The sequence below is a fragment of the Panthera tigris genome, chromosome D3 (genome assembly GCF_018350195.1).
Source record: "Panthera tigris isolate Pti1 chromosome D3, P.tigris_Pti1_mat1.1, whole genome shotgun sequence".
In the NCBI taxonomy this organism is placed as follows: Eukaryota; Metazoa; Chordata; class Mammalia; order Carnivora; family Felidae; genus Panthera; species Panthera tigris.
Window position 1 is genome coordinate 57035904 of NC_056671.1, and position 144179 is coordinate 57180082.

The 144179-nt window shown below is 42.5% G+C and overlaps 3 protein-coding genes across 5 annotated transcripts; 2 read left to right on the forward strand and 1 right to left on the reverse strand.

Annotated features, from left to right (window-relative positions):
* Positions 1-562: 562 nt before the first annotated feature.
* Positions 563-24008, reverse strand: SLC39A6 (solute carrier family 39 member 6). Of its 2 annotated transcripts, XM_007090732.2 has the most exons (10): positions 23548-24008; positions 20709-21443; positions 19069-19252; positions 17341-17510; positions 15308-15526; positions 9520-9625; positions 5694-6071; positions 4416-4496; positions 2898-3088; positions 563-1774 (listed from the first exon to the last, which is right to left on the reverse strand). In XM_007090732.2, the coding sequence occupies exons 2-10, from the start codon at positions 21432-21434 to the stop codon at positions 1622-1624; spliced, it is 2208 nt and encodes a 735-aa protein (XP_007090794.2). In that variant the 5' UTR covers positions 21435-21443; positions 23548-24008; the 3' UTR covers positions 563-1621. The 2 variants fall into 2 exon arrangements, with proteins under 2 accessions (XP_007090794.2, XP_042817696.1); XM_042961762.1 differs by lacking the exons at positions 20709-21443; positions 23548-24008 and adding an exon at positions 19416-19644.
* A 268-nt stretch (positions 24009-24276) lies between these two features.
* ELP2 (elongator acetyltransferase complex subunit 2) lies at positions 24277-68562 on the forward strand. Of its 2 annotated transcripts, XM_007090731.2 has the most exons (22): positions 24277-24578; positions 27160-27238; positions 29434-29504; positions 33368-33524; positions 33789-33866; positions 36290-36354; positions 37138-37204; positions 37685-37825; positions 38913-39008; positions 40435-40535; positions 40733-40864; positions 44639-44788; positions 46786-46974; positions 49290-49359; positions 49895-49990; positions 50135-50192; positions 50927-50999; positions 58699-58891; positions 60304-60425; positions 62641-62774; positions 63772-63885; positions 68003-68562. In XM_007090731.2, exons 1-22 carry the CDS (start codon positions 24441-24443, stop codon positions 68157-68159), a joined length of 2481 nt encoding a protein of 826 aa, XP_007090793.2. In that variant the 5' UTR covers positions 24277-24440; the 3' UTR covers positions 68160-68562. The 2 variants fall into 2 exon arrangements, with proteins under 2 accessions (XP_007090793.2, XP_042817695.1); XM_042961761.1 differs by lacking the exon at positions 29434-29504 and having other exon boundaries at positions 24495-24578.
* Positions 68563-78590: 10028 nt separating this feature from the next.
* MOCOS (molybdenum cofactor sulfurase) lies at positions 78591-134863 on the forward strand. The gene is made up of 15 exons (XM_042962846.1): positions 78591-78762; positions 84679-84768; positions 87867-87933; positions 88837-89478; positions 91660-91736; positions 93839-94038; positions 100374-100490; positions 102076-102534; positions 109641-109803; positions 116406-116484; positions 117745-117866; positions 123526-123631; positions 127499-127637; positions 132708-132812; positions 134680-134863. The coding sequence occupies exons 1-15, from the start codon at positions 78621-78623 to the stop codon at positions 134830-134832; spliced, it is 2661 nt and encodes an 886-aa protein (XP_042818780.1). The 5' UTR covers positions 78591-78620; the 3' UTR covers positions 134833-134863.
* The last annotated feature ends 9316 nt before the right edge of the window (positions 134864-144179 follow it).

Below are 144179 nucleotides of genomic sequence, written 5' to 3' on the forward strand. Positions count from 1 at the left end.
ACTAGAGGAGACACCTCATGTCATGCTTTGAGGCACCCTAAATCCAAGTCATTCTCTGGTTACCCATATCCATCCCTGTCACTTGGTTTGGGGAATAGAAATGATAGCCCAATTGACTCTCAGTAGGCCATCGGGTTTTGTCCAATTTTCTTCTGATTCTCTAGAACGTAGGGTATCAATGCTTCTCGGGCTTAAGGCCCTGGTTGTTATAAAAGAAAAACTAGGGGCAGCTTGGAACAGATTGTGGATCATTGTCTTTGTGGAAAAGATTTTCAAACGGAGTTAAGGCCACCTAATAATATAAATGAGTTGATAAGTATACTATAATCTGGATTGTACTTAAAATTAGACATCTCAAATTCATAGAGATGAAAGTAAAATGGTGGTTACCAGGGGCTGCGAAAGGAGGAAATGAGGAGTTGTTATTTAATGGGCGTAGAGATCCAGTTCTGCAAGATGAAAAAGCTCTGGAGACCCACTGCACAGCAGGGTGAATATACTTTAATGAACTGTATACTTACAAATGGTTACGACGGTAAAAGAGAGAAAAGAAAATCAGGTATCTGATACCAAGCCGACATGGGGGATTTATTTTGTAGAAAAGCAACATCTAGAGAATGCCACAGACAGCCCTAGTATGTCTAAAGTACTACATATAAACATGATAATTGCTCAAAGTGACAACACTGAAGCACTGAAAGATACCAAAGTACTTTCTGAATCCAAGAAGTCAAATTACACTCAGAATGGTTTTCAGGTCTTTACCTATCTCAAAGTTCTAATATACTGACATCTGGCAAACCAGATAACCAGAACACTCAACAGCCAAGTTTTCTGACCATACATAAACTTACTCGTACTCATCCGGTATATCTCCATACAAATATTTTAAGATTCCAATTTCTTGGTTAAGCTATATATGCTTGGGCTCATTAAATATACTTAGACTTCTCTATTATACAAAGTTAAATGTACAACTAAATTAGTAAAAAGTGCTCACTGTGGTTTATTTTACTCTGACAAAAATGTTTATGCATGTGTACTCTATACTAATACTGCTTTTTTTTAATTCAAAATTTTCCTGCTCTTTTATAACTAGTTTTGTGACTTTTTTGGGTAAGACATCTGTGTCTTCTTTATTCTTACAGATTCTTCTTTTTATTTCTTAGCTTAAATTCAGTACAAGCTTTATTGGTATCTTAGGCTTTGTGTGCGTCCTTGTTCCTCAACACCAGCAGTTCTTCAGAGGCCTGACATCCAGCACGGGGCTTGCTGTGTTAGATTAGTTCTAGAAAAAGGATTCAAGACATTTTTCCTGAAATATACAGAATATGTCATGCCAAATCTCTTGTTTATACAATAAACTGGTAAAACTGGTAAATTGCACATACAGCTCATATTCCCAAAATAGAATAACTTAAATATTAAAACGTACCTTTATGTTACCACCAAAACTGACCTTATAAAGCACAACAAATGGAAATATTCAATTAAAAAAAACACACAAAATCCACTAACCGTAAAGTCTGAGTATCACAGCGTAAGAACTCTCATTTCCCTATGACCTATTCAAACTACAGACAGCTATATTTTTTAAGCTACTCTAGAATTTACACCCTAATTAGAAATTTATACGAAACACAATTTTATGTTCAAATATGGAAATAAGCAACATAATTCCAAAACCCAAAAGTATTCCAGCATTCTGTAAAAAGAAATATCCCCAGCGGCTACATCCATGGTCACTAGCATCATTGTGCAGCATCTCAGGTACCTTAAAGAAAAAAAAAAAAGGGCAACATTTAAGTTTTCAGAACCACAAATTTGTTTTTATTACAGAACAGTATATAGTATATAGTATACGGTAATATTAGTTGTATACGTAGCTGGATATACTGAGTCAACTCCTTAAAACAGGATCTTAAAACAGGACACGTTGACTCTAGCTAATACTGCCACACAGCATTTCCCAGCAGTTTATCTTTTTTTATGCTTGTTTATTTGAGAGAGAGTGCGTGCATTCGGAGCGCGTGCACCGTCAGCGCAGAACCCAATGTAGGGCTTGATCTCACGAACCACGAGATCATGATCTGAGCCGAAATCAAGAGTCAGACACTTAATCAACTGAGCCACCCACGCACCCCTCCCAGCAGTTTAATTAATGATTATTCACAGTATGCTCAACAAGCCACAATCTTTATTGGTCCAGTTTGCTCCGCTATAAGATTAAGAGCTATACTGATTATGCTGCTTCAGTTATTGTGTATAGCTGAACTGAACATGACATATAGCTCACCTAAGTTCAGAGATCTGGAACTCTTACATTATATAGAAGTTCGGCAATCAGATTAGCTGGGACTATTGTGTGGATTTTGGTGACAAAAAAAAAAGTAACTCCTTTGTCCATTAGTAAGAAACTTATGAACAGTTTCAAGTATACACAGCATGCCAACAAAATGTGACATGTGCTGGGTTTCCTACAAATCTATACACAATTCAATACCTGATTACTGAGATTCTACCTTCAAGAAGACACATCAGAAAGGGGTAGATATTTCTGTGTATCCTGATACACATTAGGATAAATGTGCTTGTGATCAATAATCCAAAAGGATAAACTCTAAAGAGCCTGTATTTTCTGTTACCTTACTAAAGTATAGACTCCCTTATCACTACTGCACTTAATATAAAGCCTTTTTATTATTTATTTATTTAAAAAGTTAGCTCTATCCCCAATGTGGGGCTTGAACTCACAACCCTGAGATCAAGAGTCACATGCTCTACTCAGCCAGCCAGATGCCCCTTAATCTAAAGCCTTTATAAAAGTAAGGTTTCACTGAGCATTTTCTCTCTTTTATCATTAATCAACACTATAATTAAACTTCTTTAAAACTTACCATATCAACCAGAGCAACATACATGAATAAGCCAGCAGTAAGTGCAAATATCCACATAGAAACATTTTCAGCATAATGACCAATGAAGATTCCCGTTGCCATTCCAAGATATGCCAGCATGGCTGACAGAGCATTATAAAGAACAGCCTGCTTAACAGTCATGCCAGCCTTTAGTAAAACAGCAAAGTCACCTTTCATAGAAAACAAAAAGGGACAAAGTAATGAAAAATCACTTTTAAGACACAAACCCAACAGATTTCCCAATTTACAAAATTCTCTAATTTTTTTGAGGGGAAAAGAAAAAGCAGCAAACTTGAGAATTACCCAGGGGTAACAGTGTTAGTGTAAATCACCTAACAGCTCTATAAATTAAGATTTTGGTTTTTAAGTTTGTGATTGTTTGTTTGCTTGTTTATTTATTTATTTATTTATTTTGAGAGAGAGAGAAAGGGCAGAGAGAGAAAGAGAGAGAATCCCAAGCAGGCTCCACACTATCAGCACAGAGCCTGATGTGGGCTCAAATTCACAAACTGAGATCATGACCTGAGCTGAAATCAAGTGTCAGATGCTCAACCAACAAGGCCACCCAGGACCCCTAAATTATTTTTTTCCGGTTTTTGTTATGGCTTTCACTTTGTCGATGAATGATAAATACCACAAACCTACTATTTGTGGTCTTGCACTGTCTTCAACAAGCTTGTAACTGGCCATCAAGAAGAGGAGAGTGGAGAACAGAGGAAATGATTAGCATATGATAAAGGCAATTTATAATTAAGAGCTAAAGAGTCTAATGTTCTAGTTATAAAAGGAGAAAAAGAGACAAATTAGGATAGGAATAGCTGAGAGAGGCTTAATGAAGCATGAAGGATCTAGAATGTGGAACATAAACGAGATGTTGAGGATCATAAACATTGAGTAGGCAGATGGGAGGCCTTGTGAATGGCAGAACACATGCCAAGGAGCAAAAGTGAAAATGGCATCACAGGTGTGTGCACATATGTGTCTGTAAAAAGAAAAACAAGGACATGAACTGGGATCCAGAACAACTCTGGGAAGGTTTTAAGTCCTGGTGACAGAAGAGAAAAATATTCAAAACATAATTCATCAACTTCCCTTTTCTTCAGCTGTAACAAGTCTCTTTGCCAACTTATCTCTGTTAACAGAAGATGACTCTTATTCCTGTGGTCTTATTCATATTGTACGTATGAAGATAATGATCACTGATGTCACCAGCATGCTGGTGTAAGAAGATATGTGGTAGGGAAAGAGGACAAGGGAGGAGACCCAGGTTTCTCTCTGGCAACCCCACATGGACAATTGTGTAATTATACTTATAGGGTCAGAGTTCTGGCTGGAAACAAACTTGTACTCAGTAAGAAAAGAAAGCTAGACAGGTTAGCAGACTTCTAAGAAGGCATGAAAGTTACAAAGAAGTTTGCTGGAACTCTCAATAGCAAAACCCAGCAATACTAGGATACTTCATAACCCTGGAAAATGCCATTTATGTGGTTCTCTTACCTAATTCATGTGGCAACTCGTGACAAAACACAGCAACAGAAGTACTTAAACCACTTGATAAACCTTCAGTAAAAGCAGCCCCTGGGTAAAAATCAGAGAAAGTTTGGCTACATTATATTGTGGGTGTTTTTAAAAACAACTTACCAGCTTACAAAACAAGGTAAAAGATGTGAACCATATTCTGGTCGTAAATAAACAGAACTTTCCCAGCTGCACTCCGTATCTCCTTTATAAGTAATGTTAGATTACATTCCATTAGGTTTACATTTCCCAGTGGAGCAAAAGCAGGTACGAGAGAGAAGGGAAAGTTCCACTATGCCTCAGAGTGATTAGAGGATCTTCCCACAGACCCGGGAAGTAACTGCAACCACATAAAACATTTATGTAAAAAATAAACTGATTTAAAAGGTTTAAAAGAAAACACAGCAGTCAGGAGTACAAATATGTTTCGCTGGCCTCAGAAGAATTCACTATGTAATTAGACTTGTTTACATTCATTCTTTCATGGTCTACCAAGGACAGTCTAGAACAAATGGCTCCTCCCATTTTAAAAGCTAACACCATATATAACTGACTGCTTATACAGGGTGACTGAGCACCTGCACGTCCTCCTTTGCTGCTCATGCTGTGCACAGTACATACCGGAGGGAGAGCACCAGGCTTCCAGGGGGCCAAGGCCTGGGCGCATCTGCCCGGCTGCACAACAGCACTACCTCCTGGGGCAGGTGGTTCGCTTTGCCAGGCCTCAGCTGCCTAACCGGTAATTATTTCCATTGCTCCTTCCAGCATCAAGTTACTAAAACTCATAAGTATTCTATTATCTCTTGATTGTGATACAACAATTTAACAGCAAAAACTAGTTTTTTGGATAGAGATTCGTAACTGAACTTATCAGATATGCCAAGATGATTTTGGTATAAAAGATGATGAAAATTCTCTTCCCTTAATACTATTTTATAGATAAGGGAACTTAAATGTAAACAAAAACAAAAACAAAACACATGCTCTGTACACATTAGATCTTGATCTTAAGACTGCAAATTAAAACAACTGTTGATAGTTACAAGTTAGGTAATGGGCTAGGCAGTTGTAGCACTTAACCTTACCTAATATTTATTGAGAACTTCGTTGTCGAAGTAGCTACAGAAGAAATAACATTTTGATAATCTTAGAAGTTAATAGCCTTATCAAAATCAACCTATTCTTTGTTAAAATTGGACTGGTAGTTTAATGTGACATTTTCAGAGTCAAACAACAAGCAACTATGTAGATGTATACCAATTGCCAGGCCATCGCTGAAATTGTGCAGGCCGTCGCCCATTATCACCATCCAGGCCAATGTGGCGATGCCGGCGTCTTTCAGCTCCTCCCGAGAGTAGCGCTGACTGTGGCTGTGGGGGTGGTGGTTTTGGTGGTGGTGGTGGTGGAGGATATGATGATAGTCATGATGGTGGTGAATGAGATCGTCTGATTGGCCGAGGGTATCATGGAAATGCGAATGGCATTTATTCTTGCACCCTCGGGGTACATATTCATTATAGACTTCTTGCGGATGAGCATGAGCTATCATGACCTCTTCTTCTTCCAAGATTGCTGGCTGTTGAGAATCAAAGTGGGAAGGCTCCTGTGAGTCTGCTCGTAAATAGCCTTCAGGTCCTAGGTATAAACACAAAGGACATTGGGAAAGAGTCAGAAAACTTTGTTAATGTGCCTGGATACATTTCAAACAGTCCCACTGACAAAGTCCAAAAAGATCTTAGAGCATGGCAAGTACTAAACAGAGTGATGCTTATGAAAAACATCATCAGGCTTCACAGCGACATGCAGAAAAATGAGCCTGGACCACTTTCTTATCCCATACACAAAAATAAACTCAAAATGGATGAAGGACCTAAACGTAAGACAGGAAGCCATCAAAATCCTCGAGGAGGAAGCAGGCAGAAACCTCTTTGACCTTGGCTGCAGCAACTTCTTACTCAACACATCTCCAGAGGCAAGGGAAACAAAAGCAAAAAGTAACTATTGGGACCTTATCAAGATAAAAGCTTCTGCACAGCCAGTGAAGGAAACAAACAACAAAACTAAAAGGCAACCTAAGGAATGGGAGAAAATATTTGCAAATAACATATCAGATGAAAGGTTAGTATCCACAATCTATAGAGAACTTATCAAACTCAACAGCCAAAAAACAAATAATCCAGTGAAGAAATGGGCAAAAGACATAAATAGACACTTCTCCAAAGAAGACATCCAGATGGCCAACCGACATATGAATAAATGCTCAACATCACTCATCATCAGGGAAATACAAATCAAAACCACACTGAGATACCACCTCACACCTGTCAGAATGGCTAACATTAATAACTCAGGCAACAACAGATGTTGGCGAGGAAGCAGAGAAAGAGGATCTCTTTTGCACTGTAGGTGGGAATGCAAACTGGTGCAGTCACTCTGGAAAACAGTATGGAGGTTCCTCAAAAAACTAAAAATAGAACTACCCTACAACCCAGCAATTGCACTACTAGGTATTTATCCAAACAATACAGGTGTGCTGTTTTCAAGGGGCACATGCACCCCAATGTTTGTAGCAGCACTATCAACAATAGCCGAAGTATGGAAAGAGCCCAAACGTCCATCGACAGATGAATGCATAAAGAAAGTGTGGTGTGTGTGTATATATATATACATATATATATATATACACACACACATACACACATACACACAATAGAATATCACTTGGCAAAAAAGAATGAAATCTTTCCATTTGCAACTACGTGGATGGAATTAGAGGATATTATGCTAAGTGAAATGAGCCAGTCAGAAAAAGACAAATATCATAGGACTTCACTCATATGTGGAATTTAAGATACAAAACAGATGAACATAAGGGAAGGGAAGCAAAAATAACAAAAACAGGGAGGGGACAAACAGAAGAGACTTAAATACAGAGAACTGAGGTTTGCTGGAGGGGTCGTGGGAGGGGAGATGGGCTAATGGGTAAGGGGCATTAAGGGAGACACTTGTTGGAATGAGCACTGGGTGTTCTTTGTAGGGGATAAATCACGGGATTCTACTCCTGAAATCATAATTGCAATATATGCTAACTAACTTGGATGTAAATTAAGAAAGAAAGAAAGAAAGAAAGAAAGACAGAAAGAAAAAGGAGGAAAGAAGAAAATACAAACATCAACAGGTTTTATTGAATTTTAAGAAATTAAATGGTCTCACAGATTAAGAATGGATTTTAAACTTTAGCCTTCAATAACAACCGCTCAGATTCTTCCTTGATTTCTTCTGCCTTCTTACGTTTGTTTTTTCTTTTTCAAGTTTTTATTTAAATTCCAGTTAGTGAACATACAGTGTAATATCTGCCTCCTTATATTTTTGAAAGATGACTGTTTTCCTGATTATAAAAGCACCACATACTTTAGAAAAACATTTAAGAAAAATACTGAAATTTGGAAATAAAAAACATGCTTAATCCTATCATCCAACTTCTTCTGTTTTGAGGGCAAAGTTCAAGGAAAAACAAGTACTGTATTTGAAATACAATTATCACCAAGGACCATTTATTGTGCAAAGAGAAGTAAATTAAACTGCAACAATAAAGTTTTGTTTTTTTCCCTTTGTCTTGTCCACTGATGACACTTTTCTTGGGAACATTCTGACCCTGTGGTCCAATCCTAGGGCAGCTATTTCTGCTCAATGTTACATATTTCATTGGACTCCATTAAAAAGGCTGAAGAGGGAAGAGACACAAGAAAAAGAGCAAGAACATTTCACTTACTCTTTAGAGAAAAAAACATGTGAAAAAACAAAGGGTGGACAGGAAACCTTACAAGTAGGCAGTAGCAAAAAAGTAGTTTTTTCTCCTTTGTCAGCTGGCAACTATGTAGTGAGCACCTACACTGGCCAGTACCCTGCTGGGCACTGGGGATGGAATGGAGCATGACAAGGTCTCTACCTTCAAGGAAGTTACGTTCTTGTGGGGTGACAGCCATATTTGATAAGGAAACACATGTATAAATAAGGTCATTTAAGGCACCAGAAAGCATGGAAAAAAATAGAAAAGGTTAATGTGAAGGACAGTGACCGGGAAACCTTTGTCTTTTGGTGATCAAGGAAGGCCTCTGACCCCCAAATGATGGGAGAAGGAATTTGTGTGAAGATCTGATAAGAGGCTTTCAAGAAGAAACAACAGCGAATGCAAGGCTCCGAGATAAACCTGGTGTGCTCACAGAATGAAAAGGCGGCCAGTGAAACTGGACACAATGAACAATGAGAGAGTTCATGGCAAGGAGTCTGGTTTAAAAATTTATTAACTCAATCTGTCTAACAAGAAATGCCAAGTTAATAGTCAAGTTACAGGAAAAATAGGAACTTTACAGTGGAGCATCATGTTAGGTGGCACATCATGTCACTGAAAAGGATACAATATCACATTGTGGTATTCCTGCCCAAAATGATCAATTAATCATAAAAAAAAAGAGAGAGAAACCCCAAGTGGGGGACAACTAGACGCAACATTTGATTCTGGATTATACTCTGGACCAATTTTTTCTTTGGGTGGAGGGAGAATATAAAGGAGTCATTAAGACAACTGGAAAACCTTGAGTGATATCTACAGAGACTAGATAATGGCATAGTATCAGCATTAATTTCCTGATTTCAGTAACTATAGAACACAGTGCCCTTTTTCTTAAAAAAAAAAAAAAAAAAAACACATACTGAGCATTTGGGGATACACAGACATCTCATCTGTAACTTACTTTCAAGTGGTTTAGCAAAAAATTGTATATGTGTACTCACAGAGAAATAGAATGATAAATGTAGGTAAAATAACTGGGGAATATATGAAAGAGATACAGAAATTCTTTGTATTATTCTTGAAACTTCTCTGTATGTCTGAATTTACCTCTGGAAAAATAAATATAATATAAACAACTTACAATTAAGAAGAAAAGGTATAAGATATTTCAAAAGTAAAAAAGAAAACATTTAAAAAGGGACATAGTCCCCTTTCTTCCAGATAGTCTAAACTGCCTGTAAATCACGGAGCAATCGACTACCTCCAGCCCTCAGATGTGTTAAGACTTACGATCGTCTGCATCTACTTTCTCCTCATTTGTTGAAAGTTGAGATTCATACTTGGACAGCTGCTTCTTAATCTCCAGATCATCATCATTTTCAGGTTTTTTCTGATTCTAAAATGGCAAGGGAAAGCCATACTTTAAAACAGTTGACTTGCTTAGGTGTACAACTGTAAACAAACAGTTAACCAAAAGATTCAGAAAAAGACAACACAGTAAACGAACTTTACTGGAATAAAAGTCATCCAAAGGCAGGCAGGGCCTATAGTTAACTTATACAGCACCTAGTAGTGTGTTCTAGACATAATAACTGCTCAGAAAGGTGAAGTGTCAAAGTTCCAATAATAGGAAATGTTGCAAAATCACATAGTCATCTTTCTCAATGTCCCCCATGTCATCTACTTTTAAGTGTGCTCTGGGAGCCTGTTAGAAATGAACAATCTTGGGCCACACCCCAGACCTAATGAATCAGCATAGGGATTTTAACTAGATGCCCAGATGATTCATACACACATTAAAATTGAACTCTGCCCCAGGTTATCAATTTGGAATCAACTAGAGACATTTTCTCCAGCATTTAGTGAGCTGCTAACCAATTACTTGGTTCTCTCTCCATTCCTCTTTTGGACACTGAAACCACATATTTCCTATACTTTTTATAACCTGAAACTATACTGTAACACTGATTAAGTATTTCCTATTAAAACTAAAATACTTTTCTTGTAATAAAACACCATTAACCAGCTTTCTTTTTTTATTAAAAAAAATTTTTTTTAATCTTTATTTATTTTTGAGAGAGAGAGACAACATGTGAGCAGGGGAGGAGCAGAGAGAGAGGGAAACACAGAACAAGTAGCAGGCTCCAGGCTCTGAGCTGTCAGCACAGAGCCCGACGCGGGGTTCGAACTAACAAACTGTGAGATCATGACCTGAGCCGAAGTCTGACACTCAACCAACTGAGCCACCCAGGCGCCCCCAGCTTTTTTTTCAACAAATCTCTACTGGTTAGCCTTAAACTTATCATTAGGTTTTTTAACCACCTCAATACCATGCTTGAGATATTATCCTTACCTCTGAGCCCAAGCATAATGGTCACCATTTGAACATTGGTGCCTATGTATGATTTACTCATGTAGAAGGTAATATTCAAAATGACATTCAACATCTGTCAATATTCAGTATTCAAAACTGTCACACAAATAATAGATTTCTTATTTGCAGTACTTTTGAATATGACTTAATTACTACTGGATCTGACATTTCATTCTGGTGACAGCATATAAAATATCTGTACATTTTTAAAGGCAAGCACATAGACACATCTTTAAAAAATTTTTTTTTTTAAATCTTTATTTATTTTTGAGAGAGAGAGACAGAGTGTGAGCAGGGGAGGAGCAGAGAGAGAGGGAGACACAGAATCTGAAGCAGGCTCCAGGCCCTGAGCTGTCAGCACAGAGCCCGACACGGGGCCCGAACCCACGAACCGTGAGATCATGACCTGAGCCAAAGTCGGACGCTCAACCAACTGAGCCACCCAGGTGCTCCCATTTTTTTTTTTTTTTTAACATCTTATTTAATTTTGAGATGGGGGTTGGCAACAGGGGGAGACACAGAATCCGAGACTCCAGGCTCAGAGCTGTCAGCATCATAAGCTGAAGTTGGATGCTTAACCGACTGAACCACCCAGGCCCCCACATCTTTTTTTTTTTTTAAAGATTATTTATTTTGACACAGAGAGAGAGAGAGAGAGAGAGAGAGAGAGAGAGAGAGAGAGAGAGAATGAATCCAAGCAGGTTCTGCCCTGTCAGCACAGAGCTGGACACGGGGCTTGATCTCAAGAATGCTGAAATCATGATCTGAGCTGAAATCAAGAGTCAGATGCTTAGACTGAGCTACCCAGGAGTCTCCACAGACATATCTTTATACCTACCCCTGGCTTAATGCCTTAAACAGAGAAAGTACTTCAATATTTGTGACAAGAAATGAATTCAGGATATTTTATATCACTTCAGTTAATGCTTTCTTATTGGGCAATGACTCACCCTAGAACCTACAGTTTAACCAATTCTTTCATTCTATAAGTATTGGGGACCCATAACGTTCCCTATGCTAAGTGCTGGCAATAAAGCATAAAACAAGATATGCCTGGTCTCCGTTTTCATGGAGCTTATCACCCACAGGAAGGGAGACTGCACAGATACAATGATTAAACAATTCTTCAATTGCTATTTTTGATATGTTTTATAAAGGAAAAACACATAGTGCTATGAGAGTGTATAACAAGACGCAACTAAGTTCCAGGACAGGCTTCCTTGAGAAAGTGATACTTATACCAAGACCTAAAGAAAGCAGGAGTTTGGGGCGCCTGGGTGGCTCAGTCGGTTAAGCGGCCGACTTCGGCTCAGGTCATGATCTCGCGGTTCGTGAGTTCAAGCCCCGCGTCGGGCTCTGTGCTGACCGCTCAGAGCCTGGAGCCTGTTTCAGATTCTGTGTCTCCCTCTCTCTGACCCTCCCCTGTTCATGCCCTGTCTCTCTCTGTCTCAAAAATAAATAAACGTTAAAAAAAAAATTAAAAAAAAAAAAAAAAAAAAAAAAAGAAAGCAGGAGTTTGTGGGGGGTGGGGTGGCTGCGGAGGTGCAGAGGTGGATGTATTCCAGGCAGGGAAAAAAGCAGGTGGGAGGGCTCTACAACAGGAAGGGGCCAGCCCCACCCCACCCCACAAATGAAAGCAACATAAGGTGGTTGGGGCTTAGTAGGTCAGAGACGGGGCTAGAGAGGAGGCTGGGTGGCAGAAAGAGACCTAAACAATGCAAATCAAGTTAAAAGTGTGGACTCTGTCCTGAAAGTATCAACAAGTCACTGGAAGGATTTTCAGTGGTGGTTACAACTTCACCAGATTTTCCATTTAAACAAATCACTTTGCCTGCTCTGTTCTGGACTGGGAGAAGAAAACAATAAAATAATGTAGACAGTCCAGTTAGGAAGTGACTGCTAACACCTAGGTAGGAGATAAGCATGGTTTAGACCAGCATGATAGCAAAGAAGAGGGAGAGAAACTGAAAGACTGTGGATGTATTTAATAAAACTAGCTTGGATATGAGGATAAGGGAGATGTTAGAGATGACTTTCAGGTTCCTAGAGTGAGCAATAACCTTCACTGGAAGAAAAAAGGTTTTGAGGTTGAACTTATTATAAAGGCCCAACTATCTATAAAGTATGAGATGTAACCTAGTCTGCATATAGAGATTTCAGATTGACATACATAGTATGATATATGGAATCGTCCAGAGTACAGAATGGATGTCTTAAGGAAAATGCTAGGTAAAATGTCCTGTTATGGGGCTGAAGAAGCTCTCAACACTCACCATATAATGGAGAGTTTTTATTTAATGTTTCTTATACATTCAACAAATATTTGTTAAGTATCTATTATGTGCCAGATGGCATTCTAGGCATTGGGTATGTGGCAGAGGTCCTGGGTCTTAACAGTTTATATTCCAGTAGAAACTATTTTAGAAAAGATATCATCAAGCTTCTTTGACTACAAGCCAAAGTAATGTGTACATAGTAAAAGACATAATACATCGTAATATCACTGCTGCATTTAAAAACATTGGTCATGGGGCGCCTGGGTGGCTCAGTCAGTTAAGTGTCCAACTCCTGATCTTGGCTCAGGTCATGATCTCATGGTTTGTGGGTTTGAACCCCACATCGGGCTCTGCTCTGATGGTGCCAAGCCTGCTTGGGATTCTGTCTCTCCTTCTCTCTGATCCTTCCCCACTTGTGCTTTTTCTAAGATGAATAAACATAAAAATAATTTAAAAACATTGGTGATGACAGAAGACTGATTTCACAACTCATTGAATTATAACCTGGAGTTTAAAAATAATTGTTCTCTATTAAATAAGAGAGAACCTACTTCTTAAGAGTCTCATATTAAAGAGTACCAGATTAAAGAAAAGCTATCTTTAGGTAAATTTGAAAGCTAAACTGAAATTAGAATGTTAAAGAAATGATGGCATTTGAACCAGGGAGACAACAATACAAACAGACCTCTAAACCCCACCTCTTCCAAAAGAAAACTAAAAAGGATCATTTGTTTTTCTAAGGAAAGAATTCCAGAGAATGTAAACAAGTAGGATATATCCTCAAATTAGTCCCAGGGAAGTGCGTGGGACGATGGGAACGTGGAAGAGGACTCCTGGATGAAGAATGAACAAGCTATTCTTATTTCCTTTCTTTCCACTAAATTTAGGTCCAGCAAGGAGAAGGCTCAAAATTTGTAGCTTGAGATTTTAGTGGATGTCAAATCTATCGGGGCAAATAGTCACAGGATGAACGAGGCACTCTCCTGGTCATACACGCACTTGTTTCCCACAGGGAGCTCTGTATTCAGCAAGAACAACTATGTTCGTTTTCAAACCTCTGCATGCCAGTTATACTTGTTATTGTAATTGCACAATTAAATGATGTACAGCTCAAATTGTGAAATGATGGTGAGAATAGGTATATCTGTGAAAACTTAAGTTGAGTGCTTTTGAAAGATTCAAAGGCAAGGTGCTAAAAAAAAAAAAAAAAAAAGACTATCAAGTTATGTAAAGTAACCACTGCATAAAACTTTAAAAATTTACAAAACCTAAACTCTACCTTCGAATAGCTTTGCTAACGTATAACCTCTTGCTCAACTTGAGAGAAACTGAAATTGGAGACTGTGGATGAAGTCACATGGCTATAGGAAAACAATGATCATATGGAACTCCAACTCAAAATCTTGGTCAACGTCAAATGACCAGAATATGAATGTATGAATGTTTTATATTAATTAAGACATCTAAGATGTGTATGTGCCATTTTTACAAGTTTCCATAAAGACAGTCTTTTGACTAACTTGCCTGGTCACATCAGACGAGAGGTGGCAGATAACCACAGGCGACACATTGGGTGTTTTTACCAGAGATAAGGAGCTTACTGTTTGCCTTCATACTACTTTCTGGTGTCAATTTGCAAAGGACAAGACTTTGAAAGTCACAAACCCTCTTTTTTTTTTTTTTTTTTAATGTTTATTTATTTTTGAGACAGAGAGAGACAGAGCATGAACGGAAGAGGAGCAGAGAGAGAGGGAGACACAGAATCCAAAGCAGGGTCCAGGCTCCGAGCTGTCAGCACAGAGCCCGACGCGGGACTCGAACTCATGGACCACGAGATCATGACCTGAGCCGAAGTCGGACGCCCAACCAACTGAGCCACCCAGGCGCCCCCACAAACCCTCTTAAATGCAACAGAATATTCAGCTACTGGGTGAATAAAGTTAATCAAGCAGTTAACGCCAACTACCAATAAATACCAACAGTGTATCCATAATGCTTCTTTAAAAAAACACAAGCAAACCTTTACTGACAGGTATGATTGACACTGAAAACTGTGTATATTTAAAGTATATAAATCAATGAACTTGGGTATATATCCCCGTGAAAGCATTGCCACTATAAAGGCCATAATCGTGATGCTTCTGACCTTTAAGGCTTTAAGGCTCTGCTTGTGTCTTGTTTGGTTATTTACACAGATGTTCATCCTTTGCAGTTCTTACCCTCGCCTGAGTTTGAAAGGAACACTGAAAATAGAGAACTCCCAGGCTATCAATAATATGAATGCCTCTGGGAACAAAAATTATCTCAGGGTACTGAACTCCTCTCAAATGAAGATCACACCCCCTGGACAAGCTCAGCTAACAGTCTAGTTAGAGTACTACTCAAATAAATGTCTGATGTATAGTAAGTACACAGTACTTTTTCTTACCTTTTTCTTCTTATCTTTAAATTGCTTGATCAATGTGAGCACATGTTCGACGAGAAACATGAAATACAAGCCACCCAGAGCTGTCAGACCCTTCCACGTGGAATCAAAATAGGTACTTTCTTCTATGTTTTCAGAAGACAGATGACTGAAAAGTGGCCCTCTCTTTGCTTCCATTGCTGGTTCTTCATGGCTGTGACTGTGCTGGTGACTTGCGTGAGACTAAAGGGAAAACAATGTGTGTTTTATAAATTCATTAGTTTCACACGTGTCAGAAAAACTGGCCAAGATAATAAGGTCAAATACGAAAACATTCAGAATTAGTCAAGTAATGGGATACTTCAGAGCTCAGAGGGAAGTTCAATACATGAAAATAAAATGACCCGCAGTCAGCTAGCAATTTAGATCTTAATGTACCATGTGCTAAGGCACTTAACAGACTGCATTTGTTTAGTGTGAAGACAGATACCTTCCTTAATAACTCTCACATAGGTAACGGGTATTTTCAATGTTTGACAAGTGACCAGGGCCACAAATAGCAGGGAACTGCCAGATTTAACAGACATACAGTGTTTACTGTCTACACTCCAAACTGAAAAAGCCCACACTAGTCCTGTCACTGTGGTTACAAGAAGCCCCGTGTGTATCACGGGCCCTGGCAGGTACCTGAGATCCAGGTGTGTGGCCCCAGCAGTCCGCAGCTGGGTGCGGTAGGAACTACCACCACTGCGCGTCAGGCAACTGAGTGTGGAGCACACCAGCCGAGACAAGATGGGGGGCGAGGCACGGGGCACCCTAGGCATCAGCTGCTTGGTGTAGCAGGTATTCCTGAACAAGTGCCTTCTGGGGCCCGGGGAACTTATCACAGCAAAATATATGTAGTACTCTAGGAATGATTTTTTTCCCTGCTTACCTATGAACCTCTGAGGAAAATTTAAAGGATGAGATCCGATTATTTTAAGTATTTAATGGAGCTATCAAATAAACTTTACATAATTTAAGAATTTACTTGTGTCAATGAGTGTGAATCTCATAAATTCACCTCTCAAGGAAAATTCGTTTCTTGAGTACACAGAGAATCAGTTTATATTTCTGTGGCAAATACACTAATGTAAGCAGATAATTCACGTTGCAATCTATCACAGTAATGATATCTGAGCAGAATCTGTCTCCTTCTATTAACTGGGTCCAAAAAGTTAAATTCTTTATTTAATAAAGTCCCTTAAAGAAAAAAAGCAAAAAACAAACCATGAACATATATGCAGATCTAGAACAAAAATGCAGCTTTCAGTTACCAGTTTTTTTTTTAATTTTATTAAAAAAATTTTTTTAACATTTTTTAAAATGTTTATTCATTTTTGAAAGAGATAGAGCGTGAGTTGTGGAGGGGCAGAGAAGGAGACACAGAATCTGAAGCAGGCTTCAGACTCTGAGCTGTCGGCACAGAGCTGACATGGGGCTCAAACTCACAAACCATGAGATCATGACCTGAGCCAAAGTCAGATGCTTAACTGACTGAATCACCCAGGCACCCCTAAAAAAAATTTTTTTTAAGTTTTATTTAAGTAATTTCTACAACCAAAATGGGTCTTGAACTCACAACCCTGATATCAAGAGTTGCATGTTCTTCTGACTGAGCCAGCCAGGCACTGCCACAAATATATTTTATTTATTTATTCAATGTTTTATTTTACTTTAAAAGACAGAGAGGGACAGAGCATGAGCAGGGGAGGGGCAGAGAGAGAGGGAGACACAGAATCGAAAGCAGGCTCCAGGCTCTGAGCTGTCAGCACAGAGCCCGATGTGGGGATTGAACTCGTGAACTGCAAGATGATGACCTGAGCCCAAGTCAGATGCTCTACCGACTGAGCCACCCAGGCGCCCCTCCAGCAAATGTATTTTAAAATCAACTCTTCTAAACCAAATCTCTAACCTTTTATATATACCAACACAAAGAATTCTAGTACAAACCAAAAGTTCTTGCATTTTTTCAATGTTGAATAAAATATACTAATAAGACAAGTGACTGTACTCACATGTGGGAGGAGGTGTAAAAAAGCATCACCACTCAATGTCCCGACAGCCAGTGCCACAAGGAAACTTAGGAGAAACTTGAAAAACACCCGATTCATGAGAGGCACTAAGATAACGCCCAGCAAGGACAGGAAACTGATGATGGAAATGGCTATAAAGCCACCAACCCAGGCTGTCAAATAAAACACAGCAAAAGGAAAATTACATAATTGTTAAGCTTTAAGAGTTTTTTAAAAGTTATTTATTTTGAGAGAGAGAGAGAGAGAGAGAGCATGCATGCACACAAGCAGGGGTGGGGGAGAGGGTGAGACGGGGGGGGCGGGGTGGAGATGGTGGGCAGGGGGGCGGGGTGGGGGGGGGTGAGAGAGAGAGAGAGAGAGAGAGAGAGAGACAATGAATGAACTTCCAAGCAGGCTCCATGCTGTCAGTGAAGAGCCCAATGAGACGTGGGGCTCGATATCACAAACCTTGAGATCATGACATAAGCTGAAATTGATTTGATTTGGATGCTTAACCAACTAAGCCACCAGGCACCCCCAAGTTGCATTTCTTAATCTTCTTTTTTTTTTTTTTTTTGAAGTTTATCCATTTATTTTTGAAGAGAGAGAAAGAGGGAGGCAGGGGCAGAGAGAGAGGAGGACAGAGGATCTGAAGCAGGCTCTGTACTGACAGCAGAGAGCCTGATGTGGGGTTTGAACTCATGAACTGTGAGATCATGATCCAAGCTGAAGGCAGACACTCAACTGAGCCACCCGGGCGCCACCTCACCGCCCCCCACGCCCCACCCTGCCCCAAGTTGTATTTCTTAAGCTAAAGAAATACAAACTCAGTGGAAGAGGGCTGTGGTAATAGAGCAATAACCAAGAAACCTGCTGCTGGCTCAAATCAACAATCTGACTGAACCCTCCTGGTAAAGAATGTAAGTCTAGTGGAAAGTTCTTTCAGATGGGGGTGAAAAGAGGGCAGAATACTGCTACCAACGATGATTTCTACATCATTTGGGAACTGAGCTTTTCGACTCCCATACAGCTAAATTATGAAAGGGAGGAGAGTTAAAAAAAAAAAAAAAAAAAGAAAAGAAAGGATGAAAGAGAAGGAAACCAGGAATTCAATAATTTCTTCAGTGAACAAAGCAACTATTCACCATACTTTTTGAGCAACACAGGTCTACAGTAGAGCAGAACTTATCCTAGTTTATTAATTTATTAATAAGAACATACCATTAGGCTCCTAAACAGCAGATATTAACTCTGACCTTCTGAAACAGTGTGACAACATAGAAAAAGCCCAAATTTTGGATGGCCCTGTGGGATGTCCTCACTTACAGTATATTTTTGTTTTTAAAATTTTTTTTTTTTCAACGTTTTTAATTTATTTTTGGGACAGAGAGAGACAGAGCATGAACGGGGGAGGGGCAGAGAGAGAGGGAGACACAGAATCGGAAACAGGCTCCAGGCTCCGAGCCATCAGCCCAGAGCCTGACGCGGGGCTCGAACTCACGGACCGCGAGATCGTGACCTGGCTGAAGTCGGACGCTTAACCGACTGCACCACCCAGGCGCCCCTATTTTTGTTTTTAAGGCAAGGCTAACCAACTTGCTTTGTTCACACTCAGGGCCGAGAACAATTAAGATTAGGCTGAAAAATGAATGGATTCATGTCAATATAGAGAAAAGGACAACATAAATATACCTACTTGAAATTATCTTTACATAAGAAAGGCTACCCTACCTATTTGTAAAGAATAGGTCTTTGGAGGGATTTCAGCTTTCTTTTCACTCGTTGTATGAATTAGACACGATCTAGCGTCAATTTGATTGATGATGGCTGGGCAGAGATAGTTGAACTCTGTTGCATTCAGCAGAACCTGGATGCCCATGCCATGAGACATGAGTAACTTGGACGCATTGAAACACTGTGGGAAACAAAGCAGTGAAAATCACCAGAAAGCATTCCCATTAGACAATCCAAAAAAACTGTCTGATGATACAACACCCTTTCCACACTGAAGCTACTTCCTTATTTTTTCAAGTCAACCCATTAGCATCAACTGTTGTTTTGAGTACTTTGGAACTTGCCTCAAGCTTCTTGGTGATACTGTGTGACAATGGTGGTGTCCCACTTCTTCTGCCTACTTCTTGGGAGAAGCAGTTTAAATCATCTAGAGAGAAAGCCCTGAGCGGAATAACCTTCAGGATAAATGGACATTCACAAGCCTGTTAACTCATTGTATAAACCTATTAAGGAAATGAGCTTTAATTTTGAGATGGGAGCTCATTAGAGATTGAGAAATATGTTGATTTAGTACTAACGCTACCCTACCTGGCCTAAACAAGTCCAAAACATGTCACTCTTCCAGCAATGACTGTACTTGCAAAACTTAGTTCTATCTCCCTGGCAAAAGCTCTACAAGAACGAGAGATTAAATTATGCCAATTACTCTTGTGGAGGGCAAGGCTGGTTAATAAAACAAACCTGTACCAGCAGGCAGCTGTTTCAACAACGTAATTAGACGACAAGCGCAGTTTGAAGAGAATCCCCTCTAGGTAATCTGAACGCCCCTTCTCACACATACACAAAATTGGCAGTGGCACCTGTTTCTCATCTTCTGTAAAGTTACTTTAACTTCCCACAGTTCTTGGCAAATACTACTCAGAACAAACTTTATTACCAGTGTTGCTATGGGAATGACCATTAAGATTATTCTGGAATTGGTACAATCATATGGTGATTTGAATGAAGTACTCTTTAAGTTTTGCTCATTAATGTGTACCAACTAATTCCTTGTTCTTGACCTCTCTCAGCCAAGGAAAACTGTGCACAGTCTGGAAGTCTAGTCTAAGAAAAATACATGAATTCAGAACCTCACTGCCCAGACTTTTAATTTGTCCACCACATGGTTCTTGGTAGCTAGGACTCCACAAGCCACAGAGATACCTCTTCCAAAAAGGTAACACTATTCTTCTTGCCTTCTTTTGTGTCTTCAGCCACACCTTTCCCTAAAACATGGATTCTAACTGCTGCTTTTGTGAGCTCCCATTTTCTACTTTTCATGAACAAAATCCACCTTTTAAAGGTATTTACTCCAAAAATAACTGATAACTGCCTTCCACATTCATTTTCAATTCTATTAGAAAATAGTTTTAGCTGCCAGCACCATCGTTACCAAAAAACTATCCCCAAGTTTTGTATCAGGAATGTTTATAACACAGTAGAGATCAGGACTTTTGGACCAAATGCCTGGATGAGAAAGCAGACATTCCCTTTTCAGTAATTCATCATTTTATTTTTACTTTATACTCCTTACAACTAAAGATAGAACGGCAATGATGGGACAAACAAGCAGGCATAATGAAAAGCAGTCATCTTACCTCCTGAGTATTTTCATTTGTGTTTCTGGAATACATAAAGCCTTTTCTGGGCTCACTCACAGATTCATTTGTTTTCCTACTGGCCAGCTGGCTCATCCGGCCTTTTTCTGTGATACTGGGTGGAGTAGAACTGCTCACATCTTTGGGGAAAAGTTTTCCAGGTTTTGGAGTGTCTATTGTCTCTAGAAAGTGAGTTCCTTCAGAGACAGTGTTATACATAGTGGAGGTCACTTCACTAGCCGTAACACCATCCTTGATTAAAACATTCCTTCTACCGTTAGCATGTTCTGATCGGTGAGATCCTTTTCCCTGGCTGTTTCTGGGATCTTTACCCGAATTATCAGGCTCATGGTCTGGGCAAAGAGCTTTCCGATTATTTTTATTGGAAGGAGCATGATTACGGTGAGAATGGTGATCATGGTCAGAGTGATGGTCGTGGTCATGGTGTATATGGATTTTTTTAATCTTATCTATGCCTATATTCTGAAGCAATTTCCTGAATCCTTCAACTGACAAGGAATTATTTTCTCCATAGCGATGGAAAAGCTGCTGTAGATGATGTCGCCGTGTGGTGACTGCCAAGTCAACGTTAATGCCAGATTCCCAATTTGTAATAATTTTCTCAGTGGTCTGAGGGAAAGCAGTTGCTGGTTCTAGTTCGTGGAGGGGATTTGTGACTGACAGGGTGAGGGTCAGAATCAAGATTACAGATAAATTCCTCGCCATTGCACTTTCCTAGAGAAAACAGAAAAAAAATTCTTGCTTTCACTTTTAAAACAATTTGAATTAAGAAATTTCATGCTGAAAATTGATACTGAACAATCAAGGTTTACAGAGTATCATTTAGTATGGTTAGTGTAATGCTACATACAGTGAAAATATAAAGAACTATATATATATATAGGAAATATACAAAAATACAAAGAATTCTAGGCCCTACCCTTGAATATACATGAAACAACTGGAGAACAATTGAGTGCTAAGGGACCATAATTAGCACTGAGAAAGCAACAAGTAATGCAGAAACTGGAGAGATTCATGTGGTTGCAGCCATACTGGTAATTTGTTATGGTAAGAACAATGATTCAAAATGAAACAAAACCCAATTATCTCCACCATCATTATTATTTCATAAAACAATCTTTTTTTTTCTTTTTCATAAAACAATCTTTTAACATCGGGAAAAAAAAAAGTAGAAACGGTAATCTCAGAATTCACATTTATAACTTTTCTTAACTGTATACAAATCAATTTAAGTCTTCTCTCTCCCAATCCCACTCCTCAGAGGCAACCCATTTTGCCAGTTTCTTGTATATCTCTTAGGATATTTTCTTTTTTATTTTTTAAAAAAATTTTTTTTTCAACGTTTTTTATTTATTTTTGGGACAGAGAGAGACAGAGCATGAACGGGGGAGGGGCAGAGAGAGAGGGAGACACAGAATCGGAAACAGGCTCCAGGCTCCAGGCTCCGAGCCATCAGCCCAGAGCCCGACGCGGGGCTCGAACTCACGGACCGCGAGATCGTGACCTGGCTGAAGTCGGACGCTTAACCGACTGCGCCACCCAGGCGCCCCATCTCTTAGGATATTTTCTATCCATAGTCAAGTAGATGTGTCCTTTAATGACACAAATCGGATCCTTTTTCCCCACTCAACAAATGACACCTTTCAGTGTTGGTACATATAGACTGATCTCATTCTCTTGAATGACTGCAAAATGTCACCTCTAATTTTTTTTTTAATATGAAATTTATTGTCAAATTGCTTTCCATACAACACCCAGTGCTCATCCCAACAGGTGTGTCACCTCTAATTAAACTTCATTAAAAAAAATCGTTATGTTCCTATAAAACAGTAAAAATTTTATCATGGACTATCATCACTCATTCACACAACAGTATTTGGAACCAAAGGCCTAACCTCCAGGAAAAGAATCAAGTTGAGCCTTGGGGCGCCTGGGTGGCTCAGTGGCTCTTGATTTCAGGGTTGTAGGTTTGAGCCCCACGTTGGGTGTAGAGATTTAAATCTTAAAAAAAAAATCTTAAAAAGAAATCCCATTTTATTAAAAAAAATCGAGTCTTGAAAAGCAGAACTCAGTTAAACAAGGGAAGGTATAGTCCAGATAAGCAGAAGAACTGATATCTCAGGACCCAGCAGATGTCCAGCACCAATGATGAATGGTGACTGTGACCAAATTCACCTGCCTTCAGCCAAAGAGGTGGAGGTCGGTTCTAGAGCTAGAGAGCAAGGACGGGGTAACTTAGTTCTACCACTTTCAGCCGTCTCCTGCACCAGGAAAAGCTGGTGCTAGGAGGGCTAGCACCTTACAGGGCTAGACTCCTCAAAGAACAATTTTCCGGGCCTGAAGTTTTGGGAATTCAGTTAATATGCAAAGGATAAAGATTAACAAATCATTCGCAGAAGAGAAAGTCAAGGACCAGAGTGGGTGGGGACAAACACAAACGGGTGGCTCAGAGGGCAGCTCCATGCCTTTCTCCCGGGAGGATGCTTACTTAGGGCGGTCAAGGACCGGCCGCCGGTTCTTCCCTACAAGTCAGCGTGTGTTGAAGAAAAAAGAAAACCTAAAGACAAGGGCCTGGAAAAAGGGGAGAGTGGAGAAAACGGGAAAAAAGGGCACAAAACTGCTTCCAAAGGCTTTCGTATTTTTAAACACGACAGTACCTTCCTCGAAAATGAGATGAACAGGACAGACCGTTTCCTCCGAAAGTCCTCCGCTGGACTCCGAAACCCATCTATGCACCCGAAACTGGGAAGTCCGGCCTCCACGGACCGCGAGGTTCCCCCTCTCCGCTGTCCCCTCCCGGACCTGCGGGACTCACCTCTCCGCGGCCTCGCCGTCCCACGGCCCGGCCCCGCGCGCCGGTTCAGTTCCCCGCGGGCGGTCCGGAGGGCTCGGAACCGGTCCGTGCTTCTGTCTCAGAAGCCTCTACAGGGCACGGAGAAGCGGCGGTCTCATCTGCCCGGCTGCCCCTCGGGCCGGGCTGGGGTACTGCCGCGCAGCCACCGGGAAGCCGCGCCCCACGCGCCTCGCCTCCCAGGAGCAGGAGGACAATTACTAATTACCGCCGCGCGCAGCGCGCCGCCGCGAACCACCGCCTCCGCCAGCCATGACTGCAGGGCATGCGCAGTGCGGCCCGGAACCCCGTCCCCGTCAGGCGGATCCACGAGTCCGCCTGTTCGCCCGCGCCGCGGGGCTCGCAGGGGCGGGTGAGACGAAGGCGCGGTCCGAGCAGGCTGTGAGAGCCGACACCAGTTAGGAGCCTTTTCGTCCAGCCTCTCCCCGGCCCTGCGTCGCTCTGAGGCCCGAGATTCGCTCTTGAGTTCCCCCGGCCAGCTTCCGTCCGCTGCTGGGAGCCTGGCCGTGAGGGGCAGCGGGACGTTCCTGACGCTCTCGCGGCACACGAGCCCCGGGTCTTTGTGGAGGACCCTGAGCTACTCCACGCGGGTCTTCGTTCCTGCGACGCAGCCCGTGCTCGGGCGCCGGGCCACGGTCCAGCACAGAGTGCCGGTAGCTAGCTGTGCCCAGACACTAAAGACCGCTCGCGCTAGGAGAGTGGGCGGGCCCGGCGTGGGCGTGGCCGCCTCCGCCCAGCCCTCGGACGCCTCTGAAAAGCGGTGTGGATAACGCCAGCAGGAAAGGCCACCACGCGGGTAGTTCCGCTCCGAGGGCGGAAGTGCGCGTCCAGGCCTCCGCCGCGGCCCAGCCAGCAACATGGTAGCGCCCGTGCTGGAGGTAACTCACGTGTTTTGCTGCCCAAACCGGGTGCGGGGAGCCCTGAGCTGGAACTCCGGGCCCGGAGGACTTTTGGCCTTCGGCACATCCTGTTCCGTGGTGCTCTATGACCCTCAGGTAAGAGAAGTGGCTGGACGCCTGTTTCCACGTTCTTCGGGGTCGGAATCCTCTGGGTGCGCTGCGGCCAGACTGTAGACGCTCCTGCAGAGCGGCAGATAAGGTGTGTGGGCGAGGGGTCGCCTTGGGGCGTGCGGGACTCGTCTCGCACGCCGCGGCAGCCTGGGGTCACCGTGTACTGCCAGTAGCCTGTTAGTCTCACGTAGCCCCCCACCTGTCCCATGTAACTCCCCACATGAATGACAGCCGTTTCTGAAACCTTCCGTGGGAACGGCCGTACTGTTAATGAGTTCGGGTTTTAAAAGATTCGCAATTTAGGTATGGATGAAAGCCATTATCACAGGTGGTACCTCACTTCTGTATTTCCTTCAGATTTACTTAACAAGCTTGTATTGGGTTTCAAAGAAATATTACTTGTATTTTGACTTAGGGAGTAGATATTTTAAAGAAGGCGCCGGTGGGGTAAATGTCAAAGGGATTAGGAATCCTAAGCAGTGGTTCTAGGGCAGGAAGTACATATTCTTGGAACTTTACCAAGTCAGTTGATTGTTTTCTTGGTGCTTTAACCAGGCTTTTTTTTCTCCCCCTTTAAAACGTTTGTTTGTTTTGAGAGAGAGAACGCATGCAGGGGGAGTGTCAGAGGGAGAAGGAGAGAGAATCCCTAGCAGGTTCGGTGCTGTCAGCCCGCGGAGCCCAACAACAAGCTCTGTCTCACCAACTGTGAGATCTTGAGCTGACCGGAAATCAAGAGTCCAGCGCTCAATCTCGGGAGTCCAGAGCTCAATCGACTAAGCTACGCAGGCGCCCATAACCAAACTTTCCAAGTGACTAGTTTTTGCAGTCTTACCAGAGTTATTATGACTCCATTCCCACTGTCTGATTTTGGAGGATACAATTAGTATCGCTTCTCAAAAGGAGCCTCAGTGTAAAAAGTAGAGTGCTAGAAATGAAAATGCAATGCAGGAGATAGCTCTATGTATTTCTTATTGTACTGCTTTATTTGATTAAACATCTCATTCTCATAATCTTTTCACATTCAGATTTATATATGAAATAGTTGTATTTTCTGTATCTTGAGCTGGCTTCCTGCCTCTTTGTTTCCTTTTGTTGCCATGCATTCTTTTTTTTTTTTAATGTTTATTTTTGAGAGAGCATGCACGTGCGCGTAGGTGGTAGGGGAGGGGCAGAGAGCAAGAGAGAGAATCCTAAGCAGGCTCAGAGTTGTCAGTGCAGAGCCCCAACTTAGGGCTCAAACTCACCATGAGATCATGACCTCAGCTGAAACCAAGAGTTTAAACGGCTGAACCACCCAGGCGCTCTGCCATGCCCTGCCATGCGTTCATAACTGGCAGGAGAAAACATGGAAACCCAAGGAAAACTTTACTGAGACAGTCAACCAAGGACTGACTCAGCTGTAGAGGGCAATTTTTCTGCAGCCAGTTAATGTATTTGTGCCCGTGTCTTCCTTCACATTTTTACTTTTAATGATAGCCTCGTGGCCATGTTAGGGGATTTTAACTTACCAAGAAAGAAGTATGTTGGGCCTAAAAAGTACTTTGTTAAATATCTGTTGTTTGGGCTCTAAATTAAATATAGGAATAAGAGCATGTCAAATGCTAAAGTAAAGTTTTGGTGTGATACTCAGCAGATTTTTGAGGACCCTCTGTGCTAGTCCTGGACTAGGTGGTGATGACACAAAGATAATGGGTAATAATAATTCCTGCCCATCAAGGAATTCTTAATCTAGTGAGAGAGACAGTGAGATACTATAAATTGTTTCACAGCCTCAAATAACCTATGTGTGAAATATACCAGTTTTTGCACATTCACATCTGAATTTCAGTTGGCATTTAAGCAGATAGGAAGCTTGTGCTGTTCATAGTAAATAGGGAAAGTGGCCCTAAAGAGGAAGGCACTGTAGTCACAGAGTTAATATCTTCAGTGTGTGAAGTAAAATAAAGGCCAAGTGTGGAGGGATGTTACTGAAAGCACAGTCTGAGCGGCTGCTGGGAACTTGATTGTACCCCTTGAAGGGATCCCATGTCTGAGGACCTTAGTTGTGGCCTGGTGACTTTGTTTCTTTAAGGCTGATGACCCAACATCTGATCAGCCATGGCATGTAAAGAGAGCCATGAATTTGACTCCAATAATCATGAATTTCTCTATCGAGGGGGTTTTTTTGGTCAGTAAAACCCCGAGATTGGTACAAGCATGGTAGCAGTAGGCAACTGAGACCTGTGGGAGCACAAGAAAGAGTTAGCCTGGGTTATCCAAACAGGCTCCCCAGTAGAGAAGGACCAAGGTGGTCAGGAGGAGCTAGCAGATAAAGACCTGAGAGCTCAGTGTGCTGAGAACAAGGAACATCCAGAATACGGAGTGGTGACAAAGGCAGGCACACATTAGAGTGAACGGATAGTTTAAGCTATGGTTTAGAGTTTATGAATTAAGGGAAGTGATTCTGTTTGAAATAATCCTGAACTTTTTATTAGCATCAAAACCATTGACATCTGACTTTTATTAATTTATTAATTCCTCTGTAGGATAATTTGTAATTTACTAACTGGTGTTTTCTTTTGTAAAGGAAAGGGTTGTCATCACCAACCTGAATGGTCACACTGCTCGGGTCAATTGCGTACAGTGGATTTGTAAACAAGATGGTTGTAAGTATTCATCTCTTAAAGGTACTTTCAGTTGTTTTCTGATAAGTATGGTTAGTCATTTTTCTAAAAAGAATTGCTTTTCGATGGTGCTTCCAAAATCCTTTGGAATTTGCTGAAATGTCATATATACCTACTGTGGTATTCTTATGGACTCTGAAATGATTTTATTTTCTATTCCATAAACACTTATTGAGAGCATTCTGAGCCATGCACAAATACAGAATTTGCTGAATAAGTATGACTTTGCTATGATTTTATCTGTGACATTAAAAAAAAAAGTTTAGGGGCACTTGGGTGGCTCAGTCAGTTGAGGGTCCGACTTTGGCTCAGCTCATGATCTTGCAGTCTGAGGGTTTGAGCCCCGCGTCTTTGCTGACAGCTTAGAGCCTGGAGCCTGCTTCTGATTCTGTATCTCCCTCTCTCTCTCTGTCCCTGCCCTGCTCATGCTCTGTCTGCCTCTCTCAAAAATAAACATAAAAAGATAAAAAGGTTAATAAGCCACTTACTTCAATTGGTAATGCAGTATTAGTCATGTTAGGTCAATAAAAACCATTAAATAGTAGAAAGAGTGGCTGTTGGTGCAGATATTAAAGCACAATTGTAATTATATTAATTGCCACCAAGTGACATCAAAGATTACTTGAATTTCAGTATAGGGATTTATTATAAAATGTTAATTTGGGCTTGTATATTTTATCTTTAAAAGTGAGGTTATATAAAATGAATTGCTTGTGTTTCAATGTAATCTGTAACTATTATGTTTGATTTCCTAAGATTAGGGCTCTACCAGTAGATAATTAAGATATTTTTTCTAACCCAAGTATTAGTGATATATAAAATGTTAATAATATCATTTCATAATTTTAGGAGAACCCGTCTGGCTTGGTTTGTAGAGCATGTGACTGGATCTCAGGGTCATGAGTTTAAGACACATGTTGGGTGTGAGCCTACTTAACAACAACAAAAAAACCTTTCATATTTTTATTTTCATTTTTTTAATGTTTATTTTGTGAGAGAGAGAACACAGAGGGGCAGGAGAGAGGGGGACAGAGGATCTGAAGAGGGCTCTGTGCTGACAGCAGAGAGCCCAATACAAGGCTCAAACTCACGAACCATGAGATCATGATCTGAGCTGGAGTTGGATGCTTAACCGACTAAGCCACCCAGCTGCCCCATTTCATATTTTTAAAATGTCTGATTTTTAACACATTACTTTTAGGGACCTTATAGTAATTCTCAAAATCATGTAGTTAAATAATTGGCTTAGTGTCTGTGATCCATGAAGAAATTAAAGCCCCAGGATCACAGCTGGCTGGCAGTAGGGTTTGGACATGAACCTCGGACTTCTGACTATGGATCTAATGTTCTTCAGACAATCCCCCTGTTGCTTCCCCTAAATATCTAGCACACAGACCAGAAGAAACATAAGTAGAAAATTATATTTGATTATTTCTCCCTTTTTGGTTGTTACTCCTTATTCTTCTGTTATCCACAAGAAGTGTTTAAAAGAGCTACTCTGAAATATTTGTCTTATTTCAAAAATATGTCATATACTTGATAGTAGTTGACTGTAAATGTCTCACATAGGTCATTCCTGCTGAAAGTATTTAGCATGCATCTTACATGTTGAAACAACCAGGTATATCCAAATTGAGGGACATTTGCAAAACAACTGGCTGGGACTGTCATTGTCCCAAAAAAAGGGGACTGGGAAACTATTCTAGGTTAAAGAATATTAAAAAGATATGGCAACTAAATATGCAATTTGTGGTCCTTAGGTTCAGAATTTATAAAAGTTATAAAAGACGTTACTGGGACAATTCAGGGTAATTTAAATATGGACTGTGTGTTACATGATGATATTGTATCAATCAACAATTAAAACTTTTGAATATGTTAATTGTCCTGTGGTATGTACGGAAATGTTCTAATTCTTAGGTTACATATAATAAAGTGTTAGAAAGTCAGAGGTCCTGATGTCTGCAACTTATTTTTAAATGGTTTGTTAAAATAAAGGGATCTATGTATGCGTGTATAGAGAAAGTGAGATGTTAGGCAAATGTGGCAAAATGTTAATAGTTGGTGAGTCTAGATAAGGGTATATGAGTTTTCTTATATCTTTTCTATAGCCTTGAGAGTTTTCAAGACAGCTGGGGAAAAAATAAAAATATTTATGGAGATTTAACTTTTTTCAGCTCCTTCTACTGAATTACTTTCTGGAGGATCTGATAATCAAGTGATTCATTGGGAAATAAAGAATAATCAGGTGGGTGGACATGTTTATAGTTATAAGAAAAGACCTTTATCTGCTTTTATTTTCAGGTCTTTTTGTCCTTTCTACTGTATTCTTTTATGAAGTTGCTTTATTCTTATCAGTAATCCAGGTCCTGTATCTTCTATACTTCACGTGCCCTGTACCCTTCCTTCTGATATTTGCTCTCATATTCACATGCTGTCATTCATTTCTGTGAATTTCTCATCATTTTGTAATAGTTTTCACACTGCACACACAGGGGCTATTTGTTCTGTCTTCACTGATAGCATAAGTTAGTACTGCCTTCTTCACAGGACAGCTGTTACCATGTGGATATAGATTTACATAATTCTGAGTGATGTTATAATATGCAGTGCTGAGTATGGACGGATTTCTATTGACGGACACTAGGTTGTTTCTAGTTGTAAGCAAAGATTAAAAGCGTGTTAGACATTTGAACATCTGTCATGCGGTAGATGTAGATGAGGCAGAATCCTATTCATGATTCATGTACATGGTTTTGAAGGCAAAATCTACTTGAAGAGTTAAAGAACAAGGGTAGCTCCATAGATAATGTGCTCTAGCTTGCTGTACCACAACCGTGGTGCTGTGAGTTTAGTAGAGTTTTAAGAGGTGGTCTTTGAATTGGGTCTTAAAGTATCAGGTGGTTTCCTTGGGAGGAATTAAAAAAAATTTTTTTTTAATGTTTATTTTTATTTTATTTCTTAAAAAAAAATTTTTTTTTAATGTTTATTTATTTTTGAGAGAGAGAGACAGAACGTGAGTGGGTGAGGGTCAGAGAGAGGGAGACCTAGAATCCGAAGCAGACTCCAGGCTCTGAGCTGTCAGCACAGAGCCTGATGTGGGTTTCTAGTCCACAAACTGTGAGATCATGACCTGAGTGAAGTTGGGTGCTTAACCTACTGAGCCACCCAGGTGCCCCTAGTGTTTGTTTATTTTTGAAGGAGAAAGAGACAAAGTGTGAGCAGGGGAGGGGCAGAGACAGAGAGAGGGAGACACAGAATCAGAAGCAGGCTCCAGGCTCTGAGCTGTCGGCACAGAGCCCAACATGGGGCTTGAACTCACGAGCCATGAGGTCATGACCTGAGCCAAAGTCGGACACCCAACCGACTGGGCCACCCAGGTGCCCCTCCTTGGGAGGAATTTAAGGGTCTAGAATTCCTGGTAGGAAATTCCTGGCATGAATGAAAAAGCTCAGTTGATAAAGAAGACCACCTGTTCAGCAGTATCCAGTCTTAACCCAAGCCTAAGCTTTAGGACAGGGCTTTCTAAAAAAGTTTGTTCAGGGAGGTATTCATCTCTCAAGAAGTTAAGTGAAAAAAGGAATCTATGGCCAATCAAGGTTGGGAAACACTATATTCTATACATCCTTTAGAGAGTCCCAGTGCACCGTGAGTATAGTGAGGGCTCTGCAAAGTTCTGACATGGACCAACATGAGTATCTTTAAGTACCATTTCCCAAACTTCTTTCAAGTCTTAACTTTTTTTTCCCCTTTTAAGTTTCTTAGCATTCCTTGTAACTGAATGACATAGTTCTGGACATGTTTCTTGATAATTCATTGTAGGCAGTACTACTAGAGAAGTACGGTAGGGGAAGATCATGTGGAAATGTAGATACCAGCTTTAAGAGTTTGTTCTTTATTAGCAGGCACTAGGAAGTCCTTGATGATTTCTAAGCAGAAGAGTATGAATAACAGAAGAAGATTAATCTGACAGCAATGTGCCATATCAGAGTAGGAAAAAATAGGAAGAAAGCGATGTGGGGTGTTTTTGAAGGCAAAATGATTTTGACATTGACTAGTTACTAAAGGAGTGGGAGCTGGTGTTAGGGGAGTAAGTAATAAAAATACTGGGATTCTGTTTCCAGGTCTTGGGAGAAAGGTGCTTCTACAAAGTAACATAGGGAAACTGGAGGAAAGATGTGGAATTTACTTGTAGACATTTCACTTGAATTGCTGGCCTGGCATCCATACTTGTCCTCAGAAGGAGAGGGCAGGTGTGGAGGTGGGGATTTTGGAAGTACCTAGATGTGAATGAGAGCAAAGGGAGGTGTAGCAAACTTAACTCCTGTTTGGACTGATCTTGGTAGAGGAATCCAGAGGGGGTGAGTGATTTGAACACTTGATTTTGAGATCTTGAGGTGAGACTTGAAAAACTTTCCTCATTGCTGCCCCACGCTTCTGTCAATAGAGGATCACAGACTGAGCAAGTATCTGGTGGCAGCAAACTTCAGGAGGAGCCAGAGGAGAAAATGTGAGGCCAGACAGGGAGGACGGCAGGAGGGTGAAAGGCATAAAAGGGGGTTAAAGGGAATAAGAGGATTTAGAGGAAGGGGCCACACATGGAAACCTTAGAGCCTTACAGGCTCCTTTCCGTATGCATTTCCATGTATGCAGGTGTTCAACACACCTTGACTTCTGATAAAAGGAAATAATTCTAAGCTGGTAGAATGAGAGGTTTGTCTTCGAAGAGTGAGCATTGTTTTTTTAACAAGGTGACAAACTTGAGAGGTTTCTTTTGAGTTTTTAAAATTCTCTGATGGTTGACATACACCCCTGCTTAAAAATGTAAAATGAGTATTTTCAAGAGATTTAAATTTGGGGGGAGTAATGATATAGACGCATGTGAAGAAATTTTACAGAAAAGCATGAAGAAGGAAAACAAACTAAGTACAGAACCTCAACAGAGTTAACATTCTAATGAACATTGTTGTAGCTCTCTATTTTGTGTGTATAATTATACATACAAGAGATTATATTGTACTTGAGTTTTTTAAAATGAGTTTTCCAAGAAGCCAAAAGTTAATGGCTGCAGGAAGTTAGTGTACAGAACCTTATACATAATTATTTTCTTGAATGGCAGAGTTCAGCTTAATTGGGAAAACAATTGAAACATTTAAGGGACCCCACTATTTTGGGAGATAGCAAATTATAGAAGATACTTCTCAAAGGATATGATGGAATCTCACACATTTTGAACTCTAAAAAATACACCTAAAATAACAGAAATGATACCACAGGGCATAATCTTGCATGGTAAGCATTTAGATGATAAATGGAATTTCTTAGTTCTGTTTGCCATTTTTTTTTTTTTTCATTTTCCAGCTGTACTTGATTCAGGCAAGTATCATGAGTGTATGCTAAAAATATTTGGTTAAAGTTTGATGGAGAAGTACCAAGTTCCAAAGTATAATCTTACATAACATTACGAAAAAAATTTTTACCTTCGCAGTGAAAAAACAAGGCAGACACTACCTTTACTAGGATACCAAGCTTAACTTCACTAATATTGGCACAGAGTGATATCATGTGCTTCCTGATGGGATGCACATGGATAGTACTGTCAAAATGTATATCATGAATCTATTCATGAGGAAATATCAGACTGATCCGAAAGAGAAACATTCCACAAAGCTGGCTCTATTCTTCAAAAAATATCAATGTTGTGGTTGTCTTTCCATGTTATCCTTTTTGTTGACTACAGTGTGTATCTACAATCATTTAATCAGTTCCTCTTAAAAATTTTAGGTTGATTGCAATTTTTCACTAGGATAAAGATTGTGTGATGAATCTTTTTCTGCATTCGTTTGTTACTATTTGTTACACTAGTGTGGTTAGCATCTCAGAGTAGATTCTTAGATGTGAGATTGCTGTGTCAAAGGGTATGCACACTTTAAGTGTCCTTACTGCAGTCAGACCAACTTCTCTGAAGTTTACTTTCTCTTCAACTCTAGGGATGTATTTCTGGGTCAGGTAGTTTAACAGTACTTTTAATTCTGTGATTTTAATTCAGTAAAGGTAAAACTGTTAATTCCTTTTTTATCACCGTGTTTTTGTCAATTCTTTCTGATGTAGCTTTTAAAAGCAGTCCATCTCCAAGGCCACGAAGGACCTGTTAATGCAGTGCATGCTCTTTACCAGAAGAGGGCGTCAGGCGTTGCATTCCGTACACTGATGGTGTCTGCAGCTTCTGATTCTACTGTTCGAGTCTGGTCTAAAAACGGTTCAGAAGGTAGGTTTAGAGAAATTATAATACAAATGAAATAGTAATTGTCAAGTGACGAAAGAACATACATGTCAATTTCTTTCAGTCTTTGAAGTCCTTTTATTCTCTGTAACGTTGTTAAAAATTGACCATTTACGTCCACATGGTCATTGGGTCTCAGGATTGACTTCTCTCATCCCCTGTTGCACCCAGGGCTGTTGACGATGCTGCCCAACTTTTCTAGGTGGATAAGCTCAGTGTTAGTTGTTCATGGTGTTTTTTATTTCTTAGTAACATGCCTTCAGACCTTGAACTTTGGAAATGGATTCACTCTGGCTCTCTGCTTGTCTTATTTGCCTAATACTGATGGTGAGTATCCTGCTGAGTATACGTTAAAACAGCAGTATAGGTGCCTGGCTGGCTCAGTAGAGCATGTCACTCTTGATCTCTGAGTTGTGAGTTCGAGCCCCATGTGTAGACCCTACCTAAAAATCCCAAAACACCACAAAAAACAGCAATATATTTTTGTATCTCCCTACAACCAGACACGTTAGGTTTTAATATTGTGTCTAGATAAGTTGAAACATGGAAAATAGACCTTTTAAAAGAATGGAAGTATAGGGGCGCCTGGGTGGCTCAGTCGGTTAAGCGTCCGACTTCGGCTCAGGTCACAATCTTGCGGTCCGTGAGTTCGAGCCCCGCGTCAGGCTCTGGGCTGTTGGCTCAGAGCCTGGAGCCTGCTTCCGATTCTGTGTCTCCCTCTCTCTCTCTGCCCCTCCCTGTTCATGCTCTGTCTCTCTCTCTTTCAAAAATAAATAAAGGTAAAAAAAAAAAAAATTAAAAAAAAAAAAAAGAATGGAAGTATAGTTGACACAATGTTACATTAGTTTAAGGTGTACAACATAGTGATTCCACTACTGTGTTCCTTATGCTACGTTACCCAGAAGCTACCCAGAAGCGTACTTTTGTTTTCAGTCTTCAAATGATTTGTGTATAGAACATAAAATTAAGAGAAGTTGTAAGAATTTTGATAGCTGTTGAAAATTTAAGAGACCTAATATGTACTTGGGATTGATGCTATTTATCGTGTACGTTATCAACATCTATAGATCTAATTTGGGAAAATGAACTCTTTGAAGGCTGAGATCTGGCATAAGTTGAAAAAAAATACTAAAGATGAACCCTGTGAACATTCCTCTGAAGATGAGAGCCTCTTCACATCCTGCATAATGACCATTGGCCCAAGATCACTTAGAATCTCCCAACAGAAAAACTTCCCTTTTGCTATGAAACCCATCTGTACGTACCTTTGATTGTCCTCCACAGAGTTGTTGGCCGATGTGGTTCAGTCTGTCTCTGCCGCCTCAGTTGTCTGGAGGACATACCTGGTGGAGAGAGGCCACCAGCCTCCCTTGCCCTCTGCAGCAGCAACTGCAACTCCATGTTACGATGTGATGAACTTTGTGCAAGGGCTCCCCGGGAGGAGGAACTCCCACATTCTGGCTTCATAGCAGAGAATTTAGTTTCTTCCCATCTACAGTGAGGCCAAGTGATTGGAGTTTTTGTTTTTGTGTTTTGTTTTGTTTTTTGATGTTTGTTTGTTTGTTTGTTTGAGAGAGCTGCCAGCCAGCATGGGAGGGGTGATGAGTGAGGGGGACAGAGAATCCGAAGTGCTGACAGCAGCAAGCCCCATGCCGACTAAGCCACCCAGGTGCCCCTGGGGTTTTTTTTGTTTTTTTGTTTTTACCTGATTTAAAGTGAGAAAATCTTTGAAAAACAAATTTAGAAAAAGACTCCTAATTTTATCTGCTGTCCTTTGGTAACGTGAATTTTTTTATAGTCCTACCTTTCATAACATTTTAACCATGTATTTAATTACCTGCTCTTTTTTTAAAAAATTGAGGTATAATTGACACATATTAGTTTTAAGTATACAATGTAAGGATTTGATATTTATATATATTGTGAAATCACCACAATAGGTCTGGTGAACATTCCTCACCATCTATAGGTACAGAATTTTTTTCCTTGTGATGAGAACTTTTAAGATCTATTCTCTTAGCAACTTTCAATTATGAAGTAATTATATGCGCTTTTATTTTGTTCACTACTTGCGTCATGAATTTTGTTTTACTGTTGAATTCTCAAAGTGTAAGGTCCTTGAAGTAACAAACCCTTAAATCTTTGTGCAGTAGCCATGATGCTGGACTCCTACATAGCTGGTACATTTTCTGGCTGTGTTGGACCAGCAACTTTTCATATTAATCTTCTGGTTGACATGGTGAAATGCTCCCAACTTGCTTTTTGTGTTTCTCTTTTCACTGCTGCTTCTATCGTAAATGACACAGAATGGAGGAAAGGACTCGCAGCTAATTAGCAGTGATTCTTTGCTGAGTAGCTGTTTGGTTTTTTTTTTTTTTTTATTTGTTTTGAGAGACAGCGCAGGGGAGGGGCAGAGAGAGAGGGGGAGAGCGAATTCCAAGCAGGCTCTGTGCTGTCAGTGCAGAGTCCAACACAGGGCTTGATCTCACAAACTGTGAGATCATGACCTGAGTTGAAATCAAGAGTCTGATGCTCAGCCAACTGAGCCACCCAGGCACCAAGTAACTAATAGAACATTTGAGATTATTCATTTTATTCCTACAGACATTTATTGAGCACTTTCAGTTTGTTTGTGCAGGGTATGGGAAATAGAAGTCTGGATTCTTTACCAAGTTCTTAGAATCCATGATAGGTGATAATCATAACATGTGATGGAATATTTACAGTAAAGCCTCTTTTTATCCTCCCAGTACCAATATTAGCATGTGGTGATGATGACTGCAAAATTCACTTATTCGTTCAACAAAATGACCAGGTAATTAATGATTTTATTAAGATACTGGAATTACGTTCTGCTTAATTACACATTTTAATGCAGCCTAGTTCCAGATGATAAATTTTAGGGATGTTCTACTACTCTAAACTAAAATAATCTGGTACGAGAATCTTTTTTGAAAGTCCTCTTTTAGATGGTTTTCCACTCTTTTTGAACACAAGTAAGTGCTGCCTTGGCCACCTGGTCCAGAGTTGTTAGGTGGAAACGGATCATTAGATGGTGGAAGGACAGGAGGAAGATGCTGTGGTGGTGGTTTATAAATTTTTTTTTTGGTAAATTCTAAATAAATTATATCTATGGTGAAATACAGCTGGTAGTGTTTGTCTTTCTGAGCTTACCTAGATATTGAGACATTAGAGGAGAGAAGTTCCAGAAAAGGGGTTGGGTCACTTAAAACTTCAATAGTTGAGATACTTCTTTCTTTACCTTCTATAGTAAAGTTTAAAATGGTTGTGAATGTCCGACCACCCGACTTTTTTCTACAGAATAATACGTGTCATTTTATCCTGTAAAAATTTAGAGTATTTATCTATTTATAGATATTACGTACTCAACATTGCTCCGTTAGAGAAGTTAGAGGACTATGAGATTTTTTCATTCCCAAATGAGAGCTCTACCTTATGTCTGATCAGATAGTGTTGCCAATTTAAAACACAAAAAAAAAAGTGCATCAGGACTGGCTGTGACCCCAAATGAAATCACTGATATACATGAAAATTTAAATTCTTACATCAAGTCTGATGATTTTTGTTATCTTACTAGTTTCAGAAAGTGCTTTTTCTCTGTGGACATGAGGATTGGATAAGAGGCGTGGAATGGGCAACCTTTGGTCAGTATGAAATCTTGCTGAAGTTCATATGATGGGGCAAGTGTGTGGAACTTCCTGGAAAGCAGCCTGTTGTGTTTTCATTTAAAATTTTCTTTGTATGTAACATTTTTCTGTTGTCCCTTTTAGAAAAGAGGATACTTACCCCTTTTGTTAACTATCAATTGGGGTGGCAGAGGATGAAAGCAGTTGATGTTTTAAAGCGGACACTAGCTGACTATTACACACGTAGACATTCTTGAAGTGTTCTTTGTAGAATTTTGTAGACTGTATAAGAACACATGTCATAACCATTTGTTAGTATTGTATGTATATTTGCCAATGTTACTGAAAAAGAATATAGGTCAAGTGAATAAAGGGCTGGGAGGCAAAGTCTAATTTTTTCAGGAAGTTTAAAGATCTGCATATTGTGGAGGAGAAAGTCTTACACATAAATTTAAGATATAATGTTTAAAAAAATAATAAAATTTGTTGTTTTATTAGGTAGAGATCTTTTCCTGGCGAGCTGCTCACAAGATTGCCTGATACGAATATGGAGGCTGTATGTAAAATCAACATCTTTAGAAACTCAGGATGATGATAATATAAAGCTGAAGGAAAATACTTTTACGATAGAAAATGAAGGTGAGTAATAATGAAAATATTTGATGTTAACAGTTTCCTGACTCATTCATAATATTATTAACACAACACACCTAGGTGAAGGTGAGTTTTTCAAAAGTATCAGATACCTACGTGAAACGGATACTGTGCATTTTTAAAAACAATTTTTTTAAGGATAAGTTATTTTTTGTATATGAAACTTACTTTTCTTCTAAACCACGTTTGTAAGATTTTTAGAAATTGCTGAAAATGTTTACTATTTTCTCAAATTATAAATTATAAGATGCCAAATTTTTCGTTTAGCATCGGAAGATCTAAAAGAATAAAGTAAGTTATCCGTACCTTTACCGGATGAGAGAAGACGAGCCAGAGCCCTACGTTTGAGTGGGATGTGTAATTCTGATTTTCTTATTGGGTGGTAATCAGAGCAGTACCCCTGCATGGCAGATCCTGTTGGGATGTTGTATTTGAAGGAAATATTTTTAAGTGTTCAACTAAATTATAGTGTTGTTCACCTAGGAGTACTCTCCTTTGTTATTACTCTTCTTGGTTTTGAAGCCCTTTAGAGTTGAGATTTTGGTATGTGGTTTTATGGGGAAAACCTAGAAATCCTTAACCAGCATGTCATGAGTAGCTGGCTGTTCCCAAATATGAAATTTTGTTAACATTTTTATTAATGACTTTGAAAGGTCACAGTACTGATTTGACCTCCTTTATTTCTGCATTTTTCTTAAGTTTTTTTAAAATGGTATTTTAGGCTATTGTATGCTGATAATGACTGAGGATAGCCAGGAGGCTGACATGTCTGTTTTTCCTTTTTCATTGCAGTATAACAGCAGCTATCCCAGAAAAGTTTTAAAATTGGACATACTCCTTAATATGTACTTATGACTAGAGAAAAATTTATGTAATTTTAAAACTTTTTCTCTTGTAATTTTGAACAATGAGTGAAGTCAGTGAAATTTATTTTTTTGTTGAATTATTGACTCTAAATCATGTTTCTGTTCTGACTTTTGGAAAGGGAGTACATAGTTGTACAACTTTGTTGGTAATGGAAATTCTTTTTAGAAGAGCTTTCAGGAAGAATATGTCATTCTTTTTGTTGCAGGTATTAAAATAGCATTTGCAGTTACTCTAGAGACTGTGCTGGCTGGTCATGAAAACTGGGTAAATGCAGTTCACTGGCAGCCTTCATTCTACAAAGGTAGGAAGAAAACATACTACATACTTGTCATTTCAGTTGAATCACACATGTAGAATTTTAAGCTGACCAAATGCAGTGGAGCAAGTGTTTTTAGTGTGACCAAGTGCTCGCTAACTGGCTGGCTCAGTCAGTAGAGTGTGCAGCTCTTCATCTCAGGGTTGTAAGTTTGGGCCCCGCATTGAGTGTAGAGTTTACTTAAAATCTTGGGGAAAAAAAACAAAACAAACCTAAAAATCTCATATATAAGATATTTTTAAGTTGGCACAATATAATACTACAGTTAGGTTCTCCTGGACATTCAATCCCATTGAAACTTACACTCCTAAGTGGGAAAAGTGTGATCCCTGCTGTGATGCTGAAGCCACCATGTCCCTTTTCACTTGCTCTTTAAATGCTTTCATCTAGTCTTCATGGCGTTTAAGAGAAACTGACTTTTTTTTTTAATGTTTTTATTTATTTTTGAGACAGAGAGAGACAGAGCATGAGCAGGGGAGGGGCAGATAGAGGGGGAGACACAGAACCCGAAGCAGGCTCCAGGCTCTGAGCTGTCAGCACAGAGCCCGACGTGGGGCTTGAACTCACAGCCTGTGAGATCAAGCCCTGAGCTGAAGTCGGACACTTAACCGACTGAGCCACCCAGGTGCCCCAAGAGAAACTGACTTTTAAGCCAACTTCTTTGGAACTTTTCCCCCTGGAAATAGGAAGTTGGTAATACTGAGCCACATCATTTATGAACAAACAAGACTCTTTTCTCCCTCTTTCTTTGGCCCTTAACCTCTTTTCGTGGAGTGATGGTTGCTTGCTGAAGCTGGTGCTGTATCGTATAGCTGAACGAGGCACAGGCCTCATAATCTTCCCCTGACCCCCTCACCGAGGCAAGAATAGAGACTATCATTAATGAATACTCAAGTAACCGCCGTCCAACTGTTACTAATATTGCCAAATTTTTGCTGCAATTAAAAAAAAGTAGATATTATTGGTATTGAGGGACCCCTGTGTATTCTTTCCCGAACTCTTTCCCCTCCATTCTTCCCTTAGGACAACTACAAGGCTGAATTCACTGCATAACATTCCCACGAGTGTTTTTATACTTCTACTATACATTTCTGTAGCCACAAACAGTATTGCTTTACAGTTGTTAAAACTTGATAACGATATGTATTCTCTTACATCTTGGCTTTTTAGCTTAATGTGTTTTAGAGTTGTACTCGTGTTGATTCATGTAGCTCTATTTATTTTTATTAAAGTATAATCCATTGTCTAAATGTACCACACCTCGTTTATGTGTTCTAACGTAAACCTCTGTTGTGTTTCTAAAATGTTGCTATTGCTGCAAGTGAATGTTCTTGCAGTAATGTTGTGTTTTTCTGGTAATCTACAAACAATGCTTGTTGATCACCTAAAGGCATTAGTTTTTATTCTTTAGATGGTCTTCTGCAGCAGCCAATGAGATTGTTGTCCGCCTCAATGGATAAAACCATGATTCTCTGGGCTCCAGATGAAGAGTCTGGAGTTTGGCTGGAACAGGTAAAAATGTGAATATTTACGGAACAGAAAATTGGGTTTAATAAATGATATTTAGCCCCCAAGTCTTTGTTCCTAGAGCTGCAAAAGTGTTCACTCTTTGTATGTGTTAAGTAAGTGAGAACATAAACATCTCTGGAATCTGATTTCTACTGTGAGAATTGTGGACTCTTGATTACCACTTATTTTCTATTGCATAGGTTCGAGTAGGTGAAATAGGTGGAAATACTCTGGGATTTTATGATTGCCAGTTCAATGAAGATGGCTCCATGATCATTGCTCATGCTTTCCATGGAGCATTGCACCTTTGGAAACAGAATACGGCTAACCCAGTAAGAAAAGCATTTTTAAATAAAGCATTTGTTCTCACATAGACTGAAATGAAACTTAGGTAAACAGTGTTACATACTTCCTGTACTCTGCCAGAAACATAGTTGGGGTGTTTAAGTTCAAATGACATCTTTCTTATTCACTTTTTCTTGTAGACATTATACTGTAGTTACACTAAGTGAGAAACTTATGCTTTCCTAAGAGGAAAGGTATTCATTTGTTCAGTATCGTTGGGGTTTTGAAATTTGCACATAGGTCAGTTTCTATGTAAGTGAACTTTAAGCTGTATAATTTTTTTTTTTTTTTAGCGTTTATTTTTGAGAGAGAGAGCGAGCTAGCAAGGAAGGGGCAGAGAGAGAGGGAGACACAGAACCTGAAGCAGGCTCCAGTCTCTGAGCTACTAACAGAGAGCCTGACACAGCACCTGAACCCACAAACTGAGATCATGACCTGAGCTGAAGTCGGAGGCTTAACTAACTGAGCCACCCAGGTGCCAAGCTGTATAAATTTTAGGCTCTGCCTTTAAGCTCTATAAATTTTTTGATGAGAATATTTCCTGTAATGTGTAACATCCTGTCTTCTTTAAAAAAAATTTTTTTTTTAACATTTATTCATTTTTGAGAGACAGAGTGGGAGTGGGAGAGGGGCAGAGAGAGAGAGGGAGACACAGAATCCAAAGCAGCCTCCAGGCTCTGAGCTGTCAGCACAGAGCCTGACATGGGGCTCAAACTCACAGACCATGAGACCATAACCTGAGCTGAAGTTGGACACTTAACCGACTGAGCCACCCAGGTGCCCCATGTAACATCCCTGTCTTCTTAAACAAGATAACATAATTTGGTCTTTTCTTGGGCAGTGAGGTACTCCATAGACAATTACTGGATGAATGACTGACAAAAGGGCAATAGGACCACCTGTTATTTTGTGAAGGAATATATTAATGCTCTCAAGTTGTTGATGGGTGTAATTTTAAATGGTCCTGTAAATACTGGGCTATTTTACATCTTTTTTATAATTGTTAGTCTCTTCTCAAAGAGGGAATTTTCCTTTAGTCATCTAGCTGCCTTTCAGTCTTATTCCTTCTCTTACTTTTTTTTTTTTAATTTTTTTTTAATGTTTATTTATTTTTGAGACAGAGGGAGACAGAGCGTGAGTGGGGGAGGGGCAGAGAGAGAGGGAGACACAGAACCTGAAACAGGCTCCAGGCTCTGAGCTGTCAGCACAGAGCCTGATGTGGGGCTCGAACCCACGAACCGTGAGGTCATGACCTGAGCCGAAGTTGGATGCTTAACCGACTGAGCCACCCAGATGCCCCATCTCTTAACATTCTAATTTGCTTCTGATCCACTTCTTTGGGTTTGGGGAAATGAAATTGCAGGAAAGGTGGCTAAGAGCACAGACTTTGGAGCTGGACAGTCTGGCTTCAGGCCCAGACCCCAGCACTTACTGGCTGTGTGCCCTTGAGGTCTTTGCCTAACCTCTGTCTCAGGTTCCTCCTGAGGAGGGTAAATAGAAAATGTAAAACGTGAATAGAAATATCACCTACTCTGGGGTTTCTATGATGCTTCAATGAGTTAATATTTGTATAGTATATAAAATGGGTCTGGCACCTAGAGGTTACTGTATGAATGCGTTAAGTAAATAAATGAAAGACATAAGAGCATTGAGTGAAATGTGAGTCAGCAGATTCTGAATGTCCATCTGATGGCTTCCTTTAAAAAGTAAAAATTCGGGGCGCCTGGGTGGCTCAGTCGGTTGAGCGTCCGACTTCGGCTCGGGTCACGATCTCGCGGTCCGTGGGTTCGTGCCCCATGTCGGGCTCTGTGCTGACAGCTCAGAGCCTGGAGCCTGCTTCCAATTCTGTGTCTCCCTCTCTCTCTGCCCCTCCCCCGTTCATGCTCTGTCTCTCTCTGTCTCAAAAATAAATAAACGTTAAAAAAAAAATTAAAAAAAAAAAAAAGTAAAAATTCATGGATTTGCATGAACTTCAGTTGGTGGGCTTTATAATAGTTGTGTCATCTGTGAGGCTTTCTCAATGCATGGAGTGATTTACTCTTTCCCTTATATCTTCCATTTGGAGTTGACCTTCGAAGACTGTTTCTACAAGTATGGAATCAGACCTGTAAATACAGAGAACACACTGATGTTTTGCTGAAGGGGAAAGGGGACGGGGGTTGGCCAAGTAGGTGAAGGGGAGTGGGAGGTACAGGCTTCCAGCTGTGGAATGGGTAAGTCACGGGAATGAAAGATACAGAGTAGGGAATATGGTCAGTGGGTATTGCAATAGTGTTGTGTGGTGACAGATGGTAGCTACAGCAGCGGTGAGCGTAGCATAATGTATAGACATGTTGAATCACTGTGTGGTACACCTGAAACTAATGTTAACATTGTGTGTCAACTGTACACACACACACACACACACACACACACACACACAAACACACACACACACAACAAAAAGATTGTTTCTACTATGAAATGAGCTAAGGCACTGTTAAAGAGGATATTTTTTAGGATAAAATTTGTCCTTGGAGCTCCTCTGAGTCATATTCAGCTTTAGTTTTTGAGGGGCTTCGTAGAAAAAAAAGCATCAGATGAGTAAAAAACTCAAACCGCGAGACAGAATTCAAGGAAATTTACTTGTGCTTATAATTTGACTTCAAATTTATATTAGCCCCTTACTAAGGTGACTTTTTTTTTTAAGAGACTTCATTATTTTTTTTAAGAAGTTTTAGGTTCACAGAAAAACTGAACAGAAATTACAGAGTTCCTGTATACCCTCTGCCCCCACACATCCACAGCCTCCAGAGTGGCACATTTGTGACAATCAGGGCTGATTTTAAGAAGAAACACTGTCCTTTAGGACTATTCTAGTGGAAAACTGTACTGATAGTCCAAAAGTGCTGCCTTTCTTTCAAAACTTTTTGGAAACTGCCATTGGTGCTTACCATAGAATCAATTTTTTCGTCACAAAAGAAATTAATAGCATTTCTTAGTCACAACCTTTTTATTTTTTTGACCAGAAAATAATATAGCTTAGCTTAATCACTGTATTCAGCATACTTGTCTTTGAATGACGTTTTATTGATACAAATTTAATTTTTCCTCTAAAGATCACATTTTACCACTACTTGTGATTCTGTGTGGACCAACGACATTTTGTGTATTTCATTGTCACTGTTCACATGGTTGCTGGTACAGGTTCCCTCTGGAGGTGGCCAGCTAGGTTTGATTTGGACTGTGTTCTCTACACCTGCAGCTCCTTTTGTTTAATAAAGCCGTCAGAATCTACCAGTTTTACGTAATACTCTTTATTATGTAGTTTAATAGAAAAATACTCGCATAATACCTAGTATGTGCCAGCATTGTTATGAGTGCTTTACAAATATAAATTCATTTTATTCTCATAACAGCCATACAAGCTTGGTAACTTTCCTACGGAAGAGTTCTTTGAGGCAGAGAAAAGTTAAGTAGTGTCTGACTTCTAGGAGGCATTCAGTAAATGATGAATGGAGGGAAATTTCCGTGGGTTACTGCTTTAAAGGAATATAGCACAGATTTGAATGTTTAAGTTCTCATATGCTTGATTGGAAAACCCATCCTTTTATTTTAGGATCCTACTATTTTAAGATCCCATCTTTTTTTTTTTTTTAAAGCTTTTCATATGCCTAGGGGCATCAGTCTTTTTCATCATTAGCCCTGAGGGCATTATGAAATGGATTCTGAGTAGTGCTGATCTTTGATTATTTGGATGTGTCACAGTACTTTCATTGCAGAGAGAGTGGACTCCAGAGATTGTTATCTCAGGGCACTTTGATGGTGTCCAAGACCTGATGTGGGATCCGGAAGGAGAGTTTATTATCACTGTTGGTACTGACCAAACAACTCGACTTTTTGCTCCATGGAAGAGAAAAGACCAATCACAGGTAAGTGACTTCCTACTTGACTGATCTACATTAAAAAACCTCCATGAGCACATGAAAAGTGGGGCAACATTGTTAGCCCCTGCGGAAGCGCAAGTTAAAACCATGCCGCCATGCACTGTATACCCTCAGCTGAAGTAGACGGTACTGACGGTGAGGAGCGGTGGGAAGGGTGCAGAGCGCCTGCAGACTTCCTGTGTTGCCGGTAGGGGCGCAGAATGCTAACAGCCAGGCAAGAGGGCAGTTTGGTATTTTCTTAGAAACTTAAACATATGTGTACTCTTGCCAGTTGAGACAATTTAAATGTTAGTTGTTTTCAAAATGTGTTTACTTCAGTTCTACATAAAAGTTCAGTTATCCCTTGTAATTTTAGGTTTAATTCATAAAACACTGTCAAGTCTGTAGCAAAAGCTAATTTCTAAAGTCATATAGTATTAGTAGTGCTTATAGGCAGTTTTTGTTGAGTAACTTTTCAGTCTTGGCCTTGAGCTCAAAAAGTCGCAGCAGAACTTTACCACTGACAAGCCATTGACCTGTGCTATGTCGTAGAGGAAGTCTGTGTACTCAGCTTCAGTTCCTGACAAAAATTCATGGAACTGCCTGTGGGTTGGTTAGTCCACAGAAACGAGTGAAAACTGCCACTGACATTACTACTTCAGTAGAGGTGGGAGGTTCAAATTAATAGAGTTGAGTCAGTTAAAAAACAAGGCAAATGATTTTCACTGGTTTTCTGTGGCTCTTTGTGACTCGTTACCCATATAGCTCAGCTGTTGTTTATTAATCATCTATTTAAAAAATAGATAGGGGCACCTATCAGGTCATGATCCCATGGTTTCTGAGTACAAGCCCCACATTGGTCTCTGCACTAACAGCACAGAGCCTACTTGGGATTCTCTCTCCGTCTCTGCCCACCACCACCCCCCTGCCTCAAAATAAATTTAAAAAAAATTAAAAATTAAAAAATGGATAAATCAGACTTGACTAAAATGTAAAATTTCTGCTCCTTGAAAGATACTGCCAGGAAAATGAGAAGTCCAGTCACAACTGGGAGAAAGTATTTACCAAGCACATCTCTGGTGAAGGATTTATATCTAGAGTGTATATGTATGAAGAATATCTCAGAAGTCAGTACTAGGATAATAGTCCAGTTTAAAAAAACCAAAAGGGCAAAAGATTTGAACAGATGTTTCTCCAAAAAAGATATAAGGAAATAAGGACAGGAAAAGAGTCTCAACACCATTAGTCATTAGGGAAACGCAAGGTAAAGCTGCAGTGAGATACCATCACACATTCACCTATCAGAATGATTAAAGTAAAAGACAATACCGAGTGTTGATGAGGGAGCAGACAGCTGGCACTCTCGTACACTGCTGGTGGGATTGTAAAGTGCATATCCTCTTGGGAAAATAGTTTGGCAGTTTCTTAAAAATGTAAATATGCATCTATTATATCATCCAGCCATTCTACCTATAGGTAGTATTAACCCAAGAAAAGTAGCAGCCCATGTCCATGCAAAGACCTGTACATAAATGTTCACAACTGCTTTCTCAATGAAAGACAAGCTGGAAACAACCTGAATATCTATCAGTATGTAAATGGATCAGTAAGCTTATATATATATGTGTGTGTATACATATATATATATATGTGTGTGTGTGTGTATATATGTATATATATGTGTATGTATACACACACACACACACACGTATATATATGTATATGTCTCCATACAAGAGAATCCTACTCAGTAACAAAAAGGATTGAATTATTGGTAAATACAACACAGATGAATCTGCTTTGTTGTCCTATTTCCATGCATGATAAAGTATTTTGCATCTGTAACAAAAAGGATTGAATTATTGGTAAATACAACACAGATGAATCTGCTTTGTTGTCCTATTTCCATGCATGATAAATGATTTTGCATCTGACATTTTGCTTGTTGAAAAGAATTTGATTTTTGAAATGGTCATTTTTATTTATCCTATTTTAATATGCAGGTTACTTGGCATGAAATTGCCAGGCCTCAGATACATGGGTATGACCTGAAATGTTTGGCAATGATTAGTCGGTTTCAGTTTGTGTCTGGAGCAGATGAGAAAGTTCTTCGAGTATTTTCTGCACCTCAGAATTTTGTGGAAAATTTTTGTGCCATTACAGGCCAGTCACTGAATCTTGTGCTTTGTAATGTGAGTATTCCTCTGAATTTAGTTATGTGGAGCTAAATCCATTGACTTCATTTAAAAAATATTTGCTTAAACCTGTAAATGGAGATTATGGGTAGAAAGGAAGTCAGATCGGATTTATTATTGTCTTGACAAACTTGCACACTGTGGCATGCAATAATTTAAATGTTTAAACCAGAAATTTCTTTAAAAAGTTGTCTAAGACACTGTGAAGAATTAAAGTGTTAAATCAAGGCAGGAATACCACGTATCATCACTGTGATTGGTACTTAAAATAAAACAATATGTGATAGGTCATATTTTCAGGGAGATTGCCTCTAACTGTGGTTAGAGGTAGGGAACAGTAGAACTGAAGTGCTTGCACTTATTACATAAGACCAAGGATTTTTTGGTGGCTAAAGTAAAATATTCATAGAAGGAAGAGGTTACTGTACTAATGAGAAAATGTTTAATGGGACCTTATTTGGGTTTTGAAAGGGTAAATTTTTTTTATGTTTATACTCTTTACAGAAGATTTGAGCTACTGATAAAAATACATAAGTTATGGGGCACTTGGGCATTAGGTTGGGAGTCCACCTCCTGCTGTGGTTCAGGTCATGATCCCAAGATCGTGAGATCTAGCCCTGCGTCAGGCTGCATGTTGAGCGTGGAGCTTGCTTGGGATTCTCTCTCTCCTTCAGCCCTTCTCCCCCTCTGTCATGTGTGCATACTCTCTATTTCTCTCTCTCTTTGTTTCTCTTAAAATTAATACATACATAAGTTATAAACATTATAAAGTAACTACTTTTGAAGGAAGGGAAATTAGGAAAATAGTTGTGTTACATAGAAGTGTACCATCCTATGGTTCTTAAAGTTTGGTCACAAATTTGGTTCTGAGATTGAAAAGGGTAGGTAGGTACACTTGATAGGGAAAAGGGAGGAGAGAGAGAACACGCACACGCACGCAGTAGGGTGGCTCTGGCTATTCAAATGAAGAGTAGTCTATCCAGAGAAATGGAGAGAATGGGAGAAAGTCAAATGCTGGAGGACCTTGGGAGGCAGGCACAATTTAGACTACGGGATGCTGTTGTAGGTCCCTAAACAAAGACAGTGATGAAAAGTACTTTGGGGTGAAGAGAGAGCAGGATACATTTGAGCCTGGAGACTCTGAGGACAGGGCAACTAGCACCAGTCCGGATAAGACTGGAGAAGAAAGTGTCATTTGAAATAAAATTTCCAACTAAGTTCTATAGAGTGTAGACTGAGCACCCCATGACACAGGCATTCTTGATTATGTGAAGAGGGGTTAAGGTTCTGTTCTGCTTCTTTCTAACCATAATAAACAATGGGAATGAGATCAAAAGGGAAGTCTTGATTGGGATTATAATGCAGTGCCACAGGGTGGGAGGGCAGTTAGTTTCAGGATCTCTTAGTTCTAGGGATTGAAATGTGGTTTTAGGGCTCCATGAGAGCCTTAGTCCCAGGTAGACCATCAGTTGTGTCCTAAGCTAACAGAGGTTTCATGGACTAGAAAGCCTCTTGCTGTATTTTGGGTTTTGTTCCCCTGCTGAATGTTGGGTTAGGTTTGTAGGAGTGCTTCTTACTGCTCTTTTCCATGCAGTTTTTTCTTGGTTTCTGAGATAAAGCATGCTGTGGCTTATGTCCCAGGTGGCTGTTCTCGATGGTTTAAATTCCCATGGCTCATGTTTATGTTGAGTTCCACCTCCCGTATTAAAGTCTAAATTGTGAGAAATGTTCTTAGCATATGGACATATGCCAGTTTTGATGGTTAGCATATCGTTTTTTATGAGATGATTTGGTTGGTATACATTGCAGAGTATAAACGGATCATTGGTGCTTCAAATGGCACTCTAAAAGTTTTTAAAAATACTGAGTTATTTAAATATGTTTAATGAAAATACTGTATGCCTTTTTGGGAAACAGCGGTGTCTGCATGCACATCATTAAGGATGTGCTTGGGAGACTCTTGGAAGTAGAGCCCTGGGCGTGCCATTTCAACCCACTCTGCTATTAGAAACGAGCCCAGTGCATGCCCTGTCAGACTCCAGAACTCACTGAGCTGTTAGGGTTTGATGAGCTCATGGATGACAGGATGCCCAACTTTATGGATTGGGTAGATCCATTGGGGGGTTAACTGCAGCCTGTTTGTGGAGAGTGCTTAGCATTGCATCTTTGATTTAGGAAATGGAAGTGTGGGCAGATATCCACACATGTGTTCTTTAAATTGTTCCTCTGCATTTATGGGCATGACATTTTTGGTTGCCTGAGGTAACAGTAACTTTTAGTGTTTAAAACATGTATCATACTTTTTATTCCAGCAAGATGGTGATCTTCCAGAAGGAGCTACTGTCCCTGCGTTGGGGTTATCAAATAAAGCTGTCTTTCAGGGTAAGACTTTAGTGTCCAACATTTTTGAACCCATTGTATTTTAAAACCTAGTTACACATTTGTATAACATGTTCCTCGTGTTCATTACTGATCTTTTTTTTTTTTTTTTTTTAATCACAACACATGCATTTGCTTTCTCCACCAGATATTTCACGATAAATATTCCGTGCATACACAGACCCTGAAATAGGTACAGTTTTCACAAAGTGTGTTTCATGGAGCTCTACCACCACACATGCTAATACGGGTAGCCTGAAGAATGTGTCTGATTGTTCTAAAAGTTTGGGAAGTGTTAGGTCAAAGAGAGAGGAAGAAATCGTTGAGGAATTGACTAGCGCTTCAAAGAACACATTTGGCAAATACTGGAGTACTGGAAGTACCCTTGGATTTGGAATTGCATTGATACATCTTGAAGTACAATCAGTACTTTGAAGTTCCACTGCTTTGTAATTGATGCTCTTAATATTAGGATGTATATAGGACGTATAAATACTGTGACTATATACATGATGTTGACGTGTTTCTTTTAAACTAGGAGATCTAGTTTCTCAGCCTTCTGATGAAGAGGAGCTATTAACGAGTAATGGTTTTGAGTATCAACCAGTGGCCTTCCAGCCTTCCATACTTACTGGTAAGAAATGGTAAAAAGGTGGTTTGATAGTCATTAGTACACATAGTATGGTACCTGTCACTATTGACCTAAAAAAGTGCTATAGAATTCACTTATTTGCGTGAAAATAGAAAAAGTAATTGCAGTGCTATCCATTTATCGTAGAACCTCCCACTGAGGGTCATCTTCTGCAGAATACTTTATGGCCTGAGGTTCAAAAACTGTGAGTTAAACTGTGCTAAGCTCTCTGATCTGATTCTGTCATAACTTGTGATTTTTTTTTTTCCCACACAACTTGCTTTTTTCCTTTGCTTTCTTCATACCTACATCCCCCGCCCCCCGATCTAAAAATCTTCAGTGGCCTTCCCAAGAGGCAAGAATCAAACTTCACATAGATTTTTATATTACTATGCATTCTATTTCCTAGATTTGTTTATTGGTCTTAATTTTTAACATTGTATTTCTTTTCCTTTCTTAAAAGGACTTCTAAGATTTATTATTCTGTTTTTTGTTTTTGTTTTTTCCCCTTTGGTGGCTCTCCGTCAAAACCTTTCCCAGATATATTGTGTATTGTATACACTAGCTAGGGTGGAAAACTTGTATTTTAATCTAATTGTTTGAGTAACTTGTACCACTTGTAGGAAGCTGGCATTTTCCCCAGTATCTCTGTTTTTTCCCCAAATGTTTGCCTAGACAGAAATGTAATGTCCCCTGAAAGAATTGCCTGTTAGCTAGATAGATTGATGTTGTTCTTCTCACGTTTTAAAACTTTGCAGCATGAGAGTAGGTACTTTTACTAATACAGGGGTCATGTATTTTCTCTTAAATTTTCTCTTAAATTTTAGATTTTCTCTTAAATTTTCTCTTTTTAATTTAAAAATTTAATTTTTTAATTAAAATTAAAAATTTTAATTTAAAAATTTTAAATTTTCTCTTAAATTTTCTCTTAAATTTCAGATATGGACACGGTTATGAAATATTTTGTGTTGCTTGTAGCAATTCAAAGACTCTGCTTGCCTCAGCATGTAAGGTAGGGGATTATACTTTTTTATTCCACTTGGTCACATGAATCACATGAGTCCTCAGGCACCTGCAGGTTGTGGCGATGGAGGCAGAACCCTACGTGAAAGGCCACTGGGGCCTGCTTTTTCGGAGTTTTGCTTTCTCAACCTCTTTTTCCTTCTGTCCCTTCAAAAGCTTGCAGTTGAGGAGCGCCTGGCTGGCTCCGTCCTCGGTAAATAAAGCGTGTCATCTTGATCCTCGGGGTCATGAGTTCAAGCCCCAAGTAGGGGGTAGACCTTACTCAAAATAAAAAGCTTGCAGTTGCATTTTAAATCTGTTTCCGCCACACACTTTTGTTCTTAAATACTTGGTTTGACCTGATCTACACCTGATTTATTTAATCAGGTATTTTTAAATGACCTAAAAATGTGATAAATAATTTGAATAATTGGAGTCCTGGAGACACAGGGAATGAGAAGATGAAATCCAGAGTGCGCTCTGTTTGACCGTTTCTCTAGGAACAGACTTGGGACTGAGCGAAGTGCATGGGGTCGCTCAGCCTGTGCCGGGATGGGACAGGGTGGTGGCCGGCTCACTAGCATGGGGCACTGCAGAGTAGTACTTTTCAGTGTTTGCTTGTGAGACTAATCTCGTACTCCCTAGTCCGTATTTATCCCTGTTCTGTGCAGTGAACTAGTATGTATGGAGGATCGTCTGAAAGGTCTTGAGACCCCCCCCCCCCATTTTATCTACATTGTCTAAAGTATATTTACTTGTTTCAAGCATGATGATGTGAGTTGCCTATCTGGCAGGTCCCTCTGTCCCTGCTTTTGCCGCAGCTTCTTGCCGCTAGCCTGTATTGAGAGGCATCATAAGAAATATCGCTGTGCTCCTTTGCCTGTTGTCCCGTCTGTGAGAGTGCTACTGAGAGTACTTCTTCTGTTACAGGGGCCTGGGGGGGAGAACAGAGCTTGGTGGCAGGAATAGCTATGCTTCTGCTGAGCAGCCAGTTCGTTTTTAGCTTTCAGCGCTGTCAGTGATGTGTAATTGATTATTTCCTTTTCAACTTGGCTTGCTTGTAGCAAATGTGTACTTGGTTTTTGTTATTTGTATACTTTTTCTAAGTATTTTATATTTTAATAAACAGTAGAAAAGAAGTGTGGTTGATAGTGTGGCTTGGAAAGTTTAAATCTGAAGGTTTGTCTAAACTCACCTGCCCAGTAGAAGGGTAAATAATCCATGGAAACTTCTAGTTCTTCTGGGCACCAACCTGAAGGTGGCTTGGTTTCTTGAACGGAGGATGCCAGCCACAATTTTGTTTTTGACTGGTAAAGCAAATGATTAGATCCATCTTTCTTTGAAACTTAACATTTTAAACAATTTTATTTAGATGTTGTTAGCTTATTATAAGTTGTGTTGAAACTGGCTAATTTGATAAATTTTGACATATGGTTTATACCTGTGAAATCATAACCACAATTAAGATAATGAACATAGCCATCAACCCCAGAAATTTCCTCTGCCCCTTGGTAGGTCCTCTTTCCTGCCCCTTCTTACCTTCTCATGCTCCATCCGTAGGAAACCACTAATCTGCTTTTTGTCATGGTAGAGTATTTTGTGTTTTCTAAAATTTATATAAATGGAATATGCAGTTCATTCTCTTTTAGTGCTAAGTAGTTTTTCCTTCTACAGATGTATTACAATTTGTTGATCTCTTCACTTATTAATGGACATTTGAGTTGTTTCCACTTTTTGGCTTTTACCTATAAAAGCAGTTGTGAATATTTGTATAATTTCTTCATTTGGGTATATGCTTTCGTTTCTGTTGAATAAGTACCTCCGAGTAGAATTGCTAGATTATATGGTAGCTGTATATTTAAAGTTTTAAGAAGCTGCCAAACTATTTTCCAAAACAGTTAAACCTTTTTACTGCCCTGCCAGCAGTGCGAGTTCCAGTTGCTCCACATCCTCACTGACCCTTAGTATGGTCAGTCTTTTTAACCATTCTGTTCGGTGTGTAACATCTCATTGTGGTGGTCATTGGCATTTTCCTAATGACTAATGATATTGGGCATCTTTTCATGTGCTAATTTTCTTTCTATATCTTTTATTGATGAAGTACCTGTTCAGATCTTTTGCCCATTTCTTTCTTGGATTGTTTGCTTATTACTCAGTTTGGAAATGTTCTTTGTATACACTGGATACAAGTATCAGATATATGCAATTTAGATAATTATTCCCAGTGACTTATTTTTATTTCCCATTTTTCAAAGAGCAGACGTTGTATGTTTTGGTGAAGCTTAATTTACCGATTTTTTTTCTGTATTGGGTTGTGCTTTTTGTATAGTAAGAAATCTTTGTCTAACTCTAGGGCACATCTGGCTCTCTGAGTTTTATAGATTTTAAGTTTTATGTTTAGACCTAATTAATTTTTGCATTTGGCCTAGAATATAGGTTAAAGTTGGTTTTCTTGCATGTGGATATCCAATTGTTCCATATTTGTTGAAAAGACTATCCCTTTACTTACTGCCTTTTGCACCTTTGTCAAAAATCACTTGTCCATATATGCGTAGGTCTGTTTCTGGACTTGTGTTTTTTTCCATTCATCTTTTATTCTTGATGCCAATACTACATTCTCTAAATAGGTATAGCTTTTTGTAATATGTCTTAAAACCAGGAAGTAATTATCTTCGAATTCTCTTCAAAGTTATTTTGGCTATTATAGGTTCTTCACTTCTTTATATAAATTTTAGAATCAGCTTGACAGTTTCTACAAAAACACTTACTGGAATTGTTTGGGGATTACATTGAATCTATAGCTCAATTTGAGGAGCGTTTTAACAATATTGGGGGTTTTTGGACACACAAATACAGTATGTCTTTCATTTATTTAGGTGTTTAATTTTTTAGGAATGATTTTTTTTTTTTTTAATATTTATTTTTGAGACAGAGCAAGCAGAGGAGGGGTGAGAGAGAGGGAGACACAATCTGAAGCAGGTTCAGGCTCTGAGCTGTCAGCACAGATCCCGATGTGGTACTTGAACTCCCAAACCGTGAGATCGTGACCTGAGCCAAAGTTGGACGCTTAACTAAGCCACCCAGGTGCCCCAGGAATGAACTTTTCTTTTTAATAAAGATTTTATCTTATTTTAATTCATTTTATTTTATTTTTTAAGTTTTTTATTTTATTTTAGTAAACCTTTTATTTTAGAGTAATTCTAGATTTAACAAAATGTTGCAAAGATAATAGAAAACCTCTCACCCAGTTTTCCCCAGTGTTAACATCTTAATATTATTAGGACTGTTTTATAATTTTCAGTGTCTGATCTTACACATATTTTATCAGATTTACCCTTAATTTGTATATTTTATGTCTATTCATTATTTACACATGGAAATACAGTTGCTTTTTGTTTATCAATCTTATATTCTGTGAGTTTCCTAAACTTAATTATTAGTTCTTGTAGCTTTATTGTAGATACTGTAGCATTTTCCATATGAATGCTTATGTTGCCTATGAATAAAAAGTTTTATTTCTTCTTTCCTATAAGGATGTCTTAATGTTGGATACCAATGGTGATAGCAGAAATCCTTGGCCTTATTCCTTACCTAAGGAACAAAACATTGCTTCTTTGCCCATGATGGATTATCCCTATGTCCATTATGGATTTTGTGATTCTTCTTTATCAGGTTGCCTACAATTTTTAGTTGAGAGAGTGTTTTTATCAGGAATGGATGATAGATTTTGTTGAATATTTTTTCTTCATCTGTTGACATGATCATATGGTTTTCCCTCTTTAGTTAATTAACATGGTGAATTACATTGATTGGTTTTTCAAATAATAAACCAAAATTGCATTCCTGGAACCAAACCCCATCTGTTTGTGATACATTATCTTATATAGTGTTGGGCTTATTTTACTAAAATTTTGTTTAAAAACTTTTATGTATAGTACATGAAGGATATTGTATATAGTTTTCTTTCTTTACAATGGCTTCATCTGGTTTTGGTTTCAAGGTAATGCTAGCCTCTTAGAAATATTTCCTCTGCAGTTTTCTGGAACAGTTTGTGTAGAATTTGTAACGTTTATTTTTTGAGAGAGCGTGAACAGGGGAAGGGCAGAGAGACAGGGAGACAGAATCTGAAGCAGGCTCCAGGCTCTGAGCTGTCAGCACAGAGCGCAACGTGGGGCTTGAACCCACAAACCATGAGAACCAAAGCCAAATTTGGATGCTTAATGACTGAGCCACCCAGGCACCCTGATTATTTCTTTTTCAGATGTTTGAGAGAATTCCTCAGTAAGCCAACTGATGCTGGAGTTTTCTTTGTGGGAAGGTTTTAACTACAAATATAATATCTTCAGTAGATATAGGACTATTTAGGTTATCTAGTTTTTCTTGAGAGTATTTTGGTAGTTTGTATCTTTCAGAAAATGTGTCCTTTTTACCTGAGTTGTCAAATTTGTGTTCATAAAGTTACTCATAATATTCTCTTATGATACTTTTTTTTTTTTTTAATTTTTTTTTTTAACATTTATTTATTTTTGAGACAGAGAGAGACAGAGCATGAACAGGGGAGGGGCAGAGAGAGAGGGAGACACAGAATCCGAAACAGGCTCCAGGTTCTGAGCGGTCAGCACAGAGCCCGATGCGGGGCTCGAACTCACGGACCGCGAGATCATGACCTGAGCCGAAGTCGGACACCTAACCGACCAAGCCACCCAGGCGCCCCTCTTATGATACTTTTAATATCTAAAGAATCTCTGGTGATACTACCTTTCTTATTCTGCTATTAGCAATTTGTATTTTCTCTCTCACACCCTCTTTTTTCTTTTTGTGGGGGGAGCATTCTGAGAATTGATAAGGAAACTAATGATATTTTGATATTTTCAAATAATTCTACTTTTGGTTTTGTTGATTTTCCTCTGCTGTTTTTCTTGTTTCTATTTCATTGATTTTTGCCGTTTTTTTTTCTTTTACTTAGATTTCATTTCCTCTTCTGTTGCTAGTTTAATAAGGTTAAAGCTGAGGCTATTGATTATAAATCTCTCTTTTTGATATGGATGTTGAGTGCTATAAATTTCTAAGTATTATTTTTGAGATACTCCATAAATTTTGATATGTTGTTTTCATTTACACTTAACTAAAAATATTTTTAAAATTCCCTTTGATTTTTGTCTTTTACCTATAGGTTATTTTGAAATTTATTATTTAGTGTCCATATACTAATTTCCAGATATCTTTTTACTATTGATTTCTAATTTAATTTCATTGTGGTCAGAGAACATAGTATGATTTGAATCCTTTGAAATTTAATCTTGGTAAATTTCCATGTTCACATGAAAAGAATGTGGATTCTGTTTCTGTTGGGTGGAGTGTTCTGAAAATATGAATTATGTCAGATTGGTTGATAGTATTGTGCAAGTCTTCATCCTTTCAGTTTTATTGAGAGTAGCATTTTGAAATCTCTGACTGTAATTGTGGGTTTATCTTTTAATCTTTGTATTTCAGTTTTTATATATTTTGAGGCTGTCCTGTTAAAACATTAATGATTGTTATATTCTCTTGATTAGTTGACTAGTTTATCATTATGGAATTATTCTCTTTGTTTTTGGTAATATTTTGTGCTCTCAAATCTATGTTGTCCAATGTTAAAATAGCCACTCCAACTTTCTTTTGAGAAGTGCTTGAGATAAATATCTTTTTCCATCATTGTGCTTTTAAGCTACTTGTTTCCTTTTATTTTCAAGTGGGCTTCTTAAGGGCAGCCTACAGTTAGGTCTTGCTTTTTCACTCATCTTGATAATTTTCCTTTTTTTTTTTTTTTTTTTTTAATGTTTATTATTTTTGAGAGAGAGCACAATAGGGTCAGGGGCAGAGAGAGAGAGAGGGAGAGAGAATCCCAAGCAGGCTTCATGCCCTCAGCACAGAGCCCAATGTGGGGCTTGAACTCACCAACCACAAGATCATGACCTGAGCTAAAACGAAGAGTCTGCCGCTTAACCAACTGAGCCATCCAGGCCCCGATAATCTTCCATTTTAATAGGGGCATTTGTTAGACCATTTACATGTAACATAATAACATGCTTGGATTTAAATCTGTCATCTTGCTATTTATTTTCTATTTGATCCATACTTTCTCTGTTCTGTTTTACTTATTTCGGATTAATTGATTACTTTTTATGAGTCCATTTTATTTCATTAGTTTGGTTAGTACATATAACTGTTATGTTATTTTATTGATTGCCTTTCATTTTATACTATACATTTTTTTTTAAATTTTATTTTTTTTCAACGTTTATTTATTTTTGAGACAGAGAGAGACAGAGCATGAACAGGGGAGGGGCAGAGAGAGAGGGAGACACAGAATCTGAAACAGGCTGCAGGCTCTGAGCGGTCAGCACAGAGCCCGACGCAGGGCTCGAACTCATGGGCCATGAGATCATGACCTGAGCCAAAGTCGGACGCTTAACCGACCAAGCCACCCAGGTGCCCCGATATACTATACATTTTTAATTTGCCAACATGGGCCTTAAGTGATGTTGCACTATTTTAGGTATGATTTAAGAACTTTACAGAAGTATACTTTTGTTTCCTTTATGGTATTGTTTCACTTCTTCATAGAATTAACACCATATATTGTCATTTTTTCTTTGAGTAGTCTGTTCTCTTTTGAAGAGATTTAAATAATACAAAAATTTCCAGCAGATACCATTGTCCTTCTGCCTAGAGGATATCCTTTAACATTCCTTATAATGCTCTTCTGCTGGTCGTGAATTTTTTTGAGCTTCTGCCTGTCTGCAAAAACCTATTTCTCCTTCATTTTGGAATGATTTTTATAGTGGGTAAAAAAATGTTGGTTTTCCTTTCAGTACATTAAAGATGTAGCTCCGTTTTTCTTTTTCTTTTTCTTTTTCTTTCTTTTTTTTTTTTTTTTTGACTTGTATTGCTCTGATTGGAGTCTGCTATAATTTTTTTGTGTCTTAGTGATGGGTTTTTCCCCCTCCAACTGCATTTTTTTTTTATGGCTGATTTTAAACAATTTGCTTATTGTTGGTATAATTTTCCTCATGTTTTCTGTGCTTGGGTTTTTCTGGAACCTCTTGGATCTGTAGGTTCATTGTTTCTATCAAATTTCAAAATTTGTCAGCCATTATCTTTTTCAGTATTTTTTCTTTTCATCCTTTTTGGAGACTCTAGTTATACCTATATGTTGCTGCTTAAAATTGTCCTAGAGTTTAGTGATGGTCTTTTCTTTTTCTTTTAGCTTTTCTACTCTGAGTTTCATTTTGTCTCTCAGAGATCAGTGTTCTTTGTTGCCAGATATCTCATATTTTGGAGTGTTGTTATTTTCGGGTGTTAAGTCTAGTTTTTTAGTTCTGTCACACCAGTGCAGTCTCGTTCGTCCCTGTTACTCCATCATGTTGAGCAGAAGTGAAAGTCTCTAAACTATTAACTATACAATTATTACGCAAATATATGCTTCTTGTAAAATGTTGAAACTCTGTGATGACAATGCCAGTCTCTGATGAGTCACCTATCTTAGTCCCAGTCTTCCTTTTCCCAAGGTTACACTGGCTTGTAGTATGTATCTCCTCAGAATTTTTTTTCCATTTATACATGTACGTAGAATATACCCATAGAAACAGTATACTGTTTTTTAAATGTGTTTTTTTTTTCAGTTCATTTTAACTTAAATTGCTTGATTGTTTCATCTCTATCTACAGGCAGCTAAGAAAGAGCATGCAGCTATCATTCTTTGGAACACTACCTCTTGGAAACAGGTGCAGAATTTAGTTTTCCACAGTTTGACTGTCACACAGATGGCCTTCTCACCTAACGACAGGTTCTTACTAGCTGTTTCCAGAGATCGAACTTGGTCACTGTGGAAAAGGCAGGACACAGTCTCACCTGAGTTAGGTAAAGTAGCTTCTGATTGGAAGATTATTAGTGAAACACTTGTGAGCATTTTATCTCCCTTGAGTAGCTACTAGGTGAAGAGGAATAGAAATAATAACAGGGTGAAGGACAGAGTCTCTGTTATGAAACCTTTCAAAGTTGTGTTATAAGTGAGGAAGACTTGACCTTCCTTGTAAGATTTAAATGCAGACGATCCTTGAGTTGACTTCCTTGTGATTATCTAGTTGGGATGGCATGTGTTCAGACATCTCAGTTAAACATAAAAATACAAAATATGAAAATATAAAATACAAAAAATATATACATATAAGAATATAAGCTATAAAAACAGATTTTGTGGATGGTTACAGAATGCCAGTGTAAAACCAAATGGATAGTATATTTTGAGCTAGGATTTTATGGTACAGGATTAATGAAGACACAATTAAATTATGAAACCTAAAAGGACATTATTTTTACCCTTTTCCTACTTCCCCCTGTCACTTTGATAATTAGGAAGGCATTTTCGGTATCCGTCTGTGAATACTGTGGCCTGTGGGCAAGATATTAACACCTACCTGCATTCTGTCCTGAGCCTGGCATAAATTAAAAACAAAAGGGAAAAAAAATTGTGTTGTTGGAGCAAGGCGTATTTGTATTACCCTGGTTTCTTTGGGTAAACTTTAGAGAGTATTTAAAATATCTTTGTGTTATTTAATTCTGTTTTAATTTTTCTATTGATAGAACTTGCATGCAGATCTATCTTGTGGTATTCATAGTCTTTTAGTTTCTTGTATTTTAGAGACTGACATATTGAACATTATATGTTAGAACAGACTGACTCCTTTTGCAACTAGTGATTTTAAAAAAAGTTAATGTGATACTAAAAATATACCCATAAACTATTGTGTCTTTATGGATTACGAATTAATAGATGCATTCCTCTTCCCTCTTTGTAAGTAATTAATGTGTTTTAGGTTTAGTCCATATAAGGACTAGAAGTTACCTTACATTTAAATCTTACAAGGGTAAAGATTTTTTAAGGTTTTCATTTGTTTTTTGTTTTGTTTTTAAGAGTACATTAATCTTTTTTTCATATATGTAAATCGGGCTACTTCCTGAGTAAAGTTAAATTGTTCAGGCTTCTTTCATGGGCATAAGTTGAACCTTCAGTTAAGTGCCTGGAAGATGGTTGCCATCTGTCACTAGAGAGTGACTAGTAATATAAAAGCATTCCCTACCAGGAAACTAACTATATGCCTATTGCCTTCTGATGAGGGTCAGCTGCTGAGCCGTGGTCTGTTGCAAAAGTCAGCATGTGTAATTGGTTACTACAGGATGTGATGTATATGGCACATAAACATAGATTTTTGACAGAGAAAAACCTAGATTTCTGTCTGCCTTGTGAGTGGTGTGTGTGGTGATTCTTTCAGACCCAATTTTCAGCCTCTTCGCCTTCACCAACAAGATAACTGCTGTGCACAGTAGAATTATTTGGTCTTGTGATTGGAGTCCTGATAGCATGTATTTCTTCACTGGGAGTCGGGACAAAAAGGTAATTCTTTTTAACGTCATATTTTTCTAAATGTGAAATAATATTACAGGTATGTTCGGATAGAAAACACATAATCCTGACTCTGATACAATTTTTAAAAATCTGTGTATACTGTGTTTTTTTGTATGCATTCATAAAAAGGCTTTCTTGTTAAATTTTGCAAATACCCATCTCCAAAATATCCAATATGAAAAGAAAGCCTTTCAGACACATGATGGTCATCAAATGGCCCCAGTGGGAGAGAAGTAGTAAATGAAATGGTCCAAAACTAACAAGGAGAGCAGGAGGCGGTGAATGGGCATAAGGAGGAAAATAGTTGCTTCTTTTCTTTTTCATACTGTTATGAATTAAAGATTTTTTTCTATAGTAGATGATTATTGCCTTTTCATTCATGGAAGGAAGCAGTGTGTGTGTGTATGTGTTTCTCAAGCTTCAAAAAAATAAAACAAGTTAGCTAGTAGTAGACTCTTGACATGGCCCTCACCCTGGCCTCTAGTCTTTGCTGTTCTCACATTCTTTTCTTTTTCTTTTTCTTTTTTTTTAAGTTTATTTATTCTGAGAGAGAGTGTATGTGGGAGGAGCAGAGAGAAAGAGAGAATCCCAAGTAGGCTCCACCACTGTCAGTACAGAGCCCGATGTGAGGCTCGAACTCAGAAACTATGAGACCATGACCTGAGCTGAAACTAAGAGTTGAACACCCAACTGACTGAGCCACCCAGGTGCCCCATCGCACTCTTTATTTAAAAGGTCCTTTCTGGGGCGCCTGGGTGGCTCAGTCGGTTGAGCGTCCGTCTTCGGCTCAGGTCATGATCTCGCGGTCCATGAGTTTGAGCCCCGCGTCAGGCTCTATGCTGACAGCTCAGAGCCTGGAGCCTGTTTCAGATTCTGTGTCTCCCTCTCTCTCTGACCCTCCCCCATTCATGCTCTGTCTCTCTGTCTCAAAAATAAATAAACGTTTAAAAAATATATAAAAATAAAAATAAAAGGTCCTTTCCTTGGGGTGCCTGGGGGGCTCAGTTGGTTAAGCATCCAACTTTGGCGGTTGGGTTCATGAGTTTGAGCCCCGTGTTGGGCTCTGTGCTTGACAGCTCAGAGCCTGGAGCCTGCTTTGGATTCTGTGTCTCCTTCTCTCTCTGCTCTTCCCTCACTCATGCACTCTTTTTCTCTCAAAAATAAATAAACATTAAAAAAAATAATAAAATGTCCTCTCCTTTTTCTGTAGTGCCTGCAGACCAGAGACGGTGAGGCAATGAGCATTTCCTTTCCTCCCCTTGCCCCCTCCAGTTGTCGTGATGGTACAGATCACTGAAGCAGGGGGCTAGCATGGACCTGCAAACACGGAAATGTCAGCCTCTAAACCTGTTTCTGTTAGACTTTCACTTGCATTCATTTGCCTGTTTATTTCTTCCCTGGCATTTATGTGCCTGTGCTGTGCTCACCGCTGAGGAAGCAGGACTGCTTCTGCCCTCCACAGCCCCCCCACCTCCCACCCTCCCCCCGCCCCCAGTAGCAGATGGTCCACCTGTGCCTCTAAGCTGAAGTGGACAGAGAGTATCACCACCACACATTCTCAGAAGTGTACTTCTGTGTACTTGGACAGAGCCTTCTGCTTGGAATCTTGCTTTGGTCTTGCATTTTATAGCTCTTGTCCACTTCACTTCCCTCTCTATTCTTCGTGGCCAGTCCCACCCTCCGGAAGTGTGAGCTTCCAGGGAAGCTTCCTTTCTTATGCAGGGTATCGTGAAGGTTAGGTCCTCGTGACTGCTGAGTTGTTCCCTTAGTGCCAGTGGTGGTGTAGAGGAAAATCCAGGACTTGATCGGTCCCCATACGCTGTGTGGTAGCTTCTTGGAGAGGTGCACGAGCCTCTTGGTGAGGATCTGACCAGTGGACTCTCCCTGGATCAGAACTGGTTTCCTGAGCATAAAAGAGCGTGCTAGACAATCTCTGGTCTCTGGGCAGGGAGAGTCCATCTTTGGACCGGCACAGTTAGGTAGTTGAGGACTCAGAGACTTGTGTCTATTACACAAGTCGTCTGGCTTCTCTCTGATGCTTGAAATACTTTGAAATCTAGAACGTAATCCACAAATGTAAACGAGGCATTTTTTTAAATGCTAGAGTGAATATTTTGCATTTATCTGTGCCATTGATACTCTAATGCATTGCTGGAAGTCTTGCAAAGAGAAGTCTTCACAGAATTTGATCTCTCTGTGTTAGGTGGTTGTCTGGGGTGAGTGTGACTCCAGTGATGACTCCGTCGAGCACAACATTGGCCCCTGCTCCTCTGTCCTGGATGTGGGGGGAGCAGTGACAGCCGTCAGTGTCTGCCCTGTGCTTAACTGTGCCCAACGGTCAGTCTCTGAGTGGGGCTTTGTTTTAAGTTTTTGCTACAACCACTTGGTTTCTTAAGCTGTAGCCCTCTATACTTTAATTTGTTATTTGTTATTTCTTTTAGCTTCCAAGTTGCTATTTTTTTTCATAATGCTTATGTTTCTCGTAAGAATTGTTAAATTGATAGAACTTGATCATACTCGGAGTGGGGAAAACGGGGATTGGGAGTGTGGCTCAGAGGATCGTATTTCACCAAATTTAGAGCCTGGTGCTTTCTCAGTAACTGCATCCGCAGTAGAACAAGGGTCCCTGCAGCCAGCCAGGGCAACACTGGCTTGTGGGCTTTGCTAGCAGAGGACGGGGGAAGACTTGGTGCACCCTCGGTAGAGAGGAGGCTCCATGAGGATGTAACAGAGCAGTGCCTGGTCTCGTGGGCTGGTGCTTTTCAGTAGAGCCTTTTGAGGGTGCCTGGGTGGCTTAGTCAGTCCAGCTTCTGACGCCTGATTTCAGCTCAGGTCATGATCTCACAGTTCTTGGGATCAAGCCTTGCATGGAGCCCCGTGTCGGACTTGGTGCTGACAGCGTGGAGACTACTTGGGGTTTTCTCTCCTCTCTCTCTCCCCCTCCCCCATGCATGCATGTGCACACACGTGCTTTCTGTCTCTTTCAAAATAAGTAAACATTAAAAAAAACAACAGCCATTTGATTTTTAAAGTTTATTAGAGAGAGAGAGAGAGAGAGAGAGAGAGAGAGAGAGAAAGCAGACAGGTAAGTGCAGAGAGAGAGAATTCTAAGCAGGTTCTGCACTGTCAGCATAGAGTCCGATGCGGGGCTCGAACTCCCGAACCACGAGATCATGACCTGAGCTGAAACCAAGAGTCAGATACTCAAGCGACTGAGCCACCCAGGTGCCCCCATGGACAGTTGGGAGCACTGTAAAGAAATACTTTAGAGTGATAATGGAGATAACAGAAATTCATGCTAATTAATCACTGTCTTCTCCTCCCTTAAAAATAGATACGTTGTTGCAGTAGGATTAGAGTGCGGAAAGATTTGTTTATACACTTGGAAAAAAACTGATCAAGTTCCAGAAATAAATGACTGGACTCACTGTGTAGAAACAAGTCAAAGGTATTTTACTCTTTTTGCTTCCATAAGATTAGATTTTGTTATAATTATACAAATTGTAATTAATATTTGTTATAAAGCATTTAGTGGCAGTTTTTTTCCAGTTTTATTGAGAAGTAATCGACATACGTCACTGTGCATGTTTAAGGGGAACAGTAAGATTTACATACACCGTGAAATGATTATAGCTTCAACTTACATCCATCTGCTTGTGTAGCTACAGTCAAAAGAAGAGAAAGAAGAATAAAGAGAAAAAAATCTCTCCTTGTGATGAGAACCCTTAGGATTCACTCTCCAAACAACTTCCCTCTGCATCATCCAGCAGCATTCTTTGTAGTCATCATGTGTACATTCCGTCCCTAGTACTTATTTGTCTTACTATCGGCAGTTTGTACCTTTCGACCACCTTCCTCTGATTCCCCCTCCCCCACCGTCTGCATCTGGTAACCGTAAATCTGATCTCTTCTTCCATGAGTTTGTTTTTGTTTGTTTTTTTTAAAGATTCCATGTATAAGTGAGATCATGTAGTATTTGTCTTCCGTGGCGAGTTGATGCCACATTCACATGGAGAGGAACACAGATCTCGATTAAGGTGCTTACCACTAAGTGGTACTTCTGTGTTCTGCGGTAGCCTCTTGCTTGCTGCTGTGTTGCACTTGGTTTTTAAAAGTTTGCTTCAGCCGGTTGCTTGCTGCATACTATTGTCTTTATACACAACACGTTTGAGATGAAAGTGATTTTCATCATGAAGTGGTCTAGAATGTGACTATGGTGGATTTTTAATAAAACTGGATTAAAAATGTTGGTGATGTTTTGAAATGTTGTAGATTGCGTTTTGGTAGCCTCATCTTGTTTGAACATGTCAGCTCAGATCCCATGATGGGGAGCAAACTGTCAAGTGCCCCTCAAAGCCACATGACTGATTTTAAGCCCGGTAAGTGCTCCCTGGGCACAGGCCTTTGCCTCCTGCTGGCTTAGAGCACCTGTCATTTACACCCTTCTCCCCACCCTCACCCACCTAGACAGCAGGATCATTTTTTAACCTAATTTTAATCCATTTTATGCTTTAACAATGTCTAAATTATCAAAAAGTCAGTAACCCCATTCTGTCAGATATTTTTAAGGATCCTTCAACCTTCATATGTGTGAACTGTTCAAAATAGAATTTCAAATACAATTCCAAATGACAGTGTCATGATGAAAGTGATGGGCTTGATGAAGAAAGACCTGTGAGCCACACGTCTTTTATGTGATATTTCATCCAGGGGAGTTTGTCTCCTTGTTAGCAAAGTATGTTAGTGCTCATAATAATTGCATTTGTTAAAATGTGATTTCTCTTTATTCCTGCTGCCCTTTTGGCTTCTTTCCCACCTCTCTGATGCTGGGTTTAGCAGTTGAAATGATTCATGCTGTTGCTTACCGAAGAAGGGAATACATCAGTGAAGTATTCATTTGAAATTTCATTTTCCAGTCATTTGAAATTTTCTCTCTTCTTGGACTCCCCTCCCTTCTGTTTTCCTTCCTTTCACCCTGCCCTGCCTATGGTGCTTGCTCCTATTAACGTGCTAGATTTAAAGAATATTACCCAAAAAAAAGAAATGCACCATCTTAAAGCTTGTATAGCTAAATAAGTACTGTTCCTCAAAGTAGCTCCCCTGGGAAGCAGTATACAGTCGGTCCTTGAACAACATGGGAGTTAGAGGTGTGTACCTTTCAACTCCACAGAAGCTAATTACTAATGGCCTACTGTTGATTGGAAGCCTTAGTGATGAACAACGGATTGACCCATATTTTGTATGATATATGTATTAGGTAGTGTATTCTTACAATAAAGTAACCTAGGGAAAAGAAAATATTAAGAAATCATAGGAGAAAATACATTTATGAGACTGTGCTATGTGAATTGAAACAAATCTGTGTATAAGTGGACCCGTGCAGTTCAAACCTGTGTTGTGTAAGGGTCAACTGTATTATATATACTTGTTTCAGTAATGTGTCAGTACTTCCACCATTCCTCTGATGAAATGAGAAATCTTTAATAGTATCAATAACGAGCTTCCGGTGATGTTTGTGTCACTTAAAATATTTCTGGAACTTCTCTTTAGGAATTGTGTTCGGAAGCAGCTCACTACGATGGAAGAAAACCAATTCTAATACCTTTTTATAGTTGTACTCGTTTGGTCCCTTTTTTTTTTAAGTTTGGCATTGATTTTATTCGTGAAGCTCATCTCCAGAGGACTCTTGACTGCCTCCGGTAATGAGATTCAAACTCATGGAAGGGTCAGTAGCGTTGAGGGTAGTGCTCAAGTCCTAGCCTGCAGAGAATGGGAGCATTGCCTTGAGAAGACGTTCAGGAAGGGCTACTGATGACAGCCCTGTCAAGCCGTGTGTAACCTCCAGGGTGGCCACTTGCAGGTCCTCACAGTCGTGTGGTTGTGTAGGCTCTGGTATGCTGATTTTTAAAACGCATTTCTTTACCTCAAGGTTGTGTTTCATTCCTACCGAGAGCGCATCTGGTGACACGTGGGCTCTCAATAGCTGAAAGTATAATTGTGTGCTCTGGTATTGTTTTCAGGGTTGACTGCCTTAAAACCTACTTAGGTTTTTTACTTTATTCTTCCTTGGTTCAGAGGTCTGATTTGCAGGTTGAATTTGTAGAGGGTGTTCTACTCTCCTAGGGATTTATTAATAACCTATGGTAGCATTCTAGGCCATGGGGTTGAGGGGGCATTAACAGGAGTGTGTTGCCCAAGGTCATGCAGTTAGAGATCACGTTGGAGTCCAAGGTTGTTTCATTGGGCAGTTTATTAAATCTTTCATTATCTTTCCTTACCCAGCAGTAAACATGTGAGTAAGAGTCCCTTCTATGTCAGAGGGATGTCAAGGGAATAAAATAATCTGGAATATGTTGCAAAGTTAGAATTCCTTATTTTCTTTTTTTTTTTTTAACGTTTTATTTATTTATTTATTTATTTATTTATTTAATTTTTTTTTTCAACGTTTTTTATTTATTTTTGGGAGAGAGAGAGACAGAGCATGAACGGGGGAGGGGCAGAGAGAGAGGGAGACACAGAATCGGAAACAGGCTCCAGGCTCCGAGCCATCAGCCCAGAGCCCGACGCGGGGCTCGAACCCATGGACCGCGAGATCGTGACCTGGCTGAAGTCGGACGCTTAACCGACTGCGCCACCCAGGCGCCCCTTATTTATTTTTGAGACAGGGAAAGACAGAGCATGAACAGGGGAGGGTCAGAGAGAGGGAGACACAGAATCTGAAACAGGCTCCAGGCTCCGAGCTGTCAGCACAGAGCCTGACGCGGGGCTTGAACTCACGGACCGCGAGATCATGACCTGAGCCGAAGTCGGCCGCTTAACCGACTGAGCCACCCAGGCGCCCCAAGTTAGAATTCTTTAAAAAAGAAACCCATTTAGTAATGTTACCTGAAAGACTGATTTTAATAGCCATTTCGTGAATTCCACTGATCATCGAAAGAAAATTCGACAGAAATTCATTGTCTGTATCTCACTGGTGATGTCTTTTTTCATTAAGTAAGATATTTAGTCTGACAGTTTTAAGTAAATAGAGTAAGATGTTTTCAAGGTTAGGATAAAATTGCAAAATTATTAGTGATGGTATTTTAAAACCTGTTATTTTTAAAAACTTTTTTGCCATTTTTTTCATTTGAGTATAGTTGACATACAGCGTTACCTTAGTCTCAGGTGTACAACTTAGTTCATACTTATTCTTTGTTCCCCACAAGTGTAGCTGCCATCTGCCCTTTTATATCACTATTACTGTACCGTTGACTGTATTCCTTACACTGTGCCTTTTATTCCTGTGACTTACTCATTCCATACCTGGAATCCCATATCTCCCTCTCCCCTTCATCCGTTCTGGCCAACCCTCCACCCCACAGCCCTCTGACAACCATCAGTTTGTTCTCTGTATTTGTAGGTCTGACTCTGCTTTTTGTAAAACCTGTACATTTTGATGTTCAGGTTTTGACTTCCATTTATGTTAACATCGATAGCAAGGGCATAGTAATTAAGTGAATATGTAGGTAAAATATTTTGTAGTCATACCATACGTTCATTTCATGATTTCTCTGTCTTTGTTTTAGCCAAAGTCATACACTTGCTGTCAAAAAATTATGCTGGAAGAATTGTAATGGGAAAACCGAACAGAACGGAACAGAAGGTGCTGAGTGGTTACACTTCGCAAGTTGTGGTGAAGATCATACTGTGAAGATACACAGAGTTAACAGATGTGCACTGTAACGGACTTAGTAGCTACAGGCGTACATGCACTGGTGTCTTAAGCTATTTGTCATGTAAATAGATGACTTTCTTTACCTCATAATTTCATTGATTTTCATTTTTAAGTCCTACAGCAGTAGTACTACTCACTGGGTCACAGACCCTTTGAAATGTGATGACAGCTGCAGACTCTCGTCACAGATGTGTATATGCACACACCCTTGGAACCTTGCCCACACTTTGAGGGGTCCAGACCTGCATTTCTGTGTCCCAGATTAAGAACCAGATTCTTCGTGACTGAATTTGCCTAATTTTGTGTTAACGTGTGGGGCCTTTTCTTTTCATATGCCTGTCTTTGGGACATTGCCTTGTTTATTACCCTCTTCAAAGGGAGGACATAGAAAATAAAAAGAGATAAAACTGAGATTATTCAATTTTAACAGTTTTTGTGCATAAACGGATCACACTTTGTGTGGCCTTGACCCTTCCTTCCAGTACACACCAGCCATTCTAGGAATTTGGCAGGTGGTTGTGAGTTTGAACTGAAGTGAGTTCTTTTATTATTTAAAAGTGCATATATTGTTTTACAGTTTGACTTAACGCAGAATATCCTGACACACTGATAGACAGAGGGGCTGAAAAGTGGAGTTCTGTGGCAATCCTGTGAATTGATGTGAAGTCACATACATGAGTCATGAGAAAAAGAGGGTGTCCCCGAGGGTGAAGGAGTAGTGGGAGCAGAGGGAGGAAGAAGATGCTAGAAACAGAGTGTTGAGTGTGCCAGCTGAGGTTTGGGAGGTGGGCCGTGACAGTCGGGAGCTTGGGAGCTTGGGAGTTGGGTGGAGGGAGGTTGAGCCCGGGAGAGCGCTACTGCGAAGGCTGGCACGAAAGTGGAGGAGATCCTAGAGTCATCTGGCAAATTGGCAGTGAAATGAGTGCCGTACATAATAAATATGCTGAAAAGAGGGAGGTGAGGATTTTCTTGGTTGGAGTTTGCCATTATCTAACATGGTATTTCGCTTCCAAAGGAGTGGCGATACTTTGTTTAAATGGAGATTTCTAGACTAGCATTATCCACTATCTCTAGCCCAACAGAAGCATAATGTGAGCTGTATAAGTAATTAAAGGTTTTCTGGTAGTTACGTAATAAAAATAAAAAAACAGGTAAAATTTATTTTAGTGACATGTTTTATTTAACCTAGTATGTCCAACATAAACAAGCTATACGTTTCAACATAAAGGATTGTGGAGGTATTTTACACTTTTTTGGTATAAAGTCCTTGTATGATATAAAGAATATTTCATACTTCAGTGTATACTTAGAGTGTTTTATACTGAGTGCATCTCAGTTTGGATTAGCCACATTTCAAGTGCTCACTAGCCACATGCTGTTAGCGGCCATCTGTATTTGGACAGTTCAGTTCTAGACGATTGAGTGTGTAAAGTTGTCTTACTCCCTCAGGCTTGTGTTTGCATGTATGCACCAAGGCAGGGAGACCCTGAGTTCCAACCTCAGAAACCAGGACGGCCTGCAGTAGTTCCTTATTTATCAGCTGAGGGATCTGAGTCTTTACCCCCACCGGCATGCCGGGATTTGTTGGGACTCCAGGGCAGAATCCGTGAACTAACCTGGTGTTGTAGAACATTTTCAAGCACAGAACTCAACCCCCTAAGGTTCCCTGAAAACAGGCCTAGTCCTGGGAAGACTGAATTCGTAGGTATTATTTTAATTCGTCAGTTGTGTTTGTGTTAGACACTTTGCCCAAGTTGTCCTGAAGCACCTTCCTCAGGAACAACCTGGGTAATTCAGTTCAGTAAGCGTTCAGAGGTCGTGCTATTCATGTGGGCAGTCTGCATTGTAATTCATACACATACATCGTAATTTGTCACGCATCTTAATCTGCTAAAGGAGCACCCTTTGAAGCATATGATTACAAACCATATAGTTCAACACATCTGAAGCAAAAAGGTACCCTTGGAACTTTGCTCCAGGGGAGTTGATGGGGTGTTTCAGAGTCCCTGACCTGCCCTTCCCCATTCCCCCCATCTCCCTTCTCTGCCTCATTCATAGCATCGCAGCTCAGATTGATGCCCAGCGCCAGCCTAAGCAGTCGCTGCCTTCTGACCTGTACAACTTCCCTAGACGGGAGAGGTAGTTGGGTGGTTCTGAGGACACTGTTACCTTCAACAGCACAGAGCCAAATCCCTTCCCAGTAGCCTCGGGAAGCAGAGTCAGTTACTGATTTCAAAGCGGGAATGTGGGAAATGGAGGGAGAGTGCACATTCAGGAATAAAATGAAAGAACAGAATCGATCTCTTTGAAGTTAGAAATTCTGGCCACCCCAGAAAATCCTGGGCTGTCCAGGGAATGCCAGGCCTGCGAACCACTATGTACAAAGCCCGTGTGTTTCTCAAGGCACTCTAGGTGGGGGTTGGAGCCCGGATGGAAGGAATCAGAAGCGCCTTTGATCCTGGCTCACACTGGCAGCGAATGCAGCTGTTTCCCCTCACCTCTAAATGCAGATACTACCAGTGGATCAGTCTGACTTCAATTCACCTATGTGTGAAAGAAAACGCCAAATGTTCTTTCTGGCTCTTGCAAGGTAGAAGTTTTCTCTCAAAAGGAATCAAGATAGGCAGACTGTGACAGACGGGGACTTCTCAACATGATAGGGGACGCGGGCTCTTTTTCTTTGGGGTCCTCCATCCTCAGTGTGAGGCTTCCTCACCAGCCACTTGGCCTCCTGCCGTGATCTTTTGCATTCTGGCCAACAGAAAGGAAAGGCTCATCCCGAGCTTGAAGAAAACTTCTTGGAAGTCCACACAGTTCTGCTTCACCTCCTTGGCCAGAATCTAGGCTTGTGGCCACACCTCAAGAGAAACTAGGAAATGAAATTTTCATTCCAGAGTCCTTGCGTTCAGCTAGGAATTGAGGTGTTTTATTTTGGAAGAAAGAACAGATGTTAGTCTCATTTTGCAAAAAGCAACTACTTTGTAGGGTTGTTTTGAGGATTAAATGAGCCAGTGCATGAAAAACGCTGGTTTAGCACTGGGGTATATATAATAAGACACCAACTATTAGGATTAAGTACATCTCAGCTCATGTCACCTCTGCAGAACCTTAATTCCCTTCTTTCAAGTATTTCTTTCTCTGAATGCCACCGTATTTTATTCTCATTGTCTTTTATGGCATTTCTCATGTCCTATCTTTTATTTACATATGTCTTACACTATATCAATTAGATTCTGCGGTAAGAAAGTTGGTCTCAAAATGATTTGGGGAATCATTAGATCACATAATTGAAAACCAATTTAGTGGTAGGTCAAAGTTCAGGTGTAGTTTCATCAGGACACTCTTGCCCCTTTGTCTGCTTCTTTCAGAGGACCTCTCCATGGGTCAGCGTTCTTCCAAGGCTGCCCTCCCCCACGGATGAAAGCAGCCGTTAAAGTTACAGATTTCCTTGCTCGTATCAAAGGGAATACATTTTTAAACATTAAGTCCCTAGCTTTGCTCAGCGGAACATCCTGAACTAAGCAGCGGGCAGGGGAAAACCCGCACATGGAGTGGCGCGGGCCTGCCCATCTGACGCGGCAAGAGCCATGAGATCACTCTGGGACTGAAGGCAGGGTTGGTCCCATCGGGACCTCATCCTGATCTGGCTGGGGTGGTTTTTCCAAATCAAAATCAAGGGCAGTGGCCGGTGGGTAGGCAACCAATGAAATCCCGCTTGTATAGCCTACCAGAGCCTAAATATCTGGGCATTAGATTTGTTTGCTTGTTCTCCACAGCATCTAGCACAGTGCGTCTAGCAGCGTGTTGTTAAATATTTGCTACATTTAAGGGTGAGTAAATTTGACAACACAGATGGCTGGCTGGTGGAGGACGGATTCTCCAATGTAATCCACTAGTCAGTAAATAGCATGACTGGTGGTATCAGATCCTTTCCCTGGCATAAAGGTGGCATAAAGGAGTAGGAGACAAAGAGCAGGAGAAAGGTGTCATCCAGAAGGGACCAAGAAGGAGGCAGGCTGGTCCAAACCCGCCCCTGAATGAACACAGAGAGAAGCTGAGCCCCCTGGAAAGCAGCCCTCAAGAAAATTCCCCCTCAGGGTCCACCCACCCTGTCGCTACTGTGGTCTCCTTAGCACTGGTGGGGTTTTGTTGTTTTGAATATTATGGGTTTAGATATAATGGAGCTTTGTTCATGATTCCAAACTGCCCTTTTAGCTTCTATTCACAGAAAAGGTCTCCTTTCCCTCTAGGGGCGGGAGCTTGCTGAGGTTTCTGATCATTCTTTCCACTGCTTCCAAGTTGTTTCTCCCAGAACTTCTACAGTGCCAGGCTTTGGAGAAAAAGCTGCTCCATTATTGTCTCTCTTAGTCCTGTTGTGTAGATGTCCGAGGATCTCGGTCAGCAGGTTCTAGTTGTTAAGGGGGGATGCATTTCACTCTAGCAGGAAATAATAAGTTCACTCTCCCAACCAGATTTCGCCTCTGCAACACCCACCCTCCATCCTGACTACTTGGCAGGAAATGGGAGCCATCATAATTGCAGCCCCCAGACACCTTCAGGATCAAGAGCCTTTGGGGATTAGCCAGTAGGAAAACCTCTACCCCTCATCAGCATTTAAGACTTGAATGGAGCTTGTAAAATGGAGCTCCCATCCCCACCAAGATAAAAGTGTCTCACTTCGGTCACCGCACACCCCCTAGCCAGCACATTCAATAATCTGATTGGCCCTTGTCCTAACTGGCCTGTCGGCCTAAGCACCCCAAGGTGCTGGCTGTCTCCCCACCTCTCTGATCAGTTAGCAGCATGGAGGCAGACACCACTTAAATGTTGCTATCCCCACAGCTCTGTCTCTGCCAGAACACTCCAGAGCCCCTGGGGTGACCTCTGCACAGGCCTCTTCTGTGAGTTGTGTCTTCAACCCCCGACACCGTCCTTCCTGAGTCTGGGCCCCAATCTCTACTTAGATGTCCTGAACCTCTTGTGTCCCTGTGCCTGACCCCCACCCCCTGCATCCACCAAGGCATCCACTCCAACACTGTTGAGTCACCCAGAGCCTGTCCTCCCTCAGTCCCCATTTTCCCTGAATTTCATCACCTCCGCAAGGGTCATCTGGACCCTCATTGCCCCTCACCAGGACTCCTGCCCAGACTCTCTACATGATCCTCAGTGCTGCTGGGGTGCCAGAAACACCTTTGACACAGCCACTGTCCTGTGGGCACTCCGTGGCATCTTCCTGTCCCTTCCGTCTGCAGAGTTTGGCTCGCTCCCTTTCCTCACTCCCCATCCCACCCCTTATCCCTGCACAACCATAGCCTGTGCTCCAGCCTCACTGAAGGTCCTGCTTCTGTAATTTTTGGGGCCTTTTCCTGTCTCCAGCACTTGCACCTGGAATACTGCCCTCCCTCTCTCGCTTTCTCTTCCAGGACTTCTGGAGTCCCAGGTTGGGGAGGCTTTCTCCCCCGCAGCCTTGACCTCCTTGGGAAGCCCCCTTCTCTGGCACTGTGCATTGTGGAAGGGTGATCCAACTGCGGCCCCATCTCCTTCCCTGTCCTGGGGCCTCCCAGGCATGCAGGCTGCTTTGTTGACTAATGTCTCCCCGGCTCCCCAGTGAACACTGGATGATGCCCCTGCCAAAGCCCACTTTCACCTCTGGTGCCTCAAGCCTGGAGGTTGCAGGAGGTTGTAGCTGGTCCTCTGCCCCCAGTTCTTACCACCGCATCCAGCCTGGTCATGGCCATTGGATGGCCTGCCTAAATCACCTCTTGGGAGCACTTTCTTGCTCAAATATTTTCAGAATGAAATTCCAGTCCCTTTGGGTGACTTATGCCTTCCAAAATCTGCCCTCAAGCCTACCTTGCCTTTTTCTTCAACCACTATAAACTTTAACTCTGAGAAGTACTCGTTGACCTTTTGCTGAGTGAATGAATGAAGAATATATGAATACATGCCTTGGGCATAGTAGTGATTTCTAGAAATGGAATCTATTGCCAGGGGACGCTGGGGGTGGGGTCCTATAGAAGTCTGTTAACGTGGGAGCAAGTGTTTTTGGCAGATATCATCCTGAGTCGAAAACCAAGCTCAGTGAACTGGACCAGGGACAAAGCCTTCCCCAGGGGGAGAGATTTTAAGTACAAAATCAAGGCTTTCATGCCTGACCAATCTGGCCTTTAGGCACATATTTTTCATGGCTCCCAGGCGAGACAGAGCTGTAAGTAGGAGCCTAAGAGCTGTTTACCTACGAAGCTCTAAACTTTGGGAGCAGAAGCTAGCTTCTTGCGACCTAAACGTGGACTGGCTCAGGCTCCTCCAAGACCCCAGGGCCAGTAGCTGGACCAGGTCAGACGAGTGGCAGCCCCACAGCACAGGACCCAGGAGCTCGTTGAGTGATGAACACGCGTAAGACATTCACCAGTGGGGGCAGGGTAAGAATGAGCAATCGGATTTCTGACAGCCTCTTTCTGGCAGGAGAGGCCTGGGGAATCTTGGTGAAATAAATCTGAGAGTGCCAATTAGAGGCCGAGCCTGCCAGCGTCCTCAGACCCCACTACTCTCCCTCTCTTTTTCACAGGCTCATTGCTATGGCCCAGGTCAAAGTCTTCCTCCTTTGGGGTGCTTTCCCTGAACTCCCTGGTTGCAAGTAGCCCGCTTTCTCTTCCCTGCAATTCTACACCTGCATCCTGGAGCAGTGGTAGGGAACTCAGGCCTCATGGCCTTGTGGCTGGCATTCAGTAGTTCATTTCCCTGCGTGTCTATAGGCGAAAGTCCTTCCCATCCTCCTGAGTAAGCAGTGCTCTGGGAAGAGCCAGGAGCTTAAAGATGTTTCTTTCTTTTTGAGAGAGAGAGAGAGAGAGAGAGAGAGAGAGAGAGAGAGAGAAAGTGAGCAGGGGAGGCAGAGAGAGAGGGAAAGAGAGAATCCCAAGCAGACTCCACACTCAGTGCAGAATCTGACTCAGGGCTCAATCTCATGACCATGAGATCATGACCTGAGCCAAAATTGAGTCAGGCACTCAACCCCTTTAAAGATATTTCTTGACTGAATAGTAGTTCAGTGACTTTTAATGATCTTCAAGAGTTCTGCACTGTCCATAAAAGGATACGATTAACAAAGTGAAAAGCCATCCATAGAATGGGAGAAAATATTGCCAATTATATACCTGACAAGGGGTTCGTATTCAGAAAATATAAAGAATCCTACAACTTAACAATTAATTAAAAAAAAACCCAATTGAAAAAATGAGCAAAAATCTTGAATAAGCATTTCTCCAAAGAATACATACAAACGGCCAAAAAGCACAGGAAAAGATGCTCAACATCATTAATCATTAGGGAAGCGGACATTAAAACTGCAATGAGATACCACTTCACACCCAGTAGAATGCCTACTATAACAACAGCAACAACAACAACAAGAACAACAACAGGAAACAAACGTTGGTGAGAATGAGGAGCAACGGGAACCCTCGTGCACTGTAGGAATGTAAAATGGTGCAGCTAATGGAAAACAGTATGGCGGTTCCTTGAAAATTAAAACTACAACTGTCACATGATCCAGCAATCCTACTTCTGGTTATAGACCCAAAAGTAGAGTCTCAAAAGAAGTATGTGTATATCCATGTTAAGAGCAGCATTATTCACCATAGCCAAGAAGTGGGAGTAATCCAAGTGTCCATCCATGGATGCACGGATAAAGAAAATGTGATATATACACACGATGGAACATTATTCCGTCTTAAAAAGGAAAGTAATCCTGAAACACACCACAACCTGGATGAATCTTGAGGACATTCTGTAATTGAAATAAGCCAGTCACAAAAAGACAAATATTGTATGATTCCACTAATGTGAGGTACTTAGAATCGCCAAATTCAAAGAGACCGAAAAGAATGGTGATTGCCGGGGGCCAGGGGAGGGGGGAAATGGGGAGTTTTTTTAATGGAGACAGACTTTCAGTTTTTGCAAGATGGAAAAAGTTCTGCAGATTGGTTGCACATAATGTGAATATACTCAACACTACTGAACAAGTACACTGCAAAATGGCTAAGTCGGTAAATTTTTGTTATGTATATTTTACTACAATTAAAAATCAAAAGAAAAAAAAGAGTTCTGCATTGAGTTGGCCCATTCAGATTATTCACTAGGCAGGCTTGCCCGAAAGCAGCACCCTAGTGGATTTGCGATTTGTTACTTGGCCACAGAACACCGCGAGGAGAGAGGTAGGTACTCCTTACATTCCCAGGGAAATAAGGAAGGCCTTCGCTCCTCAGAGTGCAGTTCATGGACCGACTAACAACATCACCCAGGTTCCTTACAAACAAAGAAGTTCAGGCCCCAACTTAAACTTGAAGAATCGGAATCTGCATTTTGATAAAAGGCTTCCAGGCCACTCACGTAAGTTAATGCCTGACAAACGTGGCCTGGAGGAGATCCTCCCTGGGAAGTAGGGCAGTAAAGGAGGGGTGAGTGGCACACACAGCATACGGTGTCTGGGACAACCAGCTCCCACCACCCTCCCAACTTAGATGTGGGGAGACTGAGACCCTGAGGACCAGAGAGGCTGCTGAACACATTTCATTGGTTGGGCTCTGGAGACTGACTTCACAGGTGCTGGCTTGTCCATTCTCTTCCAGCTGTGTGCTCTTGAGCAAGTTACTCTATGTCTTTGTGACTTAGCGTCTCCACCTGTATGAGTCACCTCATCGATGTGCTGATTTAATTGTGGACCAATTAGTACAGGTCAAAGTGTACAGGTGCCCAGGGCAGTACCTGCTCGTATCATTGTTGCCAGAAGTCACATTGCAGGAAGGAGCGCTGTGGAGAGGAGTCAAGATGGCACCAGAGCCCAAAGTTCCAGCTACAAGTGTGGTCAGAAGGTATGCAGAAGAGGATGGGGGTGGAGTCAGTGAAGCCAATGAGCAAATTCGGGCATTCGTTCATGAATATGTTCAGTCCTTCCAGAACAAGTATGAATGCTTGTCCAGTAAGAACCTGGAGATCTGGCAGAGAGGAGGATGCGGCTACCTAAGCAGGGGGAGCCCCGGGACTGGCTCTTATGGACGGGGAACCTCTGGCCAGGGCCATATAGACCCCCCCACCTAGTGCAACCTGGTATTGGGGGGCTGGGCTAGGAGGGGCAGGACTGTGCATGGCCTTCTGGCAGCTCTCTCAAGCTGGGTCCATCCACAGCCCTTGGGATGCTTTTCATATAGGCAGAGGCTGGGCCCACGAGTTTGCAGTGCACATCATCAGGCATCCTAAGGCCCCGGGGCCCCAGAGACCCACGCACTGGGTGACAGTGGGCGTGGCTGTGGTGAACTTGTGTCATGGGCACTCTTTCCACCTCCTCCCACCATGGTATGCTTCGAAAGCCAGTGGAACACCCCACCTTGGGCCGGTGGCCCCAATGGGCCCGCACCTGAGTCCCTTCACCTGGGCTGCCAGCACGTTGTCCCCCCTTCCACAGCAGGTTCTGCACTAAGTGGCCCAACTTGGTTCCACACCAGGCACCTCGCCCAGGCCCCCGTTACTTGGTCGCCTTTCACTCCATGCTCCAAAGCGGGCCCCGACCCTGAGTCCTCTCTGTCGGGGGAGAGCGGCCCCGATCGCACCTGAGTTCTCCCTGTCGCGCACCTGGGCCCCGTGTTGTGCACCTGTCCACTCGCCCTGACGCCGGCTCTACACTTTCTTCCGACGCATGGGTTTGGCCTGCCGCTCAGTACTGAGACAATGGAGGCCCGAGACAGAGCAGCTCTGACGCCGGCACCCCGGATGCAGGCCCAAGGGCGGAGCGCCTCCGGCGTTAAGGCCCGAGTCGCATCCGAGCTACTGTTTTCGAACTTGCGCAGCCACGGAGACCAAATTAGCCAACCAACCTCCTGGATCCCCAATCTTTTTCGTCTTCCACCCTTTGCTCAGCCTCATTCTCAGACACGCCGAGCACACAACCCAGTGGGGAGCAGCAAGGAGAACTCTCCTTGCAAACACCCCACGAGTCCCCCCTGCCCCCCTCCACAGGGAGCGAGGGTCCCGGGTGCTATGTCGGGGTCAGGACCGGTAGAGTCAGGCGGGAGGATGCCCAGGTTTCAGGATGCCGAGCAGGAGAAAGCAATGCGTTACTTCTGCCACTAGCCTTTTCGTGGGACCGAAGATAAACGAGAGTTTCGTGTTCCAAGGGTCTTTGGGGGCATCTCCCTGGGCTCCACTGGGAAGCTGTTTAAAGAGACAATGAAAGCGGGCACTTCCTTACCCCGCCCCCAGGTGGGAAAAGGGCCGGAAAGAACTGCAACCCTGTGAGTCAGCTCCCCTGGGAGGCCGGGCCGCCGGGAGAGGCGCCACCCTGGGCAGCGGACCAGGTGCCCCTGGAGGGCAGGGAGGCGCGGCCGGGGCGCGGCGGGGGCGGAGTCGGGCGGGCCGGCCTCGGCATTTCCCCCCGGCCCGGCGGCCACTACGGCACGGGCTGGCGGGCCTGGGTCATGGCCGGCGGGGCGGCGCCGCGGGGGGCCGAGCTGCTGGCCTTCGCGCGGTTCCGGGACTCGAGCCCGCAGCCGCTCGCCTACGGCTATGGGACGCGCAGCCTGCGGGACATGCGCGAGCGCGAATTCGGCCGCCTGGCAGGTGAGGCCAGCCGGGACACCTGTGCGGGGTGGGCAGGGAGGCCGTGGCGGGCACGCGTTTTCTGGCACTGGCGTGGAAGGAGCTTTTGCTTTAGGTGGGAGCAGCGTCACCTCATTTGGGATGTGTTTTGGATCGAAAGACCCGGAGGGACACGTCCGCGCGTCCCTGAGGTCCCACCTGCAGCCCAAGGCTTCTTGCTACCCTAGCTCCTTAGACTTCCCCGTGGTGCAGGACTAGCCTACTCCTTTCTCACCTGTGCTCTCTCTCCGCGGACCACGCTCAGGAGTTCTTTTGCCCTCGCCCGCCGCGACACTCCCGGCTCTAAAGGTCCAGCTGGAGCCAGCGTTGCGAATGGCAGGAATGTGCAGCGGCCATGACTGTTCAGGTGCTCGCCTGCGGACAGGTGCAGTGCGTGGGCGGCGGGCGGCCAGTGATCCGGGTGCGGACCGCGAGTCTGGGGGCGTGTGCGCTTGGGGCCGAGAGGCTACGGACACTAAGCTCATAAGCAGCTTTATTTTCGAAGCCCATTTTTCTCATTCGTGCCATCAGAACAATGCCTTCGAACTCTAGCTCGCTGGGCGACTGGAATTAGCAAACCGTGAAGTTTGAGCTTTAAGTACATACAGGGCGAGCCTGTAAATTGGACACGAGTATCGATCGCGATCACATCATCCTTTTGATACCCGCAAGACGGAACAGGCTGGTTAACTTTTAAACGAGCTCGATGTGGCCCTGTGGCCTTGCCAAGACGTCACAGCCGGGCGGGAGGGCTCCCGCACCGGGTCGGGAACCTTGCGTGAAGGTCTTCCTGGAGCCTTTGGACCGCGTGCCGGTTGAGCAGGGAGGGACCGCAGGTTAAGTGGGCATGGTCGTGGCGCCAGGATTTGAGGTGTATTTATTCTGTCGCAATTAGCAACTGGTGACTGCTCCCTTGCTTGCGGCACAACAGCGGCCGCTGTGACTTAACGTTTCAGTAATAGGGTAGCTGATTGCAGCTCTTTTGAGTTATTTCCTCATGTTTGGGATAGTGACAATGTTTTCTGTTTGGGAGCTTTGAGGGCTGTGGCCTCCTCCTTGTGTGTCCCCTGTCTGTACTTCAGTAGGGAAGCCCGGGAGGGAGACGGGGGACCTTCTGGTGGCCTCTCTACTACCTTGCCATTCTTGCCAGTGACACATTCACCTGCAGGAGACAGCATCTCACCCTTCCGCTTCCACTTGCCGTCTCTGAAACGTTTTACTGTGGAAATTTCTACCCATAGAAATAGACTGATACAACAAACACCCACAGGTGTGGAGGGAGAGAAGGAGGCTCCCCATTCTTTTGACGTAAATCTCAGAGGCTGTTTTCTCGCAGTCCATAGTTATTTCAGCACCACACCTGCTTAATCCCCTAATCCCTCCAGCTCTGATCCCTCACACCCATCACTGGCTGACCTCTCCCCTCAACGCTACCTTGGGAAAGCAGAGGTATGTTCTGGGCCCCTACTTGTGTTCCTTGTGTCCTTCAGAGGACGTTTACTTAAATGTAAAATTTAAATGTGGTAGCCAGATCCCAGGCTGCCCCTCAGAGCCCCTTTAACATCTATCTTATCGTATTCTTTCTTTCTCTGTCTGTCATCTATCTAGTGCAAGTTCCTAGCATTTCTTCTACACTGTAGGGTTGAAGTAGACTTTTGTGGATTAAACACATCCCTCCCACGGTTGGAAGTCTTAGAACATATCCACTTGCTTTCTCTCCTAGGGCAGGGAAAAACAAACAAAACAAAGCAAAATAATGTAACCTTCACCTCCTGTTCTTTCCCCTTCCTCCTTCCCCTCAGAGTTTTTGGGCAGGCTTGAGAGTTTATCTGGTTAAGTGGTAGCTCTAGATAATTACATGCTTAATCTTTAAGTGCTGAAATATGTTGCCTAACCAATTGGAGGGGGATTCCCTTGTCTTGGTGAAAGGAGAGTATTGGGTTTTCAGATGTGGTTCGAGTGGTTCTTGAAGCCTTAGGGTGCTGCTGCATGGCCACTCACCCTGTGTGGAACTGAGAACTTAAAGAGCATGATCTAGAAGAGATCCTGGAATTTCCTTTCTTGAAGACCCAATACCAATGGGTTTTGGGGTCATTTGCCTCCTTCTATTAATAATAGCCAAGTCTTAGAGCGTCACTGTGTGCCAGGCACAAAACTGGGCTCTGTTATACCCACTCATTTAACCCTCATCCCATTTACAGATGAAGGAACAGGGACCCAGAATGGCTAGTGGTGGACGAGGATTCAGTCAGGTTGGTTGACTTGAATTCTGCACTGTTAACCACTGTGCTGGCCGATTGCATCTAAGATCTGATCTCTAGCTGATCTAACATGGCTGCCTTGTTTTGCAAAATTAACTACTGGACCAAAGGCCAAAGCAGCCTTCTCCCAAATGGCTTCCTGGCCCTGCAGAAGGCTGTGGGTAAGGCATGTGATGCTCCCTGGGAGCCCCTCAGGTTTCACGTGTGTACTGTGGCTTCACATGAGCATGTCCCTGATGGCTGGGCAGACCAAGGCCTTTCTTTTGGTGTGGTGCATTTGTATTTCTGAATTTTTGGTTAAAGAGACCATTATTCTAACACTAAATTTTTGGACTAGGTAGTACATTTACACAGCACTCAGAAGGTGCCAAAGGAGGGTAAAGAATGCCCAGGGAGTCCCGCTCACTCCAGCTGCGGCCATGGTGATGGCCCCAGGGTCAGCTCCTGCTACTCGTGTCTGGTGTGCCTTTTGACTTGTGGTCTGTATTTTTGTAAGTGTGTACTTCTTTTTTAATTACACAGTTGAGCCGTAACATTCATTATCTGACATAGTTTACATTTATTTTTCTTTCTCTGTCACTATCATACCAGCTTCTCTCTTTTGTCTACTTTTGTGTCTCTTCCACTTAGAACAGTGCCTGGCACATGGTCAGTACTCAATAAACATATCTTGAACATCAAAATACAATAAACTAGGAAATCAAATGACCTCATAAAGGCTGTCTACAAAAAACCCACAGCTAATATCATACTTAATAGTAAAACACTGACAGCTTTACCCCTAAGAGCAGGAATAAGACAAGGATGTCTGGACTCACCATTTCTACTCAACATTGTCATCAAGGTTCTAACCAGGACAGTTAGGCAAGAAAATGAAATAAAAGGCCTCCAGATTGCAAGGGAAGAAGTGAAACATCTCCATTGGCTGATGACACAATCTTGTATACGGAAAAACCTAAAGAATCCATATATAAAACTGTTAGAACTAAAAAACAAGTTCAGCAAGGTTATAGGATACAAGCTCAATACACAAACATCAACTTGATATCCAGATGCTAGCAAGAAAAGCTGTGAAAATGAAATAAAGGAAAGCATCAAAAAGAACAAAATACATAAGGAATAAACTTATCAAAGGAAGGAGAAGATTTATATACTGAAAACTACAAAATGTCATCCAAGGAAATAAAGGAAGACCTAAATAAATGGAAAGGCATCCTGTATTCATGAATTTGAAGACTAAATATTGTTAAGATGACAATATTCCCCAAACTGACCTATAGACTGATTGACATTCTGATCAAAGTCCCAGGTACTTTTTTGCAGCAATTGATAAATTGATTCTAAAATTCTTACAGAAATGCAAGGGACCCAGAATAGCCAAACCGACCTTGAAAGAGAACAAAGTTGAAGGACTCACATTTCCCATAAAGGTAAAATAAGTAAAATGTATATAAAGTTACAATAATCAAAACAACGTGGGACAACTTTGGTGGTACAATTTTGTACAACTGGTACAAAAATAGATGTGTGGACTGATGAAGTGGAATTGTGAGTCCAGAAATAAACCCATGTGTCTATGGTCAGTTGCTTTTTAACAGAAGGCCAGGACTATTCAGTAGAGGAAAGAGTAGTCTCTTCAACAAATAGTGTTGGGGTAGCTGGCATGCAAAAGAATGAAGGCGGACCCCTACTTCACACTGTATTAAAAAATGAACTAAAAATGGACGAAAGAGCTAAAAATATAAACCTCTTTGAAGAAAGCATAAGCAAAAATCATCAGGACCTTGGATTAGGCAATGGTTTCTTATGACACTAAAATCACAAGCAACAATAACAACAAAAATAGACAAATTGGACTTCATCAAAATTAAATACTTTTATGCTTCCGTGGATACCAATAAGAAAGAACAACCCACCAAATGGGAGAAAACAGATGTCCCCACAAATCTTGCACATAGTCATGGTAGCATCATTTATAATAGTCAAAAAATGGAAGCAGCCCACATGTTTATCATTGGATGAGTGGATAAACAAAATGTGGTACATCCATACAATGGAATACTATTCAGTCCTAAAAAGGAATGAAATGAACATATTATGCACCTTGAAAATACAGATGCATCTTAAAAGTATTATGCTAAATGAAAGAAGCCAGACACAAAAGGCCACTTTTGCATGCTTCCATTTATATCAAATGCCTAGAATAAGCAAATCTGTAGAGACAGAAGTTCGATTAGTGGTTGCCAGGGGCTAGGGCTGAGTGGATTGGGGAGTGATTGGTAATGAGTAGGCGCTCTCTTTTTGGGATGAATGAAAATGTTCTAAAATTAGATAGTGGTGATGGTTTATGAATCTGCTAAGTGTACCATTAAAAGGGTGAATTTTATGGTATGGGAATTATATCTCAAAAAAGATGTTATAAAAGAAACCAAAAAGGGGCGCCTGGGTGGCTTACTCTGTTAAGTATCTGACTTCTGCTCAGGTCATGATCTCACAGTTCATGAGTTTGAGCCCCACTCTGTGGGCTCTTTGTTGACAGTGTGGAGCGTTCTTCAGATCCTCTGTCTTCCTCTCCCCCTGCCCTCCCCCGCACCCCCCCCCACTCTCTCTTTCTCTCTCAAAAATAAATAAACATTAAAAAAAGAAGACACCAAAAAATCTATTTTGCATAAAACAACAACAACAACAACAACAACAAAACCCATTTAAGTGAATGAAAGAAGGAATGAATCTATTCACATTGTATATTCTTGAAAAATGCATCTCAGAGTTTGCTCCATGTCTACTTATAAAGTACTAGTTGGAGGTGTAAGAATTCTTTATTTTAAACACATGTTCATGGACATTTAAGTCATTTCCAATCTCCTGCTATTGCAGACAATGCTGCACTAAATGTCCTCATGTGCAGGCCAGTTCACAAACCATAGGTATTTTCCTAAAAGAGGAGTTGCTAGGTCAAAGAGGGTTTGCATTTTAAAGTGTGGACGATATTGCCAAATTGCTGTGCCTAAAGAAGTTGTATCACTGGAGCCTCCTATCCATAGCCATGTGCCAGCTGGCCCATGTTCCAGTACCCTTGCACACACGGTGAGTTATCCAGCCATCTGGTCTCCCTCCTCTGATGCGAAAACCTTCGTAGCTCACTCTCATCTAAATTTGCCTGTCTCTGTTTATGAGAGAAGCTAGAAAGCACATTTACATTCCTGGTCATCTCCAAAGCTCTCCAAGCTGTTCTAGGGTTGAGGGATATAGAATTCACTGTGGGAAAGCATAATCAGGGCTCGCCCACCAGGGAAGAGGCAAGGAAATCCCAGATAGGAAGTGAGTCATAATGTGAAATTGCTTTACTGTCATTAATCACAAATATCTGTTGGGCTCCTCCTCTGTGTGGGATGTGCAGGTTCGTAAAAGAGCTGGTTAATCAGGAAGGCTTGCTTGGGGCTCTCAAGGTCATTCAATATTGAAAGTGCAATCTCGCATTGCCCATGCCTTGGGTTAAGAAGCTCATATCAAGAGGCTTGGAGAAATCAGTGGCCTGGTGGTGCCCACTGCTCAAGCTCACACAAATCACATCTAGGTAAAATGAGTGGAATACCTCTGGAAAATAACCCCTGCTCGATTCTGTGTTTTCTTTCAGGAACCGTCTACCTTGACCATGCAGGAGCCACATTGTTCCCCCAGAGTCAGCTCACAAGCTTCACAAATGATCTCATGGAAAATGTTTATGGTAAAGAAAAACACACCCAAACCGACTTTTATATGAATAGTAGCCAACAACATTCAGCTGATCTATCTCTGCTTAATAAATATCAGATTTATTTAGGACAGTGCTGAATAGACCCCATGGGAGAAGGGTGTCAAGCAAGCACTCAGGTCGGTCCCTATGATACATGCGCGGCCAGGATAGGAAGGATCGGCTCAGGGACACAAGGTTTACTTCCAGAAGAAGGGGTCAGTGTCAGAAGGGCACAGAAATACAAAGCTGCTGTGTTTGACAGGATGACCCTGTGCAGAGGGTGGGGTGGTGGGAAGGACATTCATTTATTCTTTCACTCCAGAAATGTGTGTTGAGCCACTTTGCTGTGGGGGGCATGGTGGTACAATGAAAACAGAGGAAGCACAGGCTCTGCCTTCGTGGACTGTGATCTAGTCAAGACAGGACCTTAATCAAGTGAGCTCCAAATAAATGTAAATGACCAACTATCTGAAGAGCTATGAACAAAAGGCCCATGATACCACGGGGTCTGTGGTTGCAGAGTGACAGGGCTGGCAGTGTGAGTTGTCAGAGAAAGCTGCCTTAGGAGAGGGGTGAATACTGGAGGATGAGCAGGGATTCACTTGGGCACAAGGAGAACGGTATTCCAGACAGAGGTAGTAGCATGAACCAAGATCCTTTAGTGGTTTCAGGAATTAGCCCCGGAGCACAGAGGAGGGGAGGAGAGTGGGGGAGACATGAATGGAGAGGTAGGTAGGGGCATTGTAGGTGCTCTTCAGAGTTTGATGTTTATTCTAGAAACAATGGGCAGCCCTGGAGGACATTAATCAGCAGCACTGTGTGATGAGGAGATAAGCGTGTGATGAGGAGATAAGCGTGAAAGGGAGCTTGAACTAAAAACAGCTCTAGCTGTTAATAGTAATAGCAGCAAGCACCCTCTCCTGAACACTCACTATACACTTCAGGCACTGTTCCAAATGCTTGATCTCTTCTCTCTCCCTCCATTCTCCAGCCAAATGAGGGTACAGGTTCTGTTTTCAAACAAGCTAAGGTACAGGTTCTGTCATCACTCCTGTTTTACAGGTGAGGAAAGTGGGCCCTAGGGAAGGGAGGCAGCTAACCAGAGGCCATACAGTCAGAAAGCGCTGGAGCTGGGGGAGTGGCTCTCCAGGCCAATGGGCTCCAGAGCACAAGCCCTTATCCCTTAGCAGACTGCCTCAGTTCATGACAATCCTATCATGCCACACTAAGGTCCTGGGCAGTCAGCAGATATTTAAATCTGGGGAGTCGTTTGTAGGGGAGATGTCACTGAGGGACCTTATCTTGATTTTACTCCATGATTTGCAAAGAGACCCACAAGTCTTCCTTAAATTTTGCAATTGTCCTAGCTGTGGGAAAGGTGCCGAGAGGTGACGATCTGTAGACTGTAGGTAGTGCTGATGGTGCTGAGCTAAAAACCAGGGTGGCGAGAGGAAGCAAGAGTAAGTACCAAGTCCCTGGGTTACTAGTGCCTATGGAAAAGGAGCATTGGTGGCTTCAATGACCAGAAATTCAGTGTGACCCGACAGTATATATGAGAAAACAAACAAACGAATCCTAAAACAAAAAAGGTCAAGACTGTGTTAATGTGGTCTTGTGGTCCTGCTCCTGAGAAATGCTTGTGCCTCACCCCTGCACATCCGGCCCCTTGAGAGGTCTGTGTCCTCATCTGGGGGCCATGTTGTGAGGAGGTAATGATACTATGGGTCACACTCATGGGGCATCCAAGGAGGGGAGGAGAACTAGAAATTGACAAGTGAAATTAGGAGACTTGGGGCGCCTGGGTGGCTCAGTCGTTTAGGCATCCAACTCTTGATTTCAGCTCAGGTCATGATCTCATGGTTCATGAGATCAAGTCCTGTGTGGGACTCTGCACTGTCAGCATGACACCTGCTTGGGATTCTCTCTCTCTCTCTCTCTCTGTCCCTCTCCTGCTTGCTCTCTCTCTGTCTCTCTCTGTCTCTCAAAGTAAATAAATAAACATTTAAGCAAATCTTAAACAAAAGAAATTAGGAGAGACTCTAGCCTTGAGAATGGGCTAAGGGGAGATGTGATGGTCCATTTCACATATTTGGAGGAGATAGATGTGTTTCTGTGGGAATGATGCCGGTAGCAGCGGTGTGAATGCATGGCAATAAATGGGGACTTAGATTTAAGTGGCATTCATGGCTCTGTCTCATGGTTGGGGGCAGGGCCGGCGGCAGGGGGCGGGGAGAAAGGGCAGCCTCCTGAGGTTGTGTACTTGGTTCCCTGGAGTTAATTATCAGAACCACCTGTCAGGGAACTTGTAGAAAAGTTTCTTGCATTGGTCTGGCTGCCTGAGAGCTGACGTCCAGCTCCAGAATATTCTTCCCCGATCCCATCTTGCTTTACTAGTTGGGGGCGGAGGTTGGTTGGTTGGTTTAAAAAAACTGAATTTTATTTTACATATCATAAAATTCATCTATTTCAAATGTACAATTTAGCGATTTTTAATAACTTTACCAAGTGGTGCAACTATCATTATAAATCACTTAGAACATTTTCATTCCCCCACTAAGATCTCTGATGCCTATTTATAGTTAATCCCTGTTGCCCCCTCAGTCCCAGGCAACCACTAAATCCATTACTTTCTGAATCTCTCTCTGTACAGTTGCCTTTGCTGGACATTTCATATAAATGGAATCGTATACTGTGTGACGCCTTGTGTCTGGCATCTTTCAGTGAACATGTTTTTCGGTTCATTCATGACCTAGCCAGCGGGTTCCTTTTTATCGTGACTACTTTCCCATTGTGTGGATAGATCACATTTTGCCTATCTGCTCATCAGCTATCTGCTGTCTGCTCACGATAGACATTCATGTTGTCCCCAGGATTTGGCTTTACCAACAAACCTGCCTGTGAGCATTTCTGCGCACGACTCTTCGTGTGGATGTATGTTTTCACCTCCCTTGAGGGTATGGGAGGGGCATCGCTGGGTCAGACAGTGGTTGTATGCTTAATGCTTTGAGAAACTGAGGGAGAGGATTGGGAGGAACACAAGAAGAGAGACACAAGTAGTGGCCTGATGGCCTTTCTCTGTAACCTGCCAGGTAACCCTCACAGCCAGAACATCAGCAGCAAGCTCACCCATGACACCGTGGAGCACGTGCGCTACAGGTGAGTGGCAAAGGTGCCAGCCCGAGCGGGTGCCCCCAGGTGGCTGGGCTGCTTTCCTACCACTTACCGCCTCCCACAAAGTTCTGAGCTGGTTTCGGGAAGATCACGGTCAGCTAAATGGTCAAGTGCACAATGATGAACATCAGGGGCAGAGGACGGGAAGGTGAGAGACAGTGGGTGCGGAGCAAGGCGGAGCCGAAGCGCAGGTGGGTGGCCCTGAGGTGCTCACGGCCGTCTCAGGTGGCTTCGGGCCGGTGCCAGAGTGCCCGGGGGCCAGAGCGACAAGGAGCGACCACTTCCCAAGTCTCACCTTCAGAGAGAAGAAAAACATTCAGTCTGGGCTTTCCTTTCGCATTTCATTAGGCGCCTTGTTTTACTCATCCCCAGCCCACCCAACCTTTTTACGAGTATGCGCGCCTCGGACAGCTCTTTATGTTTTTCCACAGGTGAATAGTTAGTTTTCGTAAGTAATTTCCGGGGGGTGCCTAACGTTCCTTCAATTCCTATAATTTCAAGTCATTTCCAACTGGAAAGTGGTGCTGGGCTGCCACGTATGAAAAGTGCTGCGAAACAAGTTGGTGACCTACCACTTGCCGTGGCGGAGACAGAGAGCTGACCGGGGAGAGAGTGTGTCCTGGGATTACGATCATCGTGGGTTTTTGCCTTGTCCTAGGAGGGTGCGGACTTGGGAGGCGGGAGGTGCTTTTGCCAGTTTGAACCTGCTCGTCAGCTCTTCCTGCGGCCCGCTTGGCCCCTGCCCTAACTCCGCGAGGGTGGCCAAGCCGGTGTGGGTCTTCTAGATGTGAAGGTAGAGAGATGTCACATTCAGTAGAAACGCAGCTACCGCTGGACGTTTAACACTAGTGAGACCAAGGAGTTGGCATGATACTGTGCTTCTTCCAGGATTTTGGAGCACTTCCACACCTCCACAGAGGACTACAGCGTGATTTTCACGGCAGGGAGCACGGCTGCTCTTAAACTGGTGGCAGAGGCCTTCCCGTGGGTGTCCCCGGGCCCGGAGAGCAACGGGAGTCGGTTCTGTTACCTCACCGACAGCCACACGTCCGTGGTGGGCATGAGGAAGGTCACCATGGCCATGAACGTCACTTCCACCCCAGTCAGGCCAGAGGACATGTGCGTGGTGGAGACACGGGGCACTGCTGCCAGTGACCCTGACTGCCAGCTCCCGCACCTCTTTTGTTACCCTGCTCAGAGTAACTTTTCCGGAACCAGATACCCCCTGTCCTGGATAGGAGAGGTCAAGGCCGGGCGGATGTGCCCCGTGAGCGTGCCTGGGAAGTGGTTCGTGTTGCTTGACGCGACCTCCTACGTGAGCACCTCGCCTTTGGACCTGTCGGTTCACCAGGCCGACTTTGTCCCCCTCTCCTTCTATAAGATCTTTGGATTCCCCACTGGCCTGGGCGCTCTGCTGGTGAATAATCGTGTGGCTCCTCTGCTGAGGAAAACCTACTTTGGAGGAGGCACGGCTGCCGCGTACCTTGCAGGAGAAGACTTCTATATCCCAAGACAGTCGGTGGCTGAAAGGTAACTCGCCACGGGGATGGCTGGCTGGAGTTCAGCCAGGCAGGGGTCCTGCATGTGTCCCCTATTAGGATCATGCAAGGGACTGGGCTCGGCCACCAGGGTTAGGGGGTTTGGAGGCAGGGACGGAGGCAAAGGTCGGCTGGAGGGTGCCCCAGGCAGCTCAGTGAACTGGGCCCTCGTGTGCGGGCTTGTCCAGAGCTGTGAGAGGACAAGGGCTGCAAGCGGAGGCCGTGAAGGGCTCTCAGGAGGGTAAGGAGGGTGGGCCACCGGGCCTTTCCCCAGAGCACAGGCAAGAGGTGCCGCAGTTTATCAAAGCGGTCTTTTAAAAAGATGGCATCTTCTGGAACAAGTGTGCGTGCATGTTGACGGCACAGCTGGTTTTCAGCAGCTGGAATCTGCTCAGCTTGGTGGCTGGTTGGCAAGAAGAATTAGTTAATTCAGAAGCCACCAGACATGTGGGGTGCTGTGAGCAGGCTCTGTGAGCCCTGTGAGTGACAAAGGGAAGTTTGGGGGCAGAGAGCTACTTGCCTGCAAGTGGCAGAGGCCTCTGCCTGGGTTTGCTGGTGTATGCATCTTCCTCAGGCTGCGGGGCACGGGGTGCGGGACAGGCCGAGGAGCTCTCCCACAGGGTGATGGCTGGGACCCATGAGGTCGAATACGTGAGAGGATGAAAGTGACAGCTGACCCAGGGTTCTGCTGGGTCCAACAGCGGGTAATACCATGGGATTGGGCCAGGGGGCTAGTGACCCTGCTGGTGCCTGAGAAGACCCGGAGCCTGGATGGGAAGGGGGTCAGATCCCCCATAGACCCAGGTGGAGACTCAGGGTTCTGCGGATGGGGGCGTGTCCCTGCCGGTAGAGTCATGGGTCAGATCTGTGGGCCCCAGAGCTGGATTGCTGGCGAGTGAATCCCGGCTTCACCACGCACCAGCAGCAGTGGGGACAGGGGTGTATGACTTGATCTCTGCACCTAGTTTTCCCTATAAAGTGGGTCTCTGAAAGCCTACGATTATTGAGAGCTCGTATAGGTGAAGTGCCCAGATAGAGTTGGCGTCGGTGGGGCTATTTGGTGTCTCTTTTATTTCGGACTTCTCCATAGCTGGGGGATTCTGGAACAGGAGCTCTGCTGTAAGACATTTTGTATCCGGGTGTGATAACGTAGTGAGTAGTATAACCAAGCGGGAAGAGAATGACAGGCACAGCATCACATAAATTAAAGGCAGATCACAATGACAACTCCAACTTTATGGAGCCAATAGGAACGTGTGGAGGCCAGGAGAAGTGGGGCAGTGCCTACCGGGCAGGATGGGGGTGGGCTGAGCTGGACCAGACCTCTGGCCTTCGACTGGGCGGGTTGCCTCACGGCAGGTGCTGCACCAAGATTCCTAGAAAGCGGAATGGTTATTCACCACTAGAAGTCTCATTTTTTTCTAGTGGGCTTAGGACTAGAACTCGAGAGATTTAATACCCAAACCAAATATGTTTTGAACATGTACCCCGACCATGTTCTTAATTGTTTGATAACCCAAGAATGTACAACTTTTGATGGAAACAAACAAACAAACAAACCCTTCCTTTTTTCCAAGAGTCTATTGATTATTGGTTAATGAATAATTATTTACTATATATCGATAACTTAATTCATTATTAGCTAATAATGTTTAATTTATTAGAGATTATTTATTAATTCACTGGTGATTAATCAGTTAGTAATTGATTCATTATTGACTAATTCATTATCATTATTATTTTTTAAAGTTTTTAATATTTATTTTGAGAGACAAAGAGTGCAAGCAGGGGAGGGGTGGAGGGAGAGAGAGAACAGAGAGACAGACAGAGAGAGAGAGAGAGAGAGAGAGAGAGAATCCCAAGCAGCCTCTGCACTGTCAACACAGAGCCTGATGTGGAGCTTGAACTCACGACTGTGAGATCATGATCTGAACTGAAATCAAGAGTTAGACGCTGAACTGAGTCACCCAGGCACCTCTTATTATCATTATTAATTCATAGTTAATTCATTAATTGTTGAGTCATATAGCTAATTCATAATACATTAGTTTTATAAGGAAATTAAGATTGCAGTAACAGGGTTCTGAGCAAATCCTCTCCCTAGAATATTAAACTACAAAGCACAGTATTTCCTTCCATTGAAAGCTTCGGCTTGCTTTGTTCACTGTTACAGGTTTGAAGATGGCACCATCTCGTTCCTTGACGTGATAGCACTAAAACACGGGTTTGATGCCCTAGAGCGCCTCACAGGTCAGTGGATCCTTTTATCCAGTTGCTCCCGTTGCCTGTGTCCTTGAGGGTGTCCCGGCACGGGTGTGATTTAGATAAGGACCCAGGGGCTGTGCAAGGGGCTGGCACAGGGCAGCTGTACAGCGAATGCAGTTGAAGCTAATTCTAAAGAATTTCGGAATGACTTCTGAGGCAAGAGCAAGAGACTGCACCACATTTTTTTTTTTTTTAATTTTTGTCAGTTAAAAGAACGTTTTAACCAGTAAGAGACGTTCCAAATCAGGAGATTAGTCGCTTCACAGAAGTAGAAGACCCACCCTTGGTCCCTGGTCTGGGAATGGTTACAGATCCTGAGACCTTATTCTGCTGTTACCTTGCTGGGTCCTCCCTCCTGTCTCAGGGGGCGGGGGGGACTGTGTGATGAAGAGCTAACACTCAGAGAAGTTAAGTGCCTTCTCCAGGGCCAGGGACCTCGTAACTGGGAGGGTTGGAGTTCCAACCTAGGCCATAATAATGCCTAACCCCGAGCCCCTGTCTCTGCTGCTGGGCTTTGCAATGATGCACGTTGTGTGTCCCGGCAAGTATTTGGGGTGTTGGACAGGTGGGGGACACTCACTGTGGGCTGACACACACACAGATGCCACTCCCCATCGTGTGGGGCCTGACACAAACACATAGGACTAGAAGAACCTCTACCTTATGAGCCAGGCACCCGCCCTCCGTCATGCTCCTGGGCACTCCTCCAGAGGCTGAGCTTCTAGAGCTGGGTGGTGCTGCTTGCACCCTCCATATGGAGGCGGGGTGGTGGTGAGCCAGGGGTGTGGCTTAAAGATTAGGCAGTCCTTCCTTTCTCTCCTTTGTCACAGTAACGGGACCTTGCAGGTTCTCAGCCTGAGCCCAGTACGGGGCGGGCGAGGAGGGAATGGACAGGCTTCACGGGAGAGGAGGGTGGCACCGATGGTAATACAGGGAAGTGAACAGACAGCATCCAGGACAAAGAGGAGATAATAAAGACAAGCACTGAGAAATGAGCACTTTCCCCAGAAAGATATTAATAGATGGCCGAACAGCAAGATACAGGTCTGATAGCTCCAGGGGCGCCTCGGAAAGCGGACTGACAATACCTGCTCTGTAATAAGGCAAACCCCTGATTGTTCCTACCTCATTGCTCCTTTGAAAAAATGTGCAGTGAAGTACACATAACATAAAATGCATCACTGTAGCCAATTTAGTGTGCATTTCCGTGGCATTAAGCACGTTTACATTGTTATGCAGCCATCTACCACTGACCATCCCTGGGAATTTTACATCTCCCCAAACTGAAACCCACTACACAGTAACTCCCCATTTCCCCTCCCTCCCAGACCCAAGTAATCTCCATTCTTTCTGTCTCTATGAATTTGCCTCTTCTAGGCACTTAGATAAGAGGCATAATACAATATTTGTCCTATTGTGTCTGGCTTCTTTTACATAATGTTTTCAAGGTTCACCCATGCTGTAACATGTATCCTTAATTGATCTGGATCCTATTGAAATGATTTACACATTGAGGGTGCCTGGGTGGTTCAGTTGGTGGAGCATCTGACTCTTGATTTTGGCCCAGGTCATGATCTCAGGGTCGTGGGTTTGAAACACGTGCTGGGCTCTGTGCTGAGGGTGGAGCCTGCTTGAGATTCTCTCTCTCTCTCCCTCTACCCCTCTCCCCGTTTGAGCTCTCTCTCTCTCTCTCTCTCTCTCTCTCTCTCAAAAAATGATTTAAATGTTAAAGGTACAGCAAAAAAAGAGATACTTTTAAAGATAAGGTGGTGCTTTTTTGCCATTTGTAACCCAAGGGTCTAAATTCTCCGAATGCTTAAGTGGCATTATTAAAGAAAGAAAACAAAGAGGATGACAGGAATTCCTATGGAAGATTCCACAGAAACAACAACAGTAAGGTGTTGTTCAGTCCCCCAGACCTACACATTAACCATATGGACAGTACCACACCATATTTACCCATACTTACAATTGTTAATCTGAGGTCCAGCTTTGCCGGTTAGAATGATCTTGTGTTCTTAAAAATGACTGAGTGAATTACGTGGAAAGTTCATGATTCTGTCTGACATTTCACAATCGCTTTCGAGGTGGAATGGAGAATATAAAGCAGCACACCTTTACCTTGGCTCAGTACACCTACACTGCCCTGTGTGCTCTCCGGTACCCCAATGGAGCCCCTGTGGTGCGGATTTACAGCGACTCTGAATTCAGCAGCCCAGAGGTGCAGGGTCCTGTCATCAATTTTAATGTTCTCGACCACAGTGGGAACATTATTGGTTATTCCCAGGTGGGTTTTCTCCTTCCCTTCCCTTCCCTTCCCTTCCCTTCCCTTCCCTTCCCTTCCCTTCATAATTTATTGACAAGTTAGCTAACCTACAGTGTATATAGTGTAATCTTGGCTTCGGGAGTAGATTCCTGTGATTCATCACTTACATACAACACCCAGTGCTCATCCCAACAAGTGCCCTCCTCAATGTCCATCTCCCATTTTCCCTGACCCCTCAACCCCCCATGCCCATCAACCCTCAGTTCTCTGTATTTAAGAGTTTCTTATGGTTTGCCTCCTTCTCTGTAACTTATTTTTCCTTCCCTTCTCCTATGGTCTTCTGTTAAGTTTCTCAAATTCCACCTATGAGTGAAAACATATGATATCTGTCTTTTTCTGATTGATTTATTTCACTTAGCATAATACCCTCCAGTTCCATCCATGTTGTTGCAAATGGCAAGATTTTATTCCTTTTCATCGCTGAGTAGTGTTCCATTGTATGTATATCCAGGTGGGTTTTCTTGTCACCTTGAGCACCTGTTCACAACAGAATTTCTTTCCCCTGGAACTCTGCAGCCTTTTGGAGCCCTGACATTTGCAGTCCAGGTCTGTGAGTCCTTGCAGTAGCTGTGAGAAAGGCAGCCCATGCATGATTGGAGAGGCCCAGCCCTTCCTTAGAGGCTCTATACTCTCATAGGCACTCCGTTCTAACAGGTGTGGCTATTTAGTTTACCAGCTCTCCTTTTTTCAGCCAGAAATGGTCATTTTCAGGCGTGGAGAGAGAAGGTATGAGTCCTTGATAGCACTGGAAGGTGACAGCTGACAGCTTGCCAGCAAGGGAAGACACGCTAAAACAATGGAGACAGAAAAGCAGTGTAGACAGAATGCCACGTCCGAGGTCATTTCATGTATATTCAGCATGGTAGTCCCAGGGATACGTCAGATGGTAGGTATCATGGGATTACACAACATGGGCCTGCTACCACCAGGTCTTTGAATGTGGCCTGGAATTCAGAACTCTTTCTTTATGGTAAGCAGAAGTGCTGTCCTTAGTATCACAAAAGTCCTTGTTTCTGCCATAGTTCGTGCATATTATGAGTTGGAAAGATTTAGTAGTTCGGTTATAACATAGTTTGTGCAGAATACCCTTTGTATCTATTTTTCCCACGAACACAGTGCAAATAGTGGTTTGTGTTTTGGGAACTGCTTGGGTCCTTGCCATAACTGAGTAAGCTGGTCACTGCTCAGTCCATCAAAATGTCCAGAGGCATACCAGGCACTCTGCCATGGCGATAGATGGTCACCAGATGTGTTGTCCCAGACTGGCGGGGATGGGGAGCGCAAGGCCCTTCCCAGAGCCTGGGTTCCTAGAGCAGCTCTTTGAGGAGCAGGTTCGATGGTCAGATAAGTTTGGAAGAAGGTGTTCATCTTCCCCTGAAAGCCATACTCCCTATCACCTTTGTTAAATGCAGAATTTCTCAAGGAATCATTCCTCCACCCCTTCTCAATAGCCATAAACTATCTGAGGAACACAGTTGAGAAATATTCTTCTGGGGACGTGTTAACTCTTACTCGTATCTGGGAGTGGACCCTCTACAACCACAGGTTGTCTCTTGGGTGGGTTTACTGTGCAGACACCCCTTAGTTTACCCTGGCAGCATGACGCCGCTAAGAAACAGGCAATTTTGAATGCTTTTGGTGGTGGTGGGCGGGGGGCGGGTGGCAAATGGAAAATGCATCAAGAGTAAAAGTTTTGCCTTCTTAAATGTGTTATTCTGGGTGATGGGTAAAGTAAGTTTCATTCTTGGACCCAAATAAGTTGTACTTCCCTCGAGGTGTGGAGGAGGGCAGGCGGGTGACCATGATGTGTGCGGTGGTAGGCAGAGCAGGGAAAGAATTCCTCGTTGTCCCAGAGACTTCTCGAAGAGAAGGAAGAGCCTAGGCAGGGAGAGCTTCCTGTCTGGGTGCCCCGCTGACTTTACCAGGATTCTGGTTCCCCGAGGCCACACACGGGATGTGTTTCTCCCTCTGTGCGTTTGTAGAGGAGGCTCGTATCATGAATGGATTCCGTGGCTGAGGTGTGACCAACTGTGCCGGCTCAAGAAAGCCCAGCATGGTTTTCCTGGGCCACTTCACCATGTGGAAATTCCACAGGGACTTTGGTGGCCTTTAGAAAGATCAAATGCATCATGGTGGGGTTTGGCTCTCTTTTCACGGGATGTGTAAAATAATTGAGCTTTCTTTCTTTTTTTTTTTAAAAATTTTTAATGTTTATTTTTGAGAGACAGAGAGAGACAGACAGACAGTCAGAGCACAAGCAGGGGAGGGGCAGAGAGAGAGGGAGACACAAAATCTGAAGCAGGCTCCAGGCTCTGAGCTGTTAGCACAGAGCCCGATGCAGGGCTCGAACTCACAAGCTGTGAGATCATGACCTGAGCTGAAGTCAGACGCTTAACTGACTGAGCCACCCAGGTGCCCCAAGGGTCTCGTTTTTGATAGCCAGGGCTCCTAATTTCATTCTCCCCACTGTGGAAGTCACTCTACACAGTGGTTAAGAATGTGGGTCCAGATTCTGACTGCCTTTTGCTTGGCTCTCTCAGCTTGGGCAAGTTAATGTAAGCTCTCCAAGTCTCCATGAAATGGGGATAACTAAGTACCCTGCTGATAGTGTTGCTGATGAGGATTAAATGAGATATAGTATATACTGCCTGAGCAAGGGGCCCTGGTATGAAGCAAGTGCTCAATAAACAGCGAGCATAGAGGCTCCTGGGCGGGGAGGCTCCAGTGTACACTGTGGTCAGGCTGGTTCCTTGCCTTCCAGGATGCAGTGCTCATCCTGCCGCAGAAACCAACTCTTTCACCTGGCTGGGCACAGGCTGGGATCCCATAGGGCTCAAGGTGAGAGGGTACTGCCTCATGATGGGGAATTAGGAGGAAGCATAGGTGTGGCCCAGAGAGCCTCTTGCACCCACATCCTCTTCTTGATGGGGGCCTTCTCTCTTGAATCTCAATGGGTTTGTGACTCTCTCATAACCAGTAAAGTGCCACAGAAGGTGACGCTGTGTGGTGGAAAAAACAATGCCACATCAGCATTATTCCTTGGGACATCCACTTTTGGGCCCCAAGTTACCATGTAAGAAGTTCTACCCTGAGGCTGCCATGTTGTGAGGAAGCCATGCCATGTGGAGAGGCCAAGCACAGACATGATGGTGGCAGTCCTGCTTTGAGCCTTCCTGGCTGGGGGACCAGACACACACATGCATAAGTAAGTCTCCAGATGATCCCAACTCCCAGACACAATGTCACTCCCAGCCTCAGAGACTTCCCAGCTGGGACTCGAGAAATCATGGAACAGAGTCAAGTGTCTCCTCTGTGCTCTTTCTGAATTCTTGACCTACTGTAGCTGTGAGCACGATAAAATGGCTGCTACTTTATCCCCCCACGTTTGGTGGCTTGTGTCGCAGCAGTGGTAACTGGAACAGTGAATGTGGGGTGGGGGTGGGGTGGCCACTGGAGCCTTCTAATTCCGCTTGGCAGGAGTTGGGGTGGGGCAATGAGGGGACTTCCCTAGCAGCTGCCCGTTGAATGGAGACCACCTGACTCTGGAGGTGGAGTGGGCCAGACCCAGTGGTGCTGCTAGGTCTCAGCTCAGAGAGCCAGGGGACCCCTGGATTTCATTAGCAGGCCTCCACGTCACTGAGCTACTTGCCCAGAGTAAAGGAGCAGAGTTGTTTTCCTGAGTCCCCCTCAGTTCAACCCAGACAATGGCTTCTTCTCTGACAGTCCAGGGGAGACAGCTAAAATGAAGACAGCCATGGTCTCAACAGGGTGGGAGGCACCATTGCTGTGCACAGCCTGGCTGGGAGCATGTGCTGGTCGTGTGGTGGCCTGTGGTCTGTGGAGAGCACCGTACGGCTCCTGGCTGCCTCTGGCCATCCTGCACTATGAATTCCCAGGGAGAAAAGTTTCAAAGGTTTGCCCAGCTGGGCACGACGTGTTTGTTTTCCCAAATGCAGTTAGGTGACTCCCCTGAGTTTAGCCTAAGTCATCCAGGCTGAGGACTCTCATCGGGCTCCTAGACCCTTGAGAGAATGGATCCCTCGACTCATAGCCAGAGGAACCCGGCAACTATCCCTCATGCTAGCCCTGCCTTTGAGCCTTGAGTGAAAGCAGATCACCTTCCAGAGTCTTCAGGAGACAGGAAAGAGTCTTGGAACTTCTAGATTGAACAGCAATTCTGTGATTCAACCCCGAGTAAGGGACACAATGGAGAGCAAATTGATAATGCACAGTGTCAACACAGTAATGTGTGTAGGCCAGGCTGTGCACCCCGACAAGGCTGCTCCGAGGGGTAGCTCAGTTGGGGACTGCTCTGTGATCAACCCTGTGCAGAGGATGCCAAGGAGCCACTCCACGTCTAGGCTGCAAATCTCATGGGAGCATGTGGTCCCTGTTTAAGAAAATTAAGTTATTATTTTAAAAAATTGAGATAAAATTGGGCACCTGCTTGGCTCAGTCGGTTGAATGTCTGACTCTTGATTTTGGCTCAGGTCATGATCCCAGGGTCATGGGATCGAGCCTCACATCGGAGGCTTCCATGCTGGGCAGGGAGCCTGCTTGGGATTCTCTCTCTCTTTCTCCCTCTGCCCTTCTCTGCTTGCATGCACACTGGCACTGTCTCTGTCAAATTGAAACAAAATTGAGATAAAATTGACGTATAATATTGTATTGCTTTTAGGTGCGCAACATAATTTTTTGATATATGTATACAATGTAAAATGATGACTACAGTACATCTAGTTAACATCCAGCACCATACATAGTTACACATTTTTTTTTCTTGTGATGACAACTTTTAAGATTTACTCTCTTAGCGGGCGCCTGGGTGGCGCAGTCGGTTAAGCGTCCGACTTCAGCCAGGTCACGATCTCGCGGTCTGTGAGTTCGAGCCCCGCGTCAGGCTCTGGGCTGATGGCCCGGAGCCTGGAGCCTGTTTCCGATTCTGTGTCTCCCTCTCTCTCTGCCCCTCCCCCGTTCATGGTCTGTCTCTCTCTGTCCCAAAAATAAATAAAAAACGTTGAAAAAAAAAAAAAAAGATTTGCTCTCTTAGCAACTTCCAAACACACATATAACAGTATCGTCAATTATAGTCACTATGCTGTACATTACATCCCTAGGACTTATTTATCTTGTAACTAGAAGTTTAGAAGTTTGTATCTTTTGACCACCTTTACTCATTTTTCCCACCCACACCTCTGACAGCCACCAGTCTGTTCTCCATATCGATGAGTTTGATTTTTTTTTTTTTGGGTTCCACCTATAAGTGATATCATACAGTATTTGTCTTTGCCTTTTTTTAAAGTTGTATCTGATTTTTAAAAAATTTAAATCCAAGTTAGTTAACATATAATAATGGTTTCAGAAGTACAATTTAGTGATTCATCACTTACCTATAATGCCTGGTGCTCATCTCAGGTGCCCTCCTTAATGCCCATCACCCATTTAGCCCATCCCCCACTCATGTCCCTGTCTATGTCTGACTTATTTCTCTTAGCATCATGTCCTCAAGGTCCACCCATGTTGTCACAAATGATAAATTTCCTTGTTTTCTTTTTTTATGACTGAAAAATATTCCATTGTAACTGTATACCAATTTTCTTTATTCATTCATCCTTTGATAGATACTTAAGTTGTTTTCATGTCTTAGATGTTGTAAGTAATGCTGCGAGGAACATGGGGTGCACATATATTTTCATTTTCTTCAGATAACTACTCACAAGGGATTGCTAGATCACAGGGTAGTTCTACTTTCAATTTTTTGAGGAGCCTTTATACTGTTTTCCACAGAGGCTGTGGCAATTTACATTCTCACCAACAGAGCATGAGGGTCCCCTTTCTCTACATTGTTTCTAACACTTGTTATTTCTGTTTTCTTTGTAATAGGTGTGCAGTGATATCTCATTGTTCCTTTGACTTGCATTTGCTGGATGACTAGTGATATTAAACATCTTTTCATGTACCTCTTGGCCATTCGTATGTCCTCTTTGGAAAAATGTTTATTCGAATCTTCTGTTCATTCTTAATGGTACTATTTGTTGAAACATAAGCTCCTAACTTGGGAGTTTGGCCTGAATTTTGTATTTTCAGTTTTCTCAAGCATACATTATAATCCATCTGGATAAACTGTAATTATCAGTGACATTTTAATAAACCCATGACAGATCATGGCACTTGGGAGCAAAATTCCAAGCTTATATTTTAATTTTATTGTTAGGAAAGAGGTCCAGATACTGATGCAGGTGATCAGAATAAAACGACATCCTTAACACTGGTTTCGTGTCATATTGACCCCACAGGTGGATAAGATGGCCAGTCTTTACAACATCCATGTGCGAACTGGCTGCTTCTGTAACACTGGGGCCTGCCAGAGGCACCTGGGGATAAGCGACGAGATGGTCAGGAAGCATCTTGAGGTTGGTAATGGTGGTCAGCAAGACCCAGTGGTGGCATCTTCAGCCACCCTGGAGGCTGGCCTCATGGCCGGGGTGAGGGCTGGTTCTGTGGGCTGGGCTCATTTCTCCAAGCCCACCCTGTGGATCTGCGAAGGAAAAGGGGTCAACAAAAAAAGAAAACATAGTACCGCTGTAGCATTCATATTTTGCTTTGAGGGTAAAAAAATTTTTTTTTTCTTCTTCTTTTTTTTTTTTTTTAATTTTTTTTTTAATGTTTTTTATTTTATTTTTGCGACAGAGAGAGACAGAGCATGAGCAGGGGAGGGACAGAGAGAGAGGGAGACACAGAATCGGAAGCAGGCTCCAGGCTCTGAGCTGTCAGCACAGAGCCCGATGTGGGGCTTGAACCCACAGACTGTGAGATCATGACCTGAGCCGAAGTCGGATGCTTAACCGACTGAGCCACCCAGGCGCCCCAAGGGTAAAAATTTAAAGTCAGAATATGGGTGTTAACAGGGGGCAAACATACGCAAGAATGTGCTTCTATGTGCAGAGGGCCCTTACCTAGTTCAGTCCTACCAGAACATCTCCACACTAGAGTTAGCTCATCGCTGGGCGAGGGGACAAACTCTTCCAGGGGCCAGTCTGCATCTCCCAGAATCCTCTCATCCCTGCCTCTCCTCCTGGCTGAGGTTTTTCACTTCAGGGTACAGCTAATATTTTGAACCATTTCATAAGAATAGTTCAAGTGGCAAAGATAAGAACTGTTCAAGTGGCAAAGAACTCTTATTTAGTTTGGAGTAGTTTCTAACTTGAGTTTCTTTTGTTGTCATTAAATATTGTATATACTATTTCCCAACCAACCACGAACTGGATTTTATTTCAAAAGAGAGAGGAAGTCCCAGAATACAAACAAATGCAGTTCCAGATATAATATTTGATCCTGCGGAGTACTGTGGCCCCAGCTCTTGTGTGGCTGGCCTGGATTCAGTACTGAGGGAGGTGGGTGGCTAGAGCAATGACTGACCCTGGGCAGCCCAGCTTGGAGAGGCTTGGGGATTTCTTGCCTTTCTCTCTCCACCTCCCAGTAGGAGCACCCAGCCTACCTTTGGCTTTGGATAGGCCTTGTCTGGTCACTCCCAGAGGGAGCATGTCTGTCTGGCCTTGTTGTCAAGGGCAGCTATCAGGGACACGGCCCTCCCTTTGGTTCTGAGGGAGGCTCCAGGGAGCATCCAGAAGGTGTTTCTCCTGCCACAGCCCTGGGTAGACCAAGAAGCTGACCCATAGTGCTTCTGAAACTTCGGTCCATCTTTTGAGGGATCTGTGGGTTGGCATTGTGTGTGGCTCTGGGTAAATGCCTTCCCTGACTATTTCTTTTAAACTTTTTAATGATCCCTTGAGATTGGTATTGACCCCAATTTATACTTGAGCAAAGTGAGACTCTAGAAAGGGAGTCCTTGTGCTCAGGAAACCCTGCCTCAGGCACACAGCACGTATTAGTGTTGGCCATTTTGTTTTCCTGGGTTAATTTTCTTCTACAAAACCATTTCTGATTTATCCCTGAGGAATGAGTCACTCTGAATGACTTATTTCCCTTTTATTCTAGGCTGGTCACGTCTGTGGAGACAATGTGGACCTCATAGATGGGCATCCTACAGGATCTGTGAGGATTTCTTTTGGATATATGTCTACACTTGAGGATGCTCAGGCCTTTCTCAGGTTCATCATAGCAATGCAACTGCACCAGTGTGATGGCCAGCCTCTTCCTCAGACCACCCCTGGGGAGGTGGGAGCCCCATCAGAGAGCGAGGCTCAGGACGCCGTGCCTGCCACCGTGGACAGATGTAGTTCCTCACCTCGGGAAGATGCTCCCACAGACTCTGGGGTTTCCAACGACTTGTCTAGCATTGTGGCTGCCGTGGGTTTGCGCCCACCTCTGCCGATGGCCACCAGAACCCAGCAGACCCCTTCAGAGAAAGCAGCAGGAGTCCTGGATGGGGGCCTTGGGCCACATGTCATCACCAACCTTTACCTCTACCCGATTAAATCCTGTGCTGCATTTGAGGTAAGGGTTTTAATGGCAGCACGGAGACTGCTTTTTTGTTTGTTTGTTTGTTTGTTTGTTTGTTTACTTTATGTCATTGTTTTGATAAAATGAAGAAAAAAGTACAGAAAGCAAAGCATGCAGAAAATCAAAATAATATTCAGAGTATTGTGACATGAAGAGTTGTTCTCCTGCCTCTCTTGGTTTGGGCTGACTTTTGAACATGGCTCTGCTTAGGACTCCTGAGAGGCCCTGTTTCTGAATGGTGGCTACCTAGTTACTCTGCATAATTATGGATGTAAGTTTCACCGAGTGTATGTGCTGGTTCCCTGCGGAAGTATTTTGCCTGCTTTGTTTGGTTCCATCTTTGAAACAATAATATGTGGGGCGCCTGAGTGGCTCAGTCGCTGGAGCGTCTGACTTCGGCTCAGGTCATGATCTCACGGTTCATGGGTTTGAGCCCCGTGTCAGGCTCTGTGCTGATGGCTCAGAGCCTGGAGCCTGCCTCGGATTCTGTGTGTGTGTGTGTGTGTGTGTGTGTGTGTGTGTGTGTCCCTCCTCTGCTCATGTTCTGTCTCTCTCTGAAAACAAATAAAATATTTTTTAAAAAGTTAAAAAAATAAAACAACAATTTGCAGTGCGTGGTAATGTCATCTCCATTTTATAGATATGGAGCCTGAGGGCTATTGAGGTTAGGTACTTGGCCTAGTAATCAATGATAGAGTAAAGATTTTAGCCCAGGTCTGCTGATTCCTTGGGTCAATGCTTTTTTGTGACTTGTTCTGCTCAACCCTCCCTGTGGATATGAACTACATTATGTCTTGAGACTGACCAGTCAGTCCTGATACCCCTCTATGGCCAAACCGAGGCTATCTTCCTATAATCTGAGTGTGTCCCAAGTCCCAGGCAAAGGTCTCAGACTCCTGAGGCTCTGGGATAACAGGCTTGCTGGTTCCTAGTCAGAGATATCATGGTCATGGCTGTTTGTGGCCTGCCTTTCAGGGTGGCCCCATGGGAGCCTGTCCTCTAAGGAGACCATAAACAGGCAAGTTCACCTTCACTCTCTAATGGAGGAGGATGTGGAGTCCATGTTTCCCCTGTGTGTCAGCACTCTTATTTTCACGGACAGGTCGTGTTCCATAGGATGGCCACATAGCGGAGATACTCTGGGCGGGAATTAGTGTCCCATTTTACAGATGGGGACACTGATACTTAACAAGGTTTGCTAAAGGTCTTCTATCCATCTGCTCATTCAACAACTGCATACCAAGCACCTGCTACCTGCCAGGCCTTGGGCCAGCACCATTTTGATGAGCAAATGGAAATTGTTCTTCCCTCAGAGAGTGCAACATCTCAGAAGGGAAACAGACACAGGACCAAACACCACCTATGAATAGAATCACACTGGTGATAAGGGCCAACAAGGCAAGAAGTGGGGTGTACGAGAGAGTTCTGGTGGATGGATATCTTAGTCCATTCAGGCTGCTCTAGCAAAGTATCAACTGTGTGGCTTGTGAACAACAAATATTTATTTCTCATGGTTCTGGAGGCTGAAAATCTAAGATCTAGGTGCTGGCAGTTTTGATGTCCAATGGGGGCTCACCTCTCATTCATAGAGTTTTCTTTTCTTTTTCTTTTTTTTTTTTTAATGTTTATTTATCTTTGAGAGATAGAGAGACAGAGTACAAGTCGGGGAGAGGCAGAGAGAGAGAGAGAGGGACACAGTATCTGAAGGAGGCTCCAGGCTTTCAGCTGTCAGCACAGAGGCCGATGCAAGGCTCGAACTCACAAACCGTGAGATCATGACCTGCACTGAATTCAGACACTTAACCAACTGAGCCATCCAGGCGCCCCTCATAGAGTTTTCTCACTGTGTCTTCATGTGGCAGAGCTCTCTGGGGCCTCTTTTATAAGACCTTTAATCACATGACAGCTCCACCCTCATGACCTCGTCACCTCCCAAGTCCTCCTAACCACCCATGTGATGGTATTATCTGAGGTTTCCTTATGATTTCTGTATTTTGGGCAGAAATTCTGTAAGAGTTATACTATGCTTTCTCAGTGCATCCCAGAAGGAGACATAACTGTTGATTTGTTCCAATGCTGGTGACTTAACTTTTATCACTTGCTTAACATGGGGTCTGCCAGGTTTCTCTACTATTAAATTCATTAATAAATAATTAACCAATGTTTGTGGAGGGATAGTTTGAGAACATGTAAATACTCTGTTCCTTGTCAAACTTTTATTCACTAGATTTAGCATCTATTGGTGGGCAACCTACATCAGTGCCTAAATCAGTCATTGGTATGATGACTGCAAAATGGTAATTTAAGAAATTCTATCATTCCTTCTAGATTTATCAGTAGGTATTCTATTATAGGATAGACCTTTCTTTCTTCCATATTTATTTCATCATTAATTCTTCTGTCTCTCTTTCTTTTTGTATCTGCATGAACTCATGTATTCTTATTTTGCTCAAAAAGTTACAACCCATCATTATCAGTACTTATTTTTTAATTTATTTTTAAAAATGTTTATTTATTTATTTTGAGAGAGAGAGAGCATGCACACATGAGCAGAGGAGAGGCAGAGAGAGAGAATCCCAATCAGGCACCACATTCAGCACAGAGCCAGACACAGGACTCAATCATGTCCCGTGAGATCATGACCTGAGCTGAAATCGAGTGTTGGATGCCTGAGCCACCCAGGTGCTCATCAATATTTATTGTGATGCTTAAATTGCCACAGACTTGGCCACTATGAGCTCCTTCAAGTCAGCTCCTGTGTCCTTTTGATATGTCCCCATCATTCTTCGAGCATTCCTTTACTTTCTGGTGCAACAATAGCTTCTAGACTCACTCTGTATTTCCCCTGCCTGAGAAATGGAGTTGACAATTTCATCAAGGCACTTCACTTCTTACATTAGACAATAAATGATGCTGAGAAAGATATATTTGCTTGCTAAGTCTGATTCTTGCTTCTGGGATGTTATTACTCCCAAGCCCTCTCAGTGTACAGAGCTTAGAAATATTTGCTGCTGTGACAAATTATTGTAAACTTTTAACAGGACTTATCTGATGAGATTGGGCCCACCTGGATAATCCAGGAAGCTCTCCCCATCTCAGGGTCCTCAGCTTTAATCATGCCCGCAAGTCCCTTTTGCCTAATTCCAGGGATTAGGATGTGAACATGTTTGGGGGTACCATTATTCTGTCTACCACATATATGTATGTGTTAAGACTTTTGGAATACTCTGCATACTTGTGTGTACACACACATCTCTATCTATCTATCTATCTATCTATCTATCTATCTATCTATCCGTCTATCACCTATGTCAGCTAGCCATGCTCCTGATTTCCCACTAACACCTCCACTTTCACTCCAACACCACAGAGTTTATTCTATCTATCCCCCTTTCCATACTTGCAACCCCTGTGAGAAACCTGGCTTCCATATCTTCAACAGATGTTTATTTGCTCAACTCCACCTTATGTAACCAAACCCCACCTTACTGGGGTTCCCCTCTCCTTTAGCATGTGCACACTGGCTGAAAGCTTGGCTCAGATGAAGAGGAAGAAGAAAGGAAGAAGGGGGAAGCCAACACATTAAATTTTAAGGTGACAAATTAAAGGATAGAAAATTATAGACCTATTTGAACAAATAGTTGTGAAGAACTGTGAAGAGTCTGAAGTTTACCCTCCTTGTAAACTAACAAGATAGCCTACCACAGTGTCCTCAATGCTGGCAAAAGGCACGAGACTCCTGGTTCAGAGATAAAGGGCTTTATTACTCACAGAACAGCAGGTAGCATGAGCTTCATGGTCGGATTCCTTCTCTGTGCCCCCCAAGTCCCAACAAGGGGTACAGAGGGGCCCAGGTGGATGCTGTGCACATGGCTGAGGAACCCCTTGCTCAGGGAACCTGACTTGTTTTCATAATGGGATGCGAGTAAACCTGCCTGGCTGTTGCTCTGGAGGAAGACATTATAATACTAGACTATGAGCAAACCTGTTCTCCTCCCCAGAGGTTATACAAACATCTTCAAAAAGGTAGTCTGGAACAACAGGGAAATGAGTATTTCTGCTTGTTACAGCAGACACACAGCAGAAACGAGAGACCATGGAGAATTGTCTCCAGTAATACATTGTCTTCTAAAAAACGATTTGTAATTCAAAACATGTTTTCCTATAGAAATAATGATTTAATGATGGTTTCTGGGCTCACCCATAAAGGCTTAAATAGACCATAATATTGCTGAGCTCGGGTGTTGTACTAACAGAAGCAGCTACAGTTTATGGACAGAGTATTTGATACACAAGAAAAATTGATGGGAGAGGTAAAGGGATTAACATCTATTGATTATCTGATATATTTTAGTTGCTTTACATTTTATATTTCATTTTAGTTTTTAGCCAATACTATGAGAAATGAGAATAATGTCCATCTTACCTATGACAAAGCCAAGACTCAGGAAGGTTTGGAAGTTGTTCAAAGTTAATAATGGTTGAGGTGGGATTTAAACCCAGGTCTCAGTCTCCAGAGTACTCCCACCCCCCATTACATGACATTTTCATTTCCTGTATTCTTCTTCCTTGAGTTCTGCACCCTCCCCCTGTGCCAGGCAGCTCTTTCCTTTACTTTCTGTGGTGCGTCGGTCTTTCCTGATGTCCTCTACTGGAAGACCCACTCCCCAAAATGCTCCTTCGTTAAAAATTGCTTCCCTTTCTTCGTTACCCGCAAATGAAGTCTTCAAGTTCTTTCGGGTAGCTGAATCTAGTGCTCAGAGGAAAACAATTGCATGAAATTGATTCACAACTGGTTCAAGAATGATTGTCTCTTAACTATTTCACAAGCGTTTTTTTCCACCTTCGCCTGTGCTTCTCTTCAGTGGAGAGCTGGCTCCAGAAGAGCCCTCACTTATGGGGCTACTGTGCATGTGCTGTCACATGAGTGCTGTTAGCAACTAAGCTGTGGACAAAGCTACTATGAAGACCTGGTCATACTTCAATTAAATGTCGTGATTTTTCCCCTAATGCCCTTTTTCTGTTCCAGGATCTCATCCAGGATGTCATAGTATATTTAGCGGTCATGTCTCCTTAGGCTTGTATGGGCTATACCAGTTTCTCAGACTTTCCTTATTTTTGATGACCTTGACAGTTTTGAGGAGTACTGGTCAGGTATTTTTTTAGCATGTCCCTCAGTTTGGGTTTGTCTGATGTCTTTCTCATGATTAGACAGGGGTTATGGGCTTTTTTTTTTGGGAGGAAGACCACAGAGGTAAAGTATTATTCTCATCATATCATATATATCATATATCATATCATATCATAACAAAGCATATCATTAGTACATACTATCAACATGACTTATCACTATTGATGTGAACCCTCTTCATCCAGGTTGAGATGATGTTTGCCAAGTTTGTTCACTGTAAAGTTTCTCCTCTACCCCCTTTCCATACTGAACTCTTTGGAAGCAAGTCAGTAAGTATAGCCCACATGTAAGGAGTGGGGAGTTAGGCTCCACCTTCTTGAGTGGGGAGCATCTACATCGATTCTTTGAGGTTCTTCTGTATAGGAGATTTAACTTTTCTTATTTACGTATTTGTGTATTTATTATTTATTCAAGCATTTATTTATTTTGGTATTGACTCATGAATATTTATTTTATATGTTAGGTTATAATCCAATACTACATCATTATTCTTATTTTTGCTCAAATTGTTTTGAGCAGTCTTGGCCAGAGGCATGCTTTCAGTTGACTCCTGCATCCCTTTGCCATACTCCCATCATTCTGTTTTTTGGATACTTCCTTACCTTTCTACCACCACCAGATTCTCCTGATCCAGTCCTAGAATCAACCATTTCTCCAAGGAATCCCAGTTCTTTTATATTGGAGAGTGGTATTAGATTGCAAGATCAATATAGGCAGTGGGTGTAATTTACATTTTAATTTTGTAGAAATATGAAGAATTCGGGAAAACTTATACACTTAAAGTGGATCAACTCAGTGACCACTCCAGTGTAGCCATAATTTGTGCAAGAAATATGTCTGCAGTATCAGGGTATGCCTGTACAGGAATTCACCACTGTGGAAGGATATACAGAAAGCAGGAGTGATGGAGGCTTATGGGAAGGGGAGCTTGGGGACTGGGTGGGGTGGAGACGTACTTTCCATGCACACTTTTGTTCTCTCTGAATGTTGCTCCATGCACACACATTATCCATGTAAAAGACAGCTTGATGGGAATGCAAGCTGGTGCAGCCACTCTGGAAAACAGTATGGAGGTTCCTCAAAAAACTAAAAATAGAACTACCCTACGACCCACCAATTGCACTACCAGGCATTTATCCACGGGATACGGGTGTGCTGTTTCGAAGGGACACATGCACCCCCATGTTTATAGCAGCACTATCAACAATAACCAAAGTATGGAAAGAGCCCAAATGCCATTGATGGATGAATGGATAAAGAAAATGTGGTATACATATACAATGGAGGATTACTCGGCAATCAAAAGGAATGAATCTTGCCATTTGCAACTATGTGGATGGAACAAGAGGGTATTATGCTAGGCGAAATTAGTCAGAGAAAGACAAAAATCATATGACTTCACTCATATGAGGACTTTAAGACACAGAACAGATGAACACAAGGGAAGGGAAGCAAAAATAATATAAAAACAGGGAGGGGGACAAAACAGAAGAGACTCATAAATATGGAGAACAAACTGAGGTTTACTGGAGGGGTTGTGGGAGGGGGGGATGAGCTAAATGGATAAAGGGCACTAAGGAATCTACTCCTGAAATCTTTGTTTCACTGTATGCTAATTTGAATGTAAATTTTAAAAAATAAAAAATAAAACAAGTTAAAAAAAAAAAAAGACAGCTCGAAGAGGAGAAAGGTAAGAAGTGGATCTGGAGGGTGAATGGAAGGTATCTAGCTCTCTCATGGTCTCTTTTGCATTGTCTTCTTTGCTTTACTTTCTTTTTTTCCTTCATTTCCTCCTCCAAGAGTATGTCCTGAATTCGTGAAGATTGTCTGTACTTGTGCAGCCACTGTGCAATAATGTGAAGACCATTTTTGAGGAGCCCTGCCCTAAAATACTTACCTTTTTCTTTAGGTGACCAAGTGGCCTATAGGAAGCCAAGGGCTGTTGTATGACCGGAGCTGGATGGTTGTGAATCACAATGGCGTTTGCCTGAGTCAGAAGCAGGAACCCCGGCTCTGCCTGATCCAGCCCTTCATTGACCTGCAGCAAAAGATCATGGTCATCAAAGCCAAAGGTGCGAAAACTGGGTTGTCTTTACGAATTAACTGTCAACAGTAGCTTTTCTTCTCCCATGAGAGAAAAATAATAGGTTTTCCTCTGCCAAATATTAAAATAATCCTGAAGGAAGTGAAATGATGTCTGAAAGACAACAAAATGTTTCTGCTCCTTGTGTTTAGAGAAATTTCTGGAGAGAGGTAAAGATCTAATGAATCACTCGAAAAATAAAGAAATATAAAATTTGATCTTTTTACTTATATTCTCTTTATTTCCATCACCTGTCATGATATGTACTCAAACTTCAATTCTTCCTTGTTGATTTTTTGTTATGAACTAATATATATAAAAGTATAGATCAGCTCTGTGCAATGGAACTTTATTTGATGATGGAAATGTTCAGTATCTATTTAGTCCAGATTGGTAGCCATTAGTTACCTGTGGCTATTGAGCACAGGAAATGTGGCTAGTGGGAAGTGTATGGTTCAGGAGTTTTTTGGTGTATTCACAATTGCCTCTTCTGAATGTTTCATATAAATGGGATTGTGTTGTATGTGACTGGCTTCTTTCACTTAGCATCATGTTTTTGAGGGTCATCTATATTGTCGAATAATATTCCATTGCATGGATATACCATTAAAAAAATCCATTTATTAGTTGAAGGATATTTAGATTGTTTCCACTTTTTGGCTATTCGAAATCATGCTGCTGTGAACATTTGTGTACAAGTTTTTGTGTGGACGTGTTTTCAATTTTCCTGAGTCTGTACCGAAGGGTAGAATTGCTGGGTCATGTGGGAACTCTGTGTTCAGCATTTCCAAAGTGGCTGCATCACAATTTTATATGCCCACCAGCAATGTATGATGGTTTTAATTTCTCCACGTCCTCAACACTTATTATTTTCTGTTGCTTTTGTTTTTTAATAGCCATCAGAATGGTGTGTAGTGGTACGTATGTGGCTTTGATTTGCATTTCCTTAATGATTATCTTTTCATGTGTTTATGGGTCATTTGTATATCTTCTTCAGAAAAATATCTATTAAGATTCTTTGCTTGTTTGTTTTTGAATTATTGAGTTGTAAGAGTCCTCTATATATTCTGTGTAGAAGTCCCTTTTCAGATCTATGATTTTCAAATATTTTCTCCCATTCTGTAGGTTGTCTTTATACCTTCTGGATGGCTCTTTTACTTTTTTTTTAATTTTATTTTTTATTTTTTAAAATTTACATCCAAATTAGTTAGCATATAGTGAAACAATGATTTCAGGAGTCGATTCCTTACCCATTTAGCCCATCCCCCCTCCCACAACCCCTCCTGTAACCCTCTGTTCTCCATATTTATGAGTCTCTTCTGTTTTGTCCCCCTCCCTGTCTCCCTGTTTTTATATTATTTTTGTTTCCCTTTCCTTATGTTCTTCTGTTTTGCCTCTTGAAGTCCTCATGAATGAGTTCGTATGATGTTTGTCTTTCTCTGACTAATTTCACTTAGCATAATACCCTCCAGTTCTATCCACATCGTTGCAAATGTCAAGATTTCATTCTTTTGGATTGCCGAGTAATACTCCATTGTGTATATATACCACATCTTCTTTATCCATTCATCCATGGATGGACATTTGGGCTCTTTCCATACCATGGCTATTGTTGATAGTGCTGCTGTAAACATTGGGGTGCATGTGTCCCTTTGAAACAGCAGTCCTGTATCCCTTGGATAAATGCCTAGTAGTGCAATTGCTGGGTCATAGGGTAGTTCTATTTTTAGTTTTTTGAGGAACCTCCATACTGTTTTCCAGAGTGTCTGCACCAGCTTGCATTGCCACCAACAATGCAAAAGAGATCCTCTTTCTCTGCATCCTCACCAACATCTGTTGTTGCCTGGGTTGTTAATGTTAGCCATTCTGACAGGTGTGAGGTGGTATCTCAGTGTGGTTTTGATTTGTATTTCCCTGATGATGAGCATTTTTTCATGTGTCGGTTGGCCATCTGGATGTCTTCTTTGGAGAAGTGTCTATTCATGTCTTTTGCCCATTTCTTCACTGGATTATTTGTTTTTTGGGTGTTGAGTTTGGTAAGTTCTTTATAGATTTTGGATACTAACCCTTTACCTGATATGTCGTTTGCAAATGTCTTCTCCTATTCTGTGGGTTGCCTTTTAGTTTTGCTGATTGTTTCCTTTGCTCTGCAGAAGCTTTTTATTTTGATGAGGTCCCAGTAGTTCATTTTTGCTTTTGTTTCCCTTGCCTCTGGAGACGTGTTGGGTAAGAAGTTGCTGCAGCCAAGATCACAGAGGTTTTTGCCTGCTTTCTCCTCGAGGATTTTGATGGCTTCCTGTCTTACATTGAGGTCTTTCATCCATTTTGAGTTTATTTTTGTGTATGGTGTAAGAAAGTGGTCCAGGTTCATTCTTCTGCATGTCGCTGTCCGGTTTTCCCAGCACCACTTGCTGAAGAGACTGTCTTTATTCCACTGGATATTCTTTTCTGCTTTGTCAAAGATTAGTTGGCCATACGTTTGTGGGTCCATTTCTGGGTTCTCTATTCTGTTCCATTGATATGAGTGTCTGTTCTTGTGCCAGTACCATACTGTCTTGATGATTACAGCTTTGTAGTATAGCTTGAAGTCTGGGATTGTGATGCCTCCTGCTTTGGTTTTCTTTTTCAAGATTGCTTTGGCTATTCAAAGTCTTTTCTGGTTCCATACAAATGTTAGGATTATTTGTTCTAGCTCTGTGAAGAATGCTGGTGTTATTTTGATAGGGATTGCATTGAATGTGTAGTTTGCTTTGGGTAGTATCAACATTTTTAGTATATGTGCTGCCGAAGCGAGCACTGGGTAGTATCAACATTTTAACAATATATGTTCTTCCTATCTAGGAGCATGGAATCTTTTTCCATTTTTTTGTGTCTTCTTTAATTTCTTTCATAAGCTTTCTATAGTGTTCAGTGTATAGATTTTTCACCTCTTTGGTTAGATTTATTCCTAGGTATTTTATGTTTTTTGGTGCAACTGTAAATGGGATTGATTCCTTGATTTCTTTCTGTCGCTTCATTGTTGGTGTATAGGAATGCAACCGATTTCTGTGCATTGATTTTATATCCTGCAACTTTGCTGAATTCATGAATCAATTCTAGCAGTTTTTTGGTGGAATCTTTTGGGTTTTCTATATAAACTATCATGTCATCTGCGAAGAGTGAAAGTTTGACCTCCTCCTGGCCGATTTGGATGCCTTTTAGCTCTTTTACTCTTAATCTGCCTATATCACTATATTTAAAGTGAGTTTCCTGTATCCAGCATACAATTGGCTCATGCTTTTTTATCCACTTTGACAATCTCTGTATATTTATTGGTGTGTCCTGTTGGGATTTTTATTGCAAAATCACATATTTTGCAGTCATATATTTGTAATCATATTTTGATTGTAGTATCATATATTAATTTCAAAAGAACTTACATCATATAATATCCAGTCTTTTATTTACAGTGTTTCTCTCCATTTAAGACTTTTTTAATTACTCCAAAATTTAATAATATTTTCCAGAAACTTTTACACTTTTTTTGCTATGTAATAGTTTATTGGAATTTTTTTTTTTAAAGTTTTTTTTTTTTTTAATTTTTTTTTCAACGTTTTTTATTTATTTTTGGGACAGAGAGAGACAGAGCATGAACGGGGGAGGGGCAGAGAGAGAGGGAGACACAGAATCGGAAACAGGCTCCAGGCTCCGAGCCATCAGCCCAGAGCCTGATGCGGGGCTCGAACTCACAGACCGCGAGATCGTGACCTGGCTGAAGTCGGACACTTAACCGACTGCACCACCCAGGCGCCCCTATTGGAATATTTTTAATACTATCTTTTTTTCTATTAAATATTTTAATGGCTATCAATGCATATAGAAACACTATTGATTTTTGTATGTTAATGTTTTACCCAGTACTTTTTCTGAATTCTTATTAGTTTTATTAGTTGGTCTGAAGATTTTCTTGCATATTCTGTGTAAATAGGTATATTGTCTTCTAATAATGGTAGTATCATATCTTTCTAATTTTTATTTATCTTCTTTCTTTTTCTTACCTTATTGCTTTGGCTAGGCCTTCTTATATAATGGTGGAGCAGTGATGGAAGATATCCTTCTTTATTACTGATTTGAATAGAATGGCTTCAAAGTTTCAAAAATAAGAATGATGCTTACTGTAGGTTTTTAGTAGATTTGCTTTACCAGGCTAAAGTAGTTCCTTTCTTATTTAGCCAAATGATGACTAGTAGTCAATTCTTATTGAATGCTTTTTCTGCATCTGTTGGTCATCATATTTTTTTTCCTATAGTCTATCAGTGTGATGTCTTACACTAGTAGATTGTCCAGTAGTAAATTATCCTTGGACTCTTGGGGGGAAAAACACTACTTGACAATGATCTTTTGATACATTGATGGATTTGGTTTGCTAATACTGTGTTTAGTATTTTTTTTCTGCCTATTTATTAGTGAGATTGATACATCATCTTCTCTTACTGTGCTTTTCTTATTTAAGTTTAGGTACCCAGGATATTAACTTACAAAAATAATTGAGTAGATTGCTTCTCTTCCTTTCTATTCTCTGAAGCATAAAAATATATATCATGACTAAGTAGGGTTTGTCCCAGAATGTAAAGAATGGGAGAAAGAAAGAAAACAAATACCCAATATCTTCCCCTCCAAATCAGCAGCACTTTGTGAGGTGGTGTTGTACCCCCTCTCACCATGTATCAGATACTCTGCTCACTTTCAGGGGACTCCTGTATTGTGGGTGGAGTAAGGGCATCCTCTGGCAATGCATGACAGGACAAACTAAATAATAAATAGTAAAACAAGACATTTTAATGGTTTCATGTGTGTGATTTGTCACTCCCAAAGATTTTAGGCATCCAGAGGTCAGGCTTTTTTATTTCTCAGTATCTCTGATCTGAGCATAGGGCTTAGTACATAATGAACTCATTTGCCATGAACTTTGTTGGGGGCCCTTGAGTTCAATTCATGGATGGCTTCCAGACTTTGTGGTCTTAACCAGAGGCCTGCAATGACCTTTAGAAGGCAGCTGAAGGCCAAAGACCCTGTGTGATTTATTTAGAGCCTTGGGTAAGGATACAAAGAGGCTGAGCACAGGCCTGCCATTGGCTGTCCAGGGTGTGCAACTGTCCACATTGTCCCCACTGCTGTGGTTACTTCCTCATAACCAATGCTCCAAGCTTGCTGTACTGCTCTCCCCTGTGCGTGCATACCTCCACCATATCCTTCTCCCATCCATACTCTTTTGACATGACAGCATCTATAATTACTCAGCACAACACATTCCTTCTCTGAAATTTTTGAGCATTCTGGGTTAGTTCTTCTGGCTTTCCCCACACAGGGCCAGGAGTGTGGAACTGGCTGTGCATGTGTAAGGTGCAGACAAGCAGGGGACGTAGTTCCCTATGGAATTCTAGATACTCAAATCGTTGCATCTCTGTCTTTGTCGTGGTGAAAGCCCTGTTGTGATGGACGGGGCCTGAGCAGCAGGCATGATCTGAAGCTTGTGATGCACCAGTTTGCTGTGTTGTGTTGTGCTCTGTGTGATGAAGAAGGACCAAGAGGGGCAGGGATGCAGGCGAGCATGACATGAGCTTGCCTGAGGGACAGTGTGAGCGGTGTGACTGGCAGCCATGCTGAGAGGGCTAGAGGGCACAGGTGAGTCACACAGGAGGAGCTCCTTCTTCGAGTGTCCACAGAATAGGGGCCACCACACATTCTGCTCAGGTGCCTTGGCTTCCTGCCTTTCCCTATACTCTTAATGTCTCATGGAGGACAAGGAGTGCAGAGTGACAGAGGGCCTGGCAGTTTCAGCCTTTACCAAAGGTCTTTCACACCTTAATGGCATTGGGCTAGTTTCCTCTCATTTCATCCACGTATCTCACTCTGATTTTATTAAAGAATGGATACCACTTTAGATGACTAATGGGTACATGAGTGTTAACTATTATTCTTTAAACTGTTACATACATATGCTCTATACTCCTTCATACATATGATACATGTAACTAATTTTTTAAAAAGCTTCCCAACCCCACTAACATAGTAACAGTTTTATTTCTGTCTGTCTGTCTACCTGTCTATCTATCCATCATGATAACAATGATTGGCGCAGGAATCCAATTGGATGCTGACTCCCAGGAGCTGTTGAGAAATACCGCTCCATGCTGATATCTTTACAGAATGAATCTTCATGCCTGCCTATTTCTAAAGGATGTAAGGGAAAACAATGGCTTTAGTATGTGGAGTCACCCAGAGGTAGAGAAATCTTCTAAGGGATTTATAGTGTTATATAAATATACATATGTGGATGTGACTGTGGTGGATGTGACTGCGGTGGATGTGACTGCCTGAGTGCAGGGTCTTCCGTAAGAAGGCTGTTTGGTGTACAGGCTATTGTTGGTGATGACCATGCTAAAGAGAATCTCTGTGTTACAAAGAGATTTCCAAGACCTGGCCAATTATTTGATGCAATCAATTTCCAGGGTCATGACAATTCTTGTATACTTTGTGATAATGGACTTACACTTATATTGTTGTTCTTTTTGCGTGATGGTAAATCTGTCTCTAACCTTTGTTCATTAGGGATGGAGCCTATAGCGGTGCCTCTTGAGGAAAATGGTGAACGGACTCAGATTTGCCAAAGCAAGGTCTGTGCGGACAGGTGAGACTCTGCCATAGGTAAAAATCTCAGGTCCATCTGCAGGGTGGTACAGAGGGGGAAGAGAGCAATGCCCTGTAGATCTGCCCTCAGGTGCACCGCCCCCTCCCATCCAGTCTGCTGCCTCTTTCCCCTCATGAACTCCATGCTGACCACACTGCCCCCTGCTGTTGTTCAAACCTACCAAGCATGTTCCCTAGCCATTTAGGGATACCTGCTGTTATTTACAAGGTGCATTCCTGGTTGTACATTTGAGAGGAATGCTGTTTTCTGGTTAATAAAGAGGTAGTTAGGTCTCTTCTCAGATCCATCAGTGCTCAGATGAATGAAAACAGACTTCAGTGCGATCTCTCAAAGCATCGAAGAGAATGTGAAACTAAATGAGGTTTCATTCTACTCTTCCCTTTCTACATACAGACAGGCAGCTATTTGATCCAGGAAAAATTAAGGACATGTCTATCTTGTAATCCCAATGTAGGTTATTAGTAATTTTGCATTGTGGATTCTGGTGATGGGTAGATTTTAGAATAATTTTTAAAAATTTAAATTCTTGGGGCTCCTGGGTGGCTCAGTCGGTTGAGCGTCTGGCTCTTGATCTCAGCTCAGGTCTTGATCTCAGGGTCAAGCCCCGTGTTGTTCTCCATGCCCAACATAGAGCCTACTTAAAAATTTAAGAAATTAAAAAAAAATTTTAAGTAAAAAAATTAAATTCTTTAAATTATACTTTAAAAGTCTCTAATATTAAAAGAGTTTTTAAAAAACTGGATCATTGAATGCACTTATACTGGTAACTGAGAGGCATAGTGTTCTTTCCACAGACCAAACCTATTATTCCATGTGGTCTGGCCATGAGGGAAAAGATTCGCTGGTGTGTAGTAAAAACCCAGAAAGTATGTCTGGGGTTCAAGGGCTTCTTAAAGCAAAATATTGCTCTGGAAGCTCTCAAATTCTAAGCTTTGTGGTATTCAGTGGCTATAATGGACATAAACAAGGTCTTTTAAGAGGAACTTCCAAAGCTTCTTATCTGATCTGAAGGCTTCGCATGAGCACCGGACCTTGGGTCTTCCTGTGCTTTGGGTATTCGCCTGCAGCTTCCTGAGTGCTCCCTTCTCTCTGGGGCCCAATATTGTATTTACATTACATTTAGTATTATATTGTATTGTATTGTATTATATCTTACAATTGAAAATATTTTTGCTATTTATATTATTACTTAAAGGAATACTATAGAACATTCACCACCCCTCCCCTTTTTTCCCCCAGGGTAAATACTTATAATTGTGGAGAAAAAATTTCAAGCTGGTTGTCAAGATTTTTTGGCCATCCATGTCAGTTGCTCAAACAAAGTTCAAACTTTCAAAGAAGTGCAAAGAAGCGGGTCAAAGGTATCACATTTCTGGTTGGTTCTTAGGGGACAGGAACTTGGGTTTACTCTTGCATACATCAAAATCAGCCCATGATTTATGAGTTCGAGCCCCACATCGGGCTCGCTGCTGTCAGGGCAGAGCCTGCTTCAGATCCTCTGTCCCGCTTTCTCTGCCCCTCCCTTTCTTCTCTCTCTCTCTTCCTCTCTCTCAAAAATAAAAATAAACATTGAAGAAAAAATCAGCCCCTGAAGTGAATTCTCAGGGTGACTTGCTCTTGTGCAGAAAGCAGGGTGGTCCACAGAACCCACGTGTGGTCTCTAGGATGACCCTGAGGAGGTAGAGGTGGGGTTCCACCCAGCTGTTTCGCCTCTGACAAGTGCTCTGTCTCAGTCTGTCGTGTTTAGAAGCACAATTTCATTGGGTTATATAAAAACACTGGTAGCTTGGGGGCGCCTGGGTGGCTCAGTCGGTTAAGCATCCGACTTGGGCTCAGGTCATGATCTCACAGTCTGTGAGTTCGAGCCCTGCATCGGGCTCTGTGCTGACAGCTCAGAACCTGGAGCCTGCTTTGGATTCTGTGTCTCCCTCTCTCTCTGCCCCTCCTCTGCTCATGCTCTGTCTCTCCCTGAAAACAAACAAACAAACAAACAAACAAACAAACAAACAAACAAACAAACATTGGTAGCTTGCTATGTCCTCAGTTTGTATGTGGGAACGAGAAAACCTGGTTGCTGGTCTTGGCTCTGTCACCACATGCCTGAGAACTTGGCCAATGCGGAGCCTCTTGGTGCCCAGACAGGTGTAGACTTCAATGCCTTCGACTTATAAAAATGCTGGTGGTTTTTCCTGCCGTAGCTGTTGTGAGCTGAAGGGAGAGCAGAGAAGAAAGTACAGTAGAACCTTGGTTTGCAAGCATAATTCGTTCTGGAAACAGGTTTGTAATCCAAAGCACTTTTATAGCAAAGTGAATTTCCCCGTGAAATGATGGAAACTCAGATGATTTGTTCCACGACCCAAAAATATTCATATAAAAATGATTACAGTACAGTGATATGATACAAAATAATAAAGTAAATACAAAATATAAAGAAAAATTAATCTGTACTTACCTTTAAAAACCTTTGTGACTGGTGTGAGGGAGACAAGAGAGGAGGGTTATTATATAGGACAACTTTCATTGTCACTAACAGATGTTGACTACAGTACAGTATTTAAAAATTTTTTTTAAACGTTTATTTATTTTTGAAGGAGAGAGAGAGAGAGCCTGAGTGGGGGAGGAGCAGAGAGAGAGAGAGAGACACAGAATCCAAAGCAGGCTCCAGGCTCTGAGCTGTCAGCACAGAGCCCGACATGGGGCTTGAACTCACGAGCTGTGAGATCGTGACCTGAGCTGAAGTTGGACGCTTAACCGACTGAGCCACCCAGGTGCCCCTACAGTACAGTATTAATGAACTCTTGTCAGGTACTATGTTTAATGTTACTGGCAATAAGGCAGCAGAGGAAAAGGTCTATATCTGCAGGCAGCCTGACCTAAATGAAGCAAAACATTTCTAAGCTTCCTCTTGTATGGAAAAGCAAAGGACTGTCCACAGGTGCTTTGAAGTGACAAAAAAATACGCTAGTGCCAGCTGTGGGCACCTTCCCACATTCTGAAAAATCACTGATTTCTGCCAAACACTGCAGCTTGAGACTGACCATCCAAGCATGGGACATGATCACCCACAATCCCACAGTGAGAGAGAGAGAGAGAGAGGTTTGCTCATCTTGCGGAACACTCAGAGAACAAATTTCTCGCAATCCAAGGTTTTACTGTACTTGGAAGTTAACAGTACCACATGGGAAGAAGAGATCGCTTTCAGGTGTCTGCTCAAGTGCCAGCTTCTCAGGGAAGCCGGCTTGACTGCTCTCCTCAGGACCAGAGCCCCCACCTGAACCTCTGTGGTTCGTTCCCTGTTTTATTTTCTGTGGGGTGCTTTTCGCATCTGATAGGCCATGCATTTCACTCAGTTATTCTGTTTATTAGACTGTGATAGATTTTAAGCCCTGGGAGGATGGGGATTTTTGTGCACTTTGTTCAGTGCTGCATCCGCTGTGCTCAGAACAGCGTCTGGCACATAGTAGTTGCTCAGTAAATACTAGATGAATGAATGAAGGGGTCACTGCCACTTACTTACAATTACTGATTTGTGTAAGGATGACCTGGCTTAGTGATTAGCTCCCAGAGAGACTGGCTTGTAAATCTGAGTAACATTGTGACAGTATGGGGACCAGTGACTGGATCTAGTGACCTGCACAGATGAACCCATGAATCCCTGAATACGTATGATAGAGAATTCAACGGATGTAAAATACTTGCACATTTTAGAAGTGTTGACAGTTTGTCATGTCATAAGTTGTGCAAGAATTTGAGTTGCTATGTGATGGAGAACGGGAATAAATGTATGCTGCTCTTACTGAGGGGGTGAGCTGATGGTGTTTGGGAGTGGGTTAGCTTAGAGACGTGATGAAAGGGGAGAGAGAGATGGGCACTCCGAGTAGGGACATGCAAGGAGTGGGGCTCGACGGGACCAGGGCCACCATGTAAATGAGTTGATAGAATAAGGCCCAATGGTTCCTGGTGCCTGCTGTCTACTTGGGGCTCAGCTGGGTCTTTAGGATGCTGGCTGAGATTGTGAAGCAACGGCTGTGGTCCTCCAAGATCTAAGTTTAGAGGCAACGACCTACCAGTACACAGTGACACTAACATAAAGGTGACAATAAAGGTCTGTGCAAAGGGCATGGGTTGGTGGGGGGAGGTATCTTCTACACAGGGAGTGAGTCACGGAGGGCTTCAGGGAGGAGATGACTTTGGCACTGCGTCTTAACATGAGAGCAGGAGTTTTCTAGGCAGAGAGAGGTGGGAAGGTTAGTCGGGAGCAGTATGGCAGGCCTTGGCATTTCATGGGCCCAGAGAGGTGTTTAGGAGGGTTGAAGGTGGGAGGGGAGCCATGAGGGGGGAGCTGGGGAGAAAGGATGAATGCTTGGCTTGAGGAGTCAGTAAGTGCTACCTTGTGGTTGGGGGCATTCATTGCAAACTCTAAGCTGAGGAGTTTCGTGATGCCACACGTGTTAGAAAGATACTCTTGGCGCGATGTGGAGGCTGCTTCAGAGAGGGAGGTGAGAGAAGCACAGGGGCCAGGCAGGAAGTGGCAGTGACGGTTCTCGTGGGAGGTGGGGACCTGGGTGAGGCAAAGGTAGGTGCGGAGAGGTCTGTCCCCTGCATGATGCAGTGTCAGGGAGCGTCAGCTTGAGAACATTATACTTTGAGGATGCCTTTTATGGTGGAGACGTCCCTGACGGTCTAGGCCACTGGTCTTTGAATAATTTTAGGTTGGTACACCTGAGAGGAACCTTTTTAAAGCTACGTTATTTACACTGTCATCCAAATTGGCCAGTGGAATTTCAATATTTAGTGGTTTGATTTTCAAGAATATTCATTAAAGTATATGTAAGGACAAACTGTCTTTTGATGGTCAGGAATTTTCTTTCTTTCCTTTCCCTTCTTCGACTTATACTTCCATTCCACTCCCTTGACGGAATTTTATCTTAGTGTTATATATTGTAGGCTTGAAAATCTTTTCTTGTTCACTCTACCATATTTATGTGAAGCCACAATTATATATAAATTGAAATGTATACACATTTTCCAAGTTTACAGTGATCACGAGTCTAAGTGTTAGGAGATCTTTTTGGTTGAGTCCCTCTTTAATGGTACACAGTTTATGAAAACAACAGAAGTATATTGTACATTTTGAAAAATAGTTAATGAACAGAAAGAGAAAACATTGTTGAAAAGGAATCTCTTACTGAGATGCCTGAACCCTCCCCCACCGCCCCACCCCTGCCATTCATTCCCGTATCCATGAATGAATGTCACCTGTGCCCAGAATAGCCCATGCTCAGCACTGATTCTTTTCTGGAGAACCCTATTTAAGTCATTACAGAGCTGGGGACTGAAGGAATTTGGTTAATGCACTGTCACTCAAACCTTTCTTCTGAGGCACATGACCAAAGCACAGGGATCTAACATTATGATGACTTAATCATCTGTCATGTGGCCACTTAATTAGGTTGGGCAGTTTTGTGTGTAGTGAGGAATGGGAACCCATCTGACCTAGGGGAGGCTCATTCACCCAAGCTTTAGAGGCTTGTATTTTCTCAGCACAGACCCCAGGGCTTTGAATGGGGCTTTTGTTTTCCACCCTGGAGTTTTAGCCTCCATGGCAATGTGCTTTAGGAGAGGCGAGCCTTTCTTCTGGGAAGTGCAAAAAGGGCCTTTGCGGAGGGGGCCGGGATTCCACCTCCCTCCTCTGACAGAACCATTTTAGCAAAAAGAACATTTGGAAGTAGAGGATCTGAAAAGCAATTGTCTTAAAAGTATCCATTCTTGTGTGTGCTGGGTTCCACACATTTGGTTCGGAGACAGCTCGCTAGGCTTTGGCCCAGCTGACACTTTTTCTCAACATCTCCCGTGAAGACAGCAACGGCCTCCCAACGAATGGTCTGACAGAAAGTGCTAGCAGTTCTGGGCACGCTTGATATTTTCTTTCGCTGGCTTTTTCCCCTTCTAGTAGTTTTAAAACTTGTATTAGTTATTTCTGAAGTCAATATCACACACTTGCCTAAGGACAAAAGACAGCTTTCCCTGACCGGACTCAGACCTTCCTGGGCCTGTGGCTCTCATCAAGGTCCCGCTTTCCACCATCTTGGGGAAGCTCCCTATCCCTGCCTCCCTCTCACTTCTCCTTCTCTAAATGTTGCCTCCCGGTCTTCTTTGCTGGGGACAATTTCGCTTGGGCATTTTATTATTATTATTTTTCCAGATTATTAACAGCTCATTTTCTATTTCTGAGAGGTTTAAGCAATGCTTAGAACATTTTTATTATTTCCAGGCCACCATTTTTTTTTCCCTTATAGAAATCGTCTCTCCTTTTTAAAAATGCAAGCCAATGGAAGCAGGATTCGTTTGCATGCCGAGAAAGCAATTCTTCTTTTTAATTTATTTAAACTTTTTTATTGAGGTATACGTGACATATAACACTATATTAGTTTCAGATGTACAGCATAACGATTTGGTATTTGTATGTATTGAGAAATGGCCACCACAATAAATCTGGTTAACATCTGTCACCATACACAGTTAAATTTTTTTTCTTGTGATGAGAACTTTTAAGATTTATTCTCTTAGCAACTTTCAAATATGCAGTACAATGTTATTAAGTATAGTCACCATGGTGTACATTACCTCCTCGTGATGTATTTATTTCATAACTGAAGCTTGTATCTTTTGACTCCATCCCGTATCCATCCTGCCCGCCCCCACCCCCTGCCTCTGTTCACCACCAGTCTGTTCTCTGTGTCTATGAGCTTGTTTTGTTTGTTTGTTTTGGATTCCACATATAAGTGAGATCATATGGCATTTCTGTCTGACTTACTTCATTTAGTATACTGCCCTCAGGGTCTATCCATGTTGTCACAAATGGCAAGATTTCATTCTTTTTTATGGATGAGTAATTTATATATATATATATAAAATGTACATATATATATATGTACATTATGTGTGTGTGTGCGTGTCTGTGTGTGTGTGTGTGTGTGTATTTAGCAACTTCTTTTAAAAATACCCCATCACTTTTAGATCAATCTGCTGGTTCAACAGCCACCCTTTCTCTGGTGAATGAAGCACAATATTTGCTGATAAATAGACCCAGTGTTTTGGAGCTTCAGCAGCAATTAAATGCCAGGTAAGATCCTTTGCCTTGGGAATAGCAGGCAGGTGTAACCACTTGACTCTGAGGGTGAGCCTTGCACCTGCCTGGGGAGTCGTGGAGTGCAGACGAGAGACTGAGGCCCCGAGAAGTTACAAACCCTTTGGATCCAGCTCCCACGTCTCTCTTGATGACTTCATGATGTTTAGCAAACCCCAACTCTCATTTTTAATCATTCCATTTCTTAGCACTTGCTTTAATGGAATTGAACTTGACCCAGTTTCATTGCCCATCCTCCCACCGCCCCCTGTTCCCTAGGAGCCTTGCCCTATTTCCACAATCATTTTGAGTGAAAAGGGTGGTTATGAAAGCTTTTAAAGTTATAACTGTAGATATTATATGTTTGTATCAGCAGATAGAACCGAGAGCACTGGCTGCTCACTTCCACCCGAGGTGCTGCTAAGGGCCCTGACGTATTAGCGGGTCAGCTCCAGAAAGAGTTAGTTCAACCCCCTTCGTTGTAGTTAGAGGAAATTGAAGTCCCAAGGGAATCAGACAATTAGGGCAAAAAATGGCCCCACTGTTATGTGACAGCTGTGTCAGTCTGCTTATTCCTAGCCCACAGGCCAGGAGAGGTGTGCACACGCCCGTCACCGTGAGCCAGGGATCCTGTGACTCTTACGTGCCTTGTGGTCTTGGGCACATGTGTGCACACTCAGAAACACGTACAAAGGTAGCTTAATAAAAATGACAAAGATGGGCTGTTTGTAGTGATTGCTGTTTGTAGTCGTTGGCAAAAACGTGCAACAGAGTTCCCTGGCCATGGCCTCGCTCGCTCTCCTTGGGTATAGAAGTATGGTGCAGCTTCATGGTCCCTGGGTGTTCACTGAGCTATCCCGGCATCAAGTGACACTCCTCCTCAGGGACCCAGAGCCCTGGAGAGAGCAGGTCAGTGGTTTTCTAGGGTTCTTTGTGTGGAAAAAATAGGAAGTGGAGACCGGCTTGCTGCAATCCTGGTTCCTACCAGGAGGGGACCGTGTTTCCTACTGTGTGTCTGAGCGCAGGGCTGACAAGCAGGCAGTGGGTGTGACAGGTTAAGTGGACCAGCCTGTGCCTCGTGCCTGGGAGGGTCGCTGGGGGCTGTGGTTGCTGTATCTCTGTTCTACTTTCAAATTTGATGGACTCTATAATGCATATGCTGATCATATCTTTTTTTAAAAAATTTATATCCAAGTTAGTTAGCATGTAGTGCAATAACGGTTTCAGGAGTAGAATCCCCTGATTCATCCCCTACATAGAACACCCAGTGCTCATCCCAACAAGTGTCCTCCTTAATGCCCCTTCACCCATTTAGCCCAACCCCCACCCACAACCCCTCCAGCAACCCTCAGTGTGTTCTCTATATTTAAGAGTCTCTTACGTTTTGTCCCCTTCCCTGTTTTTATATTATTTTTGCTTCCCTTCCCTTTATGTTCATCTGTTTTGTATCTTAAATTCCACAGGAGTGGAATCATATGATATTTGTGTTTTTCTGACTAATTTCGCTTAGCATAATACCCTCTAGTCCATCCACATCATTGCAAATGGGAAGATTTTATTCTTTTTGATTGCTGAGTAATACTCCATTGTGTGTGTGTGTGTGTGTGTGTGTGTGTGTGTATACATACACCACATCTTCTTTGTCCATTCATCTGTTGATGGACATTTGGGCTCTTTCCACACTTTGGCTCTTGTCAAAAGAGCTGCTAGAAACGTTGGGGTGCATGTGTCCCTTCAAAACAACACAACTGTATCCCTTGGATAAATACCTAGTAGTGCAATTGCTGGGTCGTAGGGTAGTTCTATTTTTAATTTTTTGAGGAACCTCCATACTGTTTTCCCGAGTGGCTGCACCAGCTTACATTCCCACCAGCGGTGCAAAATAGATCCCTTTCCTGTGCATCCTCGCCAACATCTGTTGTTGCCGGAGTTGTTAATGTTAGTCCTTCTGACAGGTGTGAGGTGGTATCTCATTGTGGTTTTGGTGTGTATTTCCCTGATGATGACCATGGTATCTTTTGAACATAAAACTTTCCCTTTTACAAAACACAAAGGGAATGTTTGTAACTTGGAGGCTAAATCCAGAATCCAAGGATTTTAGGACTGGAAAGTGCTAGCCCTCTCATTTCAGATGAAGAAACTGTAGTTCTCATTGCTTATGGGAGTTGCACGTAGTGCTGAAACTAGACTTGGTTATCCTGGTCCCGGCTTTGCACTCACCAGCCCCTGCTGGAAGGGGATTGGGATATTACAGCCTTGTCCTCCACCAGGGCTTTTCAGCTCTGTTTCCAGGGAAAATTCCGGGTGTACTTTGGGACTACCCCATCCCCCAACTTAAAAAAATTTTTCTTTGTTGAAGCACAACAAAGCACAAAAATTGTAAGTACATATCTCAATTAATTTTTACATTATATATATATATATATATATATATATATATATATATACCCATGTACCACTGCCCAGACCAATTAGAGAACATTTCTAGTATGCCAGAAACCTTCTTCGTATGCCCTGTCAGTCCAACAGAAGATCACCACTATTCTGACTCCTTTTATCATCGATCATTTTGCTTGTTCTTGAACCCAATATAACGGGATCACACAATGTGTTCTTTTGTTGACGTTTTCAGATGCTTTATTTAAAAAAATTTTTTTTTACATTTATTTATTTTTGAGAGACAGAGAGAGACAGAGCACAAGTGGAAGAGGGGCAGGGAGAGAAGGAGACACAGAATCCAAAGCAGGCTCCAGGCTCCGAGTGGTCAGCATAAGAGCCTGACGTGGGGCTCGAACTCACAAACTGAGAGATCATGACATGAGCCGAAGTCAGACGCTCAGCTGACTGAGCCACCCAGGTGCCCCTCAGATGCTTTATTTTTCGTTCTTTTTCCCTTTGGTGCACGGAGGTGCAGAGAGCCATTTTATGGGACCTCATGGCCATAAACCAAAATCTTAAACAAGAATTACAAAAATAGTGAATGCTCATTAAAACTGCAAATAGTACAGAAGTTAGGAAGTAAATTTGTTTTTATGGAGATAAAGTTGACATACAACATTATATTAGTTTCAGGTGTACAATAGCATGATTCGTTATTTGTACATAGTGAGAAACAATCACTACAATAAGTCTGGTTAACATCTGTCACCCTATATAGTTACAAATTTTTTTTCGTGTGATGAGAACTTATAAGATGTACTCTCTTAGCAACTTTCAAATATGCAGTACGGTATTAACGACTATGGTCATCGCCCTGCACGTTATATCCCCATGATGTATTTATTGTATAACTGGAAGTTTGTGCCTTTTGGCCCCCTTCACCCATTTTGCCCGCTCCCACCCCTGCCTCTGGTAACCACCAGTCTGTTCTCTGTGGGAAATCAATACTGAAACCTCCCATATGTACGCATTGTTGCTTTATGGCATTCTCATATCCAAAAACAAAGTAGGAGCTCTTGGAACATCTTAGGTCCTTGGCAGTTAAGCCTGTTGACACTCCTTAAGCGCCTTGTCCAGACTCGCGACACAGAACTGGTCCTTTCGTAGAAGTTTGTTCATTTGACTCCTGTTCCCTTGGTTTCCAGAGTCCTTTGTCTCTTCAGCTAAGATCTACTTACTCTTTGCACTGCCTCTTGTGGGCCTGTCCATGGAGATGGGATCATCTCCCATGGAACACCATCAAGGTCTGCCTAACGGATGCGTGTCTGCTGGTCTTAACACTTGTGGTAGAAGCTGGTTCTGATCATCTAGGCTCGGGCCTGAGAACAGTTGATGAAGTCAGGCATCAAGGTCTAGAAATGTTGAATAATTGCGCCTCTATTGTCTGCTCTTCCCACTACCCCCCTTTTGGCATGTCTTAAACAGTGATGCGAATGGAAAGGAGGAATTATTCCCGATGAAAGAACTCATCTCACGTTTCCGTGCCAATATTATTACCAGTGGAACAAGCCCTTTTGAAGAAGAGACATGGGATGAGATTTCAGTCGGTTCCTTGAGTTTCCAGGTGAGTCGGGGATGTTCAGTTATCCTCCCTCAAGGGTTGCCGATGGAGACTGACCTCCGTCTGTGGCCAGGATGGTGGCCTGGCCGGTGGCAGGTGGGAATCCCCTGTCTGTCTTTGACTCTGACCCGCAAAGCCTCAGCTGGGGGGTTTGTGACATCTGCATTCTGGGACTCCCCTTGGAAGGATCCATCTCCTATTCCCTACGAGGGTGGCAGCAGTCAGTTGCCCGTGGGACAGACTGAAGGTGCTCCTACAGGTGGTCAGGGCTCAGTGCCGCCTCCATCTCATAATTATGTTTGGGCTTAAACTGTGTTTTCTTAGAATGCTTGTGTCTATGGGAACATTCTCCTCCTGGAACCTGTTGCACTTTCCTGATGTCTGGTGCTGGTGGAGGAGGACCCAGATGTCTAGTGGTCCCTCAGTGTCCGTGGCCACCACTCTACCTTCTTCCCACGCCCTGGCTTCCTGCCTTGCTGGCCTTTGTGGAGGAGCTTACAGTCAGAGAGGTGAAGCTGCCCCCTGCCCTCTCTCCCCAGGCTCCGGGCCCCCCAAACAGTGCTGTGGGCTTGAAAAAATGTGAGAAAGCCTTAGGCTAAAACCTACATTCTTCCTTGGAGACAACAGGGCTCCTGAGACCTGATCCCCCTGACCTCTCTAGCCCTCCCGTTGCCTGCCACACCATCCTTCTCTACATTTCCTAAACACGCCAAGCTTCCTGTCTCAGCGTGTCCCTTCTGCTTGGCGTGTTCTTCCTGCAGCCACTTCAGGGTCTCCACTCAGATGGCACCTCCTTGGGAAGGTCAGACTCTTAAGCATAGCACCTGCTTATTCCTTCAGAGCACACGAGGGTGGGGACTAGTATGTTTTGTTCAGCTGTACCTCTAGGGCCCAGAACAGTCTTGGCCCAGAGTCAGTGCTCAATAACCATCGAGAGAATGAATGGACAGGAAAGATAAGGAATAGCTAGGGACAGAAGGATGGGTCATCTGCACAGAATGTCCTTGGTACTTTAGTGGGGGATGATATTATCTTAATAGTAATATTATTAATCTTGGTATACACCGTCTGCCTTGGGGCTATCTTGTGTCCCGGCTCTGCACTTGGAGGGAACACCACTGTGGTATCCGGAAAAGCAGCAGGCAGTCATTTAAATCTTCCTGGAAGAATGGTGGAGGTCTAGGGTTGTGGAGGGCACTTAAATTTCACGGCATGAAGAAGTCCCAAAGAATTTTTTTATCCACTTACCTCCCCAAACCTCCTCTTATCCTGGCAGCTTTTCTTCCTTGAAAAAACAATCTCTTCTCTCCCAGACATTGACGCCCACAGGCCTCTCTCTGGCACCAGCCCTCCTGCTGTTCCTCCTCACCCCTGCGTCTGACTTACTCTTCTCTTCCTCATTTCCTGTTTCTCTGTCCCTGCTGTGTCTTTAAAACACTTGCTCTTAAGTATCCTGCCTGATGCAGAGTAGGTATTAATACCTGTTGTTTGATAAATGGAGAGAAGGAGGAAGAAGAAAAGGAAGAAAGGGAGAGGAGAGAGAAGGAACTAGAATGAGCTTATTGTCACTGTCAGACAATTCTGACACTGTTGTCACTTGGCAACAATAGCATCTGCAGTTTGTCAGCTACCTGGGGCCATAAATACAAGTAAGATTCTTTAAGAAATTTTTCTGAGATGTTCTGCTCTCCTTAATTTTTATTAAAAAATTTAAAAATATTTATTTTTGAGAGAGAGAGAGAGACAGAGCACGAGGAGGAGAGGGGCAGAGAGAGAGAGACACACACAGAATCTGAAACAGGCTCCAGTCTCTGAGCTGTCAGCACAGAGCCCAACGTGGGGCTCAGACTCACGGACCGCGAGATCATGACCTGAGCTGAAGTCGGCCGCTTAACTGACTGAGCCACCCAGGCGTCCCAATGCTTTGTTTTCTTTAGATCAGTGTTCTTAATAAACATTCATTAGTAAAAGTTAAAATATGCCTGCCCTTTGGCCTAATTATCTCACTTATAGAAATCTAGTCCATAAAATACACCTGTACAAGTATGCAGAGTTCTATTACAAGTTTATTTATTGTAATGCTTTTAGAAAGATGAAAAATTGAGGGGCACCTGGGTGGCTCAGTTGGTTAGGCTTCCAACTTTGGCTCAGGTCATGATCTCACAGCCCATGAGTTTGAGCCCCGCGTCAGGCTCTGTGCTGACAGCTTAGAGCCTGGGCTGCTTCAGATTGTGTCCCCCCCCCCTCTCTGCCCCTCCCCCACTCGTGCTCTGTCTTGTTCTGTCTCTCAAAAATAAATGTTAAAAAAAAAAGTTTGCAAACCAGGAGCCCCCAAACCAAAACATGAAATATGAAAACTGGGAGGCCATCAGAAATATCCATAAAAGGGAGATTGTTTAAATAAATTATGCTATATTCATACAGTGTAGTCCTGTGCAGGCACTAAAAAGTGTAAACTATAGTTAGTACTATGCCTTGCAAAAACTAAATGCTTAAAAGATGCTTGCCGATGATAATACTCAGGCTGAGGCTGTTACAATGCAAAAAGACTTAGCACATCTCTTTTAGAAAGTCATTTTTCACTGGGTATCATCAAATCATAAAAACTTTTATACCTGGTGGCTTTATAATCTCATTTAGAGAGATCAAACCCCCTCCCCCCAAGTTTTAAATCTCTTTTAGAAAGTCATTTTTCACTGGGTATCATCAAATCATAAAAACTTTTATACCCGGTGGCTTTATAATCTCGTTTAGAGAGATCAAACCCCCTCCCCCCAAGTTTTAAACAGCAAATAGGGTTATGTGGTTTAAGACCTTCACTGCAAAATTATTAACAGCTAAGAATTAGAAACCGGCTAGTAGAACTTGGCTTCATAGAACATCACCCCACAGGAATGCCAGGCCATCATGAAAATCTCAAGCCCAAGGATGAGGTAGGTGGTCTCTGTGTATAGACATGGAGGGCGCCCAGTGTGTATTGTGGAGTAATGAAATCAGGGAAGACACCCCGCGGCCTCTGAGAGCTCTGGGAGTGTGTTGCACGGGTGCATGTGTGGTTGTGTCCAGCTCCGAGCTGCAGTCTGGAGGGATCTATAGCCACATCAGCAGCACTTGCCTCTCAGGACAGTGAGGGAGGCCGCTGCTGAGTGCTTTCTCTTTAAACCTTTTTTAAATGTTTATTTACTTTGGGGGGGGGGGGGGCAGAGCGCAAGTGGGGAGGGGCAGAGAGAGGGAGACACAGAATCCAAAGCAGGCTCCAGGCTCTGAGCTGTCAGCACAGAGACTAACTCAGGGTTTGAATTCACGAACCGCGAGACTGTGACCTGAGCCTAGGTCAGACGCTTAACTGACTGAGTCACCCAGGCACCCTGAGTGCTTTTTTTTTTAACTCTTAAAGCTGCTCTGTATAGTTTGAGTTATTTTTCAAAGAACATGTATACTAGTAAACAATTTTTTTTAAATGCCAATGGATGAGAGGGCTAGAGAAAAATGCTTAAAAAATGATGATGTTTTAAGAAAATTGATTTCTTCGCCTTGGTGTTTGAAAAAAGTGTCTGGAAAATATTTTTCCCTCTGCCAGCTTGAGAAACTTTTAAGAGAGCCTTTTGGCCAAAGCGACAGGAGTTTTACATGAAGTGCTATCTGTCAGGTGGCAGCTGGGGCCCAGGCCCAGGGCTGGTGGACGTCCGTTCTGTGGGACGTCCATTCTGTGGGACATAGCTCTGCAGGGCCAGAGGGAGCCTGGCCTGGGAATCATAGTTTTCTAGGCAGAGGAGGTAGCGTGTTCTGTACTTGCTCTTGGAGGGCTTAGTGTTCTATCTTGAGGCAGTCTTTTTCCACCTCAGACATTCTCGTGCACGAGAATCCTGGGCGTGGCATCCTAGAAATAGTGTCTGGAATCCTCACCAAATCAAGCGAAGGGGCTGAGTGAGGCAATGAGGCCTGGAGAGGTCATAGGTCTGCTCAGTGTCAAGGCGAGTGCCGGGCAGAGCCCTGTACAGCACAGCCCAGCTGCTGGCGGAGGCCTGGGAGCCTTAACTTTGGTGCTACCTTGAGGTTGTATTTCCACTGGTTTAGGGTCCACCAGCCAGAAGGCGAGTGCTAGGAATAGGCCAAGACACATCCAGATTTAGCCGTTTCTAGTTTCAGTGTGTACTTGGTGTTTGCCCCCAAGTGAGCAGAGGAACAAATGTGAAAATCAAGTCCCTTCGCCCTTTTTATAGGTGCAACAAAAGCAGCGTCTCGTCACTGCTAAGCTGCATGCTTTCTTGTTTTGTGTTAACATTTGTGGGAGATTTTTCTCGCTACAGAGCAAGTCTTGCTCGTGGCAGACCAACAGGATGACCCTTGTTAAGAAGCTGTGTGTGTGTGTGTGTGTGTGTGTGTGTGTATGTGTGAATACACATGTAATTTTCTTTCCTGCTTATTTCACTTATAAAAATAAATATTTACCATTTAAAACCCTTTATAGATTAATTTTAATACCTGCACGATATATTCATATACCTGTAGTGTAGCCATTGTTCTCTACTATTTGATGTTTAAGATGCTCTCAGGTTTCCCCGATCGCAAACAACATGAGAAAGATTGTACAGGAACCTGTGTTTGTACTTGGGGTTCTTTTCTTGAGTGAAATTCCTAGTAGCGAAGTTTCTGGGCCAAAGGACACGGACACAGTAAGGTTCTTTCTGATGAGTCAGTGCTGGGCCCGTGGGTGTTTATCTTCTCCTAGTTTATCCTCCAACCACTTAGTTCTTTTCTTCCTGGGAGGATCTCCAAGATTCTCTGATAACTATCTGAGATTCACAACAACTCTTTTCTTCGTCTACAAAGCCCGGAAGCAGCAGTCTTTCAGTTGATGAACAAACATGGATGATCCCCCAGGACTGTGTGAGGAGCGGCTGCTTTCTGGCTCCTAGCAGTCAGAGCAGAATAGTGAGCATTGCTGTGTGAGTGGGCCCAGAGAACACCTCTGACAACCAGTCCTCCTGGACCCAGATTCCTCCCTGCACTAGCAGGAGCATCTGGCCACTTTCACGGCAACGCTGTCTTTTCCCTTTTCGCCCCCTCTAGGTTTTAGGTCCTTGTCACAGATGCCAGATGATTTGCATCAACCAGCAAACTGGGCAGCGAAACCAAAATGTTTTCCAAAAGCTTTCTGAGAGTCGTGCGAGAAAAGTAAGCATGATTGCAAACTGTGACACCTGTTTTAAGATCCTGTTTTGTTTTTTAAGTTTATTTATTTATTTTTTGGGGGGGGGAAGGGCAGAGAGAGAGAGAGAGAGAGAGAGAGAGAGAGGAAGAGAATCCCAAGCAGAGCCTTTGGCGGGGCTCAAATTCATGAAACAGTGAGATCATCACTTGAGCCCAAACCAAGTTAGACACATAACTGACTGAACCACCCAGGTGCCCCTAAGATCCTATTTTAAGATCCTGGCTTGTTATCTACACCCAAACTGTAGTTCTGAGTAATAACGGTGTGTAAGTTTGAGAAGTGAGGAGACATTCTGAGGCTGATCGGCTACCATTAAGGTTCTGATCTCATCCATGGCACCATCTTAGGTTTCTTTTCCATTCATTTTCTTACTTTTTGGGGGTCTTATGTGTATTTTTGATGCTCTCAAATTTTGTTGAAGAGATACAGGGTTTAAATAAGAAATAAGTAAATAAGCCAAGTAATTTTATTGTCTCGATCATTATTTTCTTCACCACAGGTGTCTCATGAGAGTAAAATGCCCTTTGGTGAATAGAGTAATTGCATAGGCAGATTCAGTAAATTTCACTCTGAGAAGGCTGTAAATCATCTTCTTGAAGGTTAGAATGACTAGGTGTGGTTTTTGTGGATTCCAGGTTATAGAAACTGAATTTCTAACTGACTGATTCTTTAGGAAGATTTATGTCCAGGCTAGGGCTTTCTGGTTTTGTTTGCAAGGAGTTCTAGGAAGTCAGGTAAGCAATCAAGGTTGCATGGAACATTTCTTGAAAATTAACTGAATTAACATAAATATTCAATATCTCTCTAATAATAAATTAGAAGGTAAACTCATGGTAAAATGTTCCACATCGGTTCCCATGTTTCTCCAAACCAGGGTTTCGTTTCACAGTATTTAATTGCCACAGTCTCCCTGCAGACACGGGGTAGATATGATCTTCACTTGAGTGTTTTGTCAACATGTCCGTTCCCTCAGCTGAGGCAGGCCGTGTCACCTGAGGGTGTGAGGACCTTGAATCTGTGCCATGCAGGTTGCCAGAGGACAGGGGATGGGTGTGCACAAATACTATGATGCACGGAAGGAAATCACTGTACTTCTGAGAACCACTGTAACTCTCTTGTGCACACACCTTTCATTTTTTAAAAAACATTTTGGAATAATTTTAGATTCACGGATAAATTGCAAAGAGAGTACAGAAAGTTCCTGTGTACCCTTCTCCCGCATGTGCACACATCTTAAGGAATTAATTTGGCCTCAGCGCCTAGCCTGGGTCGTGGAACTTGGGGACACCCAGCTGATGTTATCACAGGAATGAACAGATCTGGGAGTGTATCACATGCTCCAGGGAGTTCTTACTGACTCACTCGCATTGATGGCAAACTCTGAGTAGACTCACACAGCTCTTTATTTTGGGCCTCCCATTTCTGTTCTAGAGACTTTGGAGAACTTAACCTACATCACAACAACAACAACAAAATCACCTCAAAGAAAATGCAGAATTTTGCTGTTACTTTCACAAAATAGTTTTTACATCAGGGAACAGAGCAGAAATTGGCCTGGTCGTGGTCAGAAGCGGAGAGCAGGACGCAAGCCCTCCTACCAGAAGCTCAGGGTATATAGGAAGGAGAAAAACAGGTGTGGGGTGGGGGGGACTGTCGGGAAAGAACATTATACATGACAATCTTTGTCTGAAATTGGGATTCTTGTTTCCCACTACATCCTAGTACCTGTCTTTAAAGATCTGACTTGATTTTAGTTGATCATTATTATTTATAAAATTATTTCAACTGCTAAAATAATCTGGCTTGTTGTTGCCGCTGTCTTGTTCACAGGTGAACTTTGGAGTGTACCTGATGCATACATCTTTGGATTTTTCTTCCCCAGCTTTCCTGTCTGTAGGATCTCAGGTGCTCCCTGTGTTGAAAGAAAACACAGAACACCATGAGCTACCTGCTTCCACGAAACATCAGGATGTTATCTCCTAAAAAGTATTTTCAGTGTAAATTAAAATTTCTCTTTTACACCTATGTCTGCTGTAATTCACGCTGGCACATGGCTCAATAGAACAAGGAGAGTTCTCTTCGGGGGGTAGGGGAACTCTCGTTGGCCGCCTCTAACTTCCACTCTCCACGTGTGCACTGGCCAAGCTCACGAGGGCAATTTTGGGCCCTCTGTGCTTTCCACAGCTGTGCTGCACCCAGCAAGGTTCCCATATGCGTTTGAAGTAGGATTATTTTATTTTATTTTATTTTATTTTATTATTTCTTTTTTGAAGTATGATAATTTTAATTAGGTGAGGTTTTTTTTCCAGTTATAATTCTCTCTCTTTATTCTATCACTATTAAAAAAAATTTTTTTTAACATTTATTTATTATTGAGAGAGAGAGACAGAGCATGAGCAGGGTAGGGACAGAGACAGGAAGACACAGAAGCTGAAGCAGGCTCCAGGCTCTGAGCTGTTAGCACAGAGCCTGACGCGGGGCTCGAACTCATGAACCACGAGATCATGACCTGGGGTGAAGTGGGAAGCTCAGCTGACTGAGCCACCCAGGTGCCCCATCACTATCTTTTTAAATTTAAGTGTAGTTGACACACAGTGTTAGTTTCAGGTGTACAGCATAGGGATTCACTATATCTACATGTTATACTATGCTTACTACAAGTGTAGCTAACACCCGTCACTGTAAAAAGGTATTACAGTACCATCAACTATATTCCCTATGCTGTACCTTTTATCCCAGTGACTTCTTTCTTTCCATAACTGGAAGTAATTAGGTGAGATCTTTACGACGCTCCCTGGGAATGCTGAAGCTCCATTTTGCCATTTTCCCACATGGTTACTTTGTCTTTAGAAAGAATCTCTAGTGCTTGTCAATCCCTCTATAATGAGGGTGGGAGCTTGTGTCCGGTGATCTTGAGGGAATGAGAATGTGCCCCTTTCCTCTCGTGGACATAGAGGAGGCGGGCTTATGAGTTGTGGTCACGTTCTTTCGGGGAGATTTGACCAGGATATTTATGTGTTGAGCAAAGGCACAAGCTGGCAACCTCCCCCTCCTTCCTTCCTATCCCGGCTCACTCCTCCTCTCCCGCGTTGGGTTGATGTTCTGGGGGGTGCTCATGAGCCCGAGGCCACACTCAGTGACTGCGGTGCTCTCTGAGCAATCATGCTCCCTCGACAAGCCCACCGGGCCATGTCAGCCCACGAGCCACCCAGTCTCCAAATCCCAGTTCAGAGAGGAACTTTGGAGGTTCAGGGGTCCCTTCCCTACCACCTCTGACCCTGCTCCTGCAGCCTCCAGTTGAATACGTCCAGTGACGGAAAGCTCTCTCTCTAATGAAGCTACCTATCCCTCTGAATTGTTGAAAAGCTCCTCCCTGTATTGAGCTTGTCTCTGCCTCCCCATGACGTCCGGCATGGGTCTCGTCCTGTCATATATAGCCATATGGAGCAAGCATGACATCCTCCTACGTCCGCTCTGCTCAAGTCCTGAAGCGTGGAGTCCGCATGGGAGCCCCAGGTCCTTGCTAAGGCCCTCAGCACCTCCCACCTGGATTGTTCATGAGTGCAATCACCTCTTCCCCAAACCCCTGCCCACCACTGCCCACAGTGTCTTCCTAAAGCCAGTGTCCTGCTTCTCCTTCCTGCCCAGTTGTCTGCATATCAGGCTCAGGTTTCTCTGCCTCACTTACTCAGACCCCTTGGTTAGGGGTCGGTTTCTTCCATTATATCATTTGCAGAACTTTGTGATGCTTTCAGTACTATGTGGGGTTTGAAAGATGTTTTCAGCACTATGTGGGGTTTGAACGCTTGCCTCTGTTCTTGAGGGTTTGCTGGGACGGAGCCATGCCCTTGCACTCTCATTTTTCATGCAGAGTTAGGTGTAAACACTGACTTTCCGGGTGTTCCCTTCATGGTTCTTGTAGCTGGGGGAGAGATTCTCTTCTGCCTGCCTTGGGGTAACTACCAAAACTCCTTTGAGGAAGGTGGTGGTGTTGACTTCTTCCCACTGAGACTCAGCCTTGTGGGAACAATGAGGGGGCAGGTGGTGATTCCTTCCTCCTGTTGAAAGATATCCATCCACTTGCTTTTTATTCAATATGTGCCATTCAGCTTCTAGGTAAGGCTATAGAAATGCAAGAAACAGAACAGGCATTCAACGATCTCACCACAGAGACAAAAGCAAGGGGAGAAAGACAGACCAGTACATACTCAGGTGTTATGAGGAATGTTTCAAAACCATGCTACCAAAGATGTCCTTTGGTGAGAAGATTCTAGAAGGGTCACAAGTACACTCAAATATTCCTGGATATTAGTGCCCCGTGTTATAGTTTGACTTCTAGGCTGAGATAGATGGACTGCATTCCAGGTCATGCAGGCTTACACTCCTTTAGAATTTGTCCCTCCATACACGTTCCATATTTGGTTTTATCTAAATGAAAATAGAATAGCATATTTATAACTGTATTGTGAATACCCTATGTTGGAAAGGGCCTAAATGTCCATTAACAGGAGAATGGATATAAGGTGGTAGTGGAAAGTGAAGGGATTAGAACTACATGGGTCAGCATGGGTGACCACGGTGTTGAGAGAAAGAGGCAAGTTGCAGAATTCATGTGGTAACATTGAAGGTCAAAGATGAAAAAAAAAAACCAAACAGACCAAGCAGAAAACTCCTATACCTTGCCTTAGGGGTACATTCATATGCAGTAAAAGTATAAAGAAATAGAATGATAAATTATGCATTTTGAGGGTGAGGTACTAGAAATAGGGAAGGTATATAGGGGCATTGACTCTATTGGGAAGGTCTTATTTCTTAAGCTGTAGGATAATAGATGCATAGGAATTAGTTGTAGTATTCTTTATATCTTTTCAGATGACTTAAGTGTTTAATAATAATTAAAGAAAAGTTTTCAGGAAAATTTCCCTTTAGTTCTTTCCATTGCTTAAGAGCAAAACATTGAGCAAGAGAGGGTCCCAGCCTGCTGTCTGACTTCTGAGAGCGTGCCCTGCACTAGGCTAATAGATTTGCTATATTGGTAGCAGATAGTGTTGTCCGGAACTTACGATTTGCGTTTTTAAAGAAGAAATTTTTTAATGTTTATTTATTATTGAGAGACAGAGCATGAGCAGAGGAGGGACAGAGAGAGGGGGACACAGAATCTGAAGCAGGCTCCAGGCTCCAAGCTGTCAGCACAGAGCCCAATGCGGGGCTCAAACTCATGAACTGCAAGATCATGACCTGAGCTGAAGTCAGACGCTTAACTGACTGAGCCACCCAGGTGACCCTATGAATTGCATTAAAAAAAAATTATTTTATGGCAGTAAGAACACTTAACATTAGATCTAACCTCTTTTTTTTTTTTTAATGTTTACTTATTTTTGAGAGAAAGAGTGAGAGAGAGCACTAGCAGGGGAAGGGCAGAGAGAGGGAGCCACAGAATCCGAAGCAGGCTCCAGGCTTTGAACTGTCAGCACAGAGCCCAGTGCGGGGCTTGAACTCACGAACCACGAGATCATGGCCTGAGCTGAAGTCGGATGCTCAACTGACTGAGTCACCCAGGCGCCCCATGGGATCTAACCTCTTAACAAATATTACGTGTACAATAATTATTGTTGACTGTCAGTACAGTGTTGCATAGCAGATCTCTGAGAGCGTACTCATGTTGCTTAACTGAAACTTTATGCCTGTTGATCAGTAACTCCCAATTTCCACTCCCCTCAGCCCCTGGCAACCAGCATCACCTCTTTGATTCTGTGAATTGACTATGTTAGATACCTCATATAAGTAGAATTATACAGTATGTCTTTTTCTGTGACAGGCTTATTTCATTTATCATAATGCCTTCAAATGTCACCCATGTCACATGTTTCAGACTTTCCCGCTTTATTTTGAAGGCCGAGTAGTATTCCATTGTATGTATGTGCCACATTTTCTTTGTCCATTCATCAGTCAGTGGTCACCTAGATTGTTTCTACATTTTGGCTGTGGTACATAGTGCTGCAACAAACATGGGAATTCTAATGTCTTTTCAAGATCCTGATTCCAGTTCTTTTGGATAAATACCCAGAAGTAGGATTGCTGGATTATTTGGTAGTTGTACTTTAATGTTTTGAGGAACCTCCATGTTGTTTCTCAGGGCAGCTGCACCAGCTTGTGTTCCTACCAGCAATGTGCATAACTCAAATTGCTCTGCGTCCTTGCCAACACTTGCTGTCTTTTGTTTTGATTTTGGTTTTGTTTTCGTTTTTGTTTTTGGTAACAGCCATCTTGACAGGTGTGAGGTGATATCTCATTGTGGTTTTGATTTGCCTTTCATTGATGATTAGTAACACTGAGAATTTTTTTTCATCTATCTGTTGGTCATTTGTATGTCTTAGTTGGAGAAATGTGTATTCAAATATTCACAAATCAATCAATGTGATGCATCACATCAAGAAGAAAAAGGGAGAAATACCATATAATCCTTTAAGTAGATACTGAAAAAGCATTTGATAAACTACAACATCCACTCATGATAAAAACTTTCAACAGGGTAGGTTTAGAGGAAACATACCTCACCATCATAAAGGACAGATGTGAAAAACCTACAGCTGATATCACACTCAATGGTGAATAATGGAGAACTTTCCCCCTAAGACCAGAAACGAGACACAGATGTCAACTATCACCACTTTTATTCAACATAGTATGGAAAAGTCCTAGCCACAGCAATTGGACAAGAAAAAGAAATAAAAGGGGTCAAAGTTGGTAAGGAAGAGGTATAGCTTTCACTATTTGTAGACGACATGATACTATATATAGAAAATCCTGAAGACTCCACCAAAAGTCTGCTAGAATCAATGAATGAATTCAGTAAAGTCACGGGATACAAAATTAATATACAGAAATTTGTTGCATTTTTATGCAGTAATAACAATGTAGCAGAAAGGGGAATTAAGAAAACAACCCCAGGTACTATTGCATCAAAAAAGAATAAAATACCTAGGAATAACCAAACATAACCAAGGAGGTGAAAGATCTCTACTCTGAAAACTATAAAACCTTGATGAAAGAAATTGAAGATGTCACAAACAAATGGGAAGATATACCATGCTCATGGATCGGGAGAATAAATATTAAAATGTTCATACTACCCAAAGCAATCTACAGATTTAATGCAATATTTATTAAAATACCAACAGTATTTTTCACAGAACTAGAAAAAATAATCCTATAATTTGTATGGATCGACAAAAGACCCCCAATAGCCAAAACAATCTCAAGAAAGAAGAATAAAATTGGAAGCATCACAATCAGTGATATCATGATATGTTACAAAGCTATAGTGATCAAATAGTGTGTTACTGGCACAAAACTAGACACAGAGATCAAAGGAACAGAATAGAGAGCCCAGGAATAAACCCACAATTTTATGGTCAATTAATCTGTGATGAAGGAGGGAAGAATTTACAGTGGGAAAAAGACAATCTCTTCAACAAATGGTGTTGGGAAAGCTGGTCAGCTACATGCCACACAATGAAGCTAGACCACTTTCTTACACCATACACAAAGACCATGATGCTTGGATGGATGTCCAAGGGCGAGGGGCACATTTGGGAGTGTGGGGATTGGCCTGAGGTGGGAGGAAGGGAGGAAGGTGATCGGAACAGTGCCATCTCCTGTGTGTGACAGAAAGCTATTCAGGCTGAAGCGGCCATGTCCACATGTGGGCCATGTCCCACAAATGTCTCTGGCCTCCAGGGCCTTTGGCAAGGGAAGAGATAAAAAGACCATTTTGGAACACACCCCAAACTTCCAGCTGTGGTGAGAGAAGTTAAGCCCAGCAAAGCTGGCTCCAATGAGGGCCATTTTCTCTTTAGAGTGACCCTGCCCTGATCAAAAGAAGCCATTGGGACCACTGGTGCTCCATCTTTCTCAGCTTTCCTTCATCCAGAAGGGAGGTGGTGAGTGGCTGAGGAGAGCACAGGCTGTGGGGATCCAGTGCATCCAAAGACCCACTGTTAGAACCGAATGCTGGTGGGCACTTGAGTGTTGTGAGGCAAGGTGCTTGGTGGGGATCCAGGCAGTGGATAAAACCTTCACTCGACAGGCAGAGTTCCAAGCACCCGTTATCTCTGAGAAAGGCCGGGCCTCCTCTCGCTGCAGGGCGAGTTCAGGGCATAACTGGAAGCAGAAAGAAAGCTGGCAGACACTTTTTAGCCTGCCTTTTCCCAGTTCCCCTGTTTTATGCTGACAGAATTGACTTCTATGTATCGCATTTTGCAAACTCCCAAATTAAAGTCTCAGCAAACCTCATTGTATATGAGCAAGCTATCGAGCATCTCTAAGCATCATCCGAAAAGTGAGGAAAAGGACAATACTTGATAAAATTGAGAATTAAATGAAACGTTTGTGTTCAGCATGTCTCAAATTGTGCTAAGTAAGCCACGTCTACCACCTAGTGGCAGCATTAAGTAACCGCAGAGTTTGTTACTTAAGGAGGCTGAAAATTGGTTCAGATTCGGTGGGCAAATCCCAAAGGATGGCAAACATCTCTCTGCCTGGCTTCCTTAGTGGAAGCTCCGAGAAACTTTTCGTTATTGATGTTTGCATGTTTTAAAAGTTAGGACCTGAATTATTTCTTGGTCAGATTAATTTTCAACTGGCATCGCACCCATCATTCTTTTGGAGTCCTCTATTTTCTTTCTTTCTTTCTTTCTTTCTTTCTTTCTTTCATGTTTTTTTATTTTTGAGAGAGAGAGAGAGAAAGCAGGGGGAAGGGCGGAGAGAGAGAGACACACACACAGAATCCTAAGCCAGCTCCAGGCTCTGAGCTGTCAGCACAGATCCCAATGTGGGGTTCGAACTCACAAATCCCGAGATCATGACCTGAGCCAAAGTCAGACACTTAACTGAGCCACTCGGCGCCCCAGCTGCAGTGTTTCAATAACATGCTGCCTTGGCTATTTCAAGTTCTCTAGTCTTGGTCTTCCAGGTGAATCACATGAAAAATATACTCCCTTTCTTCCATGGTGTAACCCCTTGTTTTTATGGCCACTTGTTATCTCCTAGGAGGCAGCAGATGCAGTCTGAAGAAAATGAGCCAGAATGGCTTCAGGATTTAGAGAAAGTAGGAGTGTGTCTGGCACTAAGAAGTGGGTGGGGGGTGGGGGTGGAAGGTAAGGGACGCTGTGCAGAGTGAACAAGTGGCCCCGCCCCTCCCCCCACCCAGCTCTAGTGAGGCAAGGAGGCAGAAAGATGCTGGTCTACTTTCAACATAGGTTGAAATGGCCTCCTTCAAATGGCGGCCCATTTGCCATCTGTCTAAATATTTAAAATTCATAAATCGAACAAAATGGTGAGTACGTTCTTCCTACTTTGACAAATACACCTTTATGACAGCTTAGAAGGACCGATGTGAATTTAGAACTCTGACTCCTTGGCCCTCTGAATGGGAATAGGATGACACTAGGAGGGTTGGCCCAGGCCCTGGTTGCCAGCCACAGCCTATACCCTTTTTCTTCCCACCCTTGAGCCATGCATGAACCCCAGATGTGTGGACACCTGATCTCATATGGCTAAACTCTGCCTCTGTTCCACTGTGAACAGCCACTCCTTAACCTCTTTTCAGGCCTCCAGGGAAAAAGCACACATAGGCCTTGAAAATATGTTCAGGGTCATCCAGTTGCCTGGAGAACAATCTAGGGAGAGAATAGCCAGGTGGGCATGGACTCTTGGTGCTATGGACTCCTTGCCATTTAGGGAGGGCTAGGCAGGGTGAGGCCCTCTAAACCATGGAGCCTAAGGCAGGGGCCCCTCTTTCTCTGGGTGAAGGACAGTACTGGTAAGAACTTTTCTGGGTAAAGTAAACTACCCCAGAGAAGACCCAAAGACACTCCAGAAAAAAATCCATTTGCCTACCAGCCTGGCCTACAGTGAAGCCCACCAAAGTGTCTCTGTTATATCCTAGAACTTCCAGTCAGTTTTTAATATGAATGAACAGCTGAGGATCACAAGAATTTGGGAATGACCTCTGTTACAAAAGAAAAAGGCTGAAAGTAGGGGGGGGGTGCGGGAAACACATCAAAGAACACATACACAGTGCAATGAAATGAAAACTTTAAAGAACATGTAATGAATCATATCAAGGAAATGAATGCTAACCATTCATTTGTGTAATGAATGCTATTACAGCATGTAATGAATGCTAACCAAGGAAATCCTGGAGACAAGAATAAGATACTTCTAAAAAGGAAAAATGGAGAACAGGAAAGATTTTCTGAAAATTAAAAACATGAATGCTGTAATTAAAAATTCAGTAAAAAAGAAGGAACATATAGTTGAGGAAATCCCTCGAAATGGAGAGCCAAATAATTAAAGAGACTAACAGGGTGGGAAAGTTAAGAAAATTAGAGGATTCACGTGGTGGTCCAACATCCAAATAATAGGAGTTCCAGAGACAGCAAACAGATAAAACTGCGGAAAGGAAGTGATCAAAGGCGTGAAACAAGAACATTCCCACAAAACAAAGAACAGAATATCTTTGGGAAATACCAAAGGAGTGTCAATGCAATAAATGGAAAATAACTCATATATGAAATTTCAGTGTATTGGGAGCAGTGAGAAGGTTCCAAATCTTCCAGAGAGAGGGAAAAGAAAAGGTTACAGATACCACTTTGATAGTCTTCTAGTGGCAACAGTGAAGCAATGCCTCAAAATTCTGAGTGAAAATTATTTTTAACCTAGAATTATGTATCGTGTGTGTACGATTATTGCAAAGTTGAACACAACAGTTTCTTATATCTAGGTGTTCGTGCCTCTTTGCAATGTGATTTTGCTTCTCCTCCCATTAGGGAGTGGAATCTATTATCTTCCTCCTTGAACCTAGGCTGAACTTGCCTTACTTTGACTGAAAAAAGAAAAGCAAAGAATGGTGACAAAAGTGACACAGCATACACTCTGAGTTTAAGGCTCCAGAGACCTTGTAACTTTTTCTCTTGAACTTTTAGAATGCTACCCTAACACCATTGGTGGGAAGAAGCCAGGTTACCTTACTGGATGAGAAGCCACATGAAAGGAGAGATGAACCATCTCATGTGAAGTTTCCTAGACCAGCCCACTGACAGCACATGTCAGCAGATTCAGACAGAGGCTCTTTTAGTCCCACCAGCCCCAGTCAAGCTTCCAGATGATTGCAAACGCATGAGTGGCCCCAGCTGAGCTCAGCCCAAATTGCTAACCCAAAGAACCGAGAACAGATAAAACAGTTAGTGTTTTAAGCTACTACTTTTGGGGGATGGTTTGCTATAAAACAAAGACGAACTACAAGAAAAATTGGTACCAAAAAGAAA

Coding starts and splice junctions, on each gene's coding strand:
- SLC39A6 (XM_007090732.2), bottom strand. CDS start 21,434: ATGGCGAGGAATTTATCTGTAATCTTGATTCTGACCCTCACCCTGTCA. Junction 17,511..19,068: donor GACCTATTCTTTACAAATAG/GTAGGGTAGCCT, acceptor TTTATTTGACAG/CCTGGGTTGGTGGCTTTATA. Junction 1,775..2,897: donor ATGTTGCTCTGGTTGATATG/GTAAGTTTTAAA, acceptor TTTTTCTTTAAG/GTACCTGAGATGCTGCACAA.
- MOCOS (XM_042962846.1), top strand. CDS start 78,621: ATGGCCGGCGGGGCGGCGCCGCGGGGGGCCGAGCTGCTGGCCTTCGCG. Junction 100,491..102,075: donor TGGTCAGGAAGCATCTTGAG/GTTGGTAATGGT, acceptor CTTTTATTCTAG/GCTGGTCACGTCTGTGGAGA. Junction 116,485..117,744: donor AGCAAGGTCTGTGCGGACAG/GTGAGACTCTGC, acceptor TTTTTCCCCCAG/GGTAAATACTTATAATTGTG.
- ELP2 (XM_007090731.2), top strand. CDS start 24,441: ATGGTAGCGCCCGTGCTGGAGGTAACTCACGTGTTTTGCTGCCCAAAC. Junction 29,505..33,367: donor GGGAAATAAAGAATAATCAG/GTGGGTGGACAT, acceptor TTTCTGATGTAG/CTTTTAAAAGCAGTCCATCT. Junction 40,865..44,638: donor AACAGAATACGGCTAACCCA/GTAAGAAAAGCA, acceptor CTTTCATTGCAG/AGAGAGTGGACTCCAGAGAT.